Raw genomic sequence first — 144,179 nt, forward strand, 5'->3', positions numbered from 1 at the left:
GGGGTGGGTTTATTGGGGTAAATTTTTAGTTGATCCATGGGTTTTTTAAGTACCCTTTGAATGCACATGATATCTATGGTTTCTTAGTAGTGTATCCCCTTGAGGTGAGATGGCTTATTTAAAATGTGTCAATATGCTTAGCCAATGCATTCTTTTTCTAGAAAGGTTTATGAATGTGTTGAAAAATCTTTGGGGCGACTATTATTAGCCCAATTGAAAATCTAGAGCCTATTACATTGAACTAATGTTTATAGCTCTAAAATGATAAATTCTCCTAGAAGTTAACATAAATTTCTCATATAATTTTAGCCTTGCAAGTACTCAAATTGATTGGTACAAGCCATCTAGACCAACTGATGAGGTTAGAGCTTTTATATTATAGCTCAAGGGGCTCACTATAATATCATGTAAATCCTATGTATCATGTGTCTTCCATGACTAATTTAAAAGTCCCTTATTGGTGAATTTTTCATCAATAAAATGCACCCTCTTTGTATTAAATATGTGAATATCCCCACTAAATGGTTCCCTTATTTCTGTTGAAAATGTGTTGTTATGGATAAATTTGTCTAAGGAAAAAGGCATTAATATGTGTGTGTGTTTGTATGTATGGCAATAGTATAATAAAATATGGTGTGCATAGGGCCCAGGGTTGAGGTGGCAGGGCATGACCATGTGCCACCCTTCCACGTAAGAGGACCCATAAGGTGTGATGTACATAATCCATGGTAGTAATATTATAAAATGTAAGGTGGCATGGCTCCTCCATCTCCTCCATGTGCCACCCCTCCACCTAGGCTGCATTTAGTGAGATATGGCTCAAAGTCCATGGGAGAAGTAGTATAAAATAGGTGGAGATAGATATTATATTGGGTTATTCCCTCCATATAGGATAGGCCCATGTGGGGGAGGTATAGATAGTCCAAGGATGCAAGTTAAATAATGGAAAAAGTAGGATGAGGTGGCAAGATTCCTTGTGCCAACCCTCCACTTGTCCTCCTAGAGGTTTGAACATATTATAAAATTGGGAGAGACCAAGGGAGTATCATAGACTTGAGATATGGGGCTTGATATATGTGGAAAAATGAGGCAAAGGGTTGTCGCACACAATTGAGAGTGCGTAACTGCCTAGCCCACATGGGAGACTTTTCCACACACACCATACATGTGGGAGGATGCATTTATTAGGAGAGAGCCTCTCTCTTGGCTATAAAAGGAGGGGGCTATTCCTTGATGAGACACGCTCATTCTTTGTAAAGCCACCTAGCTAGTACTTTGATTTCTCCCTTCTCTTCCTTTCAAAATAAAGCATGGTTCGCTTTCCTTGATGTCTCCATCTTTACATTCCTCCTCCCATCATGTACATGCTTCTCTTCCCTCTCTCCATTTCCCCTTGTGTCATAGTCTCCCTCTTCATTCCCTCCCCTTCTAATTCCTTTTCCCCTCCCATGATAATGTTTCGCCCTCACGTTCTCCTTTCCTCTATGGGCCTCGAGCGTCGCCATGCTTAGCCTCTAGCCTCTGGTCCTTATTTCTTTTCCAGCTAAGAGAAATGGTGTGGCTGCTGGGATCGAAATCTCCATGGCTAGTGGTATAAAATATGTTACTCGTACGACTAGGTGCGGCACTGCAGCCTCTTCCATGCACAGTTCTCTTCTTTTGCGCCTCTAAACTCTGTGCCTTCCCTATATCTACGACTGCAAAACCTCCCTGCTTCTGCACTTTCAGTCTGCCTACTTCCTGCTCACGTTTCCTACGTGTATTCTGGCTGGCGAATCTTCTGCTCGTACTGGTCGCATCTGCAGTACTGTACCATCTGTGCTCCTTCTAAGCTCCTGCGTGTGTACTCGATTCGCGCGTCTACTGTGTTCACCCATGCGATAGTTTTATGGGCTCTTGTGTCTTCTGGTCGTGGATAGTTTTCTCACTTTGCGCGTCTACTATGTTCACCCGAGCGACAGTTACCCGCGCGACAATTTTTTGGGCTGCTACGTCTTCTAGTCACGGATCAGTTTTTCTGAGTTTCTACAAAACTGTAACAATAGATCCCGCCCCCCCTCTCTCTTCGCTTCCTCTCCTCTCTTTTTATTAAAGAGTAGGATTTGAAGCCAAGACCTCCCCCTTCACAAAAGGGAGTCTTATCATTGGGCCAACAAGTTAGAAGTGATGAAATGTAATGATTTTTGTTTATATATTGAAATCTAAGGAACTGTAACTCTCTAACCGTGGGGAGTTTAGTCTTGCTGTTGTTAGCCGGAAAAGAAATCGAGACCAGAGGCTAGAGGCTAAGCATGGCGACGCTCGAGGGCCATAGAGAAAAGGAGATCGTGAGGGCGAACCGTTGTCATAGGAGGGGAGAAGGAATTAGAAGTGGAGGGAAGGAAGAGGGAGACTATGACACAAGGGGAAAAGGAGAGGGGGAAGAGAAGCATGTACATGATAGGAGGAGGAATGTAGAGATGGGGACATCAAGGGAAGAGAACCATACTTTATTTGAAAGAAGGGATGAGAGGGAAATATCAAAATACTAGCTAGGTGGCTTTACAAGAATGAGCGTGTCTCATCAAGGAATAGCCCCCTCCTTTTATAGCCAAAAGAGGGGGTCTCTCCCAATTAATGTATCCTCCCACATGCATGGTGTGTGTGGAAAAGTCTCCCATGTGGGCTAGGCGGTTACGCACTCTCAATTGTGTGTGACAACCCTTTGCCTCAATTTTCCACATAAATCAAGCCCCATATCTCAAGTCTATGATACTCCCTTGGTCTCTTTCCAATTTTATAATATGTTCAAACCTCTAGGAGGACAAGTGGAGGGTTGGCACAAGGGATCTTGCCACCTTATCCTACTTTCCCCATTATTTAACTTGCTCTCTTGGACCTTCTATACCTCCCCCACATGGGCCTATCCCATATGGAGGGAGTAACTCAATATAATATCCATCTCCACCTATTTTATATTGCTTCTCCCATGGACTTTGAGCCATATCTCACTAAATGCAGCCTAGGTGGAGGGGTGGCACATGGAGGAGCCATGCCACCTTACATTTTATAATATTACTATTATGGATTATGTACAACACACCTTATGGGTCCTCTTACATGGAAGGGTGGCACATGGTCATGCCCTGCCACCTCAACCTTGGGCCCTATGCACACCATATTTTATTATACTATTGCCACATATACAAACACACATACATATCAATGCCTTTTTCCTTAGACAATTTTATCCATAACAGTTCCCCCCCCCAGGCAGGGAATGCATAGCATTTCCATGCTTGGGTCCATCACGCACAAAGAAAGGCTTGAGGTAACGCTTGTTGATCACCTTCTTGCCATATGGTTCATGCAGCTCCTGAACTTGTACAGACCCATTGCTACGTTCCTTGATGACTTTGTATGGACCAGTCCACAGTGGCAGAAACTTCTTATCCATTTGGTGGTCCAATCTAGTATCAAAGCATAGCACAACATCCCCCTCAGTAAAGTGTCTTTCCCATCCCTTGCGAATCTTAGCATCCAAGCGGGCCTTTTGTCGATTCTTTTGGATCTCTGTTTGGTGTAGTGCAAGGCGTCGGGTTTCATCTAACTTCTCAAGTTGTACCAATCTGGCCTCTACATGTTCATCTTCTGTCATCCTCTGTTCCTGTGCCAATCTCAAGGCCGGAATCTCTATCTCTAGTGGTAAAACTGCCTCAGTACCATACACCAACTCAAAAGGAGTGTGACCTGTAGATGTTTTATGAGTGATGTTGTAAGCCCACATGGCTTCAGTGACCTTCTGATCCCTGCGGCCATTTTTCCCATGGTTTTACAAAGGAGGCCATTGGTCCGCTCTATTTGACCCATGGATGCTGGATAATAGATGCTAGAACTGTGATGATCAATACCCATGCGATCCATGAGTAACTCCACTGCTTCATTTAAGAATGGACTCCCATGGTCAGAGACTATCTCCATGGATGTCCCAAACCTTGTGTAGATACGTTCAAATATGAAATTTGAAACTGCCTTGCCATTTGCAGCAGGGAGGGCGATAGCTTCAGCCCACTTACTGACATACTGAGTGGCTACCAAAAGATACTTCTTTTTGCGGGCAGTCATGGGCAAGGGCCCGACAAAATCTATTCCCCACTTCTGAAACGGATGGATGGACATCACTAGGTGATGTTGCCCAGGACGCAAATCCTTCCTACCAAAGAATTGACATGGTTCACAGGTTTTGCAATACAAAGTGACATCCTTGAACAAGGTCGGCCAATAGTATCTAGCATGTAAAATCTTCTTAGCTGTATAGTTACTGGCATAGTGGCCTCCACAAAATCCATCATGATAATGCTTCAATACCTTAGGCACTTCATCTGCATCAATGGCCCGTCTCAGTACCCCATCCATGCCTTGACGGTACAACACCCCATCAAGGAGAGTGTAGCGCCTACTATCTCTACGGATCTTCTTTCTCTCATAGCTAGTACTTTCTGAAGGAAAGGAGAAAGCAGTCAAAAACTTGTAGATACCACCATACCAAGGATCCCCAACTTCTATGGCTACTACAAGGGTTACATCAAGGCACTCCTCTAAATCAATCAAAGCATTCTTCAAGTTGGAACAACCCCCTTTTACAATTTTGAAAGAAAAATCATATTCTTGTAGAACTGCCAACCATTTGGCCAACCGGCCCATGGGATTTGGTGATTGAAGAACCTGCTTTGCAAGACCAGTGCCAGTGAGTATAAAGAAGGACTTTCCAGCCACATAATGCTTAAATTTCTCAATGCAAAACACCAAAGACAAGGCATGCTTGTCAGCCTCTGAATAGCGTCGCTCAGTGTCAAGCAATTGTCGAGAAGCAAATCGAACAGGATACATGAACCGATCCTCCCCTTGCTGGAGAAGAATACCTGCCAAAGTGTGCTCACCAAACCCAGGATTGATATAGAAGGTCTTTGACCAGTCTGGATTGCGTAGAATGGGTTCTGAAGCCAGAGCATTCTTGATTTGTGCAAACCCATGATCACAATCCTCATCCCAAGAGAAATCAACCCCATCTTTTAATAGCATAGTCATGGGTCGTGTCAAAGCAGCATACTGATCAATGAAACGGCGATAGTATCCTGCTAGATTGACAAATGAGCGTACCTGACATTTGGTTGTAGGTGGGGAGAGCTTGAGGATGGCTTCTACCTTCTCGGGGTCAGGCTTGATGCCCTCGGATGAGACAATATGTCCCAATAACCTCCCTTGAGTGGCTCCAATAGTGCATTTCTCAGGGTTGAGACTGCCATTTGCATCATTGACCCTTTGGAAGGGCAATCTAACCTTCATGATGTGCTCCTTACGTGACGAGAATATACAGAAATCATCTAAAAACACCTCCAAGAAATCCCCCAAATAAGGAGCAAACACCATCTGCATAAATCTTTGAAAGGTAGCAGGAGCATTGGTGAGGCCAAATGGCATTACTTTGAATGCAAATGTCCCCCATGGTGTGGCAAATGTGGTTTTAAGCACATCTTCCTCGGCAATTCTGATTTGATAAAACCCAGAGTAACCATCACAGAAAGTATACATCTCATGACCACTTACCTTCTCAAGAATGAGGTCTTGAAAGGGCAGAGGATGATGATCCCTCTTGGTGGCAGCATTGAGCTTCTTATAGTCGATGCAGACCCGCCACTTGTTGTTTTTCTTTGGGATGACTACCACTGGTGAAACCCATTCAGTATTGTGAACCGGAACAATAAACCCAGCCTCTACAAGCTTCTACAACTCTGAGCGCAAAGCATCGGTCTGCAGGGGCCCTAATCTCCAATACTTCTGAGCCACAGGATTCGCATCAGGCTTCAGCTCTATCTTGTGCTCTATGGCAGTCACATGGCGAAGGTGGTGGTAGCTAGTTGCAAAGAGGTCAGGGAAATCTTTGAACATTTCTAGAAACTCATCTTTCTCACTTGGAGTGAGGTCTGGAGAAAGCATTGATTCGAGTTGTTGAGGACTAGCTGTTATCTTTTCTGCAGGTGGCAGGGTCGGAGACACCTCCATCATGTAAACTTCCTCCTCTGAGAATTCCTCCCCCCCGTCTGATTCTTCCATGGACTCAGACACTGAGGATGAGAGAGTATCACTGTCATGCTCCTCTTCTTCTTCCGGTTCCATGGCACCAGGTTGCACCGGGATCTTCTCCTTGGAAGCACCAAAAGACATGTGTCCTGTCTTCCAATAGCTGACTGCATTACTCTTTCTCAGCCATGGTCTCCCGAGTATGGCTGGGTAACTTCTGCCTGTATCTTCAATGTCCACTACATAGAAATTGACAGTGGTGGTCAACCCATTGACAGTGATGGGCAGATCCTCAATGACTCCCATGGTGGCGAGTCGTCGACCATCTGCTACCTTGATTCGAGTGGAGGAACACCTTGTACATTTCAAATTCAATTTCTTCATGATTCGGGGCACCATGATATTACATGCAGCTCCCCCATCAACACACACATTTTTGACACGACAATTATCTATGATGACATCTACTGTATGTGGGTGCCGATCAATTTCTTCAGAGATAGAAGATACCTCTCATACCTTTCCCTTTTTCTTGTTCTTTCTTGTTGAGAGACCTTGCTGCAGCTCACGTCTCACCTTAGGGCTTAATGCTATTAGTTGAGGGAGTGTGATGCTCAAAGACCGATGTGCAAGGTCCTGAACGACCGAATAGTCCTCTTGCCCTAAGCCGATGGGAAAATCCGAGGGTGACCATTTACTCCTGCGAGATCTTTTAGTCTTCTCTGTTGGTGGGTCTGCCAACTCAGCATCTGGGGGCTCTGAGAAGGACACCTTCTTCCTGGGGCGGCCCAGTCCATGGTTTGGAGAGGGGTCTGAGGTGGCACGACTTCTTTTCCCGAGGTCGAGGATCTCTACATCAGAATCCTCAGTGCCCGACTCACTTAGAAGATTCACCCTTGGAATATTGGGACATTCTGTGCGATAATGACCCTTCTGGTGGCACTCATAGCATACAACATTAACACGGTCTCTTGGAGGGCGGTTGGCTTGATTTCAAATGCCCACCATCTCAAGCCGAAGATCATTCAGGGCCTTGGCTAGGTCATTGACTCTAGGTTCTATTGCAGGGGGGGCCTCTTTAGCTGGAGGGGCCACGGGAGTAGAGAGGAGGGGGGCTCGTGAGCGAGGCTGGGGAAATCTTCGAGGCGGAGGGTGAGGATATACACCTTGTTGAGGGTAAGCATCTAAGGGAGGACCATACATTTGAGGTGGAGGCGGTGGATACATCCCTGATGAGGGGTGGGGGTATGCCCCTGAGTTAGAACCCCCAGGTTGTTGTTACAGGAATTGAGGGGGTTGCGGAGGGACAATCATCTTCTTTGAAGCGGGGTCAGACTGAACTTTATCAAACTTTTGAGCAATCTCATGTGCTAGCACCATAGATTTTGGATTCTCCCATTTAAGCTTGAGGCAGAATTCATCACTTGCTCCTGCTACAAGGTAGCCCAGCACATGCTGAGTCATTCCGGCTCGAAATCCGGCATTGTCCTCCTGCGTGGCAATTAGACGGTCCAGGAGCACAGTCGCTCGATCCACATATCGACATGCCGTCTCACCTTCTGACTGCTTCAAGTTTGCCACCTGCAGGTACACATTCTCCGGCTCCTCTTCTTTGCCGAAATACTCAATCATCGCTGCTGTCAACCTTGGCTAGCTTTGGCGGACGTCTTTGGCTTGCTTCTCATACCACACTTGAGCCAAACCCTCTAGAAATGTGGGAAGAACCAATTGCCATCTGTCTTCGGTAAGAAAATTGAGAGAAACACAACGGCGCTTGAAGGCCACAAGATACTCATTTGGATTTTCTTCCACTCGTCCACAAAACACGGGAATGTCAGCCATGCTTGGAAGATGGAAAAGAGAAGCTTATCTATGGACGAACAATAGTAAGAGGAAGCTTGAACTGAAAATCGGGTGAAGATACATCCACAAAGCACACATAGGCAAGGTAGGGTGTGACTGGTGTAGTGTGAAATACTACACGATAAGAATCTTCAGCATAGAATAGCACATAGACAATCTTAAAAGGACCAACCCTCATGATATCACATCGATCTTTACAAGCGAGGGTTAGAGGCGCGGCGTTGCATGAGGTTGTTCATCAAGGCAAACAAGAATGCCATGACAAATGTCAATAGTTGGAGAGCTTGCACATCACCTTCAGCTTCTTCCAATTCTTGTAGTCGCCATGCTATTTCTTCAAGGGGTGTGCGGTCTGGCATCCTTCTTTTGAGCAATGTCCTTGAGAACCCTCCTGATGATCTTCCGAAGTCGGTGAACTCGTATCAAGTATGCCCAACACTTAGTTTCATGATGACCACAACCTTCGCATTCCTTACAAATGATCACCCTCCTTCGTGGCTTGCGGCTTTGTTGGGGTGGCGCTTCCACTCGCGTCATGCGTGATTGAAGTACAGGCTTCGCGTGCCAAGAAATCAGCAACAAGATTTCGAGCTCGAGGGATATGCTGAATTTTTACCTCTTCAATTCGGTTGCAAAGTTCCAATGCTTGTTGATGTCGTGGAACCAAGCCTTTGCTCCGCACCTTCCACCTTCCACTAACTTGTTCACACACTAGTTGAGAATCTCCTTGCACCTCCAATTGCTTGGCATGATGTTCTTGTGCCTTTTGTAGCCCAAAAATGAGCGCCGAGTACTCAGCTTGATTGCAAGTACTTGCGGGTGAAGACTTGATGTAACAATACTCCTCACCACCCGGTGAAGTGAGCTTCACACCCACGCCAGCCGCCTTGGTCGAAGGTTTGTAAGCTCCATCAAATTGAAGAATCCAAGATGTCATCACACCAAGACTAAAATTCGGACATCCCAAGTTTCTCGGTAGTCCAAGATAGGTAGCAGGAGAGGGTGGGGAGAATTCAACACTTGAGCCAAACGTTCAGCACCAAATAAACTTGCAATCCTTTGTTGATAGTTTATCTTAAGACCAAAAAGAATTACAACTTGAAGCTCGAAATGAGGCACAAAAGGTTGATTAGGTACAAATGGATTCCTTGGTCGAAACATTACCAACCATAGCCGAGGCCTAAAAACCTTTGTAGTGAGATTGTGAATAAACCATTCAGGATGAGCTTATCCACAGGAATCAACAAGCAGATGCGCCAAATCTCCCCCCAAGCTTGGGGAGCATCCCACCCTTCGATGAAGGACACCGTTTTAATTACCTCTGAAGAAGCAAGTAGTTCGATCACCGCACAATGAGTAGAAGTAAAATCAAAATTCTCCCAGCGTATCAGTAGTTCTTCACCATGAATCATCCACGGTGTATCATTCCACCCGTCATCTCCTTCAACAATGCACTGGACAATCAGCCGTTGAAGGTCGACATGAAGATCAAGGAAGACATCTCGTGCATTGGTAGCCGTAAGGTGCGGAGGACCAAGCACCAATTCCTTAAATGCGTCGAGAAGTGACATAAATGTCCACCCTCCTCGTGTGGCGTGTGTCCGTGAAGTGAGCCTGGAGAAGTTCTGATTCGGCCATCTAGCAGGAGATGTGGGTTGAGCACATAAAATGAAGTATTTTTGCTTTTTACAGCAAGACCAAACTCCCTATGGTTAGAGAGTTACAGTTCCCGCAATTTCAATATATGAACAAAAATCATTACATTTTTACCACTTCCAACTTGTTGGCCCAATGATAAGTCTTTCTTTTGTGAAGGGGGAGGTCTTGGGTTCAAATCCTACTCTTTAATAAAAGGAGAGGAGAGGAGAGGAGAAGGAGAAGAGAAAGAGAAGGAGGAGAAGAGAAGAGAGAGGGGGGCGCGGGATCTGTTGTTACACTTTTGCAGGAACTCAGAAAACTGTCCGCGACCAGAAGCCGCAGCAGTCCAGAGAACTGTCGCGTGGGTGAATGCAGTAGACGGGCGAAGTGAGAAAACTATCCACGACCAGAAGTTGCAGCAGCCCAGAAAACTGTCGCACGAGTGAACGCAGTAGATGGGCGAAGTGAGAAAACTGTCCGTGACCAGAAGTTGCAGCAGCCCAGAAAACTGTCGCACGGTCAAACACAGGAGACGCGCGAATCGAATGCACACGCAGTAGCTTAGAAGGAGCACAGATTCACCACTAGCCGTGGAGATTCGTATCCCAGCAGCCACACCAATTCTGTTAGCCAGAAAAGAAATCGAGACCAGAGGCTAGAGGCTAAGCATGGCGACGCTCGAGGGCCATAGAGAAAAGGAGATCATGAGGGCGAACCGTTGTCATAGGAGGGGAGAAGGAATTAGAAGTGGAGGGAAGGAAGAGGGAGACTATGACACAAGGGGAAAAGGAGAGGGGGAAGAGAAGCATGTACATGATAGGAGGAGGAATGTAGAGATGGGGACATCAAGGGAAGAGAACCATACTTTATTTGAAAGAAGGGATGAGAGGGAAATATCAAAATACTAGCTAGGTGGCTTTACAAAAATGAGCGTGTCTCATCAAGGAATAGCCCCCTCCTTTTATAGCCAAAAGAGGGGGTCTCTCCCAATTAATGTATCCTCCCACATGCATGGTGTGTGTGGAAAAGTCTCCCATGTGGGCTAGGCGGTTACGCACTCTCAATTGTGTGCGACCACCCTTTGCCTCAATTTTCCACATAAATCAAGCCCCATATCTCAAGTCTATGATACTCCCTTGGTCTCTTTCCAATTTTATAATATGTTCAAACCTCTAGGAGGACAAGTGGAGGGTTGGCACAAGGAATCTTGCCACCTTATCCTACTTTCCCCATTATTTAACTTGCTCTCTTGGACCTTCTATACCTCCCCCACATGGGCCTATCCCATATGGAGGGAATAACTCAATATAATATCCATCTCCACCTATTTTATATTGCTTCTCCCATGGACTTTGAGCCATATCTCACTAAATGCAGCCTAGGTGGAGGGGTGGCACATGGAGGAGCCATGCCACCTTACATTTTATAATATTACTATTATGGATTATGTACAACACACCTTATGGGTCCTCTTACATGGAAGGGTGGCACATGGTCATGCCCTGCCACCTCAACCTTGGGCCCTATGCACACCATATTTTATTATACTATTGCCACATATACAAACACACATACATATCAATGCCTTTTTCCTTAGACAATTTTATCCATAACACTGTAAAAAGCAAAAGTACTTCATTTTATGTGCTCTATTCACATCTCCTGCTAGATCACCGATTCGGAACTTTTCCAAGTCCACTTCACGGACGCATGCCACATGAGGAGGGTGGATATTTATGTCACTTCTCGACGCATTTAAGGATTTGGTGCCTGGTCCTCCACGCCTTACGGCTACCAATGCACGAGATCTCTTCCTTGATCTTCATGTCAACCTTCAACGGCTGATTTTCCAGTGCATTGTTCAAGGAGATGATGGGTGGGATGATACACCGTGGATGTTTCATGGTGAAGAACAACTGATATGCTGGGAGAACTTTGATTTTAATTCTACTCATTGTGCAGTGATTGAACTACTTGTTGCTTCAGAGGTAATTAAAATGGTGTCCTTCATCGAAGGGTGGGATGTTCCCCAAGCTTGGGTGGAGATTTGGTGCATCTGCTTGTTAATTCCTGTGGATAAGCTTGTCCTGAATGGTTTATTCTCAATCTCACTACAAAGGTTTCTAGGCCTCGGGTATGGTTGGTAATGTTTCGACCAAGGAATCCATTTGTACCTAATCAACCTTTTGTGCCTCATTTCGAACTTCAAGTTATAATTCTTTTTTGTCTAAAGATAAACTATCAACAAAGGATTGCAAGTTTATTTAGTGCTGAACGTTTGGCTCAAGTGTTGAATTCTCCCCACCTTCTCCTTCTACCTATCCTGGACTACCGAGAAACTTGGGATGTCTGAATTTTAGTCTTGGTGTGATGACATCTTGGATCCTTCAATTTGATGGAGCTTACAAACCTTTGACCAAGGCTGCTAGCATGGGTGTGAAGCTCACTTCACTGGGTGGTGAGGAGTATTGTTACAGCAAGTCTGCACCTGCAAGTACTTGCAATCAAGCTAAGTACTCGCTGCTCATTTTTGGGCTACAAAAGGCACAAGAACATCATGTCAAGCAACTTGAAGTGCAAGGAGATTCTCAACTAGTGTGTGAACAAGTTAGTGGAAGGTGGAAGGTGCGGAGCAAAGGCTTGGTTCCACAACATCAACAAGCATTGGAACTTTGCAACCAATTTGAAGAGGTAAAAATTCAACATATCCCTCGAGCTTGAAATCTAGTTGCTGATATCTTGGCACGTGAAGCTTGTACTTCAATCACGCATGATGTGAGTGGAAGCCCCACCCCAACAAAGCCGCAAGCCACGAAGGAGGGTGATCATTTGTAAGGAATGCAAAGGTTGTGGTCATCATGAAACTAAGTGTTGGGCATACTTGATACGAGTTCACTGACTTCGGAAGATCATGAGAAAGGTCCTCAAGGACATTGCTCAAAAGAAGGATGCCAGACCGCACACCCCTTGAAGAAATAGCATGGCGACTACAGTAACTGGAAGAAGCTGAAGGTGATGTGCAAGCTCTCCAACTGTTGACATTTGTCATGGAATTCTTGTTTGCCTTGATGAACAACCTTTTGCAGCACTGTGTCTCTAACCCTCGCTTGTAAAGATGGATGTGATATCATGAGGGTTGGTCCTTTTAAGATTGTCTATATGCTATTCTATGCTAAAGATTCTTCCCATGTAGTATTTCACAATACACTAGTCACACCCTACCCTGCCTATGTGTGCTTTGTGGATGTATCTTCTCGTGTTCTGTGGATGGGTGGAAGAAAGTCCAAATGAGTATCTTGTGGCCTTCAAGCACCATTGTGTTTCTCTCAACTTTCTTACTGAAGACAGATGGCTGTTGGTTCTTCCCACATTTCTAGAGGGTTTGGCTCAAGTGTGGTATGAGAAGCAGGCTGAAGATGTTCACCAAAGCTGGCCAAGGTTGACAGCAGCAATGATTGAGTATTTCGGCAAAGAAGAGGAGCCGGAGAATGTGTACCTGCAAGTGTCAAACTTGAATCAGTCAGAAGGTGAGACGGCACATCGATATGTGGATTGAGCAGCCATGCTCCTAGACCGTTTAATTGCCACGCAGGAGGAAAATGCCGGATTTTGAGCTGGAATGACTCAGCATGTGTTGGGCTACCTTGTAGCAGGAGCTTAGCAAGATTCATCATTTTTTGTTGTTTTAATGTGTTTAGACCTCATAAGCTCCTTAGCAATCTTAACACTAAGTTCCTATCAACTCAAAACACTAAAAAGCATCAAAAACAAGCTTCAAATGCACCAAAATGACTTGACAACCAAAAAAATAGTTTTCCTACTTTTTCGTCTACACTCTCACTTCCTCCTCCTCTCTTCTCCTACAACTCCACTAACAAGCTCCAAGTTAGGCTTGAAGACTTGTGCAATGGGTAGATATCGAAGGAAGACAAGTAAAATGCAAAAGCATACCTTCATTCCCAGGTAGTAACACCAAAAATGTAGTGGGTCTCGGCGGTGACTCACATGTCGTGGGGATATTGAAGAGATGCCGATGGAGCCTCCACTCCAAGCTGCTCCTTGTGAGAGTAATGCATAGCATGAGCATTCGCAAGTGTCACTCAAGTGGCCTCCAGATTGTTGCAATGTGGTTTCATGTGAGGAAGAGGGAAGAGGAAGAGGGGAGGGGAGAGGGAGAAGGAGGGAGAAGGGAGGAGGAGGAAGGGAAGAAGGAGAAGGGAGTGAAGTGGGATAGAGTGACAACCACAAAGGCACTATGAGGAAACAAGAGAACACCCAAAACACTCTCTTGGAAGAGAAGAGGGAGCTTGTATTCAACTTGGTGCAAACAAGAATGAAGACCAAAGTCAACCATTTGGCCTTTTATACAAGTCACCTTTTGAAGGGAGGTCCAACCCTAATCTCTTTATACCACTCTCCCTTTTCATTCTTTTGCGATCCTCTTGGACCCATCTAGCTCCGACACAATCCTAGCTCTACGGACTTGCCATTGTCCATCAAATCATATCACTTAACTAGCAGTGGTGTATTGTTAACCATTATGTTAACAATAGTGAATCTTGGAGCTCATCAAAGGAAGAGTACAAAATGGGAAGGATGAAAGTGACAAACCTTGTAAGATGTAGTTTGAGATCTGTTGCTATGAAAATTAATGAAGGGTAATGTGAGAAATTTAATAAAGTTTTTTCTTCCAAACAAATGTTGAAATTTAAGAAAGTTTTTTCTTTCAAACAAATTTTGAAAAGAATTCTCAAAATAAAGAGGGAGGTTAGTTTTAAGAAAGGTAGTGGTAAGCCCAATGAGGTTTGGGCTATGATCAATAGAGGAGGAAGAAAGTATACATTGAAGTGAAATAAGGTGAAGGGGATAGATGGTTAAGGGATCATCATCACTAAGGAATCGAGATGGGTTAAGGGACTTGATAATGAGAGGACCATAATGTATTCAATGTAACAAAAAGTAAGTAGGAAAAGGGAGAGAAGACCGATCTTGCCAAGACAAACAAGTTTTTAAATAAATTTGAACTCAAAGATTGTCACAAACAAAGGTGAATCTAAAGAAGGGAGCAAGAACCCCATGGGAGTCTATATTCTTTAGTGCAAATTTTGAGAACATACTTCGACAACACAAAGTCAAGAATTAAATGATTGTAGCTAAGAAAGGTATCAAAGGGAAATAGTTTTTTACCTGATCATTCTTGGTGCAGTGGAAGTGATGGTTCTAAGGTAAATACCTTTGAACTAGGTGCAGCCCATTTTGCAGATAAAATAAAGGCAAGACATGAGACTATTCAGAGACTATTATGTGGTGAGGAATAGCTTCATAGTAGTTTGCAATATCTCTAGCATATAAAGAATGGTTTTCAAGAGGAAGGGTTATAAGAAAATTCAAAATGGAGTCGATAGCCCATAGCATATTTATTTTGAGTTTTAAAATCTTTTGTAGGTGAGTTGGAGTTTGTGGCCATTAAGGGTAACCATAGATTTTAAGTTCCTTTAGGCCAAAAGAGATGAGGTCGGTAAGGATTAAAAGACAAAAATATGTGCATTAGTGATTCAACAAGAGTTTGCTTATGTGCTTTAAAAGTGCACATGAGAAAGGGGAGAGTATTAAAAAAGGAATGAGGGAGGTCAAGTTTGTCTAGGGAGTGAGTGATGGAGAATAGAGTCAAAATGAGAAAAGTGCACATGAGAAAAGGGAGAGTATTAAATAAACGAGGGAGGTCTAAGTTGTCTAGGGAGTGAGTGATGGAGGATAGAGTCAGAAGGAGAGTGAATTCTTGTGAACGAATTCTCTATTTAAAGTTTGTCTTTGGACTAGAAAACTTTATATAGGCCAACCAATGTATACATGGTTGGAGAGCCAATTAGTTTCACTAATGTGTGTGTGTGTGTGTGTGTGTGTGTGTGAGAGAGAGAGAGAGAGAGAGAGAGAGAGATCCTCAAGCCTAATCTTTGTGTTTTGATTTTTGGAAAGTGTCTGTGAATTAGTCCCAAAAATATGAGAAAGGTAGTCCATGAAAGGATGATAGTCAATATGTAGATAAGAGCATACATCATGAAAGTAGTTAGTAAGGGATTTGAGTCCAAGGAAAGGGTTCTAGAGGGTGATGGGGATATGACTGAGACCTTTCTTTATTTGTGAGCAAAGGAATTTGTGATGGAAGAAGGTAGGATTAGAGGTGAACCATGAGGTTGGTAATCAAAGTCTTTAAGAAGAGCTTTGAATATATGGAGTGAAAAGCAGGAATAGGAGGCGGAAAGTTTTTTAGTTAGAAAAGTGTGTTTGTCTTTATAAATAAGGGTTCTTAGGGGAGAAGTATATCTTCAGAGAAAAAGAGTCAAAAGTTTGGATAATATCCAAACTAGCAATGAAGTGTGAGAAGTGTATCATATCTCTAAAGAGAAACTTAGGGACATTTTTGAGTGTTTTCTCTTTGAAAAGGACCTAAATGATCTTATTGTGATTATGTTTATTAGGACATTGAAAGTGAAATAATCCATTGTTAACAAGCCAAACAATACATACATCTAATGGGTCTAGGCAAGTATCTACAAAACCAATATCAAGGAAAGTACCTGTTTTGTCCCAATTGATGGCAATGTTTGAAAGAGTGTCATCTTCATGATCTAAAGCGATTAGGAATTCTAGTTGTGAATCATTGACCTGAGTAAAGAGTGAAACATTGATGGAGTGAGACAAGGTGGAGGCAATATTTTGGACTTTGGGAGAGTATTTGGGAGGGGAGAGAGAACTTTTTTAGGACAACAAGCCAATTTGGGAGGGTAAAGGGAAAGGATGCTGAGAGCAAGGGAGGGACTTGGGAGAAAGGTGGAGGGGATTGAGAAGTCAAAAAAGGGGGCAATGGATTTGGCTACTTTGAGTAAAGTCGCTCTACATTGATAAAAGGTCATGAGGGAGAAGAGGACTTCTTTGGGAAATTTGAAAACCCAATTTATCGAGGCAAAGAATTTGGCTTGGAGGAATCCAAGAGGGAAAGGGATTTACATAATTATCAAGCATGTACCAAATCACATGGTCTAACTAGACAATAGAGGATTCACAAGGCACATTTATCTTCTTGATGAGGCAAATACACTTTAACTAAGAACAAAAAACATCCCAAGAGTTTTTCACATAGTAATTGTCTTCTTTTTTAGTGGCAGAGTTGTTCCAGTTAGCTGGTTTTGAACAAAATAGATATATTTGCTAAGGCCACGCTTTGAGTTATTAATGAGTTTGAGATGGAAATGAGTGTTGAAGTAGTGGGAGTTAAGGCGTAATCTACCATGATAGGCATATTCTTTGCATTGTTCAACTTCCTTGGGGGAGAGGTTACAAATGAAGGCCAAAGCGTGAATAGTGAATGGAGCAAAGAAACCAAGGTTTTCCACACAGCAAATCTTGTAACCCATAGAGTCAGAGTTCATTTCAATGTGCCTTAGTGCGAGTAGAGGTACACAATATCAAATCTTGCAAGATTAATCCCATTGAGGAGCTCTTGGATACTAAGGGATTCAGGGAGCATTTAAAAATATCTTTTGTCCTCAAGAGTGAGGAGTTATAAGTTAATCAAACTATGGTTGTTATCATTAGAGGGGGCAAGACCACTTGGAATGGGAAAGGGGAAGGCACCATTGACAACTGGAATGTCATTAGCAAGGCATGGAATGAGGAAAAGGAACTCATTGTGGGAGTGGTTGTAATTAAATTACACAGTTGCACAATTGGAGCCAGCCCTTTTAAGTCTTAACAAAGTGCTATCATCCTCATTTTTAAGAGCTTAAGAATATTTATCCAATCATTAAGAGAAAGTTGCTCTTGCATGTGCAAAATGAGTTCTATGTGATGCGGCATACATGCATTCTTGCATTCTTTGAGACAGATTCACTATCATGCATGCAATTCTACATTCATAGATTACATTCATGCATCTTTCATATGTCATGCATGCATAAATTCATGTGTTTGTCATTGTATAGGGGATGCTCTGCAATGCTCCTCCCAAAACTGTTGTATGAAGGACCTAGTGGAATCATCCAACAATCGATCGCTGCGAGGTGCACGACCACTCGAAGCCCAAAGACATCAGTCTCACTATCCTCTAGACTCTGCCTCCTAATCATGCCTGCTCGCAATGTGTGCGGTGCAATCTGAAGAAGACGTGAAACGGTATGCACATGGCCTGTCATGTGAGGTCTACTAATGGCAGCCACAACAGCACGGTGTGCTACCAAGGCATCACTGGAGTTCCTATGCTTAATAGAAGCATAGAAATGTTGAACACTGCTAAGGACCTCGCTACATACAACCCTATCTCTACGTGCACCAAGACCAGCAAGCCTCCTACACTCTACCAAGTCAGGGTGATCAATCAGAGACGTGAGAAGAGTAGACTGCGAAGCTGGCATAAGGTCACTAAAAAAAGACTGCACAATCTTGCTAGTACAATGACGGATAGTGGACTTCAGCAAGTCGCGTCATGAAGCAACACTGCTGCTACAAGGTGGGGCAAGGGGATCAATGGGAGATGGTAGGGTGGAGGAGGGAAGGGAGGCACCAAGGGGAAGGGGGGGAGGGGGAGGGGGGAGGGTGGAGGGGGAAGAGGTAGAGGTGGAGGGCAAAATGTAGGTGGCTAGGGGAAGGGCGGAGGCTGGAGGTAGGGGAGCGGATGAGGATGTGGAAGGGGGGACAATGGAGGTGGGGGTGGGGGTGGGGGTGGAGGTGGAGGTGGGATGCAGAGGTGGAGGTGGATCAGTGGTGGCAATGCGAGCTCTAGCTCTAGAGGCTCTCTTGCACTCGCGAGCCTTCCGCTTGCACTCCTTGTCAATGAGATTGGGGGGGGGGGGGGTCCTACATCTTTCATGTCTACTAGCTCTACGGCTTTGAGAACCCATTCTCAATGAAAGTAGGATGGAAGGTGTGACAAAGTGATGGGGAGGCAAGAATGGCTAAGAATGGGTGAAATGAACCAAAACGTGGTGTCTTATAGAGAGCGTGAACTCATCCACTAGATTGCTCTTGATTATTATTAGTGGAGAAGGTGCTAAGATTGAAATAATTGGCTACTGAAATTCCATTTAATTTTGTTTTGAAACTAATTTTTGTGGTCTACTCAAATAAGTTGATTTTAATCATATTATATATACATGGAATCATATGTTAATTTTGAATATTTGCATTGTTTGATTTTATTTCAGTTTAATATTCACATAACATATGTGCCTATCTTGATTAATATTTTCGTTAATGCAATTTGAGAATAATATGTTACAAACCATGATAATTTGATTATTTTGCCACTTCCAAATATCTCCAAATACCTCGATCGTGGTCATTAACCATGACAATTTGATTATTTTGCCACTTTTGGATACCTCCAAATACATCGATTGTGGTCATAAACCTCGATCGTGGTATTCTATGCCTGACGCACTCAAATCACATGCATGTATAACTTACATGCAGATCGTGGTCATAAACCTCGATCGTGGTATTCTATGCCTCACGCACTCAAATCACATGCATGTATAACTTACCATGCATGTTGATGATGTGGCTGGCCATCATCATGATGTGTATACATGTGGTTGATGTGGTACCATGCATGGTGATGATGTGGCAATATGGTGTGGAATATATGAGGCTCTTCCATGACATGGAAATGTGATGTAGCATGATGAGTTGGCATTCATGAGGTGGTAGATTGACATGGCGAATCGAGGTGGAGGGATTAGTGACGTGGCAATGTTGACAAGGTATGCCAAGGTGGCAAGGTGTGATGACATGGCTCCAAGAGTTCCTATGATGTGGAATGATGAGATGGCACATGTGATTGACGTGGCAGCATGTGTGGCAATCTAAGGTGACATGGCAAGGAGTGATGTCACATCTCCTTAATGACATGGCACCATGCGGTCTAACAACGTGGCATGGTGGCAAGGCAAAAATAGATGACTCAGCCTTCCACATGGACAGCATGCACACTCCAAAGGCTTGCCACTAGGGTTGGTGATGCTCCTAGCCTACCTCACCAAGCCTAATACCAAGCCTACCTTGTCTTGGTATTAGGCTTGGGTGGCCCTTTTTCCCCCACAAAAGGGAGATTTCACTCTTGGAGGCCATATTGTACGTTTCCCTTACTCAAATTTAACCAAAATTTTTTCCTCTTATTCATCATGTGGAGAACTAAATTTATTGACATTTTTGAAATGTTTGGTCATGTTTGAGAATTACTAGATTTATTTTTAATATTCTTTGTTGATCCTCCAAGGAGTAAAAGTAAAAATTAAACTTCAATCTTCCTAAATCTAACCGTTGGATTTGGGATTTGATGATTGAACCACACACCCTTATGTGCCTACTAACCTTCCACTGAATGGATTTGCTTAATTATTCAAAATACTAAAAAAATGTGGTGTGCTACTAAAATGCATGTATTTTATGACTTTATTTATTATAAATAATTATTTATAATTAGATAAATCATTCAAATAATTACCAATAAATCAAGTTAAGCTCTACATAATGTAAAGAGACCACCTACAATGTTTTAATAACATTTAATCTAAAATGAGTGAGAAATTTTCAATTTAATATGACACTCTCTGTTTGTGACAAAGGTGTGACCACCCTGGAACCATGCCGTGTAACACAAAGAAATTTTTTGTGTGTGCATCGAATTTTCGATCAGACTATACCATTGTGTGCACAATAGCATGTGTGATGTTGTGTCTGTAGACTTCAAAGACTAGATCCATAGGGAAGTAGGTGAGATTTGTATTTTTGTGTGCTAAAAAGCTTGTTTTTCCACCTCCTAAGGATTGGGGAGTGAACAAAAAGTGGACACCCTAAGCTTGCTACTTCCCTTCAAACTTTAGACATGTGTTAGATAAAGAAGCTTCACAACCTTAACCAAATAAATAAAAAGTCTTGCAAAGGTCTCTAAAGGTCCATTGTTGTTACCGTAGAGTCGCTAAAAATCTTCGTATAAAAAAGGCACACATGATTGCAAGAAGGTTTGTAGCTTGCAACACTCATTGAATTCCTTAGCAGTGAGCAATGAAATAGATTGTGAAATTCCTTCTGAGAATAGCGACAAATCAATAGAATGAACTAGTAACCTCCTTAATACTTAGACAGCCATGGTAGAGGGGGAGATTGTTCAATAAGCGGTGGCTACCCTTGGTTACTTTGAGGTAGAAAGCGCCGACCAACAACCATGAAGATAGACATTGGACTAGAGTTGGTAAATTGCCTAACAAAACCTTTTGAGAATTTTCTATGAGAGAAGAAACCATAAAAAATGCCATGAAGAAACCACAACTAAGAACAACAGTAACAAATCATCCATGATAGTATGTATTGAAGAAAGTAGGGCCTCTGAAGAGTCACCCACAATAAACATTCAAGGCTCTATGAAGAAACACATCAACAAATAACCATAGAAAAGGCTTCTGGCAGCCCTCACACCATCATACAAGATCTACATTGTAATTGTTGAGACATCAAATAGAGCCTTAACAAGGGGTTGGGGGGGGCAACTCTAGAAATGAAAAACACTAGTAAACATTTAGCTCCGTGTCCTGCGTCAGCAAGTCCTAGCGGAGAGAAAAGCACATATATAACAATCGAGACCTCCTTCTGAGAGTAGAACTACTCCTGAGCAAGGGCAGCACAACAGGTTCTTACTGGCAAAGGATTAAAAGGAAACAATTCCTACAACTAACCCCAACAGAGCAGAGAAAATTATTGACTCTTTTCAACAATTAATAGCTCCAATTGATTTGAATAGAGAGTGGCAAAAATGGGGTCTCCATCAATTAGAGTCACTCAATGAAAGAACTCTCAAGGAAGTGAGCTAACATAGCTCTAATACCATGTAGAAAAAGTAGGACCTACATGCTCACAAGACAGAAAAGATGGTGGAAGCTCACTCAAGATGTAGAAGCTCCCAAGAACTCAAATGTGGGAGACAAGGGCAAGAGAGACGAGCTTATCCAACTTCAATATTGGACTCCATTTCACACCACACATTTTACCCATGTGTGTTCTTATATGAAAATTAAGATTAGGGTGCTCATTCCCAAATCCTCAAACCCACAGTGCATTGGCTCTTCACATGCTTAGCCAAAAACCACTCACCCATGCACTCCTCTTGTTTACATTTCATGGAGATATTCTAACAATAGGTTCATCAACCACATGTGCATAGAATGAACCAATAAGGCTTCTATGATTTGCAGCTTGCCTCCTACTTGAAGCTCATTTCATTGATTGTGTGCAATACTTATTCGCTCCTAATCGCTCCTATGATGTTTTTAATTAATTAATTAGTGTATCGCACCATTAATTCCCAATTAAGCTAACGTTAATCCCATCAGTCATTCTCAATTATTCATCGTGACAGTTTGCGCTGCACGTCTCCCTCCTTGTGTATCTGCCTCTCTAACCTTTTGGCCTCTGCTTCTCCTCCCCACTGGCCTCTCCATCACTGGGCCTGCCTATCTCCCTTGCCCTCCCTCGCTGAGCCTTAGACTCTATTCTCTCCATCACTCCTCGCCTTTGCCTTACCTCCCTCTTATATCTGCTCAAGGCGGTCAAAACTTTCTGGAATCAGAAATGCGTCAAATCACTTACCATAATTTGCTGAAATCGTGCCCCATTCTCAAAGATTACCTTAATTTGCCATACGATCCCCCCTCCCGCCCGAAGTAATTAATTGATCGGGCAAAAAACCTCGCTAGTGGGGCCTATTGGCTACCAATGGTTCTTTTGTTACAATTCCAAACCCTATCATTCATGCAACTTGCATCATAATTTAGTCCTAATAAAAAATGGGGAATTTTTAATTGGTAACCTCATTACCCTCACTCTCCTCCATAATATTAATCGTATTCATTGTCATGTAAATGTGGTAAACACATACCTAATATGCTAGACATTGGAGTAGCCAACTATTTTCGCCCACGATGTGCATTATCTCGCTCACCCTCACCCTCTCAATTGTGCTCTAACCTTACCCCAATCTGCTAGTTATAGGAGCTATGCACTACCATCTTGCAGAATGAAGAGTGCTTGCAACTCTTTGAAGACTTCTGTTTGCAGGAAGTTGGCAAAAAATAGGCAATATTACCACAAGTATAAGTCATACTACCATTGGTATTGTGAATATTATCGGAGGTATCATTACAATTGCCAATAGTTTACTTGTACAAGCCCACCGGTAGAAGCCAGATAACATTATGAATAATACTAAAACTAATAGGAAGTTTATCATCAATAATATTTTAAGGCTTATCAGATATTTTTCCTGGTTACCATTGTCAGGACATTATTCTCACACTATTTGTGATCGAAAATGACGTCCATGAATGGAGAGAAGAAGCACCAAGGGATGAATGGAGAAGAGGCAAGATTCTCACCAAGGAGGTATTGGGGAGGAGTGGTGCATGGTAGTTCTATGGCGGTCAAAGAAGCTTGCCTCCAATCCCTCCAAAACCTAAATAAAGGTTTGATTATCTGAAACTATAAAATAAAGGTTTAAAACGTAAGGATTTGCTTAACATTAATGAGTACCTAAATAAATTGCAAATTAGTGGCAGTGCGATTGGTAGGGTGCCTGCCTACCGGTTGCTTTCGTTTGCCCCTTGCTACTTGCAGCATTGGTCTTGGGCTGGGTGCCCCTCGTTGGACTTGAGCGGGCAACTCAAAAAAAAAAAAAGAAAGTTGAATTACATTCAGTGGGCTTGCCCAAACGTAAAGTTCAATGTTAATTAGAATGCTTGTAAACACAATCAAGCAATATAGAACTCGATGGCCTTCCATCGCACACATGCTACATAGAGCCCAAAAATTTGCCCAGGATACAAAACTCGGTCCATCGCTCACCATGTCGGAGCCATCGCAACCCTTAATTTTGCCTAGGAGAATCGCCCACATGCACCAATGGAGGAAAGCGAAAAAATATCAAATACAAGAAACCCCAAATGCAAAAGGAGAATCGTAACTAAAGGCTTCTCCACGAGGGGCAAGCCAAAAACTAAACAGATCAAATCTTTACACTAGCTACTTAGTTAACACTAACCATCGGTCAACTTGACCAAAAATCATGGGCCAAAATTCCAACCAACTCCAAAAATGGCCAACTTCAAATGCGGTCAACAGATAGTCTTTGAACGTATCGGCCAAAATGAAGCCAACTGAACTGACGAAGCTCTGTACTTACATATATGCTTGTGCGTGCATCTATGTCTGTTCCTCCCCTGCCCTCGCACAACGGCTTCTGTTCTGTGATCCATCAGGTACAGCATCCTCCTCTTCTCGTCTCACCGTTGCTTTCGTGTGGGTGTTTGTGTTTGTGATGGTGCGCGACTTGCCCCCGAATCGCCTTTGCTTATCCGAGGTTGTGGGCGATGGGATCCCGAGTTTGTGGGAGGTTGGAAAAGTCGGGTGAGCGTGACGGCATCTGTGTTGTGTGTGAGAATGTGTGGTGTGTTGTGGGTGTGTGGGTGGGGTGGGGGCAGCCGGCCTGACAGAGAGAGAGAGAGAGAGAGAGAGAGAGATATTAACGTCTCTAAAAGGCCAAACGATGAAGATGCTTCAGGATCCATGCGACTAGGTAGCTGGTCTGTTGGTTGGGTGTGTGTGTGTGAGAGAGAGAGAGAGAGAGAGAGAGAGAGAGAGGCGTGTCTGGGTAGCCGGTCTGTTGGGTGCTTGTGTGTGAGTGAGCGAGCGTAGGCGAGAGAGAGAGACAGAGCGAGAGACGGTCCTTCGATGAAGAGAAGCAGTCCTCAGGTGAGCCTCATGCGTGTACTGTCACAGCAGGCGCTGCAACACGCTCGTAGTGCTCCTTGTTCCCCAGCTCTGCCTCAGTCGAATTCTCTCTCCCTTGTTCCTTCCGACGCTTGTGCCTCGCTGGATCGACCGACAGGCACAGATTCGGACCAGTTGAAGGAGTGCCCTTCAGAGAACGGAAGCTCCAGGGACACTTGGATGACGGAGCATACGAGAGAGGGTGGTTTAGCAGCACTGCAAAAAGCACCGGCTCGAGACATGAGTGGACAATCACGGGGTGGCGAAACAGCTGAGCAAACTGTGGTTCGTCGAGTTGCTAAATCCGTTCGCATAAGACTTCAGGATGTCGTCTGCGAGGCTGTCGATGCCATAGCTGAGCGCATGGTTGATCAGCCAGATGAGCTCTCGGAGGACCTGAAGACACAGCTTCGTAACATTATGGGCGGAGCAGGAGGTGCCCGGCAGCGGGAAGAATTCGCTTTTCTGCAGAAGATGCTGCTCAGTCGGGCGGATCTTACTCCTGAATTGTTATTGCGAGCTAACAGAACTCAGCTAGAACTTCTCGTGGCCATAAGGACAGGGGTACCGGCCTTCTTACACCCTGACGTCTCTATGACACAGTGTATTCTGATGGAAATTTTCTTCAATAAGCGGTGTCGAAATGTGGCGTGTCAGAACCACCTTCCTGGGGACGACTGCACGTGTGAAATCTGCAACTCCAAGAACGGGTTTTGTAATGCTTGCATGTGCACAATATGTAGCAAGTTCGACTTTGACGTAAATACCTGCCGTTGGATAGGCTGTGACTTTTGTGCACATTGGACACACACAGAATGTGCCATCCGTGTTGGGCATATAAGCATGGGCCCCTCCAAGTGCAGTAGAGATGCTGAGGAAATGCTCTTTCAATGTAGAGCCTGCAAACACACATCGGCATTGTTAGGTTGGGTCAAGGATTTGTTCTGCTCATGCGCTACTGAGTGGCAAAGGGATGAGCTAACGAGGGAACTTGGTTCTGTAAGGCACATTTTTCACGGGAGTCAAGATGCCAAAGGTCGCAAGTTGCTGTGGAAAGCTGAAGATTTGTTGAACAAGCTGAATACAGGGGCTGATGTGAATAGTGTGTGCAGGGAAATCCAACGGCTGTTTCAAGGTGCAATCTTATTCCTCCTTGGAAGTGCATACAAAATTTTAACTCTGTTAAGACGGGCTGTGGGCTGGGACCTGATATAATACAAGACTAAAGGTGATGATATTGTTGAATGGGGTGGGTCTCAGTAATACTTTTAATCTCACTTTAAAAGAGTTTGTATAGGAAGAGAACCAAAATATTAATTTGGATTTGCTTTATATTTATAATCTTTCAATCATTTCTAGGGTCATCATTCTGTAGCTACTAGTATCAGATATCGATACCATTGGTGACATTTTGCAATCCCTATAATAGTTGTCAGAAGCGCCTAACTAGGAAAATTTAGCAAGCATTGCTTCCACGAAATCCAGATGTGTTTTGGAAAGGGCATCCAAATTGTCAAGTAAAAGGTAATAACTTAAGCATGTGATGAGCAACTAATCTCTTTCGAGTGATATGAAGTACCCAATGATTTGAGGATAATGCTTATGCTTATAAATATTTGGTATAAAGAAGCTCCCACCTTGTTTTCTGAGGGTAGCAAACCCACGAATGGCTGTTTTCCTCATGTATATGTGACTTTTACATATTCTAATTTATTCCATTCAACAAGCTTGAATTCAATATGCTTGGAAAAATAAAAGCTGATCCATGCTGAAACTGAAGGAGCATTCACAATACTATACTGAGTTCAATAGCCCATCCGCTTTTCTTTTTCTCCTCCCTTCACAAAAGAAACACACCTGGCTGAGTCCAATCCGACAGAATTCACCCACTTAACGTTTTTATCATCTGGATGCCTGGCTTCAATTGTGTATTAGAGTTTTTCAACAAGGGTGAATAGAACCACCTTTTCAGTAGTCAGGTGCCTTGAGCTGTGTGAGAGATTTGATTACAGATCAAGCTTTGAGTACCCATGTGCTTAATCTGACATCTCTAATTGGGACTTCACAAAACATGCAAGCCAGTTGCCAAGGTTTCTCTTTCCAGAATCGTCCCAACCATAAAATATTAGCACAAAATGCCGATGTCTTTTGGACATCCCGGTTGTAAGGTAAAGGCCAAAAAAATTAGCAAGCATGTGTCAATAAGTAGTTGTTTCCAGCCCCATTAAGTACCTGCTGATTTGAAATCCGGTGCTTATGTGTGAATTTGTTCTAAAAAAATCTCATACTCTCTGTGATAACGAACCCAACGTTGGAGACTATACTGTCTATTTTCTTTATGTATACGTTACTTCAATAGAAGATGCAAACTCTATTCTTCTTACATATATGAACAAGACTTCTTGAATATATGTGCACAAAAGGAACCGACCTACACAACGAAAGCTTGCTGAGATAGAGTGTGAAAGGACTGTCACATGCATACGAACTTTGGTTATGCATGCGCATAACTAATTGATCTCACATGACAACTGAAAGAGAAACATTACTACCATTACCCCCCCCCCTCTTAGGAAGAGGTATCTATATTATTGCTGGCTTCCTGTGTATGACCCCAGGCAACCCCATTAAATCCTGATCTGCACATGGGCATAGGCTGCCTGGACCTGCTTGAAAGGCTATCCCATTTGCATGCTATGGACTGCTTGTATCCTACTGGAGGCCAACTGTGATGATGGCACCTCTATATGCTGCCCCTGCTGGGCCAATACTTGCTGCTCGTGGCTGTACACCTGCTGCAGGCCCTGTGTATGGAAGCGGCTTAGCAGAGAGAGAGAGAAAGAAAGAAAGAAAAGTATATTATAGAAAGAGAGAGAGAGAGAGAGAGAGAGAGAGAGAGAGAGAAAGAAAGATATATTAACATCTTCAGAAGCCCTCACGGGACTATGAGACAGAATACACACCAAAAAAAGAGTCGCTACTGCATCTCTGAGACTCAGAGAGTCGAGTGCACATGGCTACTCAGCTCGAGAGTAGACTGCCCACTTTCCTGCTTGCCTGGCTTCTTTCACCTTTACAAGCTCAGTGGTTCTTTGCTTGAGCTGTGTTGGAGTGAGTTCCTTAGATATCCATATCCTCATGCCCTTCAGCTTGTGTGTTTGTCGAAGAATCTTGGTCCTGGCTACCTTGTCACTGAGAAAGATTTGTATCTGTTCCCTTTGGCTCAATGCTCAAGATAGCATCCGAATCCCATTCCACTTGTGGTGTCTTCTCTTTTAGGCAATTGATCTTATCTTCTGTGAATTCCTTTATATCAAGGCAACCTTCTGGTAGCCCTCCCACATGCAAGATCTGCTTGTTGGCTTCCCTGGTTTGCTGCTCTTTCACTTCCCTGTATAGATCAGCTTTGTTCACTTTACTGTTCACGTCTGCTGTCATCTCTTGTTTCATAGATTCAAGTGAGTATCGACCATTTCCTGCACTTTAGAAAGCAACTCTGGTGTTGGGGGAGATGTTGTTAGTTATCAACCTTCCCGCACTTGCATGTAGCCTAGTTGGCAGTGTGCCAACTCTATTTGAAGCTGTCCAGCCATCAGGCCACACATGGCCCCCATCTGGTGTCTAAACTAGGACCTACCGGATAACCGAGCTACTCAAATGCCTTCTCCTCATATGGGGGGCTTACAAGTAGAGTTAGCTGGTTCCTGCGTAGTTACACGAGAGTGGAGCATTGATATCTAACACCCCCTCTCAATGTCCACCCGGAAGTGAACTTACTTTTTCGGCCCAATGCCAAGTCGATGAAGATGCATCTCCAGCAAGTCTCTTCCAAGAGCCTTTGTGAAGATGTCGGCAGCATTCTCTGTAGTTGGACAGTACACCAAGTCGACCTCTCCATCCATGATGAGCTCGCGTACAAAGTGATATTGAATCTCAATGTGTTTTGTGCGAGCGTGGAACACAGGGTTCTTAGCAATTGCCATGCAACTCTGATTGTCACATGATAACTGCATAGGCTTGTTCTCTGCTGCACCCATGTCCCCTAAAATCCTCCTCAACCACACTCCCTCACAAGAAGCAAAATAGGATTTGTACTCAACTCCAGATCCAAGTGAGAAACAGTAACCTGTCACTGATCTCTTGCTGTCCACGTCTCCTGTCCAATCCGAGTCACAGAATCCGGTCAAGATGTTGTCCTTGGTATAGGTGATGTCATAATCAAGTGTGCCTTTGATGTATTTTAACACCCGCATCCCTGCCCTCCAATGGTTCTCCCGGGGCTTATTGGAAAACCTGCTTAGTACACCAGTCGCAAAACTGATGTTCGGCCGTGTGTTGCACAAGTAAATCAAACTGCCTACAAGCCTTCTTTACTCCGCTTCGTCTACCAATGGTGATGAATCCTCTTTTGAGAGCTTCACGTCAACCTCCATAGGGGTGCCAACTGTCTTGCACTCAGCCATGCCAAATGCCTTCAATATCTCTCCAGCATACTTCAGCTGTGAAATGAAGATATGTTTTGGCTCTTGTCAAACTTCAATCCCCAAATAGAAATGCATCAGTCCGAGGTCTGTCATTTCAAACTCTCTTCCTAGCAACTGCTTTGTCTGCGAGATCTTTTCTTCATGGTTCCCTGTTATGACAAGGTCGTCCACATAAAGGACCACAATCATACACCTGCCTCCTCTTTAGATATACAAATTTGCATCAGATGGGCTCCTTCTGAACCCGTTTTGCAGAAAGTATGCATCAATCCGCTGGTACCACGCTTGTACCACGCTTGTGGGACCTGTTTTAGCTCGTAAAGTGCCTTCTTTAGTTTACAGACTTTACCTTCTGAACCGGGGATCACAAAACCTGGTGGTTGTTCCACGTATACCTCCTCCTTGAGATCTCCATTCAGAAAGGCGGATTTTACATCCATCTGAAACACGGGCCAACTTTCATCTGCTGTTAAAGCCAAAACACTGCGAATTGTGGTTAGTCGAGCTGTGGGAGCAAAAGTATCCTAATAATCAAAACCATGTATCTGTACGAATCCTTTTGCCACGAGCCGAGCCTTGTACTTATCCAACGTGCCGTCGGACTTGTACTTGGTCTTGTACACCTACTTGGTACCGATTACCTTGCATTTTGGTGGTCGATTCACAAGGTCCCAAGTGTTGTTCTTCATTATGGAGCCATACTCCGACTGCATAGCCTCCATCCACCTTTTCATCACCCTGTGCTTCTTCAAGACACTTGGGTTCTTCAGCACGGAACAGCTCTGTCATGAAAGCGTAGTTGACCAAGTGTTCATGTGTCCTTCTTTGCTCCTCTAATCTCTTGGATCGGCGGTGTTCGGATGGTTCCTCTTCAATGGCTGGAGGTTCTCTGCCGTCCAAAAGCTGCTTTACCCACTTGGGAATGGTTGTTGCCGTTGTGGTTCTGCAGGCTCTTCTTTCTCTTCTTTATCTTGATTCCTCCCAAGCACCGTTGGGGGAGCTCGGTCTGCTGTTGGTGGTTGTACTGAGTGGTTATCCTGGTCCTGGTTGTCTGGGAAGGAAGCATCCTCCTCCAATTGATGCGGCTGTTCTGAGAAGATCACATCGCGACTTACTATTATCTTCTTGGTAACATGATTACAGAGACGGTAACCCTTCGCCTCTTCACTGTAGCCCAAGAAAATACACTTCTGGCTCTTCGGTTCCCATTTGGTCCTGTTAGCATCAGGAACATGCACAAAACAGTCACATTCAAAAATTCTGAAATGTGCAACTAAAGGTTTCTTACCAGAAAAGGCCTGCAGTGGAGTCATCCCGTTCACAGCCTTCGTGTAGCTACGATTCAGAATGTAAACTGCCGTGTTACATGCTTCAGCCTAGAAAGTCTTTGGCAAATCTTTCCCTTTCATCATACTCCTGTCAATTTCGCAAATGACGCGCATCTTGCGCTCTGCTACTCCATTTTGCTGTGGTGTATGTGGCGGGGGTTTCTGCCTCTTGATCCCGTGACTTTGCAGTAACTTTCGAATTCACTTGATGTGAACTCTCCACCTCTGTCTGATCTCAACTTCTTCACCTTCCTCCCCGTTTCTTTCTCGACCATTACATGCCATTCTTTGAACTTACTAAAAGCCTCATCTTTAGTCTTCAGGAAGTATATCCATATCCTTTTACTGTAGTCGGCGATCAGCGTCATGAAGTAGGAGGAATCACCCAAAGCTTCCGTCTCCATCTTTCCGCAAAGGTCCGTGTGAATGAGCTCTAGAGGAGCCTTTGCCCTGCTGGTCTCTTTAGGAAAGGGCTGTCGATGCTGCTTGTCATTCTTTAAACTTACTAAAAGCCTCATCTTTAGTCTTCAGGAAGTATATCCATATCCTTCTATTGTAGTCGTCGACCATTACATGCCATTCTTTGAACTTACTAAAAGCCTCATCTTTAGTCTTCAGGAAGTATATCCATATCCTTCTACTGTAGTCGTTGATTAGCGTCATGAAGTAGTAGGAACTACCCAAAGCTTCCGTCTCCATCTTTCTGCAGAGGTCAGTGTGAACGAGCTCTAGAGGAGCCTTTGCCCTGTTAGCCTCTTTAGGAAAGGGCTGCCGATGCTGCTTGCCCATCATGCAAGCTTCACATACATCGGACAGATCTGTAATTTCTGGTAGGTCTACAATCATTCCACTTTTATGCATCTCCTTTAAAGAACTAAGGGCTGACAATCATTCCACTTTTATGCATCTCCTTTAAAGAACTAAGGTTTAGATGACCAAACCTCTCATGCCACAACTTAGTGTCGCTCACATAAGCTCGAGCACTGAAAGCTGAGAGTTCGTAGATGTTGTTGCGCCGTCTATCTTTACCAACGACCTTCCCTTGAAGATTCAAAATCTGTGCGCCATTCTTATCGAATTGAACTTTGAGGTCCCGATCCGTGATCGTAGAAACGACAGCTTAGTGTTGCTCACATCAGCTCGATCATACAGATTTTGAATCTTCCCTTGAAGATTCAAAATCTGTGTGCCATTCTTATCGAATTGAACTTTGAGGTCCCGATCCGTGATCGCAGAAACGACAGCTTAGTGTTGCTCACATCAGCTCGAGCACTGAAAGCTGAGAGTTCGTAGATGTTGCGCCGTGTACCTTTACCAACGACCTTCCCTTGAAGATCCAAAATCTGTGCGTCATTCTTATCGAATCGAACTTTGAGGTCCCGATCCGTGATCGCAGAAACGGACAACAAGTTCCTCTTGATATCTGGCACATAAAGGACATCGGACAACTGTTTTACAACTCCATCTGACTTGAGAGCAATCGTACCTTTTCCTTTTGCTAGACATTTTGCGTCATTGCCGACTGCTACCAGGATGTCATTCCCTACCGGATGTAGAGAGGTATACCAATCCTTCCGACTAGTCATGTGGCGCGATGCACCACTGTCAATAATCCAAGGTTCAACCGCAGGTACATGAACTGCCTCCGTGCAAATCTCCTTAATTGCTACGAACAACTCTACTGGCACTGCCTGCGCGCTGTTGTTGGACTCTTTCTTTACTCCGTTCTTCTCATTTACAATCTTCTTTCGGCACTCATTCTGCTTGTGCACTGCCTTGTTGCAATAGAAGCATTTGATCTTCTTCTTTCTCTTTTTATCATCAGCAGAAGATGGGTTACCAGAGTCCTTACCCTTATCTTTCTTTGATCCAGCCCAGAAAGCCGAATCTTCTCCAGTCCTCATCTTTTGACGCATCTCCTCCTTCAGAAGCATTGCGCTGAAATCCTTAAAATTGAGGTTCGGATTTCTGTTCTGTGTATTCAGCGTCGTAACAAGACCGTCGTAGTTTGGTGGGAGAATCCGTATGCACCTTCGTGCTAGATTCTCGTTGGTGATGGTGATGCCAATCGCAGTCATCTGATCTCGTAGATTCTTTACCCTGGTGATGAATTTCTCAGCCATTTTAGACTCAGACAATTTCTTGTTCGCGAGTTGAGTCTCCAGATTTTGAATCCGTGTTTGATTCGTGGTCTCGTAGTGATTTTTCAAGACCGTCCATGCCTCCTCCGCTGTGGTGACATGTTGAATTAACGCCATGACAGAATCACTTACATTGCAGACAATAGAACACAACGCCTCTGCATTTCTTCTTGTTTACGTGAGAATCTCATCCGCAGTTGATACTATCTGTTGTCCTGCATTGCACTGAGGGTAGACAGAGCATTTCTCGGGGCAGTCCACTCTCGGGTTGCGGGGCCCGTTTGGAGCCCCAGATGATCCCGGATGGCTCTGGGCCGATTGGACACCGTAGGTGAGTTGCTCTATTCTGCGCCACGGTTCTAACGTGTGGTTGGTGGCCTATTTCGGGACCGACCTCCAGTCGGCCGTTTCGGGCGGATTGGGTCGGTCTCTCAATTGGGTCTAACCGACTACGACTGGTGGCTATATAAGAGCAAGCCCATGAAGCCCATATTCATCACTGGCTACAACAACCCTGATTCCTTAGCATCCAGCCTCCGTCCTCTACTGTTTCCAGCACGCCATCGAAGCTTCTCACACAGGAGCGCACGGTTGGGGGGCAACGCCATCTATTGTATCAGTTTTACAGCAATCAATTTTTTGATTCTCCATACTATTTGCTTTTCTCTCTTGCATACGAGATCCTGTTATCTGTTGAGCACAGACGTTGTATTGTTTTCTTACAGATGTATTACACTTGTGCAATACCTCCTTGATGACCTCTTGCTTTCCATTCCCCTCCATATCGTGGACCTTCCTTTCCAAAGCTGCAAGTTGAAGTCTGAGTTCACGGACTTCAAGTTCTAGGTGGTAGATACGCTCTTGTGGATCGGGGGGCTTTATCGTTTGATAAGTTTTCGCATATGGGAGCAGGAGCGCTCAAAGTCGAAAAGCAAGGAGTAGATTTCAAGTAAAAAATGTACCTTACAAAATGACTGTGGTTTAGGCTTAAGTAGTCCTTCCCCACATCCTCCTTTTTAGCCTCTTTAGTGCTAATCTGGTAACTTAGCTTAATTTTCTCCTTGGGAAAGGGGGAGAGAGAGAGAGAGAGAGAGAGAGAGAGAGAGAGAGGGAGGAAGAGAGAGATGGATGTTGAGGCTGGATGAGGGAGCTTGAAGTAGATTGAGGATAAGGAGTCAAATCGATACGTGCCTGGAAATGAGTGGGGTTGGCGCTTTCATAGTCCTTCCCCAAATCCTCCTAATTAGCTTCTAGCTAATTTTTCCATCTAGTGCTAACCCCACTAACTTAGTAGAATTTGCCCCTTCATGACAGCCATCCCTTCCCTATATTTCCATGCTTTCAAGGATCACTACATATGGGCATTTCCTAGGGGAGGGTAGCAGTGGACAGATATTGCAGCATGTTCGGATTCTACAATATCCACCTTAACAAAGATTGTTCGGGGAGCTCTAAAGGGAATCCTTCACACAGGTAGCTGAGATGAATGGTTAAGGGCATCCTACAATAGGATCCACTTCATGGCGCTCGTTGTTGCATAGGAGCATCACATGTTTGATCCTCAACTTACACCAGGCTCTTACGCGACCAATTCCCATTTGACCCTTGTTCTTCCTCAATCATTTCCTCTCAAGCCCTGGACTTGGTATTGCTCTTAAGTATGATGATTTTGATCTCAGTGTGGTTAGTTATGCTGAGCTGGCTCTTTGTTATTTTCCCTTTCATCTTGGGCGACCTAGGTGGCAGCATCTATTCTCTAGTTCAATACCAGTAGATCACCCTTTGCCAAAATAAAATAAAGCCTTTTTTGTTGGATATGATTGATAAGAGGCATTTGTGAAAGCCTCCAAGGGCTCGAATGGTTAGATGTGAGAGCCGTGTGACTAGGGATTGAGTACATCTGCCTAGGGGTGGGCTAGAAACTAGGATGGACAGCCCGGTAGATGGGCTTTTTGGAGAGCTACAGGTCGGGTGTTCAAGGAGGGGTTAGTCCCTTTAGATTTGGTTGGCCAAATCTCTTGATATGGCTAAATATGGAGTGATTACTTCCCAATTCTTTGGTTCTCTCGTCTTTGCACAAGTAAGAGTGCATTTATCCCTCAATTTAGTAATCTAATCCTATTACTTCTCGGAAAGGGCTATAATACAATAAAAGTAATGAAGAAACTCTGCTTTGTCCTACATCGTAATCGTGATATCTTTGGAATTTCGACTTTGGATATGTTTAGAATCCTTATATGTAGAATCAATGGGGAGCTTCAAAGCCATCTTCTTTTTGTTCTTAGATTTATTCTATTGATGCATCCCTGCACTTGGGTGCAAGGTGACAACTGGCTTCATTGACAAAGTGCAAATAGTTCCTATGATAGGATATTTTTTCGTATGCTGTGACCCCATTGTGAGCCCTTGTCCAGGGACAGCCAGGCACGAGCTACGTAAGTCAGTCTATCAACCTTAGGTCAAGTTGGAAAGTCTGTCCTTGTTCACTAGTACCCACTGGAGAACAGTAAGTTAGTGTTTCCGTCTTAGGGTTCTAGGTAGGTCTAGGTCTCAGCCTCGGATAGGAGCCCAGACAGACCCCCTCAGGGATGAGACAATCAGCTCCCATAAAGGGAGAATGGGCTGGGGGAAGGGCTGCCTTTATAGGCTGCCCTGTGCCCCTCCCTAGGCAGCTAGGGCTAGGGAAGTGAGCCCCAACCAGCTGACTGGCTGGTCGGCCTGTTTCAGGCTGGTTGGCTCACTCCCTACCAGCCCTACACCCCCCTATATAAAGGGGGGGCTGCTGCCTTCACTCATCAGCTCCCAACAAAAGCCTCTTATTTCTCCAGCCTGGTGCAGGCCTCAGGCCTTCGAGAAGTCCCCTGCAAGACAGCAAATAGTTCAGCAGTTCCTAAGGGTGATCCAGGAAGGAGTCCACGCAGCCTCCATAGCTCGGCTCAGAGTTGAGGTTCGGAGTTGCTGTTTCAGCAGTTCTTTTACAGTTTTCTCAGCTACTTACAGCTCTTATCACTCAGCTCTCAGTTTACATCTCAGCTCTCTTAGCTTCCATTACTCTCACATTTCCGTCTTTCCTTCATCTCTCACACTCACGCAGCTCCGTTGCATGCCCGGGGACAGCGCAAGCCTCTTCAATAGCCTTGCACAATGGTCCACATCTTCCGTGTGGGCAGTGTGGTCTTGGTCTAGATTTTGGGTTGCTTCTTAGGCATTTGTGGGTCAGCTCTCTGTATCAAAGGGTCATCCTCAGAGTTGTCGAGCTCTCTGAAGGAGTGTCAGTTGTATTCTTTTGCAGTTCTACAAGATACACATTTGGGAAGGGTGTAGGCTCAAGGAAGCGGAAGGAGGTACAAACGTGGAGCAGAACGCTGAAAGCCGTCACATCAACAACTAACAAATGAAAGTACAAAGTACAAAATAAAGGGGAACCCTAGGACAATGTCCTAGTGGTACCACTAGTACTAGGTGTCATAAGACACTAAAAGTACTAGGTGACCTAAGTGCCAATAACTAAAGCTACATGGCACATACTAGGGCCCAGAGAGCATCAATACGACCGGGAGATGATGGCCTACAAACCCCTCTCCATGGTATGGGCTGAAGTATTATGGAAACGTCTCAGAATACCTGGTATTTTTTGGTCATGGTGGCACATGTTCATCCCAAGGGATATAGCCACCTATGAATGTACAAGGTAGCCAGATCATGTAACAAAGGGAACCAAGTGTAAACCCTGTTGAAAGACTTCAAACTTGGGACGAGGAAGTGCCTTTGTAAACAGATCTGTTATGTTGCCCTTTGTGGGAAGGTAGGACAACTCTATGTCTCTTGCTGACAACCGCTCTCGAACATAATGATAGTGAACCTCAATGTGCTTGGTACGCGCATGAAACATTGGATTACGCGCAATAGCTAAAGCACTCTGGCTGTCAGTGTAGACCATAGTGGAGGATGTCTGGCGGATACCAAGATCTACAAGTAACTGTCGAAGCCAGACACGCTCTACTATAGCGGTGAAGGCTGCCCTGTACTCAGCCTCACAGCTGGATGTGGCAACTATTGGTTGCTTCTTGCTGAGCCAATAGATACATGAACTGCCAAGCAAAAAACAGTTGCCGGTATGTGACACTTTGCTGTCGAAACAATCTGCATAATCACTATCCGTGTAAGCATGCATGGTAAGTGAACCCTGATTGACACATTCCCTTTTTCTCTAACACTCACTCAGATCACGGGCGATGGCATTTGTTATTTCCTCCCAGCCAAACTCTCGTAGATCGCATTTTTCAATCAATACGTCTTTCTTGCTTTCCTCATGCATATCCACGAGACCCTCAACTCCCTAGATGGTTCCCCCTTGCCACATGTCATCATTTTAGCCTTTCACTTGGTGCACCATTTACCCCTCTCTTGGGGCACATTAAAACCATTTGCCCCTTGGCATTATTGCACATTTAGGTGCACCTAGGCCTTAGCACTCAGAACCACCTAGTCAATGCCATTTCACCCTCACTTAGGACCTTGGCAGTTACTTCTCTCGACCATTTCATTTACGCATATAAAATATTACAGAAGTCGGTCATCTAAGAGAAAATGCCCACCGATCTTTCCGAGGTCATGCTATCTCGGCTAGAGCATAACATTCCTTCCCTCTTCAAGCATCAGCGTCCTCGATGATGAAATCTGGGAACACTCTCCGTAACTGGTATACGGATTCCCAGGTAGCTTCCGATAGAGGCTGACCATGCCATGCAACCAACACCGTGGGTATCTTCCAATTTCGTATTTGCATTGTTCCTCGGTCCAGGATTCTTGTTGGTTTGCGTCTTGCATTATCCTCTATCTCTTGAAACAAAACCACACCTTCGATTAGTGAGTCACCAATATGCAAAAATTTCTTTAAACGAGAAACATGAAACACTGGGTGCACCTTACACCCCGGTGGTAATTCTAATTTATAGGCTACCTTGCCTATTCTTTTCAGAATTAACCACGGCCCACAGTATCGAGGTGATAACTTAGCGCACTCTCCTGAAGTCAACGACTTCGAGTGCGAAGGAACTCTGAGAAAAACTTTTTCTCCTTCCTTGAATACTCTTATAGACCGGTTTTCATCCGCATACACCTTGGCTCTATCCATAGCCTGGCGGATATTAGCTCTCGCAAGTGCTAGCATCTCCCGCATCTGAACCACAAAGTCCGCGACACTAGGCACTTTCTGAGGTACTCCAACAATAGTTGGATTGGCTGGTCTATAACCATAGTTCAGTTCAAACGGACTGAACCTGGTAGAGGAATGTTTTCTATCATTGTAGGCAAACTCCAACAATGGCAACCACTTGTCCCACGTATGTTGCCTCAATGATACATATGCCCTCAGCATATCCTCTAAGGTCTGGTTGACTCTCTCCGTCTGACCATCCGTCTCAGGATGATCCCCACTACTCATTCCCAACTCAGTCCTTAGTGTCTCAAATACCGCTGTTCAAAAATGACCGGTAAATTTGACATCTCTGTCTGACACTATGGATCTAGGTAATCCATGCAGACGAAATATATGTCTGATGAACAAATCCGCCACTTGCGGGGCACTAACAGACTCTCTAGTCGGAATGAAGTGAGCCATCTTGGTTAGACGATCAACCACCACAAGGATAGAATCATACCCTCCTTGTGTCGTAGGCAGTCCTACAATAAAGTCCATGGAAATGCTCTCCCACTTACTTAGTGGTATTTCCAAGGGCTGTAAAAGTCCGGGTGGCTTCACCCGCTCGGCCTTACTTACCTGACACGAGAAACACCGTGTCACATATTCATGAAGAAATCTCGTTTCACGAGATCATATGTCTTCTCGACTCCTGGATGTCCCGCACACGGGATATCCCGAAGTATGATCTGTGAGTCAACCCTCTGTTTGAGCTGTCGGGTCATAGGCTTCGGGTCACGGTCACGTCGAGGTCTCGCCTCGTGGGAGTCTGTGATCTGGCTGAAAGAACTCCGGGATAGAGCTCTGAGAGGTATTAGTCGGGGGAGAAGTCTGCTCCTATCTGTGTGCTTAGAGTATCCTATCTCGGTGTGTGAGCACCTCATGAATGAAACCAGCCAAACATCACTGGTCTGGGTAGGAGAGGAAACGGGCAAAAACCCCATAACTGTCTCTGAAGAGGCAATAGAAACACGCTCGGATCTCATAGTAAACATGACATCTGAATATGAAATGCTCTTTTGTCTCAACCTCCTGCATGTCACAAAGTGTGCATATGCGTCTCTCCCTGGGTAACTGCTCTGCTCTACCGCTCCTCGATACGAAGTCTGTGAGAAGAGATCCAGAACTACCCAAGAGAGATCCTCAGCGAGTGGGGTAGGTGAATCTACGTGCATCCTGGTGGATCAATGAAACCCTCCGCTGTGATATGTAAGAAGTGATCTTTGTAGAAGCCCAGCTTCATTGGAAGATCACTCGGGCCCAACCAAGTCCGGAATGTGTGTAGTTGTAGGAGATCCTCCCGGATAACTTGGTTGACCTCGTGTGATAGGAGGGGAGAGAAAGGAGCATCCATGCTATACTGGAAAGGAGGTAGTCTATCCATGTGGAGCCCTAGTCCTGCAAACCATCTCTCTGTGTGCATACCAACACCTCTGGTCTCCCCTTGCTACAAGTGCCATAGAAGAGGACAGCGCTAGCCATGGTATCCTGCTACGTCCGGATGTGTAATCCCCAAACTCTGTGACTCGGTACAGATACGTAATGACCTGAAATGCAGCATCTAGCTGTAATGGAGGTGACCCAAACTCCGCACGAATGATTTGGTGAGGGACGGATGGCTTACCACGGATCATCCGTGATAACATGAGAACCTGTAGCCGCTCCATCTTGGCCCACTCTATATTCGACAAGTCTGGCTCCCAGCATGGACTGCCATACATCCTTGCTGGGCGGACCAAGGAGTCAAAAAGCAACCCTTTGGTCCGTGGATCCTGAAAGTGAGAGCGGAAGCACTGCCTCTCTAGTCTAGCCAATGAAGCATATCCTTTGCTCAGGCGTGCATGCATCGTGGGTCTCATAGTGAAGATGGGAAAGATGACCCCAAGATAGGTGTATGATGAAACTACCTCAACAGGGGACCCATCAAATGCAAAATGCTCATCGCGTATGATGGCTCGAGATGTACTGTGAAACCGGCCTTCGATAAACAAAAGGGCAATGATCTTCTTCTACTCATCCATAAACTTCATAAATGGCCACAATGCAAGCTTTAGTCACTTCAATTACTTAGCACAACTTAGAAACAAGCTTCAACAACAACAAAGGTGAGGCTAGAATGCCCCTGCTCAATGAAAATAGTACACAGTGCACCACTAGCCCCAAATGCCTTGGTGCCCCTTACGGTATTTATTTAATGCTTCTGAATGGAAATGCTTTACAACAAGGGTTCAATCCTGCGGTGTTCCTCTCTGCAAATCCTCTACTTGTCTTCAAGGCATCTAATCCAAGTGCACCACTAGAATTCCCACTGGCAAGGCATACTCGGGCATTCAATTCTGATCTGACACAACTTAGAGACATTCATGCATCCAAACCACTAGCAAACTGAGCTCAAGGCTATCACATGCATCCACACTGTCCTTAGACCTTTCACAAGATCACCCTGTTAGAATTGTAGATATAATTCAGCAGTGACCAATGTAATTTAATAAGCTAGTTAGGGGCACTTTTCCCTCTTTAAGAGGTTTTTCCCCCTAACCGCAGTTAGTTCACTAACTATGGTTAGTGACTACTAAGGTTTTGTCACTAGGACAAAACCTTATCTCTCACTCATTGAGTTGTACTCTTTACACTCTTCTATTTGCAACTCAGCTCTCAAGCTTTCAGCTCTCCAGCTCTCACTCTCTTGCTCTCTCTCACTCTCCATTCTCTCACATTTGGTATCAGAGCATTTGATCCAGCTCCCTACTTCTTCCCCGTTCAGCTCCAGCTACAACCCACGCTCCTACTGCTACACCTCGCTCGTGCAGTCCGTACGACTGTACGGAATTTGTACCGTACCTGTCGTACCTTACTTGTCGTACCGTACACGACGTACAGATCTGCAACGCACAGGTCGTCGTACATCGCGTCCGTACAAGTGCCGTGGCCGTCGTACATCGCGTCCGTACAGTTCGTCGTCAGACTGTACGGTTCGCCGTACAGTTCTGTACTTGTACGTACAGCTCGCTGCCACCAGCCGTACAGCTCGCTGTCATCGTCCGTACCAGCACGTACCTTCTCCGTACTTCCGTACAGGTCTTGCTTCCGTACAGCAGGTAGTCCTCTGATTCCGTACAGGAGAAACTCGCAGGTGATCTTTGGCAGGCACATTTTGCAGACAGCCATTGTTTGGCTCAGTTTTTTGGGAGTACATTTGGGGCATTTTGTTTGTTGCAGACATTGCAATCATTTTGTAGTTTGGGAGCTACACTTGGAGAAAACATTCAAGATTTGGTCTGAAATTTGGGGCTTTCTGCTGAAATTGCAAAATTTGGGGCTTTCTGTACTTCTGCCCCTTTCTGGTTGCAATTTGAAGCTCGAAATTTGGGGCTTTCAGTTCTGCAGTACAATTTCTTGAAGAAATTTGGGGATTTTGTAATTCCACTGCAATCTCGCAGTGAAATTTGGGGCTTTTGCAGACAGAGCGCAATTCTTGCAACATTTGGGGCTTTTGATCTATTTGCCCCTTTCCGGTTGCAATTTCAAGCCTATTTTGGGGCTTTTGTGTTGGGAGAGCAATTTCCGGAGTTTTCAGTTCATACTGCCTTTCTTGGAGTGTTTTGCAGCACTTTTGGCAGATTCTGGAGAGTTTTTGATGCTTGGACAGATTTCTGATAGTGCAAGTATAGAAATCTGAGTTGCATTTACAGCCGGTGCTTGGCTGTGTTTTTTGGGAGTTGTGCATTTCATTCCCAGTAAGGGAATTCAGTTTTGTATCTGCTTAAATCTCTTTCTCAGATATGGCCCAGCAAAATCAGAATGACTTCCAGTTCGGTGGTCTTTCACAGGAAGACAAGTTGGATGGTACCAACTACTCCCTCTGGAGTTTTACGGTACGCAATATTCTGATTTCTCGCAATTTATGGGATTATGTGAATGGGGGTGAGATCCGACCAGCAGGTATGGCACCTAATACCCCTCCTCAGCAAGGAGGTGGAAGAGGTCGTGCACAGGGGGCAGCTACAGAACAAGTTGTTGGTACAGCTATAGCCACTACTCCAGATCAGAAGAGATGGGATTCACGAGATGCCTTAGCTTTGTCATGTATCTCTCTTTCAGTGAAAAGATTTATCATTCCGCATATCCGGTCGTGTAAGACCTCCAAGGCAGCGTGAGATATTTTAGAAAGCATGTATGCAGCCCGGAATGATGCAAGGGTATCCTTCTTGAAAAGAGAGTTAAGTAATACACATATGGAAGAGGGTGACTCCATGTCAGTCCACCTCACAAAGCTACAGGATCTCAGAGAGCAATTGTTAAACATAGATGAAATTATTCCTGATTCAGAGATGATTACAACCACTCTGAATTCTCTTCCTGAGTCTTATCTCAGCTTTCATACCTCGCTGAACTTATCATTGAGGGGGGGTGCAAATCCTCTCACTTTTCATGAGTTGATAGGACTTCTGCTTCAGGAAGAGCAGACCAGGAAAAACTTGGCTTCACGTGCAGGTGAACAAGCCATGCTCTCAAAATTTAAATAAAAAACAAAAGGACAGGCAAAGACATCAGTAAATCAGCCTTCCAGTGGGTCAGGACAGCCTTCACAAAAGGCTAAAAATGATGCAAGTAAGCCCAAAAAGAAGGGTTTTTGTCACTACTGCAAAAAGCCAGGTCATCACATTGCAGAATGCAGGAAAAGGCTTGCAAAAGAGAAGAAAAACAGCTCCGGTATGGCTGTTTCAGATTCAGCTCCTCATGCATCTGATAGTGGGGATGCTGCAGCCAACTTTGTTGGACAGGATTATGCCTTTTTATCTTGCATTTCAGATTCTAGGCTGGCTGTTCCAGATGCTCGGGATAGTACAGCCACTTGTAATGATGATACTTATGCATTTTTGACTTGCAGTTATGACTCTTCTACGGATGCATCTGCTTTCAGTGTCAATGAAACACTGAACACTTGGTATTTGGACAGCGGTGCATCTAAACACATCACTTCTAGGAAGTGTCTTTTTACTTCCTTGCATCCACCTCCCGTTGGTAAGAAAGTCACTTGTGCCAACAACTCATCATATTCAGTACGTGGCACAAGAGATGTTGAACTCACTGCCATTGATGGCTCAATTTTCAGACTTTCAGATGTCTTATATGTGCCTGGTATAACCAAAAATCTTCTTTCAGTGTCCACTCTTAACAGAGCTGGATTTCAGGTCATCTTTGAGGATGACAAATGTGCTGTCCGAGACAGGGAAGATGACTATGCCTTAAGGTTATCTGGTACTCTGCTGCGTGGGCTTTTTCAGCTTGATCTTTTTGAGAAAAGAGTAGCCCATGCTCTTGCAGTTTCTACCCCTACAGTTGCCATGCAGAATGCAGAATTATGGCATGCCTGATATGGCCACATGCATTACAACAGCTTGATGACACTTCAGAAGTATTCCATGGTTGATGCATTGCCACCTCTTGAGATACCTCCTCCACATGCCTGTGAAGGGTGCATCTTAGGCAAGATGCATAGATTCCCCTTCAAGAAGGATGGTTCAATGAAAGCTGTCCGCAAATTACAGCTTATACACAGTGATGTCTGTGGTCCCATGAGGACTCCATCGTTGGGTGGTCATCTCTACTTTGTTACATTTATTGATGATTACTCCAATTTCACTTGGGTTTTTGGGCTGAAATGCAAATCAGAAGTGTTCACGGTGTTTAAACACTTTTCAGCCATGGTTGAAAATGAAACCGGACTCAAGATAGAGACATTGCGCACAGATAGAGGTGGGGAAGACTTGTCTGCAGAATTTGATGCTTTTTTGAAAGGCAAGGGTATTGTGCATCAGCTCACAGTTAGGCTGACCCCTCAGCAAAATGGCAAAGCTGAGAGGAAAAATAGAACTCTCATGGAGATGGACAGATGTATGCTGAAAAGCAAACACATGCCTCACAAATTCTGGCTTGAGGGCTTGATGTGTGCCAATTACATTTTGAATCGGGCTCCCACTAAGGCTTTAAAAACAAAAACTCCTTATGAGGTCTCGAATGATAGAAAGCCTTCAGTGGATCACTTCCGAGTCTTTGGATGCCTTGCTTATGCTCATGTGCCAGTTGAATTTAGGCACAAGTTGTCAGATAAAGCCATTAAGTGCATATTTGTTGGGTACAGTGCAGAAAGCAAGGGTACCGTCTCTACAATCCTGCTACACGCAAGATCATGGTTAGTAGAGATGTGATATTTGCTGAAAATTCAGCTCACACTCAGGCTGAATTTCAAATGCCTTCTTCTTCAGAGGATGTCTTTGAGGGGTTGCTACCCATTGCCTTGGGTTCCCCTGCTGATATTTCTGATGCAAATCAGAATTTACAGCCACCTCCAGATGCTTTAGTTCTGCCACAGGATGTCTTGCTCCCTCCACAGGCAGTGGAATAGGTGGTGCAGCAAGAAATTGCAGACATACATGCAGCAAAAACAGTCCCAAACTGGCTGTTACAGACTCTCAGGGAGAGTAAAATTGATGCTCCGTTACCTGGCAGGACTCGTAGTGCAGCAAGGCACATGGAAGGTGCTAATTCAGTGGAATCAGCATATGCAGGTACTCTTCTTGATGAGGAGGAGCCTGCCACATTCGAAGAGACAAAGAACAATGTGCATTGGATGAATGCCATGCACGATGAGTTGCAGTCCATTGAAAAAAATCAGACTTGGGATGTTGTAGACTTGCCACCGGGTAAACATGCCATTGGCACACGATGGGTTTTCAAGGTCAAACGGAAGCCAGATGGCTCCATTGACAGATATAAGGCAAGGCTGGTTGCTAAAGGCTATGCTCAGAAAAAGGGCATAGATTATGAGGAGACATTCGCTCCTACATCCCGGATGACTACCATCCGATCAGTTATTGCAATGGCTGCACATTTTGAGTGGAATGTTCATCAGTTGGACATAAAAACAGCCTTCTTAAATGGGGACTTGCTGGAAGAGGTGTATGTCAAACAACCTCCGGGCTTTGAAATTACAGCAAATGCACTTCAAGTATGCGAGCTCAACAAAGCTTTATATGGGCTGAAACAGGCCCCTCGTGCATGGTATGCCAAGATCCATGCCTTTTTGACCAGCAAGGGGCTACACAATAGTCCTACTGAGAGCACCCTCTACATCAAGATGGATGGGGGGGAAATTTTAGTCATCCTTCTTTATGTCGATGACTTACTGCTCACAGGGTCCAATGAAGACAAAATTGTATATTTCAAAGCTGATTTGCAGACCAACTTTGACATGTCAGATTTGGGGCTGCTTCACTTTTATTTGGGGATCCAGTTCTCTCATGAGAGACGTGGCATTGTTATGTCTCAGTCCAAGTATGTTCATAAACTCTTGGACAGATTTAACATGCATGTTTGTAAGCCCATAGCCACTCCCATGGAGCCGGGGCTGAAACTCACAATGCATGATGCAGGAGAATTAGTTGATGCCACACTTTATAGTCAGGCTGTTGGATGCCTCATATATCTCTGCAACACTAGACCTGATATTCAGTTTGCAGTATCTCAGGTAAGCAGGTACATGCACAGCCCAAAAACTATGCATTGGCAGGCAGTTAAGCGCATCTTCCGTTATTTGCAGGGCACGAAGTCTTTTGGCTTGCTATTTCCCAGGGGGGGTGACTTGTAGATGCATGCCTACAGTGATTCAGATTGGGCTGGTGATTATAATACTAGGCAGTCCACTAGTGGCAATTGTTTCTTTTTGGGTAAATCTTGCATTTCCTGGCTGAGCAAGAAACAATCTACAGTGGCTACCTCATCATGTGAAGCTGAGTACAGGGCAGCTTTCACAGCAACAGTTGAATGTGTTTGGCTACGACGTCTATTTGCTGATCTTCATCTGTCTTTGGAGGGTCCTTCTCCAATTCTCACCGATAGTCAGCCATTGCAGTGGCAAAGAATCCAGTGTTTCATGCTCGCACGAAGCACATTGAGGTTCACTATCACTACGTCAGAGAGAAGTTGCATGCAGGAGAGATCAGTATGATCTTTGTGTCCACACATGACAACGTTGCATATATTTTCACCAAAGCACTACCACGTGAAAAGTTTGAGGCATTTCGCAGTGCCCTGAACTTATATCCGTTTGGTGATTGATCAGCCTTGTACATGACATTGGCACTGTAGGGGGGTGTTAGAATTATAGATATAATTCAGCAGTGACCAATGTAATTTAATAAGCTAGTTAGGGGCACTTTTCTCTCTTTAAGAGGTTTTTCCCCCTAACCGCAGTTAGCTCACTAACTATGGTTAGTGACTACTAAGGTTTTGTCACTAGGACAAAACCTTATCTCTCACTCATTGAGTTGTACTCTTTACACTCTTCTATTTGCAACTCAGCTCTCAAGCTTTCAGCTCATCAGCTCTCACTCTCTTGCTCTCTCTCACTCTCCATTCTCTCACACACCCTTGCCTCTGGGTGCTTGTTAGAACCTATAGGAGTCCTGAAAGGACTCAAACAACACGCATGCACTGCAAAAAGCTGCAAAGCAAGAAAGAAAAAGGAAAAACAGGATCTGGAACCAACTCCCGCTATGTGTGGCAGAGGGGCAAGCTCCTTCCTCGCACCTATCCTTTGTCCAGGCTCCCCGCAGGGTGCAGGTGTCTTCCAGCAATTAGGAGAAGAGAGAAATGAAGGTAGAGAGCAGAGGGTGAACAAGAAAGAGCTGTAGAGGAAAGATGGTTCACAGATCTGCCCCGAAATGATTGCCTAGGGATCTGTGGCTGAGTCCTCCTAAGAGAGGGTGCCAAAAGCAGCAGGGAAAGTTTCTCCTGCAGCCTGCACTGGTCCAAAACAGCTCCAGAAGCCACCACGCAGCCAGAAACATGTGCACAAAGGTCCAACATAGCAAAAGACAACCCCGGGCACCTGTTGGAGGCAGCTGAACATGTCCGTACGGACGTGCGTACAGCCCGTAAGAAAATTTTCAGAAAGTTCAGAAATGACTTTTAACACTTCCTAGAAGTGCGTATTAGCCTTGGAACAGTCAAAACAGACTTAAAACGGCTGGAAACAGGTTTGAAACAGCTCAAAAACTGCACACGAACAATTGAAAACGTCCAACACCTTTGGGAGAGTGAGGGGAGAGAGATGGAAGGTGGGGGAGGGGCATGCATACACATGCATGACTAATGGCACCTCCTCCTTGCCATTTGTCCCTTCATTAAAGTCCTAACCGCCATACCAAGGGCAACGTTGGTTGTCCTTGGGCCCAACTTTTAGACCCCTCTTTTAAAGCCTTTGCCTTGCCCCTAGGACCTAGTGGTGCAGCTAGACTTTGCCCTTAGGAACTTCTAGGAAGTGTGCACTTCCTCTAGCTAGTCCCTCATGGCCAAACCATTACAACACTTAACCATGGTTAACCTTGGGTTAAGCGTAGGTTGAGTTACGAAGATACTTTACATCACTTTTCACGTCCTCGTGACAATTGAAGATCATAACCTTGGTTTTACCCAAGCTGACCTTCAAATCATGAGACTCACAAAAGAACTGTAGTGTGTCAAGGTGTCTCTGGAGTCCCTCTGTTGAGGAAGACAAGAGAGCTACGTCATCTGCGTAAAGCAATATACGGATCAGCATGCCTGCGAGAGAGCAGCTTGCCCCACCCTGTGCCTGCATCATTGTCTCGAGCTCGCCAATGTAGAGGCCAAACAAGGTAGGTGATAATGGACACCCTTGTTTGACCTTGATAGTGCACATGATCTCGTCTGTCCATCCAGATCTTGTTTGGACTCTGCCTGAAACTTGCTCATAAAGTGCCATGATAGCCCAAATGATCTTTTGGTCATAACCCAAATCTTGTAGGCGACGTATCAGGCAGGCTCTCGGAACAGTGTTAAATGGCTTGCGGAAATCCACAAAGCAATAGTAAACCCTCTGCTTCCGTGCCCTCGCCTCCTCGATGATATATCTGAGTGCGAGAATATGGTCCATGGTCCCACGATCCCGTTTGAAACCAACTTGTCCTGCTGCTCTAAGTCCTCGACACTCTGCAAATCTGCTGACCTCACAATCAAGTACTGATGCATAAATCTTGGACATGACATGTTCAATCATAATGGTCCTGTAGTTCTCTGGGTTCATGGGATCCCCTGCCTTGTGGATGGGTGAGATAGTGTTGGCGGTCCAGGTGCGTGGAAACCCCAAGCAGACAGCTTCATTAAATAGCTTGGCTAATATCGGGGCTTGGAGATTAATCCCATATGCAATGAACTCAGTGCATAGTCCCTCATGATCCTTCGCTCGGCCATTATGAAGTTTCATTACGGCATCCTTTACTCCCCCCCTCGTGAAAAGGGTGCAGGATGTGGGGTGTGGCATATGTGATAGGTTAGGGGGTGGCTGATTTGGGATATCATAGAGCGTGCGTGCATAATCAGACCATATCCGAGTGTCAGTGAGTGGTGGGGGGGACCGTCCCTCTAGAAATCTTCGTCAGAAGTCCTTCGAGTTATTGAATAGAATGTTCAGTAGCTCCTCGTTGCGGCGCACGAAGTCAAGTTTCTTCTTGCCTACTAGACGATACTCGCGTAGCATCTCTAGTTTGCTCGAAAGGTTGTTTTTTGTTTCGAATCTGAGTTGACGGCGTAAAGCCTTACACTCATCATCGTACCAGCTATTATAGGGTACGGTCCTAGGTGGTGGTGGGCGGGTGGTGTGGGGAAAGGCGTGAAGAGCGGCCTCGTGAAGTGAGCGAGTGACTAGGGCAGCACGATCCTCTAATAGGGGCATAAAGTCAATGTATGCGAGAAGTATGTATAGACGGCCAGAGTAAGTAGGTGAGTGATCGCGATCAAAGCGTATATCATGGTAGGTGGAGTAAGAACTCAACGGGGTAGAAAGTGCTATGCGGCGGGGGGTAGAAATGCTAAAGAAAAGATATGTATGATCAGCCCCTGGAGGGAAAGGTGCTATGGAAAGTCAGTGATGCGAGATGTGAAGGTAGAGGATCCCATGATGTAGTCCACAACACTGGAGCCGCCCCCATGTGGGAAGCAAGTGAAGCCACCTGAAGCGGGCCATCTATCAAGACCATTATAGATAATAAGATCATGCATCCTGCCAAGGTCTAATAGGGCCTGCCCATAAGATGTGAGCGGTCCTCGTATGTCAGCCGAAACTCGTAGCATACCTGCCGCCTCAAGGTCAATGTTTGGCAATAGAGTGGAATCATCTCTGAAGTCGAGGAGTGGTGCCTGACGAGTGCCTGTCCTCGCGTTGAAGTCCCCAACTGGGAGGACTTCCCCTCGGCTAGAGAAGTCAACAATAGACTGATAAAGAGCAGCAAATGATGATGTCTCGTCCTCCCCTCGAATATCTCTGGCAAAGCGGGAGGTTTTAGGGGGGAAGTAGCAAACTGCGAGATCTATCCATGTGTCGAATCCAGAGAAACCTGGAGTGTGGATCTCTCTGCTCCACTGAGATGGCCCCCAAAAGTCTGGATCTGTAAAGGACTGCAACTTCTCCTGACCCTCGAACCCCTCCTCTATCCCTCGTCTTATCTCTGAAGGCAGACTCCCATGTATACCTGCTGACTACTGGTAGTGGGCGCCCTGGGCTCTGTTGTGTTTTTGTGTAAAAGACTATGTCGTGACCCGTATAGGATTCCGAGAAGTTTCCTGGTTCTGACCATAAGGTATCATTACAGTTCCAAATGGTACAAGATAGGGTTGTTAGAATTATTGTTATAATTTAGCAGTGACCAATGTAATGTAATAAATAGGTTAGGGGCACTTTTCCCTCATTTAGAGGTTTTCCCCCCTAACCACAATTAGTTCACTAACTACGGTTAGTGAAGGATAAGGTTTTGTCACTTAGACAAAACCTATCACTCTCTTCAGTTGTAATACACTCTTCTATTGCAACTATTGCTTTCAGCTCTCACTCTCCTGCGCTTACACTCTGCTCTCTCTCTCCCTTCTACTCACATTTGGTATCAGAGCGGGTTGACCCTGCTCCCTGCTTCCTTGCTCGCAATCTCCTTGCTCCAAGCTCAACAGCTTGCTGCCCATCCGTACCAGCTCCTGCGCCGTACAGCTTTCGTCTGTACAGCCGTACAAGCACGGAGCTCTCGATGTCCGTACAGCTCTGTCTACTCCCGTACAGTTCGTTGCCAGCCCGTACAGATTGTCGTGCCGCCGTACAGCTCCGTCCGTACATCGCCGTACAGCCCCAGCCCGTACAGATCGCCGTGCAGTCGTACAAGCTGCCAGTTTCATACATTGCTGTACATTCCGTCAGCCCGTACAGCTCCCGTACGCTTGTCCGTACCTGCACACGTTGACAGCGCCATCCGTACAAGATGACAGTTCCGTACATCGCATGTGCAGCTCGTCAGGTTGTTCAGCAAGAAATTGCAGATATACATGCAGCAAAAACAGCCCCAAATTGGCCGTTACAAACTCTCAAGGAGAGTAAAATTGATGCTCCATTACCTGGCAGAACTCGGAGTGCAATAAGGCATGGGAGGGGACCTCTTTCAGTTGAATCAGCTTATGCAGGTACTCTTCTTGATGAGGAGGAGCCTGAGACATTTGAAGAGGCACAGGATAATGTGCATTGGATGAATGCCATGCACGATGAGTTGCAGTCCATTCAGAAAAATCAGACATGGGAAGTTGTCGATTTGCCACCAGGTAAACATGCCATAGGTACACGGTGGGTTTTTAAAGTTAAAAGAAAGCGATGGGACCATTGATCGGTATAAGGCAAGGCTGGTTACAAAAGGATATGCTCAGAAAAAGGGCATAGACTATGAGGAAACTTTTGCTCCTACATCCAGAATGACAACCATCCGGTCAGTTATAGCCATGGCTGCAAACTTTGAATGGAATGTTCATCAGTTGGACATTAAAATAGCTTTCCTTAATGGAGACTTGTTGGAAGAGGTTTATGTCAAACAACCTCTAGGCTTTGAACTTTTAGGAAATGCACTTCAGGTATGCAAGCTGAATAAAGCTTTGTATGGGCTGAAACAAGCCCCACGTGCATGGTATGCCAAAATTCATGCCTTTCTGACTAGCAAGGGGTTACACAATAGTCCAACTGAGAGCATCCTCTACATCAAGAAGGATGGGGGGGATATTTTAGTCATCATTCTTTATGTAGATGACTTACTGCTCACAGGGTCAAATGAAGATAATATTGCAGATTTTAAAGCTGAATTGCAGACCACTTTTGACATGTCAGATTTGGGGCTGCTACACTTTTATTTGGGGATCCAGTTCACTCAAGAGAAAAGTGGCATCGTTATGTCTCAATCCAAGTATGTGCAGAAACTCTTGGACAGATTCAACATGCAGGATTGTAAGCCCATAGCTACTCCCATGGAGCCGGGGCTGAAGCTTACAATGCATGATGCAGGTGAATCAATTGATGTCACACTTTACAGTCAGGCTGTTGGATGCCTCATTTATCTCTGCAATACACAACCTGATATTCAGTTTGCAGTTTCTCAGGTGAGCAGATATATGCTCAGCCCAAAGACTATGCATTGGCAGGCTGTAAAACGCATCTTCCGTTATTTGCAAGGTACCAAGTCTTTTGGCTTGATGTTTCCCGGGGGGGGGTGACTTGCAGATGCATGCCTACAGTGACTCAGATTGGGTTGGAGACTATGACACTAGGCAGCCCACAAGTGGCAATTGTTTCTTTTTGGGCAAAGCTTGTATTTCTTGGCTAAGCAAGAAACAATCTACAGTGGCTACCTCTTCATGTGAAGCTGAGTACAGGGCAGCTTTCATAGCGACAGTTGAATGTGTTTGGCTGCGTCGTTTATTTGCTGATCTTCATCTTTCATTGGAGGGTCCTTCTCTAATTCTCACTGATAGTCAGAGTGCTATTGCAGTGGCAAAGAATCCTGTGTTTCATGCTCGCACGAAGCACATTGAGGTTCACTATCACTACGTCAGAGAGAAGTTGCATGCAGGAGAGATCAGTATGATCTACGTGTCAACTCATGACAATGTTGCAGACATTTTCACCAAAGCACTTCCACGTGAAAAGTTTAAGGCATTTCGCAGTGCCTTGAACTTATCTCCTTTTGGTGATTGATCATTTTCTTATACATGACATTGGCACTGCAGGGGGGTGTTAGAATTATTGTTATAATTTAGCAGTGACCAATGTAATGTAATAAGTAGGTTAGGGGCACTTTTTCCTCATTTAGAGGTTTTTTTCCCTAACCACAGTTGTCTGGGTCTCATAGAGTCCCCTCCCTATGTGGGAGGAGAGGTGGGTGCCTGACGGGGGCCTGTAAGAAGTCGTCCATCTCGTACTACTGCCCACTTCCCCTCCTTGCGGGCTTGATCCCGCTGCTGTAACAGAAAACGCCTCTCCTCAACCTGTAGTGGAGTGAGGTACTCATCCATGGAGATCACTGGCTGGTCTTGTAAGGCTGACCTACGACGTAAAACCGAAAGTCGTGCTTGGGCGTCATGGAACCGTATGATAAGGGGTTGCTCTCGGTTGGGGTCCCTCCCAACCTGCCATGCTCTCTCAATGCTGTGCTCAGTTGCCCCTAGGGTAGTGGTCACGAAGGCTTGCGCATCTGCCATCAATGTAGCCTCAGTGCGGGGAATCCCATGTACTTTGATGTTGAGAGCCTTGCTGGCTCTCTGCTGCTGCTTCAAGGCGGTAGCTGAAACGGTTACCCTTGCAGGTTCCCATTTGGCTATGTCGACCCATCTTAACGTCTCCTTGATGGTAGATTGCATGCTCGCAATCTGTGCCTCACGATTAGGGTGCTCCCTAGGACTGTACGTATAGCAGTGACACTTGTCTGAGCTGTGAGATCTCTTGTTTGAGCCCTTGAATAAGGTCAGCCTGGTCTTAGATAGCTTGAGACTGCTCCTATATGAGACGTGCCTGCTCTTGGGAGAAGCGTGTCTGCTTAGCTCCCTCTTGCGCTCTCGGATGCTCTGGACCTCTGTCAACAGGTACTTCCAAGCCTCGGATGGGTCAGCTCGTCCGTGCTCCAACGGAAATTGAAAGGACTATGTCCTGGAAGTGTGAGGATGAGATTGGAGGCTGGGTGAGATGGGTGCGGTATGGAGACGATAGTGGTCTAGAGGAGGCGATCCTGGTAGGGTATGGGAGTGAGCGCTGACTGAGAGGCAGAGGGGAGAAGAAGGTCGAGTAGTGCGGAACTGTAAGAAATCCTAGATTTACTATATTTAGAAACATGCTAAGGAACAGAAAGGAGATTGAAATAGCAGAGAACAAGGAATAATTGCATTGCTTGAGTGTCTGTAGTGTATCTGTAGTGTCATCCATACAATTGGGCCTCTCTTATATAGAGAGTGAAGAGTCACACATGAAAAGGTGTGTACTCCAAAGTGTATGTGCATGAAGAGGTGTGTACCCCTTGTGAAGGGTGTGACCCTTGATGAGAGGGTACATTACAATAGGAGTGTCTCTTCCATAGAATGTCTCTTGTGAAGGGTTGTGCCTCATAGGAAGTGTCCTGTCGAAAGGGCATACCCTTCTACAAGTGTCCATTCATCAAACCATCCATAAGTCTAGATATAGAGAAAGGAATACGTCACAGATCGTGACATCCCCTCCCACTCAAAATAAGACCGTGGTGGAGATAATGAACTGATGTAGAAAATATCATGGTAAATTCTGAAAATACTGCTGTAAAATATCAGGGTACTGCTGTAAGTCTTCATCAGATTGCCAAGTAGCGTCGGAGTCGTCCAGATCGCGCCAAAGAACAAGGAATTCCGTGATAAGTCGATGTTGAGTCTATTAGAATTATAGATATAATTCAGCAGTGACCAATGTAATTTAATAAGCTAGTTAGGGGCACTTTTCCCTCTTTAAGAGGTTTTTCCCCCTAACTGCAATTAGTTCACTAAGTATGGTTAGTGACTACTAAGGTTTTGTCACTAGGACAAAACCTTATCTCTCACTCTTTCAGTTGTACTCTCACACTCTTCTATTGCGACCAAGCTTTCAAGCTTTCAGCTCTCAGCTCACTCTCTCTTGCTCTCTCTCTCCCCAATACTCACATTTGGTATCAGAGCCTCGTTGAGCTCTTGCCTCCAGCCCAAGCTCCTGCTGCCGCTTCTGCTGCATATTAGCCTCCATCACCAGCCCACAAGCTTTTGCTTCAACTCCATCGTCGTCCGTACAATCTGTACGGACTGTTTATGTACAGTCCCGCACTGCACTTGCGTCACTCGTCCGGACCTGCTACTCCAGCACGCACGTACCTGCGCTGACGACCGTACGATTTTCCTGCTGTACCTGCCGTGTCATCGCTGTTCGTACTTGCCGTACCATGCATCATTCCGTACCTGCAGTACGTGTCGTACCTGCACATTATGTGATCTGTACCGCCGTACAGCTTGTACCTGCAATCACGCAGTCGTAGGTAATCGTCGCCGTACCAGCGTGTACCTGCTGCAGCCGTACCTGCGCGTACAAGCCGTACAGCAGGTCGGTGTACCTGCTTCCGTACAGGTCTTGATTCCGTACAGCCTGCCGTCGTCGTACATCCTGCAATCCCGTCCGTACCCGCGACCGTACGACTTGCTTATCCGTACAATCTGTACTTGGTCGTCCGTATTCATTGTACCAGCAGACATTTGCAGTCCTCTGCAGTTATTTGGGTATTTTCAGGTTCACAGTTGCTTGTGAAGCAAACATTGCAGACAGATCTGCAGATTTGGTCTGAAATTTGGGGCTTTCTGCTGAAATTGCAAAATTTGGGGCTTTCTGTGCTTTTGCCCCTTTCTGGTTGCAATTTCAAGCTCGAAATTTGGGGCTTTCAATTCTGCAGTACAATTTCTTGAAGAAATTTGGGGATTTTGTAATTACACTGCAATTTTGCAGTGAAATTTGGGGCTTTTGCAGACAGAGTGCAATTCTTGCAACATTTGGGGCTTTTGATCAATTTGCCGCTTTCCGGTTGCAATTTCGGGCCTATTTTGGGGCTTTTGTGTTGGGAGAGCAATTTTGGAGATTTCAGTTCATACTGCCTTTCTTGAAGTGTTTTTTGCAGCACTTTTGGCAGATCCTGGAGAGTTTTTGATGCTTGGACAGATTTCTGATAGTACAAGTGCAGAAATACGAGTTGCATTTACAGCCAGTGCTTGGCTGTGTTTTTTTGGGAGTTGTGCATTTCATTCCCAGTAAGGGAATTCAGTCTTGTATTTGCTAAAATCTCTTTCTCAGATATGGCCCAGCAAAATCAGAATGATTTCGGTGGTCTTTCACAGGAAGACAAGTTGGATGGTACCAACTACTCCCTCTGGAGTTTTATGGTACGCAATATTTTGATTTCTCGCAATTTATGGGATTATGTGAATGGGGGTGAGATCCGACCAGCAGGTATGGCACCTAATACCCCTCCTCAGCAAGGAGGTGGAAGAGGTCGCGCACAGGGTGCAGCTGCAGAACTAGTTGTTGGTGCAGCTATAGCCACTACTCCAGAGCAGAAGAGATGGGATTCACGGGATGCCTTAGCTTTGTCATGCATCTCTCTTTCAGTGAAAAGATTTATCATTCCGCATATCCGGTCGTGTAAGACCTCGAAGGCAGCGTGGGATATCTTAGAAAGCATGTATGCAGCCCGGAATGATGCAAGGGTATCTTTCTTGAAAAGAGAGTTAAGTAATACACATATGGAAGAGGGTGATTCCATGTCAGTCCACCTCACAAAGCTACAGGATCTCAGAGAGCAATAATTGAACATAGATGAGATTATTCCTGATTCAGAGATGATTCCCACCATTCTGAATTCTCTTCCTGAGTCTTATCTCAGCTTTCATACCTCGCTGAACTTATCATTGAGGGGGGGTGCAAATCCTCTCACCTTTCATGAGTTGATAGGGCTTCTGCTTCACGAAGATCAGACCAGGAAAAACTTGGCTTCACGTGCAGGTGAACAAGCTATGCTCTCAAAGTTCAAGTCAAAAACAAAGGGACAGGCAAAGACATCAGTAAATCAGCATTCCAGTGGGTCAGGACAGCCTTCACCAAAGGCTAAAAATGATGCAAGTGAGCCCAAGAAGAAGGGTTTTTGTCATTACTGCAAAAAGCCAGGTCATCACATTGCAGAATGTAGGAAAAGGCTTGCAAAAGAGAAGAAAAACAGCTCAGGTATGGCTGTTTCAGATTCAGCTCCTCATGCATTTGACAGTGGGGATGCTGCAGCCAACTTTGTTGGACAGGATTATGCCTTTTTATCTTGCATTTCAGATTCTAGGCTGGCTGCTCCAGATGCTCGGGATAGTACAGCCACTTGTAATGATGATACATATGCATTTTTGACTTGCAGTTATGACTCTTCTACGGATGCATCTTCTTTCAGTGTCAATGAAACACTGAATACTTGGTATTTTGACAGCGGTGCATCCAAGCATATCACTTCTATGAAGTGTCTCTTTACTTCCTTGCATCCACCTCCCATTGGTAAGAAAGTCACTTGTGCCAATAACTCGTCATATTTAGTATGTGGCACAGGAGAAGTTGAGCTTACTGCCATTGATGGCTCAGTTTTCAGACTTTCAGATGTCTTATATGTGCCTGGTATCACCAAGAATCTTCTTTCAGTGTCCACTCTTAACAGGGTTGGATTTCAGGTCATCTTTGAGGATGACAAATGTGCTGTCCGAGACAGGGAAAATGATTATGCCTTGAGATTATCTGATACTTTGCTGCGTGGGCTTTTTCAGCTTGATCTTTTTGAGAAAAGAGCAGCCCATGCTCTTGTAGTTTCTACCCCTACTGCTGCCATGCAGAATGCAGAATTATGGCATGCCCGATATGGCCACATGCATTACAAAAGCTTGATGACACTTCAGAAGCACTCTATGGTTGATGCATTGCCACCTCTTGAGATACCTCCTCCACATGCCTGTGAAGGGTGCATTTTAGGCAAGATGCATAGATTCTTCTTCAAAAAGGATGGTTCAGTTAAAGCTATACGCAAATTACAGCTTATACACAGTGATGTCTGTGGTCCCATGAGGACTCCATCATTGGGTGGTCATCTCTACTTTGTTACTTTCATTGATGATTTCTCCAATTTCACTTGGGTCTTTGGGCTGAAGCGCAAATCAGAAGTGTTCATGGTGTTTAAACACTTTTCAGCCATGGTTGAAAATGAAACCGGACTCAAGATACAGACATTGCGCACAGATAGAGGTGGGGAATACTTGTCTGCAGATTTTGATGCTTTTCTGAAAGGCAAGGTTATTGTGCATCAGCTCACAGTGAGGCTGACCCCTCAGCAAAATGGCAAAGCTGAGAGGAAAAATAGAACTCTTATGGAGATGGACAGATGTATGCTGAAAAGCAAACACATGCCTCACAAATTCTGGCTTGAAGGTCTGATGTGTGCCAACTACATTTTAAATCGGGCTCCCACTAAGGCTTTGAAAACAAAAACTCCCTATGAGGTCTGGAATGCTAAACAAAGCTTTGTATGGGCTGAAACAGGCCCCTCGTGCATGGTATGCCTCACAAATTCTGGCTTGAAGGTCTGATGTGTGCCAACTACATTTTAAATCGGGCTCCCACTAAGGTTTGAAAACAAAAACAAAGCTTTGTATGGGCTGAAACAGGCCCCTCGTGCATGGTATGCCAAGATTCATGCCTTTTTGACCAGCAAGGGGCTGCACAATAGTCCTACTGAGAGCACCCTCTACATTTAGCTGGATGGGGGAAAAATTTTAGTCATCCTTCTTTATGTCGATGACTTACTGCTCACAGGGTTCAATGAAGATAATATTGCAGATTTCAAAGCTGATTTGCGGACCAACTTTGACATGTCAGATTTGGGGTTGCTTCACTTTTATTTGGGGATCCAGTTCTCTCAAGAGAGACGTGGCACTGTTATGTCTCAGTCCAAGTATGTGCAGAAACTCTTGGACAGATTTAACATGCATGATTGTAAGCCCATAGCCACTCCCATGGAGCCGGGGCTGAAACTCACAATGCATGATGCAGGAGAATCAGTTGATGCCACATCTTACAGTCAGGCTGTTGGATGCCTCATATATCTCTGCAACACTAGACTTGATATTCAGTTTGCAGTATCTCATGTGAGCAGGTATATGCACAGCCCAAAAACTATGCATTGGCAGGCAGTTAAGCGCATCTTCCGTTATTTGCAGGGCACGAAGTCTTTTGGCTTGTTATTTCCCAAGGGGGGTGACTTGCAGATGCATGCCTACAGTGATTCAGATTGGGTTGGTGATTATGACACTAGGCAGTCCACTAGTGGCAATTGTTTCTTTTTGGGTAAATCTTGCATTTCCTGGCTGAGCAAGAAACAATCTACAGTGGCTACCTCATCATGTGAAGCTGAGTACAGGGCAGCTTTCACAGCAACAGTTGAATGTGTCTCGCTGCGACGTCTATTTGCTGATCTTCATCTGTCATTGGAGGGTCCTCCTCCAATTCTCACTGATAGTCAGCCATTGCAGTGGCAAAGAATCCAGTGTTTCATGCTCGCACGAAGCACATTGAGGTTCACTATCACTACATCAGAGAGAAGTTGCATGCAGGAGAGATCAGTATGATCTTTGTGTCCACACATGACAACGTTGCAGATATTTTCACCAAAGCACTACCACGTGAAAAGTTTGAGGCATTTCGCAGTGCCCTGAACTTATGTCCGTTTGGTGATTGATCAGTCTTGTACATGACATTGGCACTACAGGGGGGTGTTAGAATTATAGATATAATTCAGCAGTGACCAATGTAATTTAATAAGCTAGTTAAGGGCACTTTTTCCTCTTTAAGAGGTTTTTTTCCCTAACCGCAGTTAGTTCACTAACTATGGTTAGTGACTACTAAGGTTTTGTCACTAGGACAAAACCTTATCTCTCACTCTTTCAGTTGTACTCTCACACTCTTCTATTGCGACTAAGCTTTCAAGCTTTCAGCTCTCAGCTCACTCTCTCTTGCTCTCTCTCTCCCCAATACTCACAGAGTCTCTCGCTGTCGATGGTCCAAAATACGCTCAGGAATAAGGAGAACATAATTATCTTCGATTTGTGGGACATAATCACCTGCAGGAGGAACTGCTTCATTGCCTGGAATGTACGTCTTTAGCCAAGAAATATGAAATGTCGGATGGATTTTACCCCATGATGGTGGTAATTCCAATTTGTAACTTAAAGGTGAATTTTTCTTGACGATCTGGAAAGGTCCATAGTATCTTGGTCGCAACTTAGGAAACATCGACTTAACCGTTTTATAGCGATGTGGGGCTACAAATAATAGCACCATGTCACCAGTGCCGAATTCCAAGTGATGTCTATGTTTGTTGGCAAACCGTTGATACCGCTCTTGCGCTTTTCGCATATGATCCTTGACTTGGAGTAGAATGTCTTGCATTTCTTGAACCAGTTGATCGGCTAGGGCCACTCGATGTTGAAGTACAAAATTCATTAGTACAATCGGAGTGTGTCCATAAGCTGCTTGAGATGGAGTCATGCTGATGGCACTATGGAAAGAGTTATTATAAGCAAACTCAAGGAGTGGTAGATACTCTTCCCAAGCTGCTAGGCGTGACTGAATATAATGTCGAAGCATTTCTTCTAGAACTTGGTTGACTCTTTCAGTGTGGCCATCTGATTCTGGGTGGTAGGCTGAACTGAATAGTAGAGTTGTACCCAAAGATTCGAACAATGAAATCCAAAAGTGACTGGTAAACTTAGGATCTCTGTCGGATATGATATTCTTGGGTAATCCATGGTGTCGGAAGATGTGTTGTATGAAGAGTTTGGCGATGTCCGGAGCCTGTGCATTGCTTTTGCAAGCAACAAAGTGTGCCATTTTGGACAATCGATCAACAATTACCATAATCTGAGTGTCACCTCTGGAGGATTGTGGTATTGCCACCTTTCAGTTGGAACTGGAAGTGGCTGAAGAAGTCCTGCTGGAAGTCGTCGGCTTGCTTTCATTTGTTGACAAGAAAAGCAAGATGTAACCATTTTGATGAAGTCGCTTTTCATCTGAGGCTAGTAGTATGTTGCACTGAGTAACCTCCAAGTCTTGTTGATGCCTGGATGGGCAGCATAAGGAACTACATGATGCTCTTTTAACAAAAGATGTCGAACATCCTTGTCATGTGGTACACAGACGCGATCTTGATAATACAGAAGGTCGTCCGTATAAGAATAGGATGAGAAAATCTTCTGTTCGGAAGTCGAAGGTTGATCTTTTGAAAGAACTTGTACTGTTGTGCCGAAGTCTTTATCATTGAAATACTTCCCTTTGAATGAATTCGGAACATCCACAGATAATGTAGAGATTGCCATAGCTGATGCTAGAGTTAACCTGCTGAGAGCATCTGCAACTACATTTCGTAGTCCTGGAATGTACTCAATGGTCATGTGAAAGTTGGCCAGAAACTCAACTCAGCGTGCTTGTCGAGCGTTCATGACTGGCTGAGTAAAGATATACTTTAAAGAGTGATGGTCTGTCTTGACCACCAAGTCGGCTCCCATGAGATAATGTTTCCAAGATCGATAAGCATGTACAATGGCAAGAAACTCCTTATCATAAACCGGGTATCGGGTTTGGATATCGGAATGTTTATGGCTGTTAAAAGCAATAACTCTGCCTTCTTGCATCAAGATTGCGATGTCGAAAGCGTCGGTCATGACCTCAAATGGAAGGTTTGGGTCAGCAATAGCCATAACTGGTGTGGTAGTGAGTGCTTGCTTGAGTTGTTGGAAACTATACTCTGTTTTGGGAAGCCATTGAAAAATTGCTGTGCTTTTTAATAATTCGGACATAGGAGCTGTGATTTCGGAAAATTGATAGACCTTTGTAGGTAGAAGTTTGCCAATCCGATTCATAGTGTCCATACTTTGTTTGAAAAGCTGTCTTGTACTCATCGCCTTCGCGTATGCGAATTTGATGATAACCTGAACGAAGATAAATCTTTGAGAATTGTGTTGCGTGTAGAAGTTGATCGAAGAGGTCATCGATGCGAGGCAACTTGTTTTTTATAGTGAGCTTGTTGAGGGCTCGGTAGTCGATGCAGAGGCGCATTGACTTATTCTTTTTTTCCACAAGTAGGACAGGAGATCCGAAAGGGCTGCAACTGGGCCGAATGTGACCTTTGTCGAGTAGTTCGGTCACCTGTCTTTGGATTTCTTCATTTTGAGTGTAAGAAACCCGATAAGGAGGTTTCGACGGTGGATTACTGCCGGGAAAAAGTTCGATTGGGTGATCCACTGGTCGTCGAGGTGGTAACTGCTTTGGCAATTCCTGTGGAAAAATATCCAGGTAGGGTTGGAAAAATGGTTGGTTGAGGTATTCAGGAGGATCCTTTGTTGGTGTCTCCTCTACTGCCGTAACCAACAGAAGTGAAGTCTTTACTTGGCGTTTACGAACCCACTTCTTTACTTGTAGGACAGAGGCAACTGGGGTTGAAGGAGAGTCCCTAGAACCAGTTAGCTCAATAAGTTTTCCCTGGTGGATAAACTGGATAGTATGGCTGCGGATGGATCGTAGTCGTAGAGCCACTGTTGTCCAAGTATGACATCGTACTGAGAAAGAGGCATGATGTCGAAGTTCAACTTGTCTGTATAATGTTGGATGCGAAAAGACAAGTTTTTGATCCTGGTGTTGCACAAGAAGGTAGTTCCATTTGCGAGTTCAATCTAATAGTCCATGAGACTAGGACTGGTGGTCAACTGAAGTTTGTCGACCATAGAACTAGCTAGGAAGTTATGAGAGCAGTCACTGTCGATGAGGATAGTGACCGTTGTTCCACGAATCGATCCTTGAACACAAAGTACTTGAGTGGCCAGGGAAGGTTTGGGGTTGCTGGCAAGGCTCAGGTGGAGGTATTTGCCATTCGAACAGCTTTGCCTTTCTTGTCTTGTGTTGGGGTACCATCTTCTGTTTGGGAAGTGCTAGGTTTATACGTTTTCTAAGACTTGTGGGGATCTTGAGACTGTCGCTGACCTTGATTACCCGAGTTTTTTCTAAACCTGGGGTTATCTTGAGGGCGAGCACCTTTGGCCATAGTAGAGTTCTCTCTTCGATTAGCACTCTGCTTCCCTGTGTTTTGGAAATCTGTAATGCGCTCTGCGTAAGCAATAGCGCCAGTTGTGGTGGTGATGTTTGCTTTAAGGACATCAATGCGTAACGAGGGATTTAGGCTTGAGATGAAAGCATGAAGGCGATTATCATTAGTTAACCCATCAATCTCCAGCACCAATGTGGTGAATCGAGAGATGTAGGAAGACAGGGAGCCTGTTTGTTCCAACTGTCAGAGTTTTGAACGTGCTTGGAAGTCCGCATTGGCAGGTATGAACTGCTTACGGAGCACGTTGATAAGAAAAAAAAGAAAGACAACCCGGAAATATGCACTTCACCACATCAGATAGTCGAGACTTCACAGGGATCAGCTGCAACATGGGCTCGTAGATAATGAGCTTATGAACCAGATTCCAGAGCAGATATCCAGAGCACACAAATAACAAGTCAATCTGCCACACAACCTGACTAGAACACACACAGACTCTTTGAAAGAGGGGAAAGACTACACAGCCCGAAACAGACTGAACTCAGAACTGAACTTTCCCCCAAAAAAAAACTCAGAAAACAGTCAGCCTCAGAATACCATGAACCCACAGCCCACTGCTCATTGGCCAGCAAAACCCCCAAGCCCACATGCTGTTCATAAGAAGAACTGGTGGGAACAATCATCTGTAAACCTGCAGGTACATTCACTGTACCAGCAGCCGTACAATCGTACGTATGACAGCAGGTACTTACACCCCGTACCAATCATACACAGTAATCCGTACAGTCTGCATTTAATGACGACATCCTCCGTACAGCTCGTAGAAGATATCTTTAATGACCCGTACGTGCCTGTTCAGCCTGCAATCAAGGCACCGTACTACCAGCCCGTACCAATCAACAAGTACACCCCGTACAACCTCGTACTGCAGCCCGTACAAAGCCCACGCTTCAGATTCCGTACCAGCCCGTACGGTTCTTTCCAGCCTTAAATCAACGCACGCCATCCGATGCAAGGCTACGCTTGTTCTCAGAGCTCACATACTCAAAATTCCTGCAGTCGGAAACCTACAGCCGTCTCATCACGTACCAACCCGTTTTCTTCATAGGCGCTCAGCCCTTCGCTTACACACACACCCTCTTTCATCTACGGAACCCCCCTCCTACAGTGTAGCCCTTCAACCAGCTAACAGTTGCGCTCCTTCAGCTGCTCTCTCCTCTTCACCCTACGAGCCTCCCACCATCGCAATCGCCTCTAGCCAGCCCGCACAAGCTCTTCACTGCCCGTACAATCTCGCTCTCTCCTGCCACTTCTCTCTCTCTGCAAAGCCCAAGCTCCACGTACCATGCTTACTCATCGACTAGAAGCTTCCCTCTTCTATCACGTAGCCACATGCAAGAGCACGATGCCTTCCCAATCAGTCCAGCCACCTCAGCCTAATTTGCCACCTCATCAGTGACATTTCACCACTCTCGAGACATTTCCCCCAAATCACATTAAATGCACATTTTGGACCTTTAGTCACACAATTCCACACGCATTAGCATGCACATTAAAGCTTGCATGCAAGCCCGTACACACACATGAAAAGCCCAGTGGTACACCAAATCTACAGCAGATATCCTCATACACAAACTTACATACAGATTTTGCATTGACAGCCGGTACTGCTCGTGCTTCAGCCCATGTCGTCAAATAATCCACAGCTGTTAGCATATAACAATTTCCTCTGGCTGTCATGGGTAGAGGACCGATGGCGTCTATTCCCCATTTCTCAAAAATATTATAAGCAAGCATGATATTTCTGAGTTCTGGATGTAAAATCCTCTTACTCATTTGCTGACACTGTAGGCATGACTTGTACCAATGTCTTATGTCTCTCTGGAGGGATGGCCACACATATCCTTCTGTGAGTATTTTTCTCAGCATGATTTTGAAAGCAAAATGTCCTCCACATATTCCCTCATGATTAGCTTGTAAAATATGAAAAATTTCCTCATGCCAGGGAATTCTTCTGAGCACCAGATCAGCCCCTTTCATATAAAGAACATCATCTATCAGACAATAAGAAGTACAGCTTTTAATAAATCTGTATTTTCTTTGCTTTGGAACTTCTTCAGGCACTTTACCAGTTAACAAGAAGCTTTCCTCACAAGCTAATGTCTCCCTTCCTTTGTATAAGGGTTCCTGCACTCCTACTGCATCAACATAGGCTGCTGTAATTTCCTGCGCAGCATCATATGCTCTTACATTTTTACCTCTTTCAATATGCTGGAGTGTCCAGGCATCCAATTGATTTAACAGCTTCTTCACCGCACTTATCCATCTCTTCAAATGAACATGCTTAACCTTCCAGACACCTAAATTTTGCTTCACAACCAACAGAGCATCTCCCTTAATCATGAGTCTCTTAATACCCAGACTAATGCATACTTTCAAACCTTCGAAGAGGGCTGCATATTCAGCTTCATTATTACTGTTGGCTTCAAGATGAACACCCATTTTCCGAATTTCATTTCCTCCAGGATCATAAATGACAATTCCTCCTGTACTTTTATTTAAACTTTTTTTGTAAGATCCATCAAAGTGTAGAACAAATGCATCCTCTAACACTTTTTCTTCATTCATGTCAGTATTCTTCTCCACATCTTCAACTAAAATAGGTCCTTCCTTATAGGTGAGGAGATCAGCCAAGGAAGCTCTGGTAGAGTTTTCAACCAAGAAGGTAAAAGAATACTCCTGTAACTCTACTATCCATTTAATCATGCTCCTGGAGATGTTTGTACTATTCAACATATGAGGCAATAGTGAACATGAAGTGAGAACCACAAAAGGCCTGGATAATAGATAAGACCGAAATCTCCTACAGGCATACAAGAGGCTAGCCAGGACCAATTCAGCCGCTGAATACTTCCTTTCTACTTCACTCTTCACCCTGCTGGCATAATAGACTGGCCTCATATATCTGGAACCTTCTCCCTGCTGCAAAAGAATAGCACCAATAGCATCTGGTCCCACAGACGGATTCACATAAAAAGTCCTAGAATAATTTGGTGGCTTTACACTTGAAATATGAGTCAAGGATTCCTTAATTGCCTCAAACACCTCTTCACTCTCTGCCGTCCATTTCAAAGGCTCAGATTTTACCACTTGTTGAAGGGGATACAAAATCTGAGATAACATATGAATAAATCTCGACAGATATTTCACCTTCTGGAGAAAGGTATGCAACTGCTTGGTATTCTCAGGAGAGGACAGCATAACTAAAGCTTTTACTTTACCTGGATCCGGCTCAATTCCATTCTCAGATATAATATGCCCCAATATTTTAATGCTGGTCCGAGCTAACTGAGTTTTCTTAGGATTTAATTGATCACCATTATTATCAATCTCATAGAATACCTGATCCAGCTTTCCCCAGTGCTCCCTTCTTCCACTGTACACACAAATATCATCAATAAATACTTTACAAAATTTATCCAGGAAGGGTGATAAAATTAGATCTGAATTCTCCTGATAATGCGAGGGGCCGTTGGTAACTCCAAAAGGCATTTTTCTGTAACAAAAACAGCCCCAGGGGGTAATGAAAGTAGTCTTGATTTGATCTTCCTGGGCTATGGCTATCTGAAAGTACGCTGAATATCCGTCACACAAGCTGTATATTTCATGACCCGCCACTTTATCAAGAATATCATCCAGAAAAGGCAGAGTATAGTGGTTTCTCCTTGTCACTGCATTTAGAGGTTTGTAATCAACACAGACTCTCCATTTGTCTACACCTTTTGGCACTATGACCACAGGACTTATCCAATCAGAGTGAACTACATGATAAATTATTCCTGCCTTGAGAAGCTTATCCACCTCTTCCTTCAGCACATCTCTCTGTTCCGGGCTTAATCTCCTTATTTTTTGAAAAACAGGCTTGGCACCTTCCTTCAGCTCAATCCTCAGAGGCTTCCCTTTAAATCCCCTAATCTCCTCATAAGAAGTGATAAACAAATTGGGGTATTTCTGCAACATTTTCAAATATTCCTCTTTCTCCTCAACATTGAGATCAGGATTCAATGATTGCTCAATCAACAACTGAGTTGATTCTGGAGAACATTTGGGCTGCATTAAATCCTCAATAACCTCAAACCTATCCACTTATTCCTCACTGAATCCTGTTGCTCCCACAAAATCCACCTGTGATTCCTCATCTACCAAATCCACCAATGCTATTGTTCCTTCATTTCTTTCTGAAGTCACCGAACTCTCATCCTCACTACTGGTTTCACTTCTCTCTTCCTCTTCACTTGCTGAATCTGGAACTTCAGCCCTGCTTACCATATCAAAATTCAATTTCTTTCCATTCGTATGTACTGAAAAGATTCCTTTCTGCTAATTCTGAATTGCACCTACCTTCCTCAACCACGGTCTTCCAAGAATCAAAGGATAGGCTCCCAACCCTGCAGGCATTATATGACAATCCACTCGACATGAAACACTGAATGGCTCAACCTCCAAACCAGGTACTATCCCTGAAGTCTTCACCTTGGAGTGGTTTGCCATTCTGATGCGATAACTAGAGGAGCGGGATATCTTCAATCCTAATATTTCCACACAAGCCTGGGTAATCACACAAATCTGTGCACCTCCATCTATATAGGCCTCTCCAAAACCCTTTCCTTTATGCCAGGCTTCTACAGTAGGTAAAAGATCCGGCAACTCTGAGACAGACATCAGCTTAATTGTACCTTTATGAGAGTTCTTCTTTGCTGGATTTACAGCCCGCCTCCATTCTTTTTTAAGCTTTGGGCATAGACCAATCATTTGAGCAAATGTAATGTCCGGTTTCCTCGCTGAAAGATCTTCCACCAAATCATAATCTCCCTGCTCCTTCCCCATGGGATAATCTGCAGTTCTGTACCTCCTTCTAGGCTTCCTGCTCTTCTTCTTTTGGTAGGTCATCATCTCCTCAGACTGCTTCCCTTTCTTTGCACTCGGACCAACCTCCTCTTCTCTATCTCTCTTCCCTAATGGCATGACATCTTTAATTTCCTCCAACTCCAACAAGCCAAATGTAACTGCCTTACCTTTCCCTTTCTCTTCTGCAGTGGCTTTACAAATTCCAGAGGTACTAGGCTGACCTGCATCTTTTACTTCTACACTATGATCATTTACCCTATTATTCAACCCTGTTGGCAATGGATAAACATCACCTCCAACATGAGGAGGCTTATCACAGTGTGTGCTATAATGTCCCCACTCTCCACAATTAAAGCACTGGACACAAGGTGCAAATGACCCTTGACCTCGTCCTGCCTGACACGGGCCTGGATTATTTGAAGAGGACATGCTGTCTCTACCATAACCACCCGATGATCTACCTCTTCCCCTACCATTCATCAAGTTCAAACTCAAACTCTTCATAAGTTCCGACATTTCATGAATTTCTTCTTTCATATTCTCCTCCTTCTTGACTTCAGACTTCTGTATTTCTGGCTTCACATGAGAGATAATTTCAGGCACATGCTGAACCATTGGCATCTCTTGCATTATTTGTGACAATCTTATCTGCTTCCTCTCCTTCTCTTTTGCTACCCTGAGAGCATCCTCATAAGTGACCAGCTCTTTACATTCAATCTTTATTCTAATCTCCGACTTCAAACCAGCAACAAACCTATCCTTTTTTATAACTCTGGGAGGAACTTCAGGTAATAAGGCCACCTGCCATTTATTCCACAACACAGTGAACTTACCGACATACTCATCCACTAACTGAGTCGGCTGTTGCTGCAATAAACATAGCTCTCTCCAAATGCCATCAGGATCCCTAACACACATAAACTTGTCCAGGAAAGCTGTCCTCACCTCTGGATAAGTCGGGTTTCTGTGAGTACCATGATCATCACGCATCCTTGCAGAGAAAGTCTGCAGCCAAGTTCTCGCTTCTCCCAACAGACATAAGGATAGAATCTGAAGAAGAACTTCTGGATTATTCCTGTCTTTAATAAGAGCTGTGAACTCCAAGCACTCTAAAAATCTCTCTTGGTCTTCATTGGGCAATCCATGAAATCGAGGAAATTCATGAGCCATCTCTCCTCTTAACTAACTTCTCTCAAACACACTTCCAACCAGAAATACCACCTAACCTCTTCTGGGAAGAAAGCAAAAATAATCACTCTACTGAAGAAAGCTTACCCTGCATCTGACTGGCATTCTTCTTCCTAAGAGCAATTATTTTCAAAGCCTATTGAATCTTAGCACGGAGGCGTATCACCCGAAGTTCAACATCAAAGCACCTATCTCTCCTATGTCCACACTCCCCACATAACTCACAATGAACCACTCTCATGCGAGGTTTTGTCTTCATAGTTTCAATCCCTAACCACACAGAAATTCAAGCAACATTCCCCAGCCAATTCTTTAGGGCCGTTTTGTCTTGAGTACCCAATCTCAATTCAAAACTCCTCCTGTCCCCAGCAGGATCGCCAAAAAAGTTGATAAGAAAGAAAAGAAAGACAACCCGGAAATATGCACTTCACCACATCAGATAGTCGAGACTTCACAGGGATCAGCTGCAACATGGGCTCGTAGATGATGAGCTTATGAACCAGATTCCAGAGCAGATATCCAGAGCACACAAATAACAAGTCAATCTGCCACACAACCTGACTAGAACACACACAGACTCTTTGAAAGAGGGGAAAGACTACACAGCCCGAAACAGACTGAACTCAGAACTGAACTTCCCCCCAAAAAAAAACTCAGAAAACAGTCAGCCTCAGAATACCATGAACCCACAGCCCACTGCTCATTGGCCAGCAAAACCCCCAAGCCCACATGCTGTTCATAAGAAGAACTGGCGGGAACAATCATCTATAAACCTGCAGGTACATTCACCGTACCAGCAGCTGTACAATCGTACGTACGACAGCAGGTACTTACACCCCGTACCAATCATACACAGTAATCCGTACAGTCTGCATTTAATGACGACATCCTCCGTACAGCTCGTAGAAGATATCTTTAATGACCCGTACGTGCCTGTTCAGCCTGCAATCAAGGCACCGTACTACCAACCCGTACCAATCAACAAGTACACTCCGTACAACCTCGTACTGCAGCCCGTACAAAGCCCACGCTTCAGATTCCGTACCAGCCCGTACGGTTCTTTCCAGCCTTCAATCAACGCACGCCATCCGATGCAAGGCTACGCTTGTTCTCAGAGCTCACATACTCAAAATTCCTGCAGTCAGAAACCTACAGCCGTCTCATCACGTACCAACCCGTTTTCTTCATAGGCGCTCAGCCCTTCGCTTACACACACACACCCTCTTTCATCTACGGAACCCCCCTCCTACAGTGTAGCCCTTCAACCAGCTAACAGTTGCGCTCCTTCAGCTGCTCTCTCCTCTTCACCCTACGAGCCTCCCACCATCGCAATCGCCTCTAGCCAGCCCGCACAAGCTCTTCGCTGCCCGTACAATCTCGCTCTCTCATGCCACTTCTCTCTCTGCAAAGCCCAAGCTCCACGTACCATGCTTACTCATCGACCAGAAGCTTCCCTCTTCTATCACGTAGCCACATGCAAGAGCACGATGCCTTCCCAATCAGTCCAGCCACCTCAGCCTAATTTGCCACCTCATCAGTGACATTTTACCACTCTCAAGACATTTCCCCCAAATCACATTAAATGCACATTTTGGACCTTTAGTCACACAATTCGACACACATTAGCATGCACATTAAAGCTTGCATGCAAGCCCGTACACACACATGAAAAGGCCCTTGACATGGGCACCAGAACATATCAAATTCCCGTAACATGCAAGACCACAGTGACTCAGGAAAATTTAAAAAAAAACACCCGTCATGACTTGACTTTACATGACCCCAAAAACATTTCGCTTGATCACACACTAGACACCCTTGCTCTAGAAGTCTGGTACAACCACATTGCATTTCATCATTTCCCATGAAGTTTTGCAGTCACACACTAGACACCCTTGCTCTAGAAGTCTGGTACAACCACATTGCATTTCATCATTTCCCATGAAGTTCCTGCAAAACATACTTTATTATCTCAAAAAATTATACATCAGTCCATCATACTTGTGAAAGAAAAATCCAGAAATGCCAAAAGCCCACACCTATCCTGGATGTGTACAACTATGTGCCTAGCCACAGCTATATACAGTGCTAAAAAACTTGATACAGATTTTGTCCTATCAACGTGTTCAAAACGTTCCCAGGTTAACACACTTTTGCCATCCTTAAAGCGTCTTTGCCACCATGGGAAAGCTGTATCCTTAAGGAGGGAGGCTGCCTAGCAATCTTTTTGCCTTCCGTGAGGTCAACAGTATCAAAGTACATGCGCAATTTTGCGAGCCATTGGTCAACTGTTCGGCGATTTCGTTGACCAGTGTAGGCTTCCGGAAGTTTAATGTCAAGTCTTTTAGTTTTGGAAGCTTGGAGTAAACGGTAGAGGGCACGGAGTTCAGTGTTTTCTACCTCTGGTGGGAATGAGTCCACATAGTCGTTTGGTTGCGTCACGTCATCCTCTGTATGTGTGGTACTGCGAGAATCTTGGAGTTGTTGGACTTTCTGGACCAAGTCAAAGATGCTGTCCTGAAGCTGGGAAATTTGAATTTGAAGTAGTGCTTCGCCTTGTAAGTTGACTTCAGGGGTTTTTTTTTGGACTTGAGTCGCTTATCTCTGGAGAGGTTGCACGCGAGTGTTGCGACATATCTGAGGTCCCTGTGAGAAAAGCACGAACCTGCGCTCTAGTTTGTACCATTCCTGGAAGAAGATTCGGGCTGCTCCCTGAGGTAGCTCATGTTGGAGGGGGCAGGGGAAGCAGGATGGAACCAGCCGTGGAAATCTGGTAAAGGAGGTCCTGTCTGAGGTAACACTAGGTTGCAAAGTCCACGGATCTGAGAAGGGATAAGGAGCTGTTGTCGGAAGTGGAGGATATCCAGGAGAAGGAGTGCCTTCAGAGTGTAAATAATGTCTTGGGGAAGGTACAACCTGTATAGGAGGATATCTGGGAGCTGAAAGAGGTGGAGAGTACCCTGGAGATGCTGAAGCTGAGGGGTAAAAATCTCTCCAAAGATGGACAGCAAACTCGTGAGGGATATTGGGTTCTGGGTATCTACGTGTCTCATGGAACACAACCTGGACTGTGTTGAGGAAGTAATGTAACTGAGGTGCCTCATGCAGAAGGTATAGGATGTGGTCCAAATCACTGGAAGGGCACGTGACACAGAAGACTCACGATGCAAAAGCTCTGAAATGGGCTGGTTGTGCAATCTGAACACGATATTGTGTGGTAGACGATGCCTGAGGTGTCCTTGAAGGGACTAGGGAATTACCAGGGGTTTCCATGCTTTAAGGAGGCGGCTTTCATTTGCTGTAATTTGATAATAAGCGTCAAATAACAATATGAAAGAGAATCCTTAGAAATAGAATGGAAAGAATCCACCTGGCATAGATTAGATCTGCCAATTAGTTGCATAGAATGGCCTGAAAATCTCTGTCCGGAGGTCCATTTACTATCTTTGCAGGTTCACATTGAAGTGTGAGCAAGAAAAAGGTGCCTGGCGAGACTTTCTAGGCAGATAGGGGCGTTGGCAGAGGCGTGGTGCAGAAAAGGGCAGATTGCGTGGAACCAAACGCGCTTTTCCTGCGTTGAATTCAGAGGCAAAGTGCTTGTGGGGTGCGAGGAGCAGATCTGGGCCTGGCTGGTCGGAATTGGAAGGCAGCAAAAGGCCGTTGTGAATGTTCACTGGCTAAGGTGGCGAGATGAGCCAGCAGGATTCAGGCTGGTCTGAATCGCGATAGAGGGGCAGAAAGGCTGCTGGGCACAGGCAGGTATGGTGGCAATTGCGACAAAAGGTGCAGCCTGCTTGCATGTGGCGCTACTTGCTGCTTGCTTCCAGGGCTGATTTGCGGCAGCTTGGGCTGATGATCTGGCGCTGGAAAGACTGGCTGGAAACCAGGGCAGCAAATCGGCTGATGGAGAGCTGCATATGGCGTGGAAGAGAGGCGAACCTGCGTGACGAATTTCCGTATGGGCGTCAAACGGGAATCGTCATTTTTTTGCTTGGCTGCCTAGGTTGGGTGGTTGCCAAAAATTAAAACGTGGGTTTAATTAACCCTTGGGTAGTCTAGGGTTAGGCCTAAGGTATGGGGCTGGTTTTTTCCTTTTTAGCCCCTCTAGGTACCCTTTTATAAGGTACTTGGTGCCAAAAGGTGTGCCTATTCTAAGGGGTGTGACCCTTGGAATAGGTGTACCTTTTCATGAAGGGGTGTGACCCTGTTTTCAAAAGGAGTGTCCCCACACGAAGAGGTGTGTCCTTTTTTCCACGATGGGGTATGTCCCTTGGGTGAGGAGTCAAAACTCTTCATCAAAAGGTGTGTCCGATGGTGGAAAAGGTGCGTCCCTTGGTTTTGGGACAGCCCAAGCACATGAAAAGACACAACTTTTGTCGTGTCCATTCACATCAACTCGTGATGTGTGGGAGATGGAGAGGCCATTGATGACTTTAGGCAGGGTTGGCGCTAAAAATTTTTAACCTCATTCTCTCCATCTCTTCCATGCACAATGTGCACGGATATCCTTCTAGCGGAAAGAGATGTATCAGACAGGCGCTAGAAGGTGGGGGGCATTTCCTACAGGCAGGAGCGAAATTTGCTCTGATACCATTTTAAGAAATCCTAGATTTACTATATTTAGAAATGTGCTAAGGAACAGAAAGGAGACTGAAATAGCAGAGAACAAGAAATAATTGTATTGCTTGAGTGTCTGTAGTGTATCTGTAGTGTCATCCATACAATTGGGCCTCTCTTATATAGAGAGTGAAGAGTCACACATGAAAAGGTGTGTACTCCAAAGTGTATGTGCATGAAGAGGTGTGTACCCCTTGTGAAGGGTGTGACCCTTGATGAGAGGGTACATTACCATAGGAGTGTCTCTTCCGTAGAATGTCTCTTGTGAAGGGTTGTGCCTCATAGGAAGTGTCCTGTCGAAAGGGCATACCCTTCTACAAGTGTCCATTCATCAAACCATCCATAAGTCTAGATATAGAGAAAGGAATACGTCACAGATCGTGACAGAAACAGTGTATGACCCCTCCAAAGTAGGTGTCATAATCGGAGAGAGAACTGTAGTGGGAGAGGAAGGGAGAGATGTTGTTAGTGGCAACCCCTCTTCCTAGGGGAGGGTGGAGCAATCGATGTCATGGGTAGGGGTATATAAGAGCCAGTAGCTGTAACTGTAGAGGCTGTGGGCGTAAGTGGAGCTGAAAGTGTAGCTGAAACTGGAACCAGAGTTGACGCTGAAGCTGAAGCTGAGATTGGGGCTGAGGCTGTGGATGAGGATGTAGCTGAGACCGAGGTTGAGACTAAGTATGGAAGATCTATAGGAATCGTACAAACATTGGCGATGCAAAACGTAGATGACGTACGATGCCTCCATGGAGCTGTGCAAGGGTGGGCAAGGAGAGGAGGGGAAGAAGCATTAGGAGCAAGAAGCTGCTCTGATACCACTGTAGGCTCAAGGAAGCGGAAGGAGGTACAAACGTGGAGTAGAAAGCTGAAAGCTGTCACATCAACAACTAACAAATGAAGTACAAAGTACAAAATAAAGGGGAAACCTAGGACAGTGTTCTAGCACTAGTACTAGGTGTCATAAGACACTAAAAGTACTAGGTGACCTAAGTGCCAATAACTAAAGCTACATGGCGTATACTTGGGCCCAGCGGGCATCGATGCGATCAAAAGATGATGGCCTACAAAGGGGGGCCCTTAGTGGGTACACATTCTCTCTCTAACCTATACTCTCTCTATCTCTTATGGTGCATACACATATGCCTCGAACAAAGGTTTAAAGAAGGTCTTGTTGCGCATTACACTATCATTTACCGTTGCATGTTACATCTATTTTTAGAGGTCATCTACCCTTAGGTACCTATTATTTATTTACTTATTATATTATATTATAATTATTATTCTTATTATAAAGTCACCTCCCTCCGGAATCCATCCAGAGGGTATCCCGTAGCGGAAGATTGATGGAGCACCTAGGAATTACACGCGGAAGTGTTTCACTATGGAATCAAACTTCTTACCTTGTGTGTGCTTCACAATCATAGATGTGCGTGTAGGCCAGTAAATAGATAACGCATCCTAGACAAATATAGAATCCACAATGATGTATTTCCGTCCGAAGCGGACACAATATAAATGAGATGCAGAGCCCCACCAAACTGTGGTTCTCCTACGATCTGCCTGGCACCTCTAGATCTCTGAGCCTGCATGCTCCTTTGAGCTTATGTAGACTGTTTGTCTAGTGATCCTTCCACCTTGCTACTTGGGTAGTCAGCCTAGGTGGGCAGCACGCCAAGCTTAGTCTACAGCACCTTTGTCCTTTCCTCACTTCCTGAATATGGGCCCAAGAGAGGGTCTTTTGCTGCTCCTATCTGCTTCTCAGAAGGCTGCTCCAAGTGATACCAATGGAGGCCCCAAGGGCCCCCTTTTATAGGGCACAAGGCCCTTCCAAAAAACCGACCAGCCAGCCTTACCAGGGCTAACTGGACAACCGATTGGGGGTCGGCCCCTTTTGTTGTAAACGTCAGCTTGGTTGACCTTAACCACAAACGAAATTCTACCTGCTTGGAACGCCGTACCCTCAGTGGTCTTTGGAGGTAAGAAGGAGGGCATGCTCGACGAGCAAAATAAAGCCCCCATTAGAGCCTATGACATGGCTAAAGGAAATGATTTGTTGTCTTATTTGACATGGGGAGTTCAGAAGATGCTCTCCCCTCAGCTCGCCAAAATGATGGGGTGTACTTTAGTGCCTCATGAGCTAGCGGTGGACAGGTTCACACCTTGGCCACACACTCAGATCACACACAAAGTCAAAAAATTTTATATCTCAGTTTAGAAGGCCTCTTTCCTGCGTGACTTCATACTCGCATCTCTTTTAGGTTGCGACATGATACTAGGTATCCAGTGGTTCCGAGAATATTCACCTGTGCCTGATTGGCGGTAGGATTCCTTCACCATTCTAGAAGGACTACTTGAGCCGGCCATCATCCATGGGATTAGAAGCATACTTGGCATCCCACTGATCTCCCACATCCAAGCAGCTCGTGCTGTTCGCAAAGGCGTTCGCAAAGGCGCTGTATGCGCATTGGTGTATGTCCGCTGTTAGCTCAATTAGTGCAGCCAGCTCCTCTTTTGTGGTAGGCCATGGCCGATCTAATCCAGGAGTTCAAAGATATTATGCTTTGGGATGATCTTCCAGCATAGCTTTTGCCTCTTAGACCCATGGAACATCGGATTGAATTAGTCTTAGACTCAATGCTTCCCAGTAAGTTTACCTATAGATTATTCAAGGCTATGGAGGCATTATTAGAACAACAGCTCACACAGCTTTTACGGGTGTTTATCCGGCCATCCTCATTACCTTTTGCGGCTCCAATTCTATTTGTCTAGAAAAAGGATAAGTTGGTACGACTATGTGTCAACTACAGGGGCTCAACAAAATCACCATTAGCAGTAAATTTCCCATGCCTTGGTAGAGTTTATCTTAGAATGCTTAAACGGTGTTAAGTATTTTTCCAAGATAGACCTTAAGAGCGGTTATCACCAGCATTGCATCTTTGACGTTGACATTCCAAAGACAACGTTCAGGACAGAGCAAGATTAGTACGAGCTCGTAGTCATGTCGTTCGATCTCAAAAATGCACCACCAACATTCAACAAGATGATGTTGCGGGTGTTCGTTGAGCATATAGGAGTGTGCCTGTTCATCTTTCTAGATGATGTCTTAATGTTCTCAGCCAAAGCGGAGCAGCATATATGGGATATGTGGAAAGCTCTACGGCTTTTGTGCGATAGCTAATTATATGTCAATGCCAGTACGCCTGATGGAAATCCGGTACTTGGGTTACATCATCAGTGCTAGTGGCATTCACTTGGATCCTGGAAAAATTCAAGCTATCACTAGCTGGGCAGTCTTGACGACGGCCCAAAAGATATGATCTTTTCTCGGGCTCTGTCAGGCCTACAATTCACACATGCCCGGATTCTCCACTACCTCAGCTCCCTTGACCAGTGTAACCAAAAAACACGTTTCGGGTAGTAGAAACGTGAAGAAACGTTTTTGCCCGAAACATTTATAAGAAATGTGCAAAACATGGATGTTTTTTTGAATTTTTTAAAATAAAAAATACACCATTTTTATTATTTATATAAAATACACTAATTTGACCACGTTTCTAGGCGTTTCGCCTGTCAGAACCTAGAAACGTTTCTTGTGACATTGCCCTTGACTGATTTATTGAAACTGGTGAAGACTCGTCGGTAGAAGATATCAGCACAGCTTTGCAGGCCTTTCATGACCTACAGCGGTCGGCCACAACTCCTCTAGTAATGAAAATCGCACCATGGGATGATGTATTCCTGGTTATCACCGATGCCACAATGCAGCCATCGAGGCAATCTTACAACAGGAAGAAAGACCCGTGGCATACTACAGTAGAAAGCTTAACCCTGCCAAAAAGAATTACTCAGTGTACGACAAAGAATTACCCGACGTTATCCAGGCATTAAAACATTGGAAGCAATTCCTTTATGGACGGACCTTCATAGTCAAGAGACCACGAGGCTTTAAAGTGGTTGCAGACAATGCCCAGCTCCCAGTGGAGCGATCGGGAATCCCGATGGGAAACTACCCAGGTTGCTGTTGAAAAATTACAGTGAAAGTAAAGTAAATAGATAGAAATAGCCCATACCAAAATATACGTCATCTGTAAGATAAAACTTGCAATGATAATATGGGCTAGGATAGCTTGAGAGTCCATCCATACATCAATGCATCCTTTGTGTCGAGTGTCATGAACACCCATCATGGAGACCTCACGGCAGAAATACTGTCAGCAAGCAGCATCGCGGGTGAGACAATCGGTGCCACCAAGCGATCTCCAGATACATGAGTAGTCTGAATCAAGGAGGGGGAGGTGCTACCCTCCTCTCGAGCACTAGGAAATGCTCCAGAATTTTGCTCTACTGAACCTGTAGGAGCCTGTATTGTAGTGGGCGCATGCTGAAATGCATCCAAGTAGAGCTGCAAAATCTGAGGTGACTCTGCCAGGTCACCCTACTCCATCCACTTCGCATCCAATGCCGGATAATTCTTGAACTTCACCAGGTAGTGACAGGAAACTCTACCTTTCACTTTTCTTTCCATATGTGCCAAAATCTGTTCCGAAACCAAGATTTCATCCAACTCTTCCATCTCGGGCTGATCCTCATGAAGTAGGTTAGGAGTCACATCACCTTGGAAAGGCTTGTGTAAGGTCCAAGTGGCAATGCGCTCAAAAACCTGGAAAGGACCATAGTACCTCATCTTCAGCTTTGTGTACACCTTGGTCTTGCCTTTCATCTTCCTGAGTCGTGCTTTTTGAAAACTCAGCAGTACCCAATCACCCTCTTTCAAGAGTAACTCTCGGCAATGGTTATCTGCTGCCCGTTTGTGCTTCTTCTGGCTTTTCTGGAGGGCTGTTTTGACCTTCTGGTAAGCAAAATCCAAACTCTCCACAAATCTGTCTGCTTCAAAAATCTTCTCTTTCGTATGCAAATTGGGAGGTACCTTCCGTTCTCCTGCCACAATTTCAAAGGGGGCTTTCCTTGTGGATGAGTGTACAGTGTTGTTGTAAGCGAACTCAACAAGTGGCAAAAATTGCTCCCATTTCGATTGTTGCTGATCCGAAACATAGCACTTGAGAAGATCAAGGGTAGTGGAGTTGGCTTCTTTGGACTGCCCATCAGATTCAGGATGTAAAGAGGATGAAAAATTCAGCGTGGTACCCATATTCTCAAAGATACCTCTCCAGAAAAGACTTGTCATCTGTGGGTCTCTATCACTAACAATTGATTGAGGCAGCCCGTGATGTTTAAACACATCTCGCCATTTGGCCTGCTGTAATTTTCTTCCTTATGGGAATAAAGTGGGCATGCTTGCTGAATCTGCAAATAATGGTCCATATCCCATCATGTCTCGATGGTGTACGAGGAAGATCAAAGATAAAATCCATGGCAATGCTTTGCCAGGGTCGATCGGGAATAGGTAAAGGCTGCAGCAGTCCAGCTGGCTTCTGTTTGCCAAATTTTACCTTCTGGCAGGTGATGCATGTCCTGACATATGCCTCGACATCCTTCCTCAATGACGGCCAAAAGAAATAGTGCTCCACAGCTTTGATGGTGGCATCAATGCCTCTATGTCCTGCATAGGGTGGATCATGACTCTCTGTTAACACTTTGGGCCTCAACTGTTTCATGACACACAGTTTGCCATGCATTATTAGAAAACCGTCTTTGAGAGTATAGTGCTCATGCCTCTGTCCATCAACCAACTGATCATAAATACGTGAAAAATCAGCATCATGGGCATGTTGATCTGTCACGGGGGCGTGAAATTCTAAGTACTTTAATGTACTACAAGACCGTGACAACTTTGGTTTTAAAAGTCCAAGTGTGGGCTTAATAATGTGTAATTAAACACGGCATGGTGCCTAGCACATAAGGGTAATTAATCCTTAGGTCCAAAGGCATTCCAAGGAATTAAAAGAGTGGTTGTTGGGAAATGATGATGTGGCATTTTTAATGGGCCCCCTAGAGGGCCATGTACCTTCAGTGGCCCCCCCTAGAGTTCCAGGTGGCTCTAGTGCCTTCTACATGCTCCTTTGCCATTAACGGATCTTCCTAGGCCTTCTAAACTTCACATGTGTGGTTTTCTCTCTCATCTTCTCCCTTTGTTGAGATTTTGAACTGGTTGTTCAGCCTCCTTCAGCTGAATTCCGTTTTTCTTCATAACTCCTCACCCGTTTGGATTCCTCGACTTCCGTTTGGCCCGATGGCTTCCCCTCTGCCTCCCCTTCGCAGTGATATGCTTTTCCCTCCGTGCGTTTGGTAGAACGGGCAGAGCTGAGCACTTCTTTTGCTGGTCGAATTTGCAAAAGTGGCTTTTTCTAGACCTTTTTGCTTTTACCACCTCCTGGGCCTCTCCTCTTGCAAAGCTACAGCTTTCTGTTGAATCTCGAGTGGTCCCACGCGCTGGTTGACTGGTTTTTCTCAGTTTTGGAGGACTTTCCGGCGATGAAACTTCTTGAAAGGCAATGCACTTAAGTGGTACACCAACCTTATGCTTCATGGAGATGCACCTGCTACTTGGCTCGAATTTAAGCAAGTGTTCTCTTCTACTTGGCTTACTCCAACTTTTGAAGTTGAAGTACTTTCACACTGGCATGACTTGTCATACAAACTTTGCAAGAATCTTGATGATTACACCCAGAGGTTTTGGGATGTTTTGCTGCCATTGAGCTCTTACAGGCATGTTTCTTTGAAAGAGCAAATAGAGAGGTACTGTTGTGGATTGCCTAGTGAGCTACGTGATTATTGCATCAAAACCAAGGTGGGTTCTATGACTCAATTAATTAAGAATGCAAGGACAGCATATGCATGGATGCAGGAGAAGAATTTGGGCTTTATGGACAGCAAGAAAGAAGACAACAAACGGGCTGCCAAACACCAGGATAAGGACATCAAATCTGAAAATAAAAATTATGGCAAACGACCGTTTTAAAGGGGAGGAAAAGCCCAATTCAAAGCTGGTCAAAGGCGTGGACAGCCTCGTACGAAGTTATCTGCTGATGAAGAGAAAAAGTCACTCATGGAGCAAAACAAATGTTTTATATGCAAAGGAGAGGGACACCGCCCTTATGATTGCCCATTCAAGAAAAGAGACAGGTCAGATGATGATAAGAATGGTGATAAACAGGCTGATCGGAAGGGCAAAAGGCTTAAACCTTCCGCAGGACTTCTTCTAGATGTGATTGGGAGTTTGCCACATGCACATGATGAAGAAGAAACGGAAAAGATTGAGATGTGCAGAGCATGGGGAAAAATCAGAAATCAGAATTGTTTGTTTTTCTTTGATTCTGGAGCAAAGGCGAATTTCATAACTCCTGATATGGCAGGAAGGCTTGGCATCAAGCGTGAGGAAATGGGGCCATCCGGCATGTGTGATATGGCCAACCCTGAACTCAACACACCTGTCACTCCTATCATTGGCAAGTTGAGGATGCATATCCAGGGATATTTGGATGCAGAGGACTTCTACATTATGCCTTTGCCAGAGTGTGATGCTTTGCTTGGGATGCCTTGGATGTACAGGGTGGGGGCTGATGTGCAGATGAGAAACAAGAAGATTTCTTTAACTCATAGAGGCAAAAATCATGTACTTGATGATATATTTGGATCGGTTGGAAGGTTCCTCAATGTTCCGTCGTATTGACCTTAAAAGTGGATACCCTCAGATAAGGATACGGCCTGAAGATGTCTACAAGATTGCCTTCCGCACTTCATTTGGCTTATATGAGTTCCTTGTGATGCCTTTTGGTTTGACGAATGCACCTGTCACTTTCAATAGAATGGACATAATTTTTAGAGCACACAGAAAGTTTGTGGGCACTTTCTTCGATGACATCATTGTGTTCTCTAAAAATGAGTAGGAGCACAGGAAACATCTCACTATTGTGTTTCAAGAGTTGAAAAGACACAAGCTATTAATAAACACCAAGAAAAGTGAGTTCTTTATGCATGAGATTCATTTTCTCGGTCATATAGTATCAAAGGATGGAGTCAAGATGGATTCTGCAAAAGTTGAGGCCATAAGGAGTTGGCCAATTTTGAAAAATCTGCATGAAGTCAGGAGCTTTCTTGGGTTGTGTTCATACTATCAGAGGTTTATAAAGTACTTTGCAGAAATTGCTTCTCCCTTGCATGCTTTATAAAAGAAAGCTGTACCGTTTCGGTGGGGACCAAAGGAAAATGCAGCTTTTGAAGAGCTGAAGCAAAAGTTGTGTTCTGAACCCGTTATTATCTTGCCAGATCTTGCAGAACCCTTTGCTGTAACTTGTGATGCATGTGGGAACAGCATAGGAGGCACTTTGATGCAGGATGGCAGAGTGGTTGCATATCAGAGTAGAGTTCTCAAAGATGCTGAATTGTACTTGCAGACATACGAGAAGGAAATGTTAGCAGTGATACATGCTTTGACCACATGGAAACATTACCTTCTTGGAGCTGATTTTTATGTGCAGACAGGTCATCAGTCACTTAGATATTTTCTCACGCAGAGAAAATTATCTGAAAAGCACATGAGATGAGCTAACTTTCTCTCAATGTTTCATTTTCAAATTTTACATGTGCTGGGTAAAAAAAATGTTGTGGCTGATGTGCTTTCCAGGAAACCACAGCCTGAAGCAGTCTCCAAGAAACCCAGTGTTTCAGCAGTGAGCATTGCTTACAACAATGTGTTAGATGTGATGAAAGATCAATATGTTAATGATGCTGATTTTTCAACTATTTATGATAAGCTTTCTGATGGTCAAAGGCATGATCACTATATGTTGAAAGAGGGTTTCATTTTGATGCATGGACGACTCTGTGTCACTGATAAGATGCGACAGAAAGTCGTAATGGAAAGTCATGCTCCTCCATATGCAGGACATAGGGGAATTACAGCAACAATTACAGCAGTGGAACAATACTTTTATTGGCCATCTTTGAGGAAAGATGTGGAAGAATATGTGAGAACATGCATGGTTTGTCAGAAAGTAAAGTTTGACAGGTAGAAGGCACCTGGGTTGTTACACCCTTTGCCAATTCCGGATAGACCATGGCAAAGCATAGCTATGGATTTTGTGTTTGATCTTCCACGTACTCCTACCACGTACTCCTACTGGACATGATGGATTGTGGACAATAATTTGCAGGTTTAGCAAACAAACCCACTTTGTGCCAGTAAGAAAGAAAATTACAGCAGATCAAATGGCCAAATTGTTTCTGCAGCATGTCTTCAAGTATTATGGGATGCCTGAATCCATAATCAGTGATAGAGATCCGAGGATGACCAGCCTCTTTAGGAAAGGGCTGTTTGAAAATATGGGCACTACGCTGAATTTTTCGTCATCTTTTCACCCTTAGTTTGACGGACAATCGGAGCAGCCTTGAACCAGCCCACCCAGGCCCCACCTCCCTCCTTGCATCCAGCAAGCTTGAGCATCCAGCAACCCCCTCATAGCAGCCTTTCCAGTGCCTCAGCCCCCCCCATATGTACTCCTTATGTGGGATATACTTCTTAGCAGCCTCCGCCCCATCAGCTTGGCAAGATTTTGACCTCTTTCTTAGGAACCCCTGTTTGAAAATATGGGCACTACGCTGAATTTTTCGTCATCTTTTCACCCTCAGTTTGATGGACAATCGGAGCAGCCTTGAACCAGCCCACCCAGGCCCCACCTCCCTCCTTGCATCCAGCAAGCTTGAGCATCCAGCAACCCCCTCATAGCAGCCTTTCCAGTGCCTCAGCCCCCCCCATATGTACTCCTTATGTGGGATATACTTCTTAGCAGCCTCCGCCCCATCAGCTTGGCAAGATTTTGACCTCTTTCTTAGGAACCCCAAAAGTTATATTCAGCCTTCTTCATTGAGGGAATCTTCCAGTTGTATGTAGTGGGACTTTATAAAGATTGAAGTTAGCGTTATCTCAGTCTTCCACTATGCAACAGTTATGGGTTGAATCTTTGCATGCACATGATATCTCCCTCCCTCTTCTCAGCTAGCAATTCAAGGTTCCGCACCCGGTAGATAGTATGGGCATATCTAGTGAGAGACTATGTAAGCTTCATGCCTGTTAGAAGCAAAAGGGCAGCAAACAGTACATTCTATCTGGGCCAAGCAGGCCACAAGGGATTGCCATGGAAGAATCCCATGTGTGGGGCTATCCATGGGCTTGAAACAAAGTGCAAAGGGATGCATAAAAGGTCCAAAAAATGCTTGGGTGCAAGGGCACTTTATAGGCCATGAACCAAGGCTTGTTCGGCTAGGTCCATAGTGGTGGTCGACCACCCCATCTAGATTGGCCCAAGTAAGGAGATAAGGTGGAGTCAGGGGCCCCGTCGTGTGTCTGTGTGGTGTGGTCTTACCTCTATCTCAGACTTGTCCTCTAGCTCGTGATTTTATTTTCAGATTGATGATGGGTCTTCGTGTTTGTTTTCCTAGGATTTCGTTTGGCAAGCAGTTTGGGTTGTTTGGTAGACATGCTCCTATGATCACTTTTTCTCCTGGTGTCGCTAACGGACTCTTTGGTCATTATATCATGCTCATACCATTCGATTGTATGAGCACTCTGTAGTGGATGTCTTTCCTTATATCCGATCTTCTTTGTATCAGTCTCTTCAAGATGCTCATTTTCATGGAGACCTTTCTCTGGCCTAGGAGTTGATCTACTTTGGTCAGCAACGAATGTACATTTTTCTGAATGAATCTCTTTTACAAAAGAAAGTGTCTGTGTTGTGCCGTTTGCAGAGCCTACATTGGAGCCCTATGTTCACTCGGATAATATTGCCAATGCTTATGTAGGGATTGAATATGCAAAGTACATAGAGCAAGATGTTCTCTTATTGCAATCAGATATTGCAAAAACATCTGATACGATACAATGGGATCTCATCTCGCAGACCATGCTATCTTTGGGATTTGGGAAAAAAATGCAGCATCTCATTTACTGGCTAGATCAAGATAGTAATGGTGTTGGCATTTTGATGGATGAATGGACTCTTTATTGTTCAGTACGTCAAGGCTGCCCGCTTAGTGCATTATTTTATGCAATAGCTATTCATTGGATGCTTCAATAAGTGCACTACATGGGTTGGAGATACATAAAGAAGGTCGCTGATTGTGCAAGCTTATGTTGATGATTCCTTCTTCATTCCCTAGAATATTGAAAGTCTTTATATGGTTTGGCAGCTTGTTACGCTCTAGCCGAGGTAGCATGACCTCGGAAGAATCAGTCGACATTTCCCTTAAAGGATCTATCTCTGTAATATATGTGTTTGCGCTTCATGTAAAGGATTGGGAGGGATTTAATGTCAAGGTCCTAGGTGAGGGCTGATAGCACCAGACTAGGTAGATCTAAGACCAAGGGCCTAGTGCAAAGATGTGCCTAGGGGCAAGGACATTAATGCATCCCAAGAGAGGGGTGAAATGTTGCATTAGGAAGGCCCTATAGTGATGACATATGGCATCTAGATCTATCTAGGGAATTGGGGCTTGCTGAGGCTAGTGAGAGAAGAGAAGAAGATGATTCATGTGAAAAAAATTGAACGTAGATCTCTGTCTGCTTGTTAGCCTGAGTGAGATTTGGCTGGGAGGTGATTAATGGTGCTACTCCCGTGATCTTCAAGAGAGGGGAAATAGAAATAGTGCTTTACATTTTGGTATCAGAGCGTAAGGTAAGGGTAGAACTCGTTGGGTTGTGACGGACAGCAGGTGGAGAGATCAAGGGACGTGAGCATCAAACTGATTGACGCGGGCCTACACCAGCAGGTCGTAGAGCATAAGAGCGGGGCACGCAGGCGGTGAAGTTGGATTGGAGCGGAAGGTTCTTGGGTGATCCTTCGATAGCGGTACTTGGTGGTTGACCAGATCGACAGGAAGCCCGTGAGGCGCTGACGGATAATTGGCCTACGCCAAGAGGAGCGTAGTGCCTTGAAAAAGGTAGACGAGTCTAAAGGCTGCATAATTACAGACCAGCGTCGAGGGAGATCCAAAGTGGCTGACGATGCTCTGATCGATGGCGCTCCCGTAAGGCGAGGCATTCGATTAATTATGTGATTGATAATGAGCCTGGAGCGTAGCTGGAATGATAGAGCGGGAATTCGTCACGGTGTCAGAGGTGACGCAGCGCAGGTTGACTACCCGTGGTCTACGAAGGACTTAAATTAACGAACTGTTGAGCTTGGGATAGCGTGGTGGTTCGACGGTCGACGGGAAAGAAAACCAGCCGGGGCTTCTGAATTGTGGCTGGAACTAGAGGGTTGCCGTGACGACGGACAGAAACAGTTCGGAGGCGGGAGACTGTGTGGTCCGAAATACTCAACGAAATAAGAGAAGGATATCCCGCTAGCTAGCGTTCTGTTTGCATCGGAGCTACATCGGGCGTTGGTATCTTTAACGAGAAGAAATCAGGAAGCACCTTTTTTCCGATACAGTTTTATATATATAGTCCTGTTATTCCTACACTGTGAAAAGGAACGTTCAAAGTATCGTATATTTTGGGGGTTTATTATGCAGGAGAAAGAAGAAAACAAACCAGGAAAGCAGAACAGAAAAGAAGAGTATATATATATCTTTTATTTGGGTTTTAGAAAAGACTTTAAAAAAAAAAAACCATTTTCCATTGTGAACCTATGGAGGCAGAAGGGCAGAATTCGAGGGTGAATCCTAGTGAGTCTAGAGTACAGTCTACACAACAGATGTCACATCATGCAGCACCTACTTTGATCGGTAGGATTTCGATATTAGAAGATGCTTCACAGCAGATTGTGAACCAGCAGCTTCAAGTGAATGCTGGTCAAAATGAGATCAGGGAGATGGTGCAAGCCTTGTCGGCTAGACCGTCTAGAATTGATAAGGGCAAAGCTCCAGCAGAGCCAGAGCCCAGTATACATTCATTAGAGCGCGCAAGGGTCAAAGTGCCCAATATCGCTAATTATAGACCGGAGAAGTACGCTGGTCGGATGATCGAGCGCAGCTCTGATGTGATCGAGGTTTGGTTACACAAGTGGGAAGAAGCCTTCGTCATTTGTGAAATTAGATCTGATCTAAAGAAAATCCGTGAGGCCACACACCTGTTTATTGAGGCAGCGGATAGATGGTGGATAAAGCAACAGAAGGATCAAGTTGCTTCTACCACCTGGGAAGGGTTTAAAGCTGAATTTAAGAAATACTTTCTCCCACCCGATGAAGAGTCCCGAGCTTGGGATGCTTATAGAAATCTTCGTCAGAGGAGTCTGTCGGTGGCAGAGTACACCGACAAATTCAGGGAATGTGTCATGAAAATAATAGACCCTCTCCCTATGTCGGTTCAGTTAAAAGACTATATTTATGGACTGAACGACAAAATCAAAATGAAAGTTCGGGCTAAATATGTGACTACATTAGATGAATCTATTGCAGTAGCCCTGAACTATGAGGATGCCAAGGGTAGATCTGGTGGATTTGTGCAGGCAGGGACTCAGTATGAGTACTCGAAAAAAGGGGGAGTTCAGAGGAAATGGATTTCAAAGACAAGTGTCTCGCAGCCAAGTGGTCAAACCAAGCAGGTGAAGCCGGTTGAGGGACCAGTAAAAACAAGTACCACCGTTGGGGTGAAAAGGAAAATAACTCCAATGGCAGCCCGGGCTTGGTCAAAGTCCTCGTTGACCCCTGAACAAAAAGAGAAAGCTAGAAAAGAAGGATTGTGCTTCGGCTGCCTTCAGCGACATCAGTGGAAGGATTGTCCACTGAATAAAGACCGTCGCACGGCTAATATGATAATATCTGAATGCGACGTGGAAATGCAGGAGAGTCCCAATGCGGAACATATGCAAATGCAACTGGCGGGACCTTCTCAGAGGTTAGTACCTTATTTGTTATGTGTATTTGTTGCTAAGTTAGAGACGAGTGCACCTGATAACATCCTATCTAAGCCCGCAGCAACGGGGTATACGGTCTTTAATGATACGGAGTTAATTAAAATGAAAGGGCAAGTGGCCAGTCATGATGTCATTGTGTTGTTTGACTTGGCGTCAACTCACAATGTGATTAGCTCTAAGCTCGTGAAGAGACTAAAATTAAAGACAAGTCCATCTGACTATGTGTATACAGTCAGGATGGCAGATGGAAGTTCAACTGAAGTATGGGACCAAAGGGTTACCCAGTTGGAGCTTCGAATTCAGGACTATGCTGAGAAGCTTGATTTTGAAATGACCAAGCTTGCTCATGCAGATATAGCCCTGGGTATGGCGTGGCATTCTAGGAAGAATCCAGCCATTGATTGGAAAAAGCACGTATATCAATTCAAGATGAATGATGTGCTTTATGTCTTGCGAGGTGAAAAAGATATACCTCAGGGACCGTTGGTTTCCGTAATGAAAATCCGAAAAGCTCAAGTGGAGTTTTTATTCCTTTGCACAGCATCGGTAGAGCCGGTTGATGATTCTTCGGCTAGCACTGATGTTACGCAAAGTGGTGAGATGGCCAGGCTGGCTAATCTTATAACAGAGGAGTTCTCTGAATGCGTTAGGGATGAACTACCTTATGGGTTACCTCCAGAGCGGAAAGTTCAACATAAGATTGAACTGATCCCGGGGGGAGAACCTGTAAATAGACCTCCCTATAGAATGAGCTTTACTGAAGAGGCGGAGATGCATAGACAACTGGAAGAATACCTCAAGTTGGGACAGATTCAACCAAGTTTCTCGCCTTTTGCTTCACCAGTGATATTAAAGAAGAAAAAGGATGATACGTTTCGCCTCTGTATAGATTACAGAGCATTGAATAATATCACTGTTAAGCACAGGTCTCCGATGGCTCGGATTGATGATTTGCTAGATGCATTACATGGAGCCGTGATTTTCAGCAAGATAGATCTTAAGTTCGGCTACCATTAAATCCGGATTAGAGCCGAGGATGTGCATAAAACCGCTTTCAGGAGTAGGTTTGGTCATTATGAGTTCTTGGTAATGCCCTTCGGACTTACCAATGCTCCAGTGACCTTCGTCATGCTTATGAACGATTTACTACGTCCATATATCGGAAAGTTCGTAGTACATTTTATTGACGATATCTTGATATTCAGTAAAAGTGTTACTGAGCATCGTGAACACTTAAGAATAGTGTTCAGTACTTTGAGGAAAGCCAGTCTTTATGTGAATAAGAAGAAAACTATACTATGTATGGTTAGGCTTGAATATTTAGGGTTCATAATTACTCCACAGGGGGTAGAAATGGATCCGAAGAAAGTGGCTGCGATACTAACTTGGCCAATCCCTCAGAGTCCGACCGCGTTGCGATCATTCTTGGGATTTGTCTAGTTTTATAGAAGGCATATCAAAGGATATTTCGGAATAGTATCGCCATTGACTGATCTGACCTCAGATAAAGTACCTTTTATTTGGGGGCAGAATCAACAAGAAAGTTTTAACACCATAAAGCAAGCTGTGGTCACAGGACCGGTGTTAAAAATAGTTGATCCCCAGAAACCGTTGTTCCTAGAAACCGATGCAAGTGGCATTGCGGTAGGAGCAGTCCTCCTTCAAGAGGGAAGGCCAGTAGCCTTTGAAAGCAAGAAGCTTTCTCCCTCTCAAAGGAATTGGCCAACTCATGAATTGGAGTTGTATGCTGTTATCCATGCTTTGAAAACATGGAGGCATTATTTGTATGGTTCAGAGTTTTATGTGGATGTAGATCATGATACTCTGAAACATTTTTGTAAACAGCCTGACTTGAGGGGCCGCCAAGCTAGGTGGGCTGAGCTCATGCAGGAGTTTAATCTAACGATTCGGTACCGAAGAGGAAAAGACAATAAGGTTGCTGATGCGTTGTCTCGCATTATGCACAACCTGAGTTTCACGGTATTAGAGAGTGCTCTAATGATCGAGATAAGAGAGACTCAAAAAGTGGACGAGTTTGTCTAGAGCTTGTGGCCTAAAGCTCATGTGTTAAAACCCGGGGAAAATGAAAAGGATGACCTGGCATCCAGAAAAGGCCAAACTTATGCAAGATATACCATAAGAGATGGTATGCTAGTTAGAAATGGCAAGGTTGTAGTACCTAGTCAGAATGATCTCAGGCAGAGAGTCATTCGACAGTGCCATGATAGCCCATGTGCGGGACATCCAGGAGTCGAGAAGACATATGTTCTCGTGAAGCGAGATTTCTTTTGGCCAAAGATGAAAAAGCATATTCATGAATATGTGACACAGTGTTTCTCGTGTCAGGTAAGCAAGGCCGAGCGGGTGAAGCCACCCGGACTTTTACAGCGCTTGGAGATACCACTAAGTAAGTGGGAGAGCATTTCCATGGACTTTATTGTAGGGCTGCCTACAACACAAGGAGGGTATGATTCTATCCTTGTGGTGGTTGATCGTCTAACCAAGATGGCTCACTTCATTCCGACCAGAGAGTCTGTTAGTGCCCCGTAAGTGGCGGATTTGTTCATTAGACATATATTTCGTCTGCATGGATTGCCTAGATCCATAGTGTCAGACAGAGATGTCAGATTTACCGGTCATTTTTGGACAGCGGTATTTGAGACACTAAGGACTGAGTTGGGAATGAGTAGTGGGGATCATCCTGAGATGGATGGTCAGACGGAGAGAGTCAACCAGATTTTAGAGGACATGCTGAGGGCATATGTGTCATTGAGGCAACATACATGGGACAAGTGGTTGCCATTGTTGGAGTTTGCCTACAATGATAGGAAACATTCCTCTACCGGGTTCAGTCCGTTTGAACTGAACTATGGTTATAGACCAGTCAATCCAACTATAGTTGGAGTACCTCAGAAAGTGCCTAGTGCCGCGAACTTTGTAGTTCAGATGCGGGAGATGCTAGCATTTGCGAGAGCTAATATCCGCCAGGCTATGGATAGAGCCAAGGTGTATGCGGATGAAAATCGGTCTATAAGAGTATTTAAGGAAGGAGAAAAAGTTTTTCTCAAAGTTCCTTCGCACTCGAAGTCGTTGACTTCAGGAGAGTGTGCTAAGTTATCACCTCGATACTGTGGGCCGTGGTTAATTCTAAAGAGAATAGGCAGTGCAGCCTATAAATTAGAATTGCCACATGGGTGTAAGGTGCACCCGGTTTTTCATGTTTCACGCTTAAAGAAATTTTTACATACAGGTGACTCACTAATCGAAGGTGTGGTTTTGTTTCAGGAGATAGAGGATATTGCAAGGCGCAAACCAACAAGAGTCCTGGACCGAGAAACAATGCAAATACGAAATCGGAAGATACCCACGGTGTTGGTTGCATGGCATGGTCAGCGTCTATCCGAAGCTACATGGGAATCCGTATATCAGTTGTGGAGAGTGTTCCCAGATTTTATCATCGAGGACGCTGATGTCTGAAGAGGGAAGGAATGTTACGCTCTAGCCGAGGTAGCATGACCTCGGAAGAATCAGTCGACATTTCCCTTAAAGGATCTATCTCTGTAATATATGTGTTTGCGCTTCATGTAAAGGATCGGGAGGGATTTAATGTCAAGGTCCTAGGTGAGGGCTGATAGCACCAGACTAGGTAGATCTAAGACCAAGGGCCTAGTGCAAAGATGTGCCTAGGGGCAAGGAATTTAATGCATCCCAAGAGAGGGGTGAAATGTTGCATTAGGAAGGCCCTATAGTGATGACATGTGGCATCTAGATCTATCTAGGGAATTGGGGCTTGCTGAGGCTAGTGAGAGAAGAGAAGAAGATGATTCACATGAAAAAAAATTGAACGTAGATCTCTGTCTGCTTGTTAGCCTGAGTGGGATTTGGCTGGGAGGTGATTAATGGTGCTACTCCCATGATCTTCAAGAGAGGGGAAATAGAAATAGTGCTTTACACAGCTGGCTTGCAAGTGACTTTCCAAAAGTCAAAGCTTCTTCTACTATATGTGAAATATTGGCACCATATATTTTGGCCTAGGAAAATCATCTAAACTATACAGCGTGTCTATCATCTTGGTTGCCCTTTGGGGTGGACAGTCGCTCGTCACCAACATATAGACTAGGTGCTTGATAAGTTGGAAAAGAAATTGGAGTACTGCAAATGGCTACCTGGCCTTTACACGTCCTTTTTTGCATAGTTCAGTCAAGCTTGGTTATCTAGATAGAGTTTTATTTGCCCCTCATGATGTTTACTAAGCAGCTCATGATGTTTACTAAGCAGTATATCTCAAGTTTCATGGAGCTTTTTTTGGGAGTCGCATCGTCGACATAAAGCCCTCAGGCTTCTTCTGTTGATCACCTTTGCTCACTGAAGATATATAGGGGATTGAATATTCTAAAGATTCACTGCAAATGGCTACCTGGCCTTTACACGTCCTTTTTTGCATAGTTCAGTCAAGCTTGGTTATCTAGATAGAGTTTTATTTGCCCCTCATGATGTTTACTAAGCAGCTCATGATGTTTACTAAGCAGTATATCTCAAGTTTCATGGAGCTTTTTTTGGGAGTCGCATCGTCGACATAAAGCCCTCAGGCTTCTTCTGTTGATCACCTTTGCTCACTGAAGATATATAGGGGATTGAATATTCTAAAGATTCATATGCATGTCCTAGCTCATAGGGGGAAAATAATGCTTCAATTCATGCAGGGAGATCAGCTATGGGTGTACATCATACAATATTTTCTTTTGCATTTGTTTGCTCCAGCATTTGTTCACAAGCAGCATAGTCATGGGATTTCCTCCTGGGTCATATTGATGGAAGGATTAAGGGATGCCCTTTTGTCTCTCGCTTGTTTTTTGACTGGTAACACATGCTCTCTTATCTTAAATGAAATGGCGGGCATTCTCTTGCTGGAAACTCTTTGCGTGCTGAAGGCCAGTTTAAGGTGTTTGCACATCTGTTGGTACTGTAGGAGCCCCGCTGCGGGTGATGTGCTTGATGATGCTGGTGTGGTATTATATTTTCTTGTAGCAGTCAGATAATTTGTCTTGGAACAGCATTATAGACCTTTATTGTGGCAGATGCTTCATGACTTTTAGCCAGTGCTTCGTCTTGAGATTATGGGCCACCTCAAAGACTGGGCTTTTCATTTGGATGATCCTGCTTGTTGGTTGTTGCTCTTAGCTGATATCACAGTTGCATTGTTGTGTAAGGGTTTGCTTCCTCCTCCTAGGGTTTCCGTTCATAGTCTATGACACGTACTTCTTGGCGGTGGAAGAAAAGGTTGCAGTCAGATAATTTGTCTTGGAACAGCATTATAGACCTTTATTGCGGCAGATGCTTCATGACTTTTAGCAAGTGCTTCGTCTTGAGATTATGGACCACCTCAAAGACTGGGCTTTTCATTTGGATGATCCTGCTTGTTGGTTGTTGCTCTTAGCTGATATCACGGTTGCATTGTTGTGTAAGGGTTTGCTGTCTCCTCCTAGGGTTTCCGTTTATAGTCTATGACACGTACTTCTTGGCGGTGGAAGAAAAGGTTGCAGCAAATTTGGGCTTGCAAACTCCCTTTTCGTCAATGCATTTTCTTTAGGGGAGTTTTGCTTGGGGTCCTTCCTTGTGGACAGATTTTGTCTCGTTGACATATTTCTCCTGCTACTAGTTGCTGATGTTGTCCTTGCAGGAATCTATGCCTCATCTATTTTGGTGTTGCCTTGATTCTCGTGACTTCTTGTTTTTGCTACAGCAGCATCTTCAGGTCCGTTTTCCTGTTGCTTGCTTTGGCAAGTTGTTCTGGCTGTTTGGGGTTCAAAACCATAGGATCTTTGGTGATCCATCCCTAGCTAAGTATCAGTTTCTCCAGGCATCTCTACAGCAATCCTTTTTTACTGCATGCATGCGCGGGATCTTGAGTAGCTGCATGTCCCTTTCTTGTGGGCTGCTGTTTGAATATAGCGACAAATGGATTTCACCCAAAAAAAAAACCTGTGTGTGTGTATGTGAATGTTAATGGAAAACGCACAAGATCATGTGCCCCAATCGATTGGCTTTCGAAGGGGACTGGATCAGCATGTGGCAGTAGTGGGGAACTACCAGGTGGTCCCACACTCCGATGTGATTCTTGGGAGACATGCTTGTCAGATTCATGGTGGTAGATTGACCAGGCGGTTGTGAGAAATTTCCCCCTTACATCGTTCTCTACACCATATCTTCTGATAACATTTGGGCCTGTGTTGGGAGTTTGGTTGCAAGGCTCATACGGGAAACATGCCGTGCTCAAGTTCTCAGAAATGATATCTTGGTTGCCATTTAAACAGATTTAATTCACTCTGTTTGTGATATTTGGGACCTTTGTCATGGTAGTTCGTGGGCTGCTCATGCTTGCCAGATTCATGGTGATAGAGTGACTAGGCCGTTGTACATCGTTCTCTACACCATATCTTCTGAGGGCCTGTGTTGGGAGTTTGGTGGCAAGGCTCATGTGGAGAACATGCCGTGCTACTGTGTGGGCCTGTGTTGGGAGTTCGGTTGCAGGGCTCATACGGAAAACATGCTGTACTCAAGCTGTCAGAAATGATGTCTTGGTTGCCATGTCAACGGATTTAATTCACACTGTTTGTGATATTTGGGACCTTTGTAATGGCAGTCCTTGGTCTGCTGAAGATACTTTCTTGTGGACCTAAGAACACAATTTCCTTTTTACTCCGGACGCTGCTCAGATTTCCTCACTTTTCAAGGAGAAAGTAATAGAACCTATACTATACTTAAAAGCAGAGTAGATTAAGCAAATTACGTAACGTAATCAAATTCATATTGAGGAAACTCCTGTATCAAGACTCAAGAGTTTGGTTGCATTGCACATTTGGAAGACAAGTGATCTTAATCATCATTTGTCATTTGATTGGATTTGATTCACACTCTTTATGGTGTTTCGGACTGTGGCCCACGATAGCTCTTGGGCTGCCCGAGAACCCTGTGATCCTTTTTGTGGACCTAATGGCATCACTCTCTTTTCTATTCGATCTCTCTGCTGATCCTTAGGGTACTTTGACCTTGTTGTTAGATCCTTGTTTGAGCATGAAGTTTGTATGGTTATTACCTACTGAGCTGAACTTGTCTAGGAGTGAATCTACCGCTACCATTGATATGTTTTCTTCAGCTTTATGCTTTGGCTCTTTCAAATAAAGATATGTGCAATCAAGGTATGCCAATCAAGGTATGCGTGTTCTGGTTTTCTTTTACCTTTCAGCAAAAGAACATTGGAACCAATAAGGTCCCCAAATTCAGTTCCTGATAAAGCATGTGGGTACTCTTGTGACAGTATGCACCAACCTTGCATAGTGCATTTCAAGTGGGCAGTCACAGCCAGGCATTTTGTTTCCACTTGTGAACCTGTAAGTAGCTGGTCTAGCCACACTCTGGATGAACAGACTGCTTCCAGAAGTGGAAGGAGTACCTCCACTGATTGCCATAAGAAGTACGAAATCATGTGCTGACGTGTATGCTTAGCTTATGGTTGTTATCATTACAGAGGTATTGTGATATGCTTGCATGATGATATGTGAATGTATGTGCTTGTGTGTTCTTGTGCACATCCATGTGTGCACATGTATCTGTGCTGAGAGAGAGAGAGAGAGAGAGAGAGAGAGAGAGAGAGAGATTTAATTGTGCTTTGGATATTCTATAAGCAATAGAGCTGGAGGCAGACGACACAAAAGACTATGAAGTTGAATTCGACAAAATGGTAGAACCTCAGGTGGCTTGTAGTCGCATTGCTGAAGTAGTGCACGAAGCTATTGCAAAGATGGAGGCTGTTGCAGAAGAAAAGAGGCATGCATTGCAGAAAGCACGTCTGGCATTGGAGACCTCTGACAGGGAACTGGAAGACAAGAGGAAAGAGCTGGCGGAACTGGAGATTGAGAGGCAACGCAGGCAGGATCAAATTGAAGAGCTAGAGACTATTGTCAGGTTAAAGCAGGCAGAAGGAGACATGTATCAAATGCGTTCAGATGAGGCATGTCAGGAAGCAGAGGGTTTGCGATGCATTGCCCTTGCCAGGTCTGAAAAGGTCAAAGAAGACTATACAAGCAGATACCTTAAGCTACGACTCAATGAAGCAGAGGCAGAACGGCGCTATCTATTTGAGAAAATCCAACTACAGGAACATGCACGCTCCGATCCCTTAACAATGTGCAAGATTCAAGATATAATGAAACAAGCATATAGCAAGAATGAGCTAATGCCAACCGAGAACCATGGACTTCACAAGGCCTAATAAGACTTTAGTTAACATTGATCTATTAGGATATGAGTGGACATGATATCTTGTTCCTTTTGGATCACAAGGGATGATCTTTAATTGTATCATCAAGCCTTTGATTTATTTTCTGCAGTGTTTTTTCTTCTGCATTCGGGTTGCACCTATTTAGATTGACAACCTAGGAGAAATTCTTGTTTATTGGCTCTAGAAAAAGTTAAAGGGATCATCTGTTCTTGTGAAGTGAAAGTGTGTTACGGGTTTCGGGTTTGCGATAAAATTTTTCGTATTTCAGTCATATTGCCTTGGAAATTTTTATGAGTTGTGCACATTATATTTGACCTGCCTCTGCTCTGCTGGATTGTTCAAGTGAAGATCAAAAGACATTAGCTGGTTGAAATTTCTGAGATGCAGTTTTGAGAACTACCTCAATTTCAGATGCAAGTGTGGTTGGCAATAAAATGTGCATGCAATTCTGGAACCTTCACACAGATTTGCACCGTGCACCTACAGGTGTGCTAAACAGCACAATTGCACAATTGCACTGCTAAACAGCACAGCTGCATATGCACAGGCACACATGATTGAGTTTTCATGAATTCAGTGCCTATAATAATCCATAAGTATAGCTCTTTGAGTTATCTTTTCTTATTACGTAGCAGTAGTTTGGCATTTTCTTGTTGTTGTTGTCCATAATTCAATTGGCACTTTCCTTTGACTTTGGAATAAGATTGCATTGAGTCACAAAACGTGATGATGCAGTGTCCTTTCACTAGTTGGTGGAATTGTCTCTCTACATGAGTTTACACCATGAATATTTTTTTATAAATGTTCTAATTTTGGTGTAACTCCAGACTTTCCTCTAGAAGATGAAAAATTAAATTAAAGATCTTCATTGAAATTTTCTCTCTTAAGGTTGTCCTTAATGCTTAGTATGATAAAATCTTAATGTTTTTTGAAGATGAATAAGTCAATGAAAGAGATTTGTTGAAAGTTTGGGATGGTCTATAGTCGCTGAACTGCAATGCAATCAATGGAATCATGTGATACCAAACCTTGTGAAACATGTCACCATGAATGATGTGCTCAATGTTTGTAAAATGGTGACCCACTAGAAGAATAGATAACACAAACAGCAAATATGCAATAAAGAGGCTCAAGAGAGATGCATAGATACACACTGTGTTACACACTCGTTGGCCTTAAATATATGTAGAGGTGGTCCACATGATTAGCCTAAAGGTATCCTAAATGGGAAGGGCATTGTTCTTCGTGAGGCATTCTTCCCTCACGTGCACAACTTAAATTGTGCTGTGCGCACTAAGTAGATGGTGGCTTGCTTTGTTAATTAGTCTATAGTTAGATCCTAATGGCTATGCCCTTGTTGTTAGCATTGCCTAGTAGTGTTATAGCATTTAGTTTGGAATGCCCAAATACTTGCACACAAGGAAAGGTAATACGGATTTTGAGGGTTTTTAAAAAGTTCAAATTCAAAAAAATTGATCAAATTTGCATTTATTTTTATGCGTAAGTTTGTGGGTCAGCTCCTCTCTATTGTGTGTACTTGCATGTAAAGCAGGTTACATTGCACTTAATTGAGAATTGAATGGAAATTTGGGTCTATTTCTTTCAATTTTGTAAAGACTATCACTATGAAAAAAAGGTATGTATAAAAGGGCCTAAATTTTAAAGCAATTTGTGTACATATTTTAAAGCCTCACAAAATTTTGATGACTCTTAGAAGCACAATAAATGGGGCACATGGTTTTCCTTGGAATTGAGGAGGAAACCCAACTTTTTAATATAGAATTTAAGATAGTCGACTACATTCCAAACAAGTTAGACAAGCATTGTTGCTGAAGTAGTGTACCAAGGATGGTGGTGTTGGTTCTTCACCTCGAGAGCCATCTCTATCTCAACCCATTACTTATCCTCGGGGGCCAAGAGTTCCAACAAAGAGGCCTTGTTGGCCATTCCAAACTTTTGGAATGAAAAAATCTCTTGGCTAAACGAAGGGACCACATGAGTCCTTGCTAGGTGGTAGGCTTCGTTCAACAAAGAAAACAAGGTATCACCACACAAAGAAACTTGGTATGTGTCCAAAGCAAAGCAAGTATTTAATGCTACATTTACCAATTTGTTGCATTCAATGCAAGGATAAGTTTTCCTTCTTTCTGCCTATCAACCTACAAGAATTGACACTTGGCCCACACATGGTGAGATAACGAATGGCAATAGGCTGCATGCACATACAAAATAATCACTTCGTCCCAATTGTCTTTCTTGAAATATAGCAAATACGTTAGCAAACAAAAGTTGAATAATAGAACACCCACCCTTGTGTGATCAAGCGAGAGCATGGATACAATAGCCAAAGTCATTACCACACGACATGTGTCAAAAGCCTTGCTAGTTGCCCTGCATCCTAGATGCTCTGCTAGTTACGCAAGGCAGATAAAAGGTTTTTCTTTTTCTCAACCCTCATGAAGCCACTTGGCAGGCTCCTAAGAAGCCACTTGGCAAGCTCCTAAAAAGCCTTACTCCAAATTTGGTTCAAAATCTAAAAAAGCTAGCGTGTTTGCTTGTTAACGGCAGGCAGCCTAGGGAGTTGTTTGGGTTTTCTCACACCCCCTTGAGCCACGTGCATGAATCTAAGCCCTTGATCTGGTTTCATCTTATGCCCTCGATTTAGTTTGACTAAAGCACTAAAAGCATATAGGTGCTTTTCACAATAAAAAGACTATATAAATGTTTCAAACATATTTGATTTGAAGAGATGGTCTACTTGATTTGCAAGTTTGGGCTTATTGGCATGTGAAGCTTTGGAGAGCCTCGCGATGACCTTATGCTCTACTCTCACAAGCCTAAAAGCTCAACTTACTACAATGATCAAACACCCATTTTCCCAAGGTTAGAGAGGCACGTAGCGCTGGTGAAGTAGAGAGTGAGAATGTTGCGTGTGCTACATCGGACTTCCTCTAATGATAGTTGTCTTTTTGTGCTGTCCAGAGTCTACTGAATGATCTAAGTATGTTGGAATCATCCCGCTCAAGGACACATGCACATTGGCAAGTTTTTCGGATATTGTATCTTGGCGTTCGACTACGATTAGGGCTATTGACATTCATGTAATATGCTAGTTTCTTATCCATTCGCGAGACTTATCCTCGACGCTAATATTATCGACATTATCTCAACACCAAGGGGAAGGCCCGTTCCCTGGGATTATAACTCTTTGGGGAAGGAAGCGCGTCGCCTCCCCGCCCACACTATGTGTGGTTATAATAATTATATATTATATATTATAATATAAATATTTTAAAATACTAGTCCATTCAGAATTTCTTGTTTTCAATCTGAATTCTTACAACATTCTTCTCATTTAATGCATGTTATCGATGCAAGGGAGCAAGGAAATCCAAGATGGATGCAAGATTGAAGGATGACTACACCTTTATTCATATGGTTATAGTCCATGTGACAATATTGCAAAAATTGCAACGAGGATCAATTATTGTATCACCTTGTTCATGTATTTGTTGGACTTCAGCTTCCAAAATATGGACATCACAAAATCAATAATAAATCACCACCCTTGACATTTGCAGGGAGGATCGGGTTGTAACAGATGCTGTGTCGCGTTTCATGTCCACTATTTTACTCATTCTCTTTTTTCCTTGAACAATTGATAAAATAGTAGGATTCAGCTTCCATTTCGAGTTAGTAGATGGAAAGACTGCCGGCCACCGCAAATCTAGTTCCATCTTCAAGTCGAGAGTTTAATGGATGGCAAGTGCTTTCTCATCACCCTACTTACAGGTGCTCTTGCTCTTTTGTTGCATCGATCTGCTCTTTCTAGAATCTTACACAAAACACTACTTTTCTACATCACCCTCTCTGGGTTTCGCTCAACTGGATGCTTTTGTGTGCTTGCCTGCTTTACATATCAGCCCTTGTATGCTTCTTCAAGCAGCTTTGCTTGTATGCTTCCGTCACTCTATTTTAATTTGCCTCCATCGCTCACAAACTTGCTTCCCTGAGTAGAACAGAACTAGGTCTTACCACCCACCTTGCCGCTTGCATCCCACCGATTCTTATCCCAAACCACGGCCAAGCATCAACCTTGACAGACCATCTTCCTCTTCCCTTGCTTCCCTGGCCAAGCATCAACCTTGACAGACCATCTTCCTCTTCATGCTTCCTTGCTTACCTCGGCCATTTGCAATGACATTTTGTCCCTCTTCAGACGGTGAGCAGCTTTCAGCTTCAGGTGCTCAACATGTCAATAATGATTTCAGGAACTTCTTTCATGATCTTTGCAACGTTGCATCTCTCTTTGGGACTCACAAATCTCAACACCGTTTACAATAGAGGGCCTTCAATTACTAACACTATACTTGATGCTGCTCACAACACTGGCCAAAGGAATGGCATGTGGACAGTCGACCTGACTATAGGTTCAATTACTGCATCCCAAGCTCCTTATTAGAAGCTCAAGAATGTCCACAGTATTGTCACTGCCGTTTCTTGGGGTGTTCTTCTACCTTCGTCAACACCCCTCCCTAGATTCGGGATGGTTCTACATCCAAATAGCTCTCTAGATCACAACATATCTGTCACATGCACCCGTGCACTTGGGTGCAATGTGACACATTGGCTACATCTACAAGTGCGTAATAGTTCCCTAATAGGAAATTTTGTCCTATGATTTGATCCCTTTGTGAGGCCTTGTCTAGGGACAGTCAGGCACAAGCTATGTAAGTCAGTCTCTCAGTCTAAGGTCAAGTCAGAAGATCAGTTTCTCTGGAACCCTAAGTGCCTTTGCCCCTCTATGAGTGGTCAGGTGGTTCGGGTTCGATCCCTTGTTGACCTTGAGCCTATGCTCAAATTTCTCCTGGCATTCTCGTACCAAGTTCTGAGCATCTATTAAGCATTGTTTCTCTAAGGCTGGGCCTGGATGATATGCTCCCTTATAAGAAGGTGGAGATGTGATGCCTTGGGCCCACACTGGCTTGTTTATATGAGGGTACAGGGACATAACCGGATCATCTTGAGAAGGGGCTCGTCCGAAGGTAGAGGAGGTGGTGAGGGTGGAAGTCTCCTTATCTAAACTGTCTTGGATGAGCATTTGGTTTGTTCCTTTGCCCACCCTGGTGACCTTCTTGGACTTGGTCTGCGGGGGTTGGGGTGCCCCGAAGTTTTGCGACAAAGACATTTTGTCCTTCCTTGCATGCTTCTTCATTTCCTTGCCTATGGCCCTTGCTTGGATCCTTGTGATGACCTTCAAGGGTACTGCCGCTACTTGGCCCTGTTCAATACTCAACAAATTGATGCTAGTACTCTTGGGCAGGGTGGCTAGAGTTGCTGGTCTCTTGATGAGGGGGCAATCCTTGAATTAATGCTCCACTCCGCACCTAGCACACAAGGGCATGGGGCTTGTTGTAGGTGGAACCCTGGGGTAAGATCCCTATACGGGCATTCCTTTAGAAAATACGGCCCTTGGCATTTAAAGCATGACACGGTAGGGTTCACTGAGCCCTTATACATGCATTCACTTGCCCTGTGCAGACCTTGACAAGTATAGCATTGGATCGAGGGCCTTTGTGCCATGGAGTTCATGTCTCTTGCCCTCGTGGCCACCACGAGCGCTGTCTAGAACACTGGGACATGTTGATCCTCATGTAAGAGGTAGTGACTTATGATGCCACTTACCTTCTCTCAGGGTAATATTTGGGGTGTCCGTGATCATGTTTCGTCTCCTCCCCATAATTAGGTAGTTCTTCCACCAATACTTGGTTGATTGGAGTTAAATGAGGTAGGGGCGGTTGCGAGCATGGTATAGGTGGCGGCGGTAAGGGAGCTTGTTGTGCCCTATATTACCTTAGATTTTGGCTAGAGAGACGCCTTGTTCATTCATCGGGTTGGGTGGGGCCGTTAGGGCTAATGGGGGTCTCGTTTGATAGATTGGTTGGGGAAGGACCTTTGGAAATCGGCATTGGGAGGTGTTGTGGTTTCCCCTTTCATAGCAGTGTACACAATAGAGGGCTTGACTTGCCCTGAGGCACGGGCACTCATTGGAGGGGTACCTGCCATTGCATACCCCGCACCAAACATTGTCCCTCCTGGGAAATAAGTGGGGGTTACTCGGTGTTTCGTTGGAGGTTCCTGACTTCCATTACCGGGCCAGCTGATTCAGTACGTTGGAGGACAACTCGCTCATATCCAAAGCCTTAGGTTTGTTGTTCTCCTTCTTGGTAGGCTCCGGATTGGAAGACCTTACCAATTGTGATACCTCGCATGGAGTTGTAGTTTTGTCCTGGACAACCTTATTCATCATATTATCACTTATACTATTGTCTCTATGCCAACATGGACTTAGGTAGAACAGAATGTGTGTGTAGAGTAGCCCCCGCCGCCGCGAAATCCCCCCCCCCCACAAACAATTAAAAAAAAAAACCCTAACCTAACCCTAAATCTAACCTTAGGTTAGTTTAACCTAGGTTAGTTTTGTTTAACCTAGGTTACATTAATCTAACTTAGTTAGGTTTAACCTAGGTTAGTTACTAACAGCTAGGTTAGTTTAACTAACCTTCAGTTAGTTACAATAACCCAGAGGATATAGGTTAGTTAATCCAACTAGAATTAACTTAGTTCAAATCCCTCAGTTGGACTTAAAGTCCATTCACACCACCGTTAAGACCCCCCCCAAAAAAACCCAATTTTACCCCTACTTTAACCCCTCGTAACTCATCCGTTTGGGACCCAAACTGGACCCCGTTTGCACCAAGATTTCACACACAGAAACACCACGCTACGGGGTAATTTTACAGCCCATTTCACACCATTTTGGCATCCCTAGCACTCGCTCATTCACGCCCCCATGTGGGCCTCGTTTCGCACAAATTCGCTCGTATCTTCACGCCGTGACCTCTGTTGACAATCCATCTGCACCAGCACATTTCCCTACACACGTAGGACAATATTAGGCACATTATTAACACGATGGTCCCTACACAAACTAACACCACTCTAACCCTCCCAACAAAACTACATCCACACCCGCACTTGCGACAGAGACACCCTTTGCAAATCTCGCCCAATTTGCATCCAGCTACGTTCTGGCCAACGCCTTTGACTCCAACGCTCGCCAAATCTGCATACAACTCTGCTACAACCATGGCCCCCGACAATCCTCTACCCCAAATTTCTCCCCAAGATTCAATCACTCCCTTTAACTCCTCCACGCCACAACATGGCTGGACGCCGTTGCGACAATGATGGGGATATCGACCTCGATGCAGAGGCTGACAATTCCTTTAATTGAAGAAATAATAACACTCAAGGTAGGTGCCCCTTGGGAAAACTGGAACTTCCCAAATATAATGGTAGGGGAGATCTAGCCCGATTCCTCCAGTATTTTGATGCCACATGCCGAGCAGATGGAGATCAATCCCATGAAACCAAGGTGGCTTGGTTTCCCATGGCCTTAACTGATGAAGCATCTGAATGGTACCGAGACCTTCTAGTGGAAGAGCAAGCCACATGGGACCTACTTCAAACAGAATTTAAAAGACGCTTTGAAACGGAGAGGCTACAAGATGATCCCACTCTCCAACTAAGCAAGATCGAACAATTGCCGTCGAGAAGATGTACGCACGTACCTAGGCAAGATGAAAAGATTAATCACCAAATGTGACCCACACCCAGATGCAAAGTACCTCACGGCCTGGTTCATTGCAGGACTAAGAAAGAAAATCTGAAAGGATATGAAAAAGATAAGCAGCTATGAAACGTTCAGTGCTGCTCATGCGGCAGCCATTGACATCGAGGATGGCATGACGGACTCTGACACTAGCAGTTATGACGGCAGATCTAGTGTGCGAGATAAGCGCTCAAAAAAGGAAAAATCAAAGTCCACTGCCGAAACTTCAAATGAAGATCACCTAGAGGCCATGACCATGAAGCTGAAAGAAGACATGATGCAGGCCATGGAACAAAAACTTCACTTGTCTCAGCCGCCAACTCAGACATATCCATGGCGAGAAAATGTCTGGTGTCCACACTACATGGCCAATCATACAGCAAATGAGTGCCCGGTCCTAAGAGCTAGGATCAGTGCACAAGCAAATCCACGGCCAAGGTTGTGGTGCCATATCTGCATTGTCGACGGCCATATGAAAACAATTGCATCTTCAACATGCGCAACAACCCGCCTTGACCTCAACAATACCAAGCGGCACCAATGCTAGTGTATAGGCAACCGGCACTTGCACAAGTGCCCCTAGCTCCGACGCTAAATCATGTTCCCGTTCAAACACAAGTCCCACAACTACTTAGGAATCTGAATCCATGATGATATCCAAGAGCACCAAATCTAGCTCCTCAAGCAATTCCAATACATCAATTACAAGTCAAGGAAGTAGACTCGTCATTTGAGTATGAAACAAAGTACCCAGTGTACTATGTAGAAGGTGCAAAGGGTCTAATACCAGTTTATGCAAATCAAGTACGTCCCAATAAATATTGAGCACCATCAAGTGCTACGATTGTGGCAAAAATCACCGGATCGCAGAGTGCCCTCATTGTGGTAGCCCAACTACTTTCCAACCACTTTGCAGAGATTGTGGCATAGGACATGCTTGTATGGATTGTCCCATGAAAAATAAGGTCCCACAACAAATAGAGGTTAAGCCTGACATCCCAATCGGCATCATTGGGGTGGACCATCAAAGTCTGGGTCCGGCAAGTGTAATATCACATGTAAATGTAATTACACGCCAACAGAAAGAGGCCACCAAGGACCCTAACATTCCAATCCAACCAAAGCAACTTCTGAAAAAGCAAGCACAAGTGCCTCCACCTCTGCCAATCAATGAGCAACTGAGCTCATCCACATCAACTCCCGAGCCTCAAATAAAAGAAGCTCCATACCCAAATGCAGAGGTGGAGAAGGCTCGTTTTCAGGCACTTCAACAATGGGTACAAAAGGAACAAGCTCAATTTGAGGGTGAGAAACAAGCTCAAGACCCAATCCATGACTTGGTCCCACAAAGTATTGATATTGTACTCAAGCCTCTGTTCCAACAACAGACTCCACAACATAATGTGCTACCATGTCAACTTGAAGGAGCCGCACTCTCTAGCATCCTGAGTTGCCTTGTGTCAATTCCCATCGAAATCCTCCTAGGAAATAGTTCCAATCTCTGGGAGAGTTTCAAAGGATGGACTGAACTCACAAATCCTCCTCCACCTATGAACGACATCAAAGATATCTCTATGCGGATGGTGAGAGAGATGACCTATGCAACATTACTGTGCCTTTGATCCACAAGGCATATAATGAAGTCCAAGCCATAGTGGATGGTGGAGCAGGTGTAAATGTCCTATCAAAGGAGCTCTACAAAGAATAGGGTCTCCCACCAATGCAAAAGGCTAATTTCAACATACACCTTGCCGATGATTCACGGGCTAAACCCTTGGGAATAGTGAATGGCATGTCCACCAAGGTCACAAGAGTCTGCTTTTCAATTCATAATCTTGGATCTCCCCAAAAAATCCTATCAAATCTTACTGGGACGTCCTTGGTTACGGGGAAGCATCAGTCCTCCATGACTGGGGAACTGATAGACTGACAATCTAGAATCGCAACACCGCAGTCAGGGTGAATGTGGGAATAGGAGCTATAAAACCAATTGTGCCTAGAGCATTGGATGACACATCTTCAACGACAATCTCAAGCAAATCAGCTCCCTTGCAACAACATGCCATAGTGGGCGATTCACAAAGCAATGTAAATAACTGGATACAAACATTGGCAGCCATCGACAACTGCCATTCATTAGACCCCATGTTCTCACAGATAGATGCTAAGGTGCTATAGGTAGATCCTCCACTCACACATGAAGAACCAATCGATCTAGTGATGCCATTCTTTATTGCTAACCTCGAGTGGGATAATGAACCTGAAGAAGGTACCTATACCAATGATGACTCAAATTTTCCTTGGACCTTGAAACAGAGGCTAAGAATGCTAAAATTTAAGATCAAATCTTTGATAATGACTTAGCCATTCTGCATGCCCTAATGGCAGTCGAACTCCTAAAAGTTGAACCTCCAAAGTTGAATAATAGCAGAAGATCCCGCAAGAAAGCTAAAGGAGGAAATCGTAGAAAAGCTAAGGCCGAGAACACTTCAATGAATTCGAACGAGTCCAAACAAGGATCGTCGAATTGTACCTTGCAAAGCCAACTCCCTCAAAATCAGAACCACTACCTCTTGAATGGTCCCCTGAGGGACTGGAAGGAGTATGCGTAGCAAATGAACCCTTACTTGGAAACACCTTATCGGTGGAAAAGTTACCCCATAGTTCCCAGCATAAGAAGTTTCAAAAATATAAGCCACATGTGCAGATGAAGCTCGATCAAGAGACTTCAGAAAAAGAAAGTAAAAAAGAGCCTAACAAATTGGTAAATGCAACTATGCCACCCAGTGCACATGGCACATGTCAGGCTAGTTCAACACCATCAGAGGCCAATCTTCAAGAAGTGCCGGAATACTTCAAGAATTACACAAGTGGTAGTGCGCCAATAGCAATGCCAAGACCACTAAGAGAATCTGAAGTTCAGGAAAATGATAGCATTGGAGAAACTATAATCTATGAGGGACTGGCAAAAACATACACAATATACCTTGCCCTCAAAGGGGAGGAAGAAAAACTAGATTTCATTGGGAAACAGCTTTGACAGGAAGATGAAACCAAACTCAAAGCACTCCTAATGGAATATCGTGACTGCCTAGCATGGTCATACAAAGAGATGAAAGGAATTTCACCAGAAGTGGCAGTACACATGATAAATATAAGGGAAGGTGCTCACCCTAAGGTATGTGGACCTTATCGCACAAATCCTAAATATGGCACCATGGTTTATGACGAGCTGGAAAAACTCCTAGATGCCGAATTCATCTATGAGATAGAGCATACTGATTGGGTGTCACCCATCGTCATTGTGCCTAAACACAACAAGAAGCTCAGAATATGCGTAAACTTAAAGAATGTGAATGCCGCCATAATTACGGATCACTATCCCCTACCCTTAATAGAAACAGTGTTGCAGTTTCGCATTCGGATCTCGCATCACTTCGGAACTTCGGATATTCGAACCTGCAAGCAGCCACTGAACACAACTTTGCCACCATGCACTGCACCACCAAAACCTCTACTACAACCTCCACATAAAGTATTGGAGCATGATATGGTTTCAACCAATACTCATTGACTTGTTTCGGAATTGCATTCCCATACATATCCTCCAATTTGAATGTTCCCTCTCCTAAGACCTCAACAATCTTGTAGGGACCATTATATCTCAACTTTAGTTTATCAGGATGAGGGCCCAGTTTAGAATTAAACATCAATACCAGATCCCCCTTTTGAAACACCTTAAATTTGATATTCCTATTGACCCATGCTTATCTCTACTTCTAGATCACATCTGAAATGTATGAGCTAACAACCTGATCCTCTTCCAACTTCGACAATTGCTGAATCCTATGATGAACCGACTCTTCTGGAGACAATCTGCTGCATTCAGCCGCTATTCGAAGACTCGGTACAATGAACTCCATTGGAACCACAGCTTCACACCCATATACCATATGAAACGGTGTCATTCCAGTAGTCACTTTGTATGCTGTCTGGAATGCTGCCCATAATGCCGAGTGTAACTTATGGTCCCAATCAGTTTTGTTCTCTGAAACTGTTCTTCTGAGGATTTTCTTAAATTTCTTATTTGAATTTTCAGCCTGACCATTAGCTTGTGGATAATATGTAGTGGACTTCTTATGCACAATCATATGTAAACTTGTTAGCTTTTTCATTACTTTGTTCAAAAAATGAACTCCCTGATCTGAAACTATCTCAATTGGACACCCAAATCTAGTCATGATATTATAATATAGAAACTTAGCTATGCTTGCAGCAGCTATATTATCCCTCAATACAATTGCTTCACCCACTTTGTACAGTAATCTGTAGCCACTAGAATACACTTGTTCCTAGTATACTTGGAAGGTGGTTTTATAGGACCCATAAAGTCAAGCCCCCATTTTTGGAAAGGACCTAGAGGTAGCACGGGTTGGTCTGGCATTCTGCCTACATCAGTTGGTCTTCCATCTCGCTGACATGGTAAACAAGTCTTGGTAAATTCATGAGCATCCTTCAAGACTGTGTGCCACCACAAATTGGCCTAAAGTATCTTTTTGCCAGTGATGTCCCCCGAATAGTGCCCTCTGAACTTCCAACATGTTCTTCCATCAACACAACTTTTCTCTCATAATCGAGGACACACCTCCAAATCACATGATCAATGCCTCTCCTATACAACACCCCAGCTATGACCAAAAATGGTGTACTCTATACTACAAATTTCTTTCTCTAATCTCGAGATAATGAGACTGAGGTACCACCCCATCTGTCAAAAACAACATTTGATCGTACCAATTGTGCCCTTCCTTCGTACTGACAAAAAATAAATGAGCATCAGATAGATGATCTTGTACCCCCATAGGTTCTTCACCACTCAGCAATCTACTTAAATAATCTGCAACAACATGCTCTTTTCCTAGTGTATGCACAATGTCATAATCATATTCTTGAAGCAAAAGTATCCACCTAGCTAGTCGGCCAGAAAATTGTGATTTATTCACCAAATAAACAAGTGCCTGATGATCCACATGTAGTATCACTTTATTTCCCAACAAATAATGTCAAAATTTTTGGGGAGCATACACCATCCCCAATGCTTCCCTCTGAGTCACACTATAATTTTGTTCTGCTTTTGTCATTCTCCTGCTTGCATCGTATATGGGCTAAAACCAACCTTTAACAAATTGTTGCATCAACACTGCTCCAATAGCCACATCTAAAGCATCCACAAAATATGAAATGGCAACTTCCAGTTATGTGGTTTGAGGATGGGTGCTACCACTTACATTTTCTTTAGTAGAATGAAAGCCTTCTATTGTGGTTCTTCCCATGTAAACAATTTCCCCTTCTTGGTAAGCTTTGTCAGAGGTACACAAACATGAGATAGATATCGTAAAAATCTGCTATGCCACTTGATTTGCCCAACAAAGCGTGATAATTGCTTTAAGGTTCTAGGTGTATGGGCATTCTGAATGACTTCCACTTTTCATGGGTCTATGGTCATCCCTTCTTTTGAAATTATATGTCCCAGCAAGACACCAAATTTTACAAGCAAATGCACATTTCTCTAGGTTTAAACTCAGTTGCGCAATTCTACATCTCTCCAGACATAGTCTAAGATGTTGCAAATGCTCATTCTTTTTTTCGAACATAGAAAAATCATCTAGAAAATCTCTGATGAAAGTAGTCAAGTAAGGAGCAAAGACTTCCTGGATCCACTTCTGAAACGTGGGAGGTGCATTCTTAAGACCAAAAGTCATAACATTATTGGGCAACAACTCCCCACTTTGTGATGAAAGCTATCTTCTCTCTATCCTCTGGAGCCATCCTTATCTGATTGTAGCCACTAAAACCATCCAAGAAACTATACATTTCATGACCAACTACAACATCAAGCATTATGTCACAAAAAGGTAATGGAAAAGGGTCGGTTATTGTTCTTGCATTTAATTTTCTATAATCAACACATACTCTCAGCTTACCATTCTTCTTAGGTACTATGACTATAGGTGAAAGCCAAGTTACCTTATCAACTGGATAAATGAACCCCACCTTGAGTAGCTTATCAATTTCCTCCTTCACCTTTTGAGCATAGTTTGGATTCATTCTATATCTTTGTTGAACCACTGGGACATCATCTTTCTTCAAGTTAATTCTATGTCGGCAAAAAGATGGATCACTCCTTTCATATCCGTGTAATGCCAAGCAAACACATCCTTGAATTCCAATAACAATTTATGCAAAGCTTCAGAAAAAGTTGCATCTAACAAAGCACTAACATGTACCAACTTTGGATCTTGTTCTGTTCCAATGTTCATCTTAGTTAAATCATCCTCTTGGACTCTCGCACACTTCCTTAAGTGATCCTCAAATGCTGTTTCGGATTCAATGATTACTTGAATGCTAGTTTTAACATAAACTTCTCCTTCTCCTCATCAACATCCCACTGGTCTGCATAAACTCCATCTGACTTCTTTTCTTTGCCTTCTTCTTGGGCTTCCTTCGGACTAAGACTGTCTGAGATCGGAACTGTGGACATCTCCATTGCTGGAAAACTGCACCTTGAAAGACTCTTGTACTGATCATGAATACTCAGCACATCCACTTCAAAAATTGGCACAAGAGATGGATTTCTTTTTAGAAACCATTCCTCCTCATCATCCTCCACTTCAGCCACCATGTTAATGCCTTCAGCTGCCAAGGGCTGAACCCTTTTCGGTACATTTCTTGTTGGAACCATTGCCATCTTGAATTTCTTCTTTCCTTTTCTAATAGTCACCCTATCAGCCCCCCAATCCTGCTTGATCTTGGCTACCCAAAACCACGACTTGCGAAGCACCATCAAATAAGATTGCTCATCTCCCTCCAATCTTAGGACCACAAAATTGACCATAAACATCAATCTGCAAACTCCAATCTACTGATTCTACACTTGAAAAGGGGCTGGTTCTAATTCATTGAGGCAGAATTTCCTGTAAAGGTCTTCAAACAAGATGTTCACCCTCGACCCACCATCTAGCAGGACTTCTGGTATCCCACCATCTAGTAGGACTTCTCGTATCATCTGTGACTTATATTCCATGTGAATAAGTGGTATAGTATAATCCACATCCTCTATCTATGCTGCGTTCATAGCTGGGTCAACTTCAAAAGACTCTCCCTCTTCCTTTTTCGCCTTATCCCCGTTAGGCTCCCCATGTCAATTGACAACTTAGCCAACAACTGCGTTTTGAATTCCAGTTGCAGATCAAGAAGCTGATCTAATGTGTCATTAATCTTTGCCTTGAGCAGGCTATGAAACAATTCTTCTTGTTCCCCTGTAACCCTTTTCTGATTCCTTAAGCATGCCAATCCTGTGCTGAGTCTCTCTGCAAGCCCCTTTCTTTTTCAGAATGTCTACTTTTTGGCTTTCATCTGGCCTATTAGCAGATACCTCAGGTTGTACTATGCTCCCTATACTGTTAGCCTAATCTTCCTTTGGTTCCACCTCGATCACTACTGGATTCACACATTGAGGTTGGACTTTGTTCTCTGCTGGTTGTATTGATACACCCATTTTCCCTTGGGTAGGCATAGGTTGTGTGGTGTCCATAAATGCCCACTCAACCTTTTTCTCTACATTCACCTTATCCAAGGCTTTAAGAACCTCATGTCGACCTTTCTTTTGCTCATCCCAATCAATTGGGTGTTTATGTTTGTCTGCCATTGGTATTTTTTCCTCCTTTGGGATTGGTCCTTTAGACCTTGTTACAGCCAATGCTACTGGATCATTTTGTCCTTCTCACATGCCACTTTTCTGCTGACATCCTAAGCAATCACACAAAATAGCCAATACTGGCTCCATAGCCTTCTTCTTTTGTGCTTTTGTTTGCTTCAATTTTCCTTGTCCTTCCTCTACCCCATTCTGCTCGAGCTGTATTATCACAGCATTGGCCTGGCTGGTGGTGCTGGTTGGTGGTGGACGAGGTGCATTTTGCATTTGTGATTGTGTTTGGTATTGAACAATTGGGATGCCCCTCTCATTGCGATGTTTACACCAAAGTTCACATCCTGGACCTTGTTTGTGTCCAGCTTTTCCACAATATGTGCAATTCTGTGCATCAGTACTTGTATTGGCTTGTCGAGGATTGTTTCCCCAATTTCAATGTGCTGGACTTCTCATCTGGTTAGCATTCTCATTTACCCCTACTTGATTGGTTGTAGGTGGTTGTGCTGCTACTACAACAGCTTGCATGTGAGGAGGCAACCGCCCCCTATAATTCGGATTGTACTAGCAATTGGCATTGTCATGATTTCGTTTGAGGCAAAACTCACATTGAGCTTTCTCAGATGAACCAGCTTCTGATAGCCCCATACTTTTCAAATGCTTTTTTATCTTTTTCTCTAGCTTTTCATCCCCTAAGGAAGCTTTTGCATTTTTCTTTGACTTGGAGCTCCCCTTGGACTTTCCCTTCTTGGATTCCTTTTTCCTTTTTCTCTTTGATTTCATGTCCTCATCATCTCAAGCATCTGAATCTTCTTCCTCAAACTTGGATTCTGCATCATCATCTTCACTCTTGGCATCAGAGTCTTTGTCTGTATCTGTGTCCGAATCTGAATCCTCTACCTCCTTCTTTTTCCCCTTCTTTGATTTGCTTTTAGTCATACCAAATCTCCATTTTGCACGTTGTGTCGCTGCGACCATGTTGTCGAAGTCGTTGGCTCCTGCCAACATGTCCCTTCTTACCACATCACTTCTCAATTACTTTTTTAACCCTTTGCAGAAGTAATCCCCCAATTGTTCCCCAGTCGGTCTCTGCACGGTGGCTAGCCTCTAGTTCAGATTTTGGAACTTCTAGGCATAGTCTTCTACCAACAGATCCTTCTGTTTCAATTGTTTTCTCGTCGAAACCTTGACAGAAAAGTTTGTTTCAGAGCATCATAGTCCGGAAAGTGATTCATACCATATTGAATGAACCAACTCATGGCCTTGCCTACCAAGGTTGTTGCCAATTGTTCCTTCTTGACCGCATCGCCAAGCTGACCTTCGAAACCACTTGCTACCCATCGGGTCTCAAATTGCCCAATGTGACTATCAGGGTCTTCTTTTGTCTTGCCACTGAATTCATCAGAGCGGTCTCTGGGGTTTCGCATATTGACTGCTGGAATGATTGGAACTACTGGTTTTGCTCTCCTTGGGCGGGGTATGCTCGAGAGTGGACCAAACAATTGGCTTTATGCTCCTACATACAGTCCAACTGTTGCATGGTATCCAAAAGTTGCCCGAATGAAGGTTTCTGATGGAGCCCATGTGAGATTTTCTGCATTAACTGCATCTTGATATTCTAAACTTCCTCCCGAACTCGTGGAAGGATCCTCACTGGACGCTGTGTTCCCAGGAACCCAATCTTCATCTTTTGAACTCGAAACGGTTTCATCCAATTCTGGCTGGATTATGGATGGTTCTCCCTGCATTCCAACCGTCTTGCCAAATCCTTCCTCATTTGCATCAAGACGACCCCTTGCTCGAGCCCTTGTAAAGTAGAGACGACTGATACGTCGAGGAGATGACTCCGTTTCCTCCGTGTCTGACATCTGCTACCACTCTCTCCATGAACATTCTGTAAGATTTCTCAACTCTTTCTCCCTTCGGTCTTCAGGTTAAATTATCTGTGCCTGCCTCAATGCTCCCTGATTCCCCGGCCAATAATTCTCACCTCTTCTGCTGCAAATCACGGATTAATTCTTGCACATTGTTGATAATCTCCTAAAGTGATTCACAATTCCAACCATTCACAGTTGTTTGTTGGAGTTTCCTTAATGACTAGAGAACACGGTAGAGAATATTGATTTCTCCTTGCAAGCATTGAAGGTTCTCGTTCCACCGACTAGACTCTGTGTGTGCTTTTTCTACCACATGTGCTCTGCTTCCATAGCATTTGCATGAAGGAGCCATATGCTGTCTCTTCTCATGCTTGCAATTGAGCAATGGCTAATTGCTTTACAGCGTTGAATTGCTTGTAGGTGCAGATTGTGTTGACTTAATCTCTTTGCTAACTGTTTCAGGATTCGATTCAGTCGTTTTGATTGTCCATCCCCTTGGGGGTAGAACACCTGTGGCTTTGACATGTTGACTATCTACTTCATCTTTCAACTCCTTTGCTACATTTGGTCGAAATGCGCAATTTATTTGCAGGATCGATAGTGTAATAGGTAGAGATTAGATCCCAAAATTTACCTATTAGTAACCATATAGTATCTTCATGAATGCATTCAGAGCTTCCAAAAGAGAACACTTCAACTCAAGATTGAGTGTAATAGAGATGATCAATTGAAGATATTACATGACAGATCCATGAGTCGAATGACTAACTAACTACATATGGTAGTTGCTTGCTAACTCATAGATGTGCCTCATTAGCAGTTGCACAACTAACTCCCATTAAGGTTTTTCCATACATCCTATATCATTGTTAAAGATAAATAGTTCTTAAATATGTTTAGGCTACACTTGCCCACAATGATTAAAGTAATTTAAGTGGACTAAGTGGTATAAGTGATTTATGTGGACTAAGTGATTTAAGTGAACTAAGTGGTATAAGTGATTTAAGTGGTTTCAGTGGATTAACTGGACTTGTAAATTTAATGCAAAAATATTGAAATAATTACAACACAACATCGCTTGTAGCCCACAAGGTTCTAGCTTTCAAGTACAAAAGGAGGCGATATGGATACGAGCATATGCGCTCTTCCATCGCTTGACATATTCTCCCATCCATCCTCTCACATACAACATACCATCCGATATAATTAGAGCTTCATCCACTGCTTCTATCACCTATCATATTCTCCTATCCATCCCCTTATGTGTAACATACAACACTCTATATTGCATTCAACACAGGTACAATATCGTCTATCTCTTCGACTTCGTTATTGTCTCACTGAGTAGCTCAAGCTTGTCTTCCTCTTCGCCGAATGCAGCCTCAGCAACTAATTCTATAGTCAATCGTTATCTAACAATTCTCATTATAGTGGCTTCGCTTGCTGCCCTAGCCGCAACATTGAATCCTTTCAACAATCGTAGATTTCCAAAGCAAAATACCAAATCTGCAGCTCTTGATGGCTTTAAGCGATTGCATCTCTTAGAATGAATAAAATTGTATGCACTCCAATTTCGCTCACATGCACCCGATGATGCAGCAATAGAGAGCACACGAGCTGCAACATGTTGTTGGTAGGCCAGTTTCCCTTGATCTCCCGGAAGCAAGTTTTTACAAATCTCTCGAAAGTTACTTATGACTTCAGGATTATGTGATTGAGCATGCATTTGATATTGTGGATGTACTGCAAACGTAGCTCCATGCAAAGGGGTGTGCATTTGCTTCCATCTCTTATCGGCCAAATATACCACTTGTTGCTTTTCCCTAGGTACAAAGCACACGAACTCTTTAACTTGTCGTATTGCTTTTGACATCTTCCAATACACTTTACCCATAATAAAGGCATCAGCATCGACCATCCTCAATACTATTACAAATGGCTCTACACCTTCTTTTATTCTTTCGATATTTTTCTAGAATAGAGATGATTTTAGAAGATGCACACATTTAGAGCCTGGTATTGCGTATTGCATCTTCTTCTCAAGCCAATTCACACATCGTCTATCAGCAATAGTCTCGACTAAAGCTTGACACACTTCCAACAATCTAGCAAGAAGTAGAAAAGAAGTGGCAAATCTAGTTTGACAAAATTGCTTGAGTTGCTTCACAGAGTGCTCTCTGAATACTACATGCAAGTATTGATGACTCTTCATAAAACTCACTACGGCATTAGAATCTTGCAGTACTGGTTGCACAAATGGCAATTGTCCAATATCATTGAACAATAAGTTTAGAGTATGAGTGACACATGGCACCCATGTCAAAGTGGGATACTTTGCCATGACCATCTCACCCGTGGTCTTGTAATTAAATGCATTATCTGCTACTAATGCAGTAACATTTTCACTGCCACCAACTTTACGAAAGTTTCTTCTTGAAAATTTGAATTTCCTAAGTGGCTATAATTTCTATTAATTGATCAGTAATTGCATCTACCACCCTTTGGGGTTTTTGAAGGTTGGTGACAGTAATCATTAGGGGAATTTTGGACTCAAAAAGGGCCTCTTGGATTAGTCCCTTAAGATTTGTGATTAGCAAACCATCCAATGGGAAGGCTTGGGCATTAAAAGAATGGAGGATTCCATATTGGCCTCTCATTGGTGGAGAGTCCTCCTTGGTCCCCACTATGCTTCCACTTGCCTCTCTCTTGCCCCCACCACCTGTTGAGGAATTTACTCCCCCCCTTTATGGTCCCCATACCCTCCTAGGCTCTTTTGGTAGGCCCCCAAATCTATGACCTTTTTTTCCCTCCAAAAAATAAAATTTTTCCAAAAGTGTCCCTAGTGCCCCAAACTCCTCCCAAGAGTCTCCCCAAACTATCCCCATTGAATCCCCACCTTTCTTTGAGCCTCTTCCTCCTGTCTACCTCCTTTCCTCCTGTCTACCTCCTTTCAACCTCCTCCCAACCTCTTCCTCCTCTCAACCTCTTCCTTCTCCCAACCTCTTTATCTTTGCTTGCCCCCATTCTTTCTACAATGGTGAAGCACTCCCCTTCCCCTATGCCAAAGCTATCAATTCAATCTTGTGTGGGTCACATTTTGAAGGACAATAGTGATATTTGGATCTTGCAAGAGTTTAGGTTAATGTCTTGTGTCGCAATGCAACCATCTACAATAGGTCCATTCAAGGTTTCTAGAAAGGGAGAACAAAGAAGAGAAGCATTGGAAGGGTCGCACTGTTGGGTTTCATAATACAAAAAAAAGACTTAAGGTGAAGGTTCAACACGCGTACATGGCTCAGTCGAACTTGCTTTCTGTCAAATTGTATCTCTCTTTTACATTAACTTTTTTTCATTTTCAGCTCAATTGTGCATTCTAATGATTGTATGTGTGCATGTGTTTTGAGAGAGGGTATCTTGTGGTGATAGTAGAGGGGGATGGGGGGAGGGGGAGAGAGAGAGAGAGAGATAGATGGGGGGATTGAGGGGTGTTAGGGGGAGATAGTAGAGGGGAGAGATTTGTGAGTGAGTGAGGGAGAGAGAGAGAGAGAGAGAGAGAGAGAGAGAGAGATCTTGTGGTGATTGTAGAGGGAGATGGGGGGAGGGAGAAAGAGAGAGAGAGAGGGGGATGGGGGGAGGGAGAGAGAGAGAGAGAGAGAGAGAGAGAGAGAGAGATATAGAGAGAGAGAGAGAGAGAGAGAGAGAGAGAGAAGTGTGTGTGTGTGTGTGTGAGAGAGAGAGAGAGAGAGAGAGAGAGAGAGAGGTAGAGAGTGAGAGAGAGAGAAAGATAGATTGATTGGCCCATTAACATCTTTCTTTGCTTTCTATGTAGATATCTTTCCCTCTACCAAAGTTGAAACTTAGCCTCTGGATAGTCTCACAGGAATATTTCAAGATTCCATTTAAATATCGGGGAATTAATGTTCTCAGGATGGAGTGCTGTCTCCTTGACAAAGTCTAGTATTTTTTTCTATAATTCATGTTACCAAGTTCCTCAAAGAGAAGGTGCATATGGAAGCCTCCGTTCTATTCCACTTTCTAACTTTGATAGTCCAAAATGGCCTCTTCCTGATCCATTCTCTATAGATGCATTTAGAATGAAGATGAGATCAGATATTCAATCATCAATGAAGTTTACTTTTGGTTCAAAATCTATGGGTGTTAGTTGGTTCATGCCCTCCATTACATTTATTTATTTTTTCAAATCAGTCTTCATTCACAAGACAAAGACCATGTGGGTATGCAAAGGCCTAGAAAATGAATTTCTTGATAATCTTCTATACTCAATGTGGGATGTTAGGGCGGGTTTGCAGAAGGGAGACCATTTTTTATGTATACTTACTAAAGAAAGTATAGTAATAAGATATCAAGTAGTGCAGAGTATTTACTACATGAGATACACTTACAGACACTGGAAAAATAATCATGGCACATGGATACCTATGGATTGTGATGTAGTGGACACCATAGAGGTAGAGGTACATATGCCCAATCGGGATATCCAATATGTTGAGGTCACAGATAGTTGAAGCTTGAAGCACGTTCGAGAATACATCGTTGTTGTTACCTTTGATGATAGTGACTTTTTCTTTACACTAAATGGGAAGATAGTGAGAGGGCGACTCAAAGGAACATCAATGCTTGAGAAATGGAAGCCTCCTTGTAACTTGTCCATTCATACTGGTATTGAATAAATGTAATATTTTTTGAAGTGTGATGTCATTTGTACTGGCAATGAGTCTATACTTAATAAAAATAGTAGTTTTTGATGCATGTTGTAATAGTTCTAAAAATATGATATAGTTTTTAAAGTGTGTTGTAATAGTTGTTGAATAAATATAAAAGTTTTGAAACTGTGTTGTAAGAGTTTTTGACTAAATGTAATAGCTTTGTTAAGTGTGATGTCATTTGTACTAACATAGGACCCCCTAAATTCCAAAAAAAAGTCAATTATTTTGGGTGGCGGGTGGAGACAGGAGTGGAATATGATGGCAAATTATTTAGGCCAATATATTACATTTTCCAATATTTTATTACCTAAATTGTAGTCGGACTTTTAAGGTATTTAAAGAGTCGGAAGTCAACTATATAAAGGGCCATTAGGTATGACATAGCCTTTATTGTCCTCACCTCCTAGACAGTCTACTCTTGCCATCTTTCACAAACCTGCTGTAAGAAAACAATACAACGTCTATGCTCAACAGATAACAGGATCTCGTATGCAAGAGAGAAAATAGATAGTATGGAGAATAAAAAATTTGATTACTGTAAAACTGATACAATAGATGGCGCTACCTCCCAACCATGTGCTCCTATGTGAGAAGCTTCGATGGCATGCTAGAAACAGTAGAGGATAGAGGCTGGATGCTAAGGAATTAGGGTTGTTGTAGCCAGGCATAATCGGTTAGACCCAATTGGGTGACCGACCCAGTCAGCCCAAAATGGCCGATTGGAGGTCGGTCCCAAAATAGGCCACCGACCACATATTAGAACCATGGCACAGAATAGAGCAACTAACCTACAATCTCTGTTCAGCCCAGAGCCATCCGAGGCCATTTGGGGCTCCAAACGGGCCCCGCAACCCAAAAGTGGGCTGCCCCGAGATATGCTCCATCTACCCTCAGTGTGGTCAACCATGGGATGGCAATTGCAAAGAACCCTGTGTTCCACACTCGTACAAAACACATTGAGATTCAATATCACTTTGCACACGAGCTCATCATGGATGGAGAGGTTGACTTGATGTACTGTCCGACTACAGAGAATGCTGCGGATATCTTCACGAAGGCTTTTGGAAGAGACTTGCTGGAGAGGCATCTTCATCGACTTGGCATTGGGTTGAAAAAGTAAGTTCACTTGCGGGGGTGGACATTGAGGGGGGGTGTTAGATATCAATGCTCCACTCTCGTGTAACTATGCGAGAATCAGCTAACTCTACTTGTAAGCCCCCCATATGAGGAGAAGGCATTTGAGTAGCTCGGTTATCCGGTAGGTCCTAGTTTGGACACCAGATGGGGGCCATGTGTGGCCTGATGGCTCGACGACTTCAGATAGAGTTGGTACACTGCCAACGAGGGTACTTGCAAGTGCAGAAAACCTGCTTAGTACACCAATCGCAAAGCTGATGTCCGGTCGCATGTTGCACAAGTAAATCAAACTGCCCACAAGCCTTCAGTACTTCGCTTCGTCCACCAGTGGTCGTCCACATAAAGGACCACGATCATACACATGCCTCCTTCTCTATAGATATACAAATTTGCATCAGCTGGGCTCCTCCTAAACCCGTTTTGTAGAAAGTAGGCATCAACCTGCTAGTACCACGCTCGTGGGGCCTGTATCAGCCCGTAAAGTGCCTTCTTTAGTTTACAGACTTTACCTTCTGAATCGGAGATCACAAAACCTGGTAGTTGTTCCATGTATACCTCCTCCTTGAGATCTCCATTCAAAAAGGCGGATTTTACATCCATCTAAAACACGGGTCAACTTTCCTGTGCTACTAAAGCCAAAACACTAGGAATTGTCGTTAGTCGAGCTATGGGAGCAAAAGTATCTTGATAATCAAAACCGTGTACCTGTGTGAATTCTTTTGCCACGAGCCGAGCCTTGTACTTATCCAACGTGCTGTCAGACTTGTACTTGGTCTTGTACACCCACTTGGTGCCGATTACCTTGCGTTTTGGTGGTCAATTCACAAGGTCCCAAGTGTTATTCATTATGGAGCCATACTCTAACTGCATAGCCTCCATCCACCTATCATCACTCTGTGCCTCTTCAAGACACTTGGGTTCTTCAGCACGGATCACCTCTGTCATAAAGCATAGTTGACCAAGTGTTCCTGCACCCTTCTTTGCTCCTCTAATCTCTTGGACCGGCAGTGTTCGGATGGTTCCTCCCCAATGTCTGGAGGTTCTCTGCCATCCAAAAGCTGCTTTATCCACTTCAGGAATGGTCGTTGCCATTGTGGTTCTGTAGACTCTTCTTCCTCTTCTTTATCTTGAATCCTCCCAAGCACCGTTGTGGGGGAGTTCGGTCTGCTATTGGTGGTTGTACTAGATGGATATCCTGGTCTTGGTTGTCTAGGAAGGAAGCATCCTCCTCCAATTGATGCGACTGCTCTGAGAAGACCACATCACGACTTACTATTACCTTCTTGGTAACAGGATTATAGAGACGGTAACCCTTCGCCTCTTCACTGTAGCCCAAGAAAATACACTTTTGGCTCTTTGGTTCCCATTTTATTCTGGTAGCATTAGGGACATGCACAAACAGTCACATCCAAAAACTCTGAAATGTGCAGCTGAAGGTTTCTTACCAGAAATGACCTGCAGTGGAGTCGTCCCATTCACAGCCTTCGTGTAGCTACAATTCAGAATGTAAACTGCCATGTTACATGCTTCAGCCTAGAAAGTATTTGGCAAATCTTTCCCTTTCATCATACTCCTGTCCATTTTGTAGATGATGCGCATCTTGCACTTTGCTACTCCATTTTGCTGTGGTGTATGTGGCAAGCGTTTCTGCCTCTTGATCCCGTGACTTTTGTAGTAACTTTTGAATTCACTTGATGTGAACTCTCTACCTCTGTCTGATCTCAACTTCTTCACCTTCCTCCCCATTTCTTTCTCGACCATTACATGCTATTCTTTGAACTTACTAAAAGCCTCATCTTTAGTCCTCATGAAGTATATCCATATCCTTCTACTGTAGTCATCGATCAGCATCATGAAGTAGTAGGAACCACCCAAAGCTTTCTGCAGAGGTCTGTGTGAATGAGCTCTAGAGGAGCCTTTGCCCTGCTGGCCTCTTTTGGAAAGGGCTGCCAATGCTACTTGCCCATCATGCAAGCTTCACATACATTGGGCAGATCTATAATTTCTGGTAGGTCTGCAATCATTCCACTAAATTTATGCATCTCCTTTAAAGAACTAAGGTTTAGATGACCAAACCTCTTAGGCCATAGCTTAGTGTTGCCAACATCAGCTCGAGCACTGAAAGCTGAGAGTTCGTAGATGTTTTTGCACCGTGTACCTTTACCAATGACCTTTTCTTGAAGATCCAAAATCTGTGCACCATTCTTATCGAAGTGAACTTTGAGGTCCTGATCCGTGATCACAAAAACAAACAACAAGTTTCTCTTGATATCTGGCACGTAAAGAACATCGGACAACTGTTTTACAACTCCATCTGACTTGAGAGAAATCGTATCTTTTCCTTTTGCTGGACATTTTGCATCATTGCCAACTGCTACCAGGATGTCATTCCCTACCGGATGTAGAGAGGTATGTTAGATATCAATGCTCCACTCTCGTGTAACTATGCGGGAACCAGCTAGCTCTACTTGTAAGCCCCCCATATGAGGAGAAGGCATTTGAGTAGCTCGGTTATCCGGTAGGTCCTGGTTTGGACACCAAATGGGGGCCAATTGTGGCCTGATGGCTGGACGGCTTCAAATAGAGTTGGCACACCGCCAACTAGGCTACATGCAAGTGCGAGAAGGCATCCCATGACTGACCCCACTGAGGGTAGATGGAGCATTTCATGGGGCAGCCCACTCTCGAGTTGCGGGGCCCGTTTGGAGCCTCAAATGATCCCGGATGGCTCTATTTTGCACACAATTCTATCATGTGGTCGATGGCCTATTTTGGGACCGACCCCCAGTCGACCATTTTGGGCAGACTGGGTCGGTCACCCAATTGGCTCCAACCAACTACTTGTGGTGGCTATAAGAGCAAGCCCGTGAAGCCCATTTCATCACAGGCTACAGCAACCCTGATTCCTTAGCATCCCCAGCCTCCGTCCTCTATTGTTTTCAGCTCACCATCGAAGCTTCTTTCACAAGAGCGCACGGCTGGGAGGCAGTGCCATCTATTGTATCAGTTCTACAGTAATCAAATTTTTGATTCTCCATACTATCTGGTTTTCTCTCTTGCGTACGAGATCATGTTATCTGTTGAGCACAGACGTTATATTGTTTTCTTACATGGTATCAGAGCCTGGACTCTAGCAAGAAGACTTGGTAGTGTGTTTCTGTTTGTGAGCAGATTCTGAGAGATGGCCCAGCCTGCAAGACTGCGAATCCCACCATTCGGCAAAAGCAAAAAGTTGGATGGCACTAACTATCCACTTTGGAAGTTCGAGATGAAGACCATCCTAAGTAGATATGAGCTTTGGGATACTGCTACTGGGGTGGACATGAAACTGGTTCCAAGACCAAATCCGACCAATGCAGCACAACAGATAGTACCAATTGTAGATGAGATTCTCGCGTGGACAAGAAGAAATGCAGATGCGCTGTGTTCTATTGTCTGCAATGTAAGTGATTCTATCATGGCGTTAATTCAACATGTCACCACAGCGGAGGAGGCATGGATGGTCTTGAAAAATCAATACGAGACCATGAATCAGACGTGGATTCAGAATCTGGAGACTCAACTTGCGAACGAGAAACTGTCTAAGTCTGAAGTGGCAGAGAAGTTCATCACCAGGGTGAAGAATCTGCATGATCAGATGATTGCGATTGGCATCACCATCACCAGTGAGAATCTAGCACGAAGGTGCATACAGATTCTCCCACCAAAGTACGACGGTCTTGTTATGGTGCTGAATACACAAAATAGAAATCCACCCCTCAACTTTGAGGATTTCAGCGCGATGCTTCTGGAGGAGGAGATGTGTCAAAAGACAAGGACTGGAGAAGATTCAACTTTCTACACTGGATCAAAGAAAGGTAAGGGTAAGGACTCTGGTAACCCATCTTCTTCTGATGATAAAAAGAGAAAGAAGAAGATCAAGTGCTTCTATTGCAACAAGGCAGGGCACAAGTAGAATGAGTGCCGGAAGAAGATTACAGATGAGAAGAACGGAGTAAAGAAAGAGTCTAGCAACAGCGCACAGGCAGTACTAGTAGAGCTGTTCATAGCAATTGAGGAGATTTGCACGAAGGCAGTTCATGTACCTGCTGAACCGTGGATTATAGACAGTGGTGCATCACGCCACATGACCAGTCAGAAGGATTGGTATACCTCTCTATAGCCAGTAGGGAATGACATCCTAGTAGCAGTCGGCAATGATGCAAAATGTCTAGCAAAAGGAAAAGGTACGATTGCTCTCAAGTTAGATCGAGTTGTAAAACAGTTGTCCAATGTTCTTTATGTGCTAGATATCAAGAGGAACTTGTTGTCCGTTTCTGCGATCATGGATCGGGACCTCAAAGTTCACTTCGATAAGAATGGCGCACAGATTTTGGATCTTCAAGGGAAGGTCATTGGTAAAGGTACATGGCACAACATCTATGAACTCTCAGCTTTCAGTGCTCGAGCCGATGTGAAGAACACTAAGCTGTGGCATGAGAGGATTGGTCATCTAAACCTTAGTTCTTTGAAGGAAATGCATAAAAGTTGAATGATTACAAACCTACCAGAAATTGCAGATCTGCTCGATGTATGTGAAGCTTGCATGATGGGCAAGCAGCATCGGCATTCCTTTCCTAAAGAGGCCAGCAGGGCAAAGGCTCCTTCACACAGACCTTTGCGGAAAGATGGAGACGGAAGCTTTGGGTGGTTCCTACTACTTCATGACGTTGATCGACGACTACAGTAGAAGGATATGGATATACTTCCTAAAGACTAAAGACGAGGCTTTTAGTAAGTTTAAGGAATGGCATGTAATGGTCGAGAAAGAATCGGGGAGGAAGGTGAAGAAGTTGAGATCAGAAAGAGGTGGAGAGTTCACATCAACTAAATTCGAAAGTTACTGCAAAAGTCACGAAATCAAGAGGCGAAAACCCCCGCCACATACATCACAGCAAAATGGAGTAGCAGAACGCAAGATGCGCGTCATCTGCAAAATGGGTTGGAGTATGATGAAAGGGAAAGATTTGCATGAGACTTTCTGGGCTGAAGCATGTAACACGGCAATTTACATTCTGAATCATAGCTACACGAGGCCGTGAACGAGATGACTCCACTGCAGGCCTTTTCTGGTAAGAAACCTTTAGTTGCACATTTCAGAGTTTTTGGATGTGATTGTTTTGTGCATGTCCCTGATGCTACCAAGACCAAATGGGAACCAAAGAGCCAGAAGTGTATTTTCTTGGGCTACAGTGAAGAGGCGAAGGGCTACCGTCTCTATAACCCTGTTACCAAGAAGGTAATTATAAGTCGCGATGTGGTCTTCTCAGAATTGCTGCATCAATTGGAGGAGGATGCTTCCTTCCCAGACAACCACGACTAGGATATCCATCTAGTACAACCACCAACAGCAGACCGAACTCCCCCACCAATGGTGCTTGGGAGGATTCAAGATAACGAAGAGGAAGAAGATCCTGCAGAACCACAACGGCAATGGCCATTCCCGAAGTGGGTAAAGCAGCTTTTGGACGATAAAGAACTCCATCCATTGAGGAGGAACCATCCAAACACCACCGGTCCAAGAGATTAGAGGAGCAAAGAAGGGCGCAGGAACACTTGGTCAACTACGCTTTGATGACAGAAGTGATCCGTGCTGAAGAACCCAAGTGTCTTGAAGAGGCACAGGGTGATGATAGGTGGATGGAGGCTATGTAGTCGGAGTATGGCTCCATAATGAAGAACAACACTTGGGACCTTGTGGATCATCCACCAAAATGCAAGGTAATTGGAACCAAGTGGGTGTACAAGACCAAGTGCAAGTCCGACGGCATGTTGGATAAGTACAAGGCTCGGCTCGTGGTAAAAGGATTTGCACAAGTACATGGTTTTGATTATCAGGATACTTTTGTCCCACAGATCGACTAACCACAATTCACAGTGTTTTGGCTTTAGCTGCCCAAGGAAGTTGGCCCATGTTTTAGATGGATGTAAAATTCGCCTTTTTGAATGAGATCTCAAAGAGGAGATATACGTGGAACAACCACTAGGTTTTGAGATCCTCGGTTCAGAAGGTAAAATTTGCAAACTGAAGAAGGCACTTTACGGGCTGAAACAGGCCCCACGAGCATGGTACCAGTGAATTGATGCCTACTTTCTACAAAATGCGTTCAGGAGGAGCCCATCTAACGCAAACTTGTATATCTTTAGAGAAGGAGGCAAGTGTATGATCGTGGTCCTTTACGTGAATGACCTTGTCCTAATAGGGAACCATGAAGAGAAGATCTCGCAGACAAAGCATTTGCTAGGAAGAGAGTTTGAAATGACAGACCTCAGACTGCTGATGCATTTCTGTTTGGGGATTAAAGTTTGGCAAGAGCCAAAACAAATCTTCATTTCACAGCTGAAGTATGCTGGAGAGATACTGAAAGCATTTGGCATGGCTGAGTGCAAGACAGTTGCTACCCCTATGGAGGCTGACGTGAAGCTCTCAAACAAGGATTCATCACCATTGGTGGACGAAGCGAAGTACAGAAGGTTTGTGGGCAGTTTGATTTACTTGTGCAACATGCGGCCAGACATCAGCTTTGCAACTGGTGTACTAAGCAGGTTTTGGCTATCCTTCTCGACTAAAAGGCCCCAAAATGAGCTCTGGTTTTTCCTAATATTTGGGGTGTAAGGACGCAAAGATGTGGGAAGTTTGAAACTCACAATGGATAGGGTTGGATTGAGTGAAGTGACAAGAATGTGTCACATCCATAAGATACATGTACACAACATTTCCTAGGGGAAGAAACCTCCACTAAGTAAAAAGTGCCACTACTATTTTCCTACATGATTACTCGAAAATCGTGTAACAAAGGTGCTTACAATTTCTTAGCATATTTGAATTGTTTTTACATAAATAACTAAATGGTACATAAAAATTCTCTCATATTGTCACAAGGAGAGACATTGTGGTGAACGAATACTATAAATAGCTTAGAGAGACATTGTGGTGAGTGACCACTATAAATAGCTTGGAGAGACTACCATTGATAGTTATAAATGTTTGTAGCTCCATCATAAATAAAAATTTTACCTTCAAAATAAATACGATGTGTCAAATAAATGTTACCTTCAAAATAAATATGATTAAAATTAGAGTGTCAAATAAAATGCTAGCATTGCCATGTTAGCGACTAGAAGCCCTCTAGAAGCATTTTCTTCATTTGTAAATGTTGCTCTAATTAATGCAAATTTACTCTCAAAGATAGTTAGTGCCAAGCAAAAGTAAAACAACCTTGTATACATGATCCACAGGTGTGCCAAAAGAATCTGCAATTTAAGAGTAAAGGAAAGGGTACACTATTGTCCCATTATTTAACAAAACTTGCTAAGTTGTGCTACACATGTTAGACTATGACAACCTCTCCCATCCAAAATTAAGATTTCCTTTGTAGAAGAGACTTCACAAAGCACCAAACTTTAAAGTTTTTCCTACACATGCCCTAGTAAATCTGGAATATGAATAGACATTTCAAAACATCTTTAAGACAAATTGTTGGGGCTTATAGGTGCACTTGGATTAATTTTTGCTTCACGAGGATTTGATATAGTGGATCAATATACTACTCATTGTTCCATAGATTCCATTAAAAAGGACATCCTAGACATGGGGATCACAGCAAACACAGGCACCAAATTCCTTTCATGGGAGACACTCGAAGTCCTATCGGGGTTCGATGTTAACACAAGTGTCAAAGATCCCGGCGTTTTAGGTTTTGAAGACCAGACAATGGAAGAGTTTCTCTTGACAACATTGGTTTCAATGAGGGATGCAAACATGTCCATATACGATGCACAACCCTCTCATGCAGAAGCTTCCACCTCCAACACAGGTCAGGAGAAAGCGTCCACCTCCCAAATGGAACATCACATAATACCTGGTTCCATGAACATTGCAAATGAGGAAGGGATAGAATCTGATGATGCTGTAGTGGTAAGTTCGAACAATATTTTTTATTTTGATGCTCTTTCATTATAATTTGTTTTATCGGTCTACTAATGTTTGTTGAATTGTTGCAGGATGCGTTTGAGCTTGATGAATTCTCATCTCGATGGGATAATGTTCGCAGCGCATTTGGGCGAGATCATTCTTTGGCCCATTACCTTGGAAAAGTCGCATAGTATATTGTGGTCTTTCACAGCAAATTTTCTCCTCCAGGTCCTTAGGAGCTACTGAAGTGCAAGGCATTGTCGCATGCTATCGGATACTCCAACATTACTTGGAATTCCGACAAAGTCATTTTGGTACACCGCCTGGCTACTATCAATGCCTTTGAACATTCATGGCAAGGCATTGATGGCAACAGCTATGTCTTTGGCAACAAGAGAGGAGAGGATGTTAGTGCTGTTGCGGCTAGATTTATATCTAGGAATCCACTAGGGGATTCAAAGACCCCTATTCTTAATGTACTCAAACTAGCCAAGAAGAAAGATAGCCTGTAAGGCCTTTAGATGGATATTTCAATGGATACGACTACATGTCTTTATTATTTATTTTAAGTTATCGTTGCTCGTCATGAATTCCATTGTATTTTTTTTAAGTCGATGATATATTCTCTCCATCATTTTAATTGTGTTAATTTAATAATTTCCAGTCAATTTCGTATCATTTTCACTAATTCTGGGTATTGAAAGTTCATTTCTGTCAAATCTTAAAGGAATTTCATTGTCACATAGAAGGGAAAAGTGTCCGGGACGTCGCCAAGACCCTAGAAAGCCTAAAACCCACCACAGCACAAATTTGGGCATTCTGGCAAGTCCAGAATGCCCAAATTCATGCCGTGGCGGGTTTTAGGATTTCTAGGGTTGCCAGAATGCCCAAATTCACACTGTGGTGGCTTTTAGGCTTTCTAGGTCTTGGTGACGTCCTGGACACTTTTTCCTTCTGCGCGATGGTGAAATTCCTTCAAGATTTGACAGAGTTCAAAACTTACATTAAAATGATCAGTTACTTCAGTCATAGAAATGGAGAATACACAACAATGCGATAGTGTAGAGAATGTGGATATATTTTATTAAAAAATATCAGCCCTTGGGCCTTAGATACAAGATAGTGCCTTCAAGGGAAGGGGGTTGTCTAAGTCCTAAGAGTGGTGGGCTATAAGAGAATCTAGGGCTTCAAGCTTGGGTCACTCTGTAGCCGCTTCGCCATAGCCACATCCTTGTCCATGACCGTGATGTGCTTTGTGTGGATGGCACAGAAGTTGGCATCCTCGAACAGAGCGGTGGGCACTTGCTCCACAGCCTCTTGGAGCACCCCCATAGCTCCTGTGCTGAATCGCACATCGTCCTTGTATCCATGTGCTATCTCCTGTACCACACGCAAGGGAGCATGCATGATCAGGTTATCGGTGATCTTCTACATTTTTCTAATCTCCCTTAGGTCCCGTGCTCCTGGCTTTGCTCTGTATGGCTTCTTGACTCTTGGTGGAAGCTTTATAGATACCCGAGCACAATCCCACGGCCTCCTGTCTGCCTTGAATTTCTTCCGCTTCTCTTTTTTGCGTTGATCCTCCTCCGAATCCTCTTGTCGCGGACGTCTTGAGCTTTTTCCTTCTTTGGTATGGGGCTTCCTTGGCATCTGCTTTACCCTCTTCATGGGCACAAGTAACATTTCTATGATGGGCTGTATCACTGGGAGAGGGAAGATCATGTGGGGGTTAAAGGCCACTATACCTTAACCCCAGTTATGTACAATACTCAAACAAATATATATATGGATGAAATAGAAGATTAGGGTGTTCTGCACCCACCAAAACTTGTGTCTCTCAAGCTCCCTCTCACCCTCCCTCTCACCCTCTCAGCTTCTGTTGTGTGCTCACAACTGGTAACAGAGCTTGGTAGTAGAGCCTGCGGTAGCATGAGTAGCTCGGTGCCGCACCTCTAGCCTAAAGAGAGAGTGGTGCATCCCAAAGATCCTTGTTCAGTAGGAGGAGCTGCAGATTTTGGAGCTGCTATGGCAATTGGAGAGAAAGGGGCAAAATCCTCTTGGGCATTTGTTTTGCTGGGTTGCAAAGTTGAAGGCGCAAGATATAAGCAAATCTTCTCAGACACACATATGTAGTAGCACAAATATCCAGAGTTAGAGACAGAACTTTGACTTGAAGTCTTCAAGAAAGTTGTAGATCAGATTGAGAGCTACAGTCTTACTTTTAACGTCTCTATCATCTGAGTTTTCAATGAAAAGTTACAGCTCCTACAAAAAGTGACAAAATTCATTTTCTGCGAGGATTTCGTGTGTTGGATCGCCATATCCAGGCCACCATTTGCAGTTCTAATACTTTCATAGGATCCACAGTGGTCTAAAACTTTTAGTTGAGAAGTTGCTTCCAGTTTTGTGAACTTTTGAAGCTGTGGTGAATCTCTATCTCCTTCGACATCTTCATTTTGCCTTTCCTATGTGAGTGGGATCTCAACATCCGGGCCTCCATTTGCAGAGCTATCTGTCCTGTTGGATTCAGGACTACCTGAAACATATGTCTAAAAAGTTGCTTGCCATTCCATAAAGAATCGAGGGAGTTGTGATTCTCTGTGTTTTTCCATCATCTCTTTGAAGGAAATTTCTCAAAGTTTCCAAGACCTTCTCATTGATTGCCATGTGGCATTTTGGCTAAGGTTAAGTTTCCTAAGGTTCATTTTTGCAAGTAAATGCAAGGGTTGACTAGCTCTTACTCCATCCCTGGATGAGATTTTGGAGTTGTGGCAAAAGAGAGATATTTGGAGATTGTCTTACTAAGTTCGATTATGCAGTGACACCCATGTTTTGAGACATCCCAGGTTCTACTTTCACCAACAATCATTGTCGTAAGGCCATGATTTCTTGATGTACCTTATGTAGATCACTCTGGTTGCAGTTTGAGCCGTGTGCACTCATTTGTGGTTTGCATTGGGTTGCAGTGAATGCTTTACAGGCCATTTAGATGCAGTACGATCCTTGTTGGATGCACTGATAGGCCCAGATTACCTTGTGGGATGCTTTATTGATGGATGCTTAGCACACAAATGCTATTTTAAGCTAAGGGATAGCTTTAACATATTGCAGTAGATGCACACGTTGTGCTATGATCTTTTGGATGAGACATTATTGATGCTTATAACCATGGACGGTGTTTATACTTGAGGCATTTGGCTCGTATTGGCAATATATTTGCCATTGTTTTGTTTCTTTTGGGCCATATTTGCTCATATGGATGCATAGTATATGCACATGAGTCAGATCCATTTTGATGCTTTGAGCCTTGAGTTTTGGTGACATTATCCTTCATTAAAGCAGACATATTGGGTGCATTAGGTATTTGGTATGATTTCTCTTTTGCAGGTACTAGCATTTGGGATTTTGTTTCATTTGCATCATGGCATCCTCTTCCATGTCTGAAACGGAGTTTTTCAGCATTAAAAAGTTTGATGGAACAAACTTTTCTTTGTGGAAAGAACAGATAAGGGATGTGCTTATTCAAAAGAAGCATATTAAACCCTTGGCAAGGATTAAAGCTAAGCCTGCAGATATGTCTGAGGATGATTGGAATGAGTTGGATGCATTAGCAAAGTCTACTATTAGACTTCATCTTGCAAAGTTAGTTTATTTCACAGTAGTAAATGAGCAGACTACGGAAGATTTGTGGGAGAAATTGTGTGCCACTTATGAGAAGGAAACTGCCTCTAATGAAGCTTACCTCATGAAGAGGTTGTTTGAGCTGCAGATGAAGGAAGGGGTCTCCATTGCTTCTCACTTGAATGAATTCAATATTATTTTCAGCTAGCTTTAGGCTCAGAAGATGAATTTTGATGCGGAGACTAAGGTAATATTTCTCTTATGTTCATTGCCATCCTCATGGGATACCTTCCGTACAACTGTCAGTAACTCTGCACTTGGTGGAGTACTGAAGTTTGATGATATTGTGGGTAGCTTCTTGGCCGAGGGGATTAGAAGGAAGTCTATGGATGGCAACAAGCAAGATGCAGCCTTAAATGTGCAAAGGGGCAGATCACAGTTCAGGGGGAAGTCCCAAGAAAGAGGGAAGTCTCATAGCAAATCTAGGGCACAGAACATTGAGTGTTACCACTGTGGCAAGAAGGGCCATATGAAAAAGGATTGCTACAAGCTGATAAGAGAGCAAAAGGATGACAAAAAGAATGCAAATTGGGGTGCGAATAAGAAGGAAGAGAGTCCAAGGGAGGACAAAGGAAAAATGAAGATCGAGGAGATTAATGCAATCACTGATGATAGTGACAATGACATTCTCTTCATGTCTAGTCTACCTACAGACTTGCTCACCACTTTAGATGATGCATACTCCCAGGATTGGATTTTGGATTTTGGTGCTTCATTCTATGTTACTCCCCATAGGGAATGGTTCTCCACTTATGACAATGGAAAGACAGGTTGTGTGCATCTTGGAAATAACTATGCATGTGACATAGTGGGAGCAGGTGACGTAATGTTTTCTTTTGTAAATGGGTCTGCATTTGTTTTGAAAAATGTGAGACATGTGCCTAAGTTGACCAAGAGTCTTATTTCAGCGGGTCAGCTAGATGATGCTGGCTTTTAGACCACTTTTGGCTTTTAGAGTTGGAAAATTCAAAAGGACTCTATGGTTTTTGCCAGGGGTGCCAAGTGTGGGACTTTGTAGCCCTTACATGTATCAGGGGTGTCTGATGATGTTGCAATAACCTAGCAGCCAAGTACTTCTTTATGGAATTGCAGGTTGGCACACATGAGCCAGAATGGAATGAAACTCTTATGCTATTTGGGTTATGTACCACATTTGAGTTTGAGTATTGTTGTGTATTGATGGGCATTGGATAGTATGCTCATTGGTTGTTCTCCCTTAAAGGCACATTGGCCTTTAAGTGGGAGGTTGTGGGGGTTAAAAGCCACTGTAGCACATATATATATGGATGAAATAGAAGATTAGGGTGTTTTGTACCTACCAAAACTTGTGTCTCTCAAGCTCCCTCTCACCCTCTCAACTTCTGTTGTGTGCTCACAGATGGTGCTCTTCCTAGTAGTCTGTTGGCCCTCAGGAAGCCTCTCTATGTCCGAGAGGTTATCGAATACATTTTGTTCATGCGGGGGAGTCCTCTCATGGGGAGGGGAAGGCTGAGGGGAAGGGAGGTTCTGAAAGATATGTTGCTCGATCGGGGGAGTGCTCTCATGGGGAGGGGAAGGTTGAGGGTCAGGCTGAGGCTGAGGCTGAGGGGAAGGTTGACGCTGAGGGGAAGGCTAAGGGGAAGGCTCATGGTCTTGGGGCTTGGGAGTGGGCTCATGAGACTAGGGAGTGGGCTCACGGGACTTGGGAGGAGGAGAAGCCTCACAAGACTGGGGAGTGGGCTTCCGAGACTTGGGGGAGGGCTCACGAGAGTTGGGGGAGAGCTCACAAGAGTCGGGGGAGCTGCCACCGGACCCATATAGGTTCATGTACGTAGATGCCATGGAGGTGGTAGAGCTAGAGGAGAAAGGGTGGAGGTGGCATCCCATGGGTCTAGCAGTGTTCTTCACTCTTGCCATTGAATAATGAGAGTTAGGGTTTTTTTTACGTTTTATATAGGCCCATCATGTTTTGACACCCCTTTTAATTACGTTTAGGGTTTCATCGTGCCCCCTGCCCCCCCTAACCCCTCCAACCCCCCCCACCCTCGTCGCCCTCCCCTCTCATTGCCCTCCCCCTACTTGCCCCACCCACACCCGTCGCCCTCCCCCATCACCCCCTCCCCCCACCCTTGCTACCACTCCACCCCTCCCCTTGCCCCGCCCCACCCCCCTCCCTTCTCTCCCCCTCCGTCACCATGTCCCCACTTTCCCCAACGTCATGTGAGTACAAAAATTGTGGTCAAAATAAGCAAGATATGAAAGAGTGAGTACACAAATTATGGGCCAAATAAGCAATATATTTATTTCATATTTGTATACAATCACACCATAGCTTCCATTGGTGGTTGGACCCATTTGATCCCTTCTCTCACTCTAGCTTGCAACCAACATGCAACTCCTTAACTCCCTATGGATGCTTTCCAAGCAATATGCCTTCTATTCTTTGATACATTTTGAACTGCTTTTGCCAGTTCTAATGCCTTTGCCTTTTCACACTTCAAAGTACTTCCTAGTAAACATCTAAAAACCAGTCAAACATCTCATGTAATGCATTGCTGCGAGTGACACCACTACCATGCCTTGTTCTTGAAGTAGGCTGCCTTGGCTCTATAGTGTGACTTCTCCATGCCTTGTGTATTCCAAATGGACAAAGGGCCCCAATTTTGTACAAACCATGGTCCGTGTGCATAGAGAATATGTTGCAAACATGATGAGAATCATTTCAGCAACAAAAGCTGTTTATAAAGCAAGTGCTAAATATTACGATGGTGCCAAGATTACCATGTAATGGGTAATGTACGACTCCCCGATGCTTTTATCATTAATTGCATAAACTCTTTCACAGCCATCCTGAACCTTTCATAATGCATCTCATCGATTTTAACCTGGCGAAGCAATTCTATCAATGCATCTACCTTTGTCCATACTTTAGCTCTCAAAGTTGTAACTTGAGGATGAGAAGCCTTATTGGTCATGCATTCACACAATGCTTTCCAATATTCCCAACCCAAATTTCTTTGAGACAATGTATGTTTGTCTTTGTCGAGATTGTGGTTCGATAGGAATCTCCTTGCCTTCCCTCCACCCATGGACACTTTTGCAGGAAGATTCTATGTTGCCCCAGACATTTTCTTATCCTCCTTAAGTTTGACATGTCCTCCATGGAATCCCATCTGTAACAACAACTTCTCAACTTCTGTAATGCACCGTGAATACTCTCTCAAGTGGGATGGGCAAGATGGGATCCCACTTTGGACCCTTCTTGCCACGATTGGGAGCTTGCGTTTGGCTACAAGATAGAATGCCATTCTCCCATTGTAAGCCAGCCTTTTGCTTACCTTGCGAACACGAGGCGAACACATGCAATAAAGGCATGTGTTCATTGCATTTGCCCCTGTATCACAACCATGCAAGCACTTAAAGGTTTTCAAATCACCAACAAGATGCCATTTAACTCGAAATGTTCTATGGCCATCGACTGTCAATGTTTGCCCTTCCTCTTGTCTTCGGATCGTCGATGGGATTCCTGTTCTATCTAGAATCCACTTCAATGTCTCGTGGCACTCTTTCGGAGTCTCAAATGCTACAAGCCACCATATATCTTTCTCAGATTACACTGAGAAATCTTGGTCTGCTTCTTTGTTCCCTTGAACAAAGGCTAAGGCTTTATTCATAATGTAGATGCTCACTCTCTCTAACTTGTGTTCTTTCACCAATTGAGCTTCATCAATTTTGATGACAAATATGAGCTTTCCATTGCAATCTATACAACAAAAGAGAGAAATCATTAGGATAAACATGATATAAGAAATGAACTAAGTAAAGTGCAATGCTATAATGGATTTCCTCTTACCATCTTTTCTCATGCCATAGAATTTGACCATGGCTTGTGGCAGTTTCTCAACATCTAAGTAAACATTATTGAAAGCATTCATCTCAAAGGTTTGCAAGCCAGATTTCATTTTACTCTTCCAAGTCATTGTGCCCCTTACGCAATGGTACCCTCCAAACATTTCTCTTGCACATTGGTTTGTTTCTCATCGTGCACGTCTCATAGACCAAGGCGTGGATAGGGGCACTGTAGACTTCTTATCCTTTTCTAAAATAACAAACATGAAAATTTTGAAAATAGATGTGTAAGCTTCATGACTTACATCGGCAGTATCACAAGCTACAAGCATCTCCTTTGCATCCACAATATCCTTGAAGTCCTTCATCAGCAACTTGCACATGTAGGCACTTGTGTCTTGGGTCCCTTAGTATCCTAATGGCATCGCTTGACTTCAATAACCTAGCTAGAGCATATGAACAATCAATATCACCCACGTCTGTTCTTCCCATCACATCTTCCATGAAGTTCCTAAAGAAGAACACAATAAAAACTTAGTCACAAACATTGTAGCACAAAAGAGTGTAATTTCCTTGGAACATTTGATAACCAACCTTGTAGCCTGCAGTCTCCTCTTTCTAGCACCACCAGTGGGTGCCAATGCATCCATGTTATGTAAGTACCTTCTTTTCCTCTCCTTCAATCCCAAAGGTGTTTCTTTCATCTTTTGCACTCGTTCTTCTGCTTTCTCTCGTTCCTTCTCTATGGCTCGTCGAACTTGATTGTATATAGATCTTTTCAAGCCTTTTTTGGACTCAGCTAGCTTACAGAGTGACTCTTCTAATTTATGTCGCTCCAAGTCCAATGCATTTCGTTCCAAGTCCAATGCTTTGGCTTTTTCATGAAGATCCTGGATCTTCCTTTGAAGATCCTGTATGGAGTTATGCATTGCAACAATGGTGCTATTTCCTAAATGTGCTAGCATCTCTGCTTGGGCTCTACTGCATCTCGCTTGCTTGCAGAGCCATTGACTGAGCATTGTTTAACCGATTGCAATAACCAAGCAACCCCGCATGTCCATTTTCAACAAACCGAACTAGCTCATGCATTGTATGGAAAGGAGGGCTCTTTTGGTTGGCAGGATCTAAAGGATACAAGGATCCTTCTACCCAAAAGTCGAGATGCTTCTTTCCTTGCGAATAAAGACTGTGGATTTTGGAAGCCCCCCTCAATCCCAGACTACGTGTGCTTGCATATTCAGCCTCCAACTCTAAGTAAACCTGGTACTTGTTGGAGACATCCTCGAATGGTGCCATGAGTAAAGGAGTGCAGAGAAGGAGAAGGTGTGGAGATGTAGGCTTGAAGGAGAAGCACGCAGGAAGAGGGAGGGCGAGGAGGAGGAGGGATGGGGGAGGGAGGACCAGTAGTTGAAGAGGAGGAAAGGAGGGCAGACCAACAGGTGTGAAGGGTGAGGAGTAGGAATGGAGGAGGAGGGAGGGAGGAGGGAGGAGCAAGAGGGAGGGGGGAGAAGGAGGAGGGAGGGGGAGGGGAGGAGGAGCAGGCGTGGAGGAGGGAGGAAAGGGGAGGGCAAGAGGAGCAGGCGTGGAGGAGGGAGGGAGGGAGGGAGGGGGAGGAGGAGGAAGGGGGAGGAGGGAGTGAGGAGGGGGAGGGGGAGGGGGAGGAGAGGGGAGGAGGAGGAGCGAGGGAGGGAGGGAGAGGGAGGAGGAGGGAGTGAGGAGGGGGAGGGAGGGAGGGAGGAGAAAGGAGGGAGGGAATTCAAATTTTGAATTTTGAATTTTGAATTTTTTGGTTCCCACCGAGGAGTAAGAGTTGTGTAAGAGGTGGAGTCACTTTTGGGCTTAACCCAAACTTTTTCGAACCTACCTTGGCCCTTTCATTAGGACTAATCCATTCCTTATGAGGCCCTTTTGAGACCCCAATTCTCCCCTAATGTATCATGCCCACTGCACCTAGAACAAAAATAAGGGATGTTCTATATTTTATCAAGACTTGTATTATCAATTTCAGCAAGACTTGTATTATGAGGTCTCAATCAAGCAATACATTGAAATCGAATAAGAATTCCACCATCTAACTTATGCAATGACTCTTACTCTTGGGGGACGACCTACACTATTTTATATGGGACATAACTTATTTCATCTATGACACTTCTCTTGTCATTACTAAGTAGTGTGAGAATCCCTCGCCATCATAGGTGCATTTGATGTGGGATTCTTTGTGCCACTCACTCCAATCCTCATCCCATTAGAGTGCTTGAAATGGGAGTAGTAAAAAATATATAACCTAAAATATGTGTAGAATTGGCCCGAGTCCACTTATCACATAAAGTTAACATACCCACGGCATTTATTTAGTCAATTCAAGAAAAATAGCATTAGCAATACTAGAAAAACCTTTGTAAACAATACCTTTTTAATTTTGCATTGAATGCATCTTCACCCCACTCACACATGTAGTGGAGAAGTCAAGGTTAGTATACTATTTATTGGGTAACATACCTCATTGCCATTTTTCTAATAGCTTATTTGAATTGGCCAGAAATTAGATATTGTGTCACTTATTCCCACTAGAATTAAATAGCTTAAGAGGATCAAAAGTTCAGAAAATAAAATGCTAATATGCATCATGTGGATTATAAAATCACAATAGAGAGAAATTCATGATGTCTTCCATACGTGTTTTCATTGGCTCCTATACACTAATTAAATTGGTCGTATTTGAGCGGAATGATTATTCTAGCTCTAGGTGAAAGGAGAATTATCATATTGTAAACTTGAAAATGCACGAATTCATATGTGCACATACATGCACCCACACTTGTGCACACACATGCATGCATGTACACACATTAGTATACAATAAACGTGGCACCTATTCAATATTATAGTAAATTGAGGAGTTTAGCACTATTTATTGGCAATGAACCATTTTGCTCTAGTTCCTTGCACATTTTGATTCATGTGAGGCGACTGGGGATCGTCAATCTCTGGAAACTCGAGGCATACCTACTTCATCTGGTGCCACATTTAGGTCCATTATCATAATCACGGTGCTCTTAGGGATGGGATAACCTCATCATTTTTTGTTATCATATCTAAATGATTTGTTTTTGGAGAGAGCTTGAGCTTTAACATTGAGTCCCATTAAGTGAATGTTAAAGCCAAGCTGTCATGTATGCTTTTCACTACAGTAGTAGGAGCAACTTGAGAGTAAATGGTCAACCAAGAGCAATTTTTAACCTGTAATATTGATTATGAGTAAGAGTAAACTCAATTTATCATGTTAGGAAAGAAAAAAAATTAAGCATTGGACCTAGATGTACGCGCTCCCATGGAATAGGGGGAAAAGGTGTTCACTCGTAATTTAGAGGACCTCTTGCCATTGTCTTGTGCATAGTGCTCTATCCACCACTCCACGATTCATGCTTGGTGTAGATTAAGGAGAACAAGGCAACAATGTCCATTTAGTGGGCTTGTGTTCAAGTGATCTTGGGAGACTTGTGGTGTGGTGGGGAGAGGGTGTGAGGACCAGAGTGAGTGGGTGGAAGAATATGATGAGAACATGATTCTTATGGACTTTAGAAAGCTTTTTGGAATTTTCATTAAAGAAGCTTTTGGTTAAAAGTGGTTTAGGGGTGGGTCCATATGATACAAGACAAGGGTGCAGGACTCAAAGGTTTTTGATCAAAACTAGCGAGGGGAAAGTAATGTAGTAATAAATTGAAGGGGTGTGCACACTGCACATGTAGCCCATGCAGCCCGAGTAATGACACTCTAGAAGCGGCCACATGCATCAAGACCAAGATGCACTGATGCACAAAATCACACCCTAGATTCATGGTTTGCTAGATGTCGCACAAGTGCAAGTGTCCTCAAACTGCAATGGCCAATCCTAGAGCATGGAATGAATGGCATATGGTGGTGCAAGGAGTTGCATGGCACAATGGAGAAAAGGTAGGCTACGATAGACTTGGTGCAGTTGAAGTCATGTGACAAGAGTAATTCGAGTGCGTGAACTAAAAATGTGCTTGCATGTACTCGTCTCTCTGATCCTGTGTTGGGCAAAGAAGGTCTCATGTGAATAGGCTCTAAGGGCCCATTTCTTGGTGGAGGTGGGGCACCCACTAAAGAGGGGTGGCAAAACGACCACCGGCCATCCAAGCCTCATCATGTGTGTCAAGGGGTGGAGATGCACCAGATCTGAGCACAGTAGAGTAGAGCCACCAGGTTACGGGATGACATGGAAACGTGGCAAGAGATTATTAGCCAGGCACTTTGTTCAAACAGAAGCACGTGCATAGGGGATGGGCCAGGGTCTCCACGTTGACATTTACACCCCACGTGTGAACGATGGCCGTACTACCACCTGAGTGTGTGTGTGTATGTGTGTGTGTGAGAGAGAGAGAGAGAGAGAGAGAGAGAGAGAGAGAGAATTTTTTAACCTCTGGCCACAAAGTAGGGCCCATGAGACGTTGATCTTGGGGATCTAACTCGACACACCCAACAATGAGAGAGAGAGAGAGAGGAAATTCTTTTTAACAAGGAAGGGCTCTTACCGGGTTATGAGACGTCGATCCTTGAGAACAAAGTCATGCCTGTCTCCTTTGATGGATCACTCAGATGGGTATATATCGCCCCGGGGCCCTTGCCCAACACCATTCTCACCGCCCTCCCTCGTAACATCCCCGCCTTGCCTTCCTTTTGTCCACCATCGCCTTCTTCCTCCTCTCAACCTGCTTCCTTCCGTGACAATATATATTTTCTGCTTTCTGGCCTTCAGTTACCCTTGAGTGTGTAAATACCATCACCCACTGCTGTCTGCCGTTACGATCTGTCTTCCCAGTGGAATATCGTTCGCTAAGATAGACCTTTCAACCGGTAGATGCTCCAGTCCAAAAATCAGTTTGCACGTCTGTACCCATGGGGGTTTGGTCATCTCACGACCTGTTTACAAGACTTGGAACGAAGAAGACTTACGACAGAGCTGGCCGCTCCCTTATAATTCCGCTTAGTGGTGCCACATCGTTCTCCTTTTCTACTCTGCGTCTGGGAAACTATAACGCCTCTTCAGATTTACTCGTTTAGAACGGAGGGCAGACCCATCTGGCCCGTTCGGCAGATTGCTCGCGAAGCTCGCTTCCAGGTCAGTGCCACCATCTTGGGTGGGTGGGGCTGCACTGGTGTTTTGTACCTGTTTCGCGGATCATCCTTGGGAAGATCTTGCGCGTCCTTCTTATCTTGAAGGTCCTTGGCGATTCAGGCATTTGTCAGAAGTATTCACACCCTCACAGAGTGGGAAATGGGTGCCTGTCTTTCAACAACTGTTGGCCTTGAGATGGTTGGATGCACAGAGCGGGCCAAGCGAAAGCGGAGGAAGCGCCGAATCATGGAAGTTTTAGCTACAGAAGCTAAGAACAACGACCTGCTGTCCCGCATGCCCGGAAGAATGTGCACAAGCGGAGCCAGTTGCAATACCTGTACCTTCACGCAACAAGGGAGAAAAGGAATAAATCAAGACGCACTGGTCGTTTGGGAGGTGAGGTTTTTTATATGCATCACTCTGAGAATTGTCTGTTTTGGTGCAATGGAAATAATTGAACGAATGATCCCGTGTACATAATAGAAGACTATATTCCGGAAGCGAAACACCTGCGTTGTTTCGACTGATAGGTAGGGGTGCACTGTTATGGTTTTAGTCGCCTAGAGGATGAGGCACTCATGAGTCGTGTGTAACTTCACATTGCGCAGAATTTCGCATCTAGGACGGATACAACCTTCTGCGGTGTGTTTGATGGGCACGGCCCTTTTGGACACTTTGTTGCACGGAAAGTGAGAGACTCGCTGCCCTCAAAGCTGGCTGCAGTTTGGAACGAACAGGTGCGAGGGGATAGATCGATGGCCTCAAGAACAGACAACAGAGGAGATGAATCTGCTGTTACAGATCAAGAACGAACATTTGCTACTTGGAAAGAATCCTTCCTGAAGGCATACGATGCGATGGATGCAGAACTCAAAACTCATCCGACAATCGATTGCTATTGCAGCGGAACGACAGCTGTGACGATGGTATTGCAGGTTCGCTATCTGTCCGTCTGTAGGATAGCTTGGATCCGTTAAGACGAGCATAAGAAGGGTTTCCCTTAGTTTTGATCGTAGTATTGGAAGGATTTCCATTATCCATGGTTGGGCGCTTATCCTCGAATTATGGATCACTGTGTATCATGTCCACTTACCTTGCATTGATCAATCTCGATCTGGCGCTTTTGCGATGTTTCAGGGCCAGGATTTAGTCCTCGGAAACGTCGGAGACTCGCGAGCCATTCTCGGAACCCTCTCAGAAAACAATAAAGTGGAGGCCATCCAACTGACGGTGGATTTGAAACCCAATCTGCCTTGTAACGACGCAATCACCAGCTCCGCTTTCCGAATTTCTGTCGATTAATTCCATCGAAAGGCGTACAAGTTCAATTATATTGCTCTAACTGAAGTGCGACGCGATCATAACTACGTCTTGATTGATGGAAAAGCGTCACTGCTGATTGTTGCAGCGGAAGCGGAGAGGATCAAGAGGTGCAGGGGGAGGGTATTTGCGCTGGAGGACGAGCCGGAGGTGGCGAGGATGTGGCTACCGGACGAAAATTCACCGGGGCTAGCGATGGCGAGGGCGTTCGGGGACATATGTTTGAAGGAATACGGGCTGATAGCGGTACCGGAAGTGACGCACAGGAGGCTAAAGGAGGAAGATGAGTTTGTGGTATTAGCGAGCGACGGGGTAAGCGGAGTTGATTGAAATGGTGGCGATGATTTTGAGTTGAAGAGTTTTTGAGTCGTTGATTTTGCATGCAGGTCTGGGACGTGTTGAGCAACAAGGAGGTGGTGGAGATAATCTCCGGAGCTCCAACCAGAACTAGTGCAGCCAGAACATTGGTTGAGACCGCGGTCCGCTCTTGGATGCTCAAATACCCATCCTCCAAGACCGACGATTGTGCCGTGGTTTGCCTTTTCCTCAACAAGGAGCCTCGCCGCCCCTCGCCCCCCCTCGTCGCCCACTATTCTGCTGCTTCAGCTCGCACTTCCGCCCACTTCGTCGCCACCGCTTTAGATGACCGCTCTTCCGACGCTCCTCGTCTTAGCTTGGGCGATTGCCTCTCCTCTGCCCATGGCGACGACGACTGGTCCGCCCTCGATGGCTTTACACGTGTCAATTCCCTCCTCTCCCTCCCTCGCTTCCTCCACGTGTAAAGCCCTTGATGATTTACGCGGGTCAATTCCCTCCTCTCTCTCCCTCCACTCACCCAAAAATACTTGGATACGTTCCAACAAAATAACCTTTTTCTTCCCACTCACCACTCACCACCATTACACACCCATGGCCAACTAGGAGGGACACACCAACGTAGAGGCATCCTAAAGCATTCAACCAACTCAGGTGGGCGAACACCCTACCAACTTAGCTACTACTACTCAGGAAATACACATCTGAATGCCCCTCACTCCATCCTTTGGCTGATTTTCATAGGTTCTCCCTTTGCTATTTTTTTGTAATTGTCCATACAAATAGCTTTTAAAAAATCAAACTAGGTTGCGGTAGGCAGGCTTTCCAATCATCGAGCATGTACCTATTAACTCAAAATTGAACTTGAATCCTAGCATTTTGTCAAATTTTCAAAAAAATGAATGGATAAAAATGGACATGAGACATGACACACGGTCCATTAGGACCCGATCCTCCCTGCAAATATCAAGGGTGGTGATTTATTATCGACTTGCGCATATTGTTTGTGTGTTTTGGGAGTTGAAGCCCAACAAATACATGAATATGGCAAAGCTCACAAGAGCTCATAACTGATTCTCATTGCAATCTATACAATATTGTCACAAGGACTACAATCATAGGAATAAAGGTGTCGCTCCCTCGCATCGAGAACATCCATCAAAAGAGAGGAACATTGTAAGAATTCATATTGAAAATAAGCAATTTTGAATGGACAAGCAATTGAAAAAATTTGTATGATAATATAATATATATTTATTTATTATAACCACACATAGTGTGGGTAGGGAGGCATCGCACTTCCTTCCCCAAAGAGTTAAAACTCAAGGGAACGGTCCCTTCCCTGTGCACTGAGAATATAAGCACAAAGAATATAAACACTGAGAATATTAGCGCCAAGAATAAGTCTCACGAATGGATAAGATATTGGCATATTACCTAAATGTCAATTGACATAATCGTAGTCGAATGTCGGTAAAATAACCACGAGCGACGTGCAACGAGAAATTCAAATTCTTGTCATCTTTTGGCAATTTCTTTGATCTTGGAGCTTGAGGAAAGGCCACGTTGTTACAGGTCATCAAGCTTAGGGAGCATATGCTCTAGATGATAGTAGACACTATCAACCATGCCAAAAGATTGCGAATAGAACAATGTCTAGGATGACGATGTGGAAGTCTAGTAAGTCTTCCATAAATGAGATTCCCTAATTATACTTTGCATGGCTGATGAGTGGACCATGTCAATTTGCTAGAGTGAGAGGCATAGAACAATAGATGCAAGCTCTTCGGTCAATTCCCTCGATGAAAGTGCAATGAACACGCTGGCAAAAACATAAAATGATAGATTCAGAATAGAAGCCATATTAAAACAAGATATCAATTATTTAAGGCCAAAAATTGGACCATGCATGCACCATTAAATAAACCAAAAAAAAATCTACTCATTATTTCTAATGAGCTTTTTCCTCTTATAGAATACTTAAAACAAAATTTTTAGAGGTTGGTTCTGCTCTTGTTTAAAAGTACAAAACCTTGGCGCTTCCTTTTCTTGGATATTTACTAAACCCATATGCTAAACTGACCAACCATACAATGCAGTTATGGAAACAATGGAGAGCAAACATCTTTGCATAATCAGTCCCTTTGGCTTAGCGCCAATGATGTTTTCTCTACAAACAAAACAACCAAATTCCAATTGGTGCTCTTCTTTGCTTTGGATTTTATGCAACAAGCGCTAGATCACATAGGAAAAGCATCGTGTGACCAAGAGGAAGGAGATTGGAGATTGCATCATCCCCAAACAAAGCATAGCAAATCAGGGAAAGGATGGCACCATTGAAGGGGTAGAAGCCTTCGATGATTTCTCGACTGCGAGGTTTCATGACATGTCTGAGGCTTTAGTTCCTTTAAATTTGTTCCTACCTTCCTACCAGCAGCTACCTGCTTCATGGTTACGTATCACTGAGCGCAGAGCTCTTCAACCGGGTGTGGGCAGCATCTACTTACATTCCAAATCCTCTTCTCTTCCTCAGCCAGTCGTCTTCCATCTCCAATCTAACCCCATGTCACATGATTTTAACATCCTCGTCTGTCTTGTCAACCAATCAAGAGAGTCCCTCATTCCAACCTCCGTCACATCCAAGGTCAACTCCCCCACAGCCTCTTGGTTGATTATCCCAGGTACATTGATTGGGACTCACTCTCATTATTGGATGAATTTGTGTTAATCTTGAAGCAAGGTTGTGAGATTTTCATCCTCAATGTAGCGACGTTGAAAACCCAAATCAAGGTGTTTTTGTTTTGTGCTTTAACTATCTGGACCTACCTTATATACACCATGCCAAATCTCATGCAATGATCAAAGGTGTGCTCTCCTTGCCTCCCGTTTGGGATCTCCATCATAGGCTATATATTGACAGACATGGTAGGAAAAATTTTGTGGGCATCCACTCATGCAATATTAATGTAGAGGAAGAGGTTCAAGTACTTGATGTGGAATCATGCCGTTCTAGAATGGTAGTGATCAAAGACACAGCCAATCAAGGAAACACGAAATACCAAAAGATTCCCAAGGATTATACGGTGCTATTGAAGTTCAAAGGCCATAACCTCTACCAAAAACTCCTTAGCAACAATCAACCAATTGGACCAATTTTTATCTCTCTCCCTTTGAATTTGTCAAAGCAAAAAATCAAATGATTCCCATCATTAGATCTTCAAGAAGATCAACGTCAAAAGATAATGACACGTGGTTACATCAAAGTTTAAAAAAGAACTTCCCTCTAAGCTGAGTATCGTAAAAATGAAGGTGATTATTGGATGAGCAACAATGTCAACGTTTGCTTGGGTATAGCCAATTACAAAACTATTTTCGGGGCCATTTCGGGGCTGCGATGCGATGCCCTTCTAGGTAAATATTTGAATTTTGTGCAGACCTGTGCTCTCGCCAAAAATTTTCCCAATGTCATGAAGGCAGACTAGCGTAATAAAGAGACACAATCTATTTGTTATGAACACCGCATAGCTCGACACACGGCATCTCTGCACTACTTCGCGCAGTGTAGTCTCTGGCCTAAGCCGCTTGACCATTTATCATCGCGCAGCCTTTTGCCACAGCTTTGCTACATGTCACTGGGCACTGCACCCATGCACATCATTAAAATTGAAGGTTGGCTTGGAGAGACCACCGCGCTGGTTCTTGGCATAATAATTAGATGCAATCTATCATTCTGAACACCGCCGCAGTGCAGTCTTTGGCCTAACCACCTGTCATCATGCAGTCTTTTGCCACATCTTTCTCCGTAGTCCATGCAAATCATAGGTTGGCTTGGAGAGACCACTGCACCAGTTTTTGGCGTAATAATGAGATGCAATCTATCATTCTGAGCCTCTGCCTCAGTGTAGTCTCTGGCCTGATGACCTATTATCACCTAGAATTCAAGGTTGTCTTGGAGAGACCACCGCGCTAGTTCTTGGAGTTATAGCTCCATTACCTATTTTACATATAATTACAGGAGGAGGTCTATGATGACGAGCACACTGGCAAAAAGAAGGAGATCTATGACAGCCACTGCAGTCGTTCTTGGAGTTAAATATTTCTGTACCAAAGAAAAGGTATTCCATTGTGCAACCAAGCAAAATGCAATTGACGATATGGCCCTTGAGGGGTGCCCTCTAGGGGCAAGGGCCATATCGACATGCCATTTATGTCTTGTGGCATCCTGGATATTGTATACTGCATGTCAAATATGGCCCTTGCCCCTAGAGGGGACCCCTCAAGGGCCATATCGTCAATTGCATTTTTTGAAAGTTTAATTGTATTTTTCTAGATGTATCCCCATGCAACCACAATGGTGGGTCGTTGGAGTTATTTTAGCACTATTTTGATCATAAACCAATGAAATTGTAGTCCTTTCTTGGTATTTTAGTCCTTGTTTCAGTAAAT

General features: G+C 44.1%; 2 protein-coding genes across 3 annotated transcripts; both read left to right on the forward strand.

The window, feature by feature from the left end:
- Nucleotides 1-23,747: 23,747 nt before the first annotated feature.
- Nucleotides 23,748-94,639, forward strand: LOC147881635 (OBERON-like protein). Its single transcript, XM_087401901.1, has 3 exons — nt 23,748-23,864; nt 24,388-25,510; nt 93,779-94,639. The coding sequence occupies exons 1-3, from the start codon at nt 23,793-23,795 to the stop codon at nt 94,357-94,359; spliced, it is 1,776 nt and encodes a 591-aa protein (XP_087258027.1). The 5' UTR covers nt 23,748-23,792; the 3' UTR covers nt 94,360-94,639.
- A 42,997-nt stretch (nt 94,640-137,636) lies between these two features.
- LOC147881636 (putative protein phosphatase 2C 66) lies at nt 137,637-140,503 on the forward strand. 2 transcript variants are annotated; one of them, XM_087401924.1, is made up of 5 exons: nt 137,637-138,494; nt 138,707-139,033; nt 139,236-139,353; nt 139,507-139,730; nt 139,805-140,503. In XM_087401924.1, exons 1-5 carry the CDS (start codon nt 138,258-138,260, stop codon nt 140,198-140,200), a joined length of 1,302 nt encoding a protein of 433 aa, XP_087258050.1. In that variant the 5' UTR covers nt 137,637-138,257; the 3' UTR covers nt 140,201-140,503. The 2 variants fall into 2 exon arrangements, with proteins under 2 accessions (XP_087258050.1, XP_087258051.1); XM_087401925.1 differs by having other exon boundaries at nt 138,707-139,024.
- The last annotated feature ends 3,676 nt before the right edge of the window (nt 140,504-144,179 follow it).

Source organism: Dipteris shenzhenensis, chromosome 30 (genome assembly GCF_047967505.1).
Source record: "Dipteris shenzhenensis isolate YYH24624 ecotype China chromosome 30, Dip_SZ_1.0, whole genome shotgun sequence".
NCBI lineage: Eukaryota > Viridiplantae > Streptophyta > Polypodiopsida > Gleicheniales > Dipteridaceae > Dipteris > Dipteris shenzhenensis.

Bases quoted from the DNA above. Each gene is read 5' to 3' on its own strand.
- LOC147881636 (XM_087401924.1), top strand. From the start codon at position 138,258: ATGGGTGCCTGTCTTTCAACAACTGTTGGCCTTGAGATGGTTGGATGC. The intron at 138,495-138,706 runs GTGAGGTTTTTT...CACATTGCGCAG, and splicing joins ACGCACTGGTCGTTTGGGAG to AATTTCGCATCTAGGACGGA. The intron at 139,731-139,804 runs GTAAGCGGAGTT...TTTTGCATGCAG, and splicing joins TGGTATTAGCGAGCGACGGG to GTCTGGGACGTGTTGAGCAA.
- LOC147881635 (XM_087401901.1), top strand. From the start codon at position 23,793: ATGCTTGTGCGTGCATCTATGTCTGTTCCTCCCCTGCCCTCGCACAAC. The intron at 23,865-24,387 runs GTACAGCATCCT...CTGTCACAGCAG, and splicing joins TCTGTTCTGTGATCCATCAG to GCGCTGCAACACGCTCGTAG. The intron at 25,511-93,778 runs GTGCAATCTTAT...TATAAGCAATAG, and splicing joins AATCCAACGGCTGTTTCAAG to AGCTGGAGGCAGACGACACA.